This window comes from Carcharodon carcharias, chromosome 6 (assembly GCF_017639515.1).
Source record: "Carcharodon carcharias isolate sCarCar2 chromosome 6, sCarCar2.pri, whole genome shotgun sequence".
NCBI lineage: Eukaryota > Metazoa > Chordata > Chondrichthyes > Lamniformes > Lamnidae > Carcharodon > Carcharodon carcharias.
The window spans coordinates 97,583,775-97,726,823 of record NC_054472.1 but is presented as its reverse complement, the minus strand read 5'-3'; the positions used below and the strand labels follow the sequence as shown (position 1 = coordinate 97,726,823).

At 44.4% G+C, this 143,049-nt stretch overlaps 1 protein-coding gene across 1 annotated transcript; it reads left to right on the top strand.

Moving 5' to 3' along the window:
- Window positions 1-42,181: 42,181 nt before the first annotated feature.
- LOC121279152 (cytochrome P450 7A1-like) lies at window positions 42,182-116,850 on the top strand. The gene is made up of 6 exons (XM_041190137.1): window positions 42,182-42,534; window positions 75,434-75,674; window positions 98,415-99,025; window positions 103,732-103,862; window positions 106,007-106,185; window positions 116,454-116,850. Exons 1-6 carry the CDS (start codon window positions 42,452-42,454, stop codon window positions 116,748-116,750), a joined length of 1,542 nt encoding a protein of 513 aa, XP_041046071.1. The 5' UTR covers window positions 42,182-42,451; the 3' UTR covers window positions 116,751-116,850.
- Window positions 116,851-143,049: the final 26,199 nt, after the last annotated feature.

Sequence of the window (143,049 nt, the reverse complement as noted above, 5' to 3'; positions counted from 1 at the left end):
CATTCCTTAGATAATATCACCACCTTCAACACCTCTTTGTCCTTTTTTCTGTGACATTTTTTGGTTATCTCCACCTATCAGTGGCCCTCTATCCAGCTCTTCTTGTCCCCCCCCCCCCCCTTAAACCAGCTTATATTTCACCTCTTTTCTATTTTTCCTTAGTTCTGTTGAAGAGTCATACAGACTCAAAATGTTAACTGTGCTCCTCTCTGCAGATGCTGCCAGACCTGCTGAGTTTTTCCAGGTATTGTTTTTGTTTTAGATTTCTAGCATCTGCAGTTTTTTGCTTTTATCCTGTCACAAATTGACTTGCTGCTGGAAGGAAATTGGACATTTGTGGAAAGGGCTTTTTTGGTGACAAGTTTCACTTTTAGATGAAACTTGTACCTCTGGTCGCCAGCAGCTGTTCTGTGTTACTATTTGTTCCACACCTAGTGGACACGCAGCTCTTGTAGTGCTGGCAAGGATCTCATCAGTTTATTTAAATTACCTGTTGCTAGGAATTCTGACAGTCATAATCAGTCTTGCTGTTATAGCAACAGAGTACAGTTGCAGTCTCCATAATCTTTCTCAGACCATCAAACTTTGCAATCATAAAGCTACTCTCAAATTTCAACAATCTTCTTCAACCTTCTGACCTTTCTTGGTAGCTTTTCACAATTTCATAAGGCCTAATTTCACAAGGCAATGGGTGGAATCATCCTAGATTTGCATTTAGTGCATTACTAGGTGGGTAAACAACATTTTACCAGCCGGCTGCAATGGTGGCTTTGCACGCAACATCATCCCAAGCCCATCACATTAATTATGCATTCCCAGGAAACATGCCATTTTGATTGTGGGCAGGCTGGCATTCAGCTGCCAGCTCAAGGGTTTTCACCATTCACTCTCTTACCCACACCATCATTGTACTCATCCTGTCCATTGCACCACTCACCACCCACACATGCCAGGCATACTTATCACTTGGCCTGGCAGGCATCCTGCTTACACACCCTCCAGATCTATTCATGCAGTACAAGCTGGCACACAACAAGAGGACGAGGTCGCAGACTGGTGTAGGAATGCCTGAAATCAAGGTCCTCACGAGCTTTGAAAACAGAGCCATCCAGCTGGCCAGCAAGGATCTGGGCCATTCCTGTGCTGATGGTGAAGTCAGCGATGGTCTACAAAGTGAGGACCTAGCAGTGCAACACCCATCAGGCAACCATGCTGTGAGTGATGTGTCGTGTTTCACAGGCCACTGCCATACACTAACTATCTCTCCTTGCTTCCACAGGCACATCTGGGAGACAGCTGACAGAGTTCATGACCCAGCGCCTCCAATCAAACCCCGAAGACACCTCTAAAGAGGAAGCAGAAGGCAGCCTCCTTGAAGTCACATCACAGCGTTCACCCACACCTTCCACCAGAGCAGAGACACATATATCATTGGGACCTAGCTTTAGCGTAATCTTGGGATCACAATCTGGTGAGCACATCGCACTTTCTGATCCACAGCAGGTGGTGACTGAGACTTTCCAGGTCCTCAGCACTCGGGGGACTGCTGGAGGCCAGAAATTTGCTGAGTCTGAGTCAAATGATGAGCCTCTGGACTCGGTCATGTCTCAGTGGCTGGAGCTGCAAAGGCAAGCTCGAGGACATTAGGAAGAGATGTCCGCTGCACTCCTCAGATTGCAAGGCACGATGGAGGAGTCCATCCATCTTCAGTCTGAGGTGATAGTGCCAGCATTGCAATGCACCGAGGTCAACACTGGTACAATGGAGGCCGCCATGGAGACCTTGGTCCAGGGACATCAGTCCTGCACTGCCATGTGGGCTAATCTCTATCACTGATGCCATAGTTGGCCTCCAAACAGTGTTTACATGAGAGGGGTGCTGGGCAGCTCGATCTCACTTCAGCTACCCCTTCTCCTCAAGGAGTTAGGCAGGGGCCCTTGGGCACCCATAGGGAGGAGGATCAGCAGGTGCACACTCTGGGTCATCCAATGAGGTAACTCCGGGAGTGCCCAGCTCATCTGAATCATGTCTTTCTGTGACCCCAGCAGCTGTAGCTCCACAACTCAAGAAGGGTGCCACTGCCACATAGAGCAAGATCCCGAAAGCAGGCTGGGGCCCTCCAAGTCTCGGCCCTTCAGAGGATGCCCGTCAAGGTCATCACAGACCGGGCATAGCAGTCAGCAGGCTGCATCCAACCCCGCTGTGGATGTCCATCGAGCACCAAGATGTAGCAGCAGGGTTAAGAAGGTTAAGAAGATGTAACTCTTTAGAGTTAAAACAATTAAACTAAATTAACAAAATTAGGATAAATCAGGCACAGTCCCTAATTCAGGTCAGCTGTAAAACCAAGAACAAAGTTTAAAGGAAACTTACAAACTTTAAATTAAAATGTGATTAAAGGGATCGATAAAGCACCCCAGTCCCCGCGGTGCCCACCGAGCACGGAAGGCCTCGAGAGTGCCAGCAGACACCGCGTGCTTCCTCTCCAGGACACCCGGCCGCGAACGTAGCTGCGGAAGAGGGACAAACAATCGGGTGGGACTCCCCCGTCGATCGCCCGCTGCCTGGACCTGTTAATGGCCAACTTGGCCAGGCCCAACAGCAGGTTCACGAGGAGGTCCTCCTCCTTCCCGACCCCCTTCCGCGCCGGGTGGGTTAAGAAGATGTAGTTGCACAGCCTGGGTATGGGTGTTAATCACTTGTACATAAAGTTCACTGTTGTAAATAAACTCTCAACAATGTAGCCCCTGCCTATGGCTCCTTGTTCTGATGAGCAGTGTTCATGTCACTCAGATGTGAAACCTTTCCAAACAAGAGAAAGGCAGGTGTTTCAGTCCAGGGCCTTTTCCCTGTGCTTTGTGCAGCTTTCAGAAAAAAATCATGATCCAACCTCACACTCCCTATACAAATCAGTGATGCCTGCACCTTGACGATGCTGGATTAGGCTGGCAGAATGTTGTGGGCAGACATCATCAAGTTTCATCATTCTCTCCGTGGGCTCTCAGCATCTTTAAGGTTGGGCTGGCTCCCATCTCTTCAGAATCTGTGGCCACTGATGCTGTGCTCTTGAAGGGGTCAGGTGTTGAAGGCGGACAAAGGATTAGGTGCTTTTAAAGTTTCATGGTTGCATCTCCATGATATGACCCTGATCACAGAGCGCAAGCGAGCTACCCTTGGCGAGACAAGAGTCAGGCATTCTCAGAACCTATGTGAAGACCTGTGGAGTGTCCTCATTGCAAGTCGTCATCATCCTCCTACAATCAAGTGATATTAGGGCCTCCACTGCGCCTCCATGACAGGACCATTATCACAGACGGTATGTGTGCTGCCATAAGCCAGACTGAAGTCAAACCTTTATAGATGCAATGTGAGAACCTGTGGTGTTTTCTCACTGCATGTTGTCATCATCATCCTCCACAAATCCAGCAGCTATGAGGACTTCCTGAGCACGCCTGCCTCTTCAGTCCAGTGTGAGGGCCTCAATGCCGTCATTGTCGCCTTCTAGGATCTCCTCACCCTCATCACCGAAGACGTCCTCCTCATCAGAGGAGACCTCCAGCTCCTCCATCTCCTCCTCAGCCAGCTCCACTCCCCATTGCTCAGAAGATCCAGCATGGGCGGATGATTCCAGCAGGCTGGCATTATAATGATATGCAGATGTATTACAATAAGGTTCCTGACGTCAGATAGCAGGAAAGGTAGTCTGCTATCAATGGGCTGAGCGGACGATTGCAAACTGGTTTCACTACGTCATGAAGTCGAATTTTGGCTTCTTGCCATATTGTCCACTCATGCCATCGAGCATGCCTGACGCCAGTGAGCATGGAAAATTCCACCCAATGTCTGACTTTAAAAACCTTAAAATGTTACAAAGGGTTTTCCTCTTCAAGGAAAATGATAAAAGGTAATAGTTCAACCATGTGGATCGCTTTCAAAGATCATGATCAATTTAGCAGATGCGTCAAGCTTATAATTGCTGAATATTAATTAGCTTGAGAAAAAGCAGACTCCAAATTATTTTTTTTTACCCGCTTCCCCTTGCCTAAATCATGTTAAAGAGACATATTTTCTGATAAAAATTCTCTGCCAAGATCTAAATGGTTATGAAGGAAGTGATTATGTGCTCAAAGACCATGGCACGTTAATGTGTTTGCTCTTCACTTTTGGCAGACTATGATTTGAACTAGTGCAAGGAGTTTAATTAGGAACATTTTGATATATGTGAGGGACCAAGACCTCACACTGTATAGTTTTATAAAATATATGTAGACATCCTCATAGCTATTACTAAAAATTTAAAAACTGAACAAAGATCCTTAATTTGGCTGAATCTATGGGCAGAATTTTCCTACCCCGCCCAACACCAGGATCGCCCCATCTTGTCGGAAGTACCCCCCCACCCCCTATGGTGGGTCCTGCCATGGCAGGGCCAGAAAAGTTAATAACATCAGTGATCCAAACTTATACACCTGTTTCACAACAGGCTAGATTTTACAAGTGACACTTTTAATGGGCGAGAGGCAACTGCCTTGTTGACAACGCAAGCCACAACTTTGTGGAATGGTTATTTACACTAGATAACATACCAATTTGATTACACCCGTCTGAGCTACTCCCAGCAATTATCTCTCCCAAAGGAGTTTGATACCTAACCAATCTACAGCTCTGCTGTATTTTAGTTGATTTCTTAAAGAGATAATTGGGTTTGAAAGTGCATTTTCATGATTTTACATTTCAGTAGTTAATACTTGTACTTGATATTTAGTTTTTAGCTGTTGTTATGCCATTTTCATTTTGCATTCAAGGCTCTGCTGCAGTCCCTTTCTTTGCTAATTCTTTGTAACTTGCATCTAACAGCGTTTGATGTCCTTATTGGATTGCATTGCAAGATTAGATTAGGGCAATTTCATGAGGAGGTGTGACATCCAGGTGTGACCATACCTCTAGAGGTATGTGAACACTCATTATTACATACAAATTCAAACTTATAGATCTCCATAGTTGGATCTGGGCAGATCAGAGGAGACTTGTTTTCACTGCCTCTGTCTTATCAAAGAGGATGTCATGTCTCTATATCATCTGTTTCAGGTTGGCCTGCAGGCAACATCGTGGGGTGGCTCTTTCAGTAACTGTGAAGGTCAGCACTGTGTTAACTTACGGTACTAAATTTTCAAAGCATTGCATGGGGCATCTGCTGAATCAGAATTATTTTTTTTTGCACATAGGTGCTGAAAGGTGCCATTTTTGACACTTGGAAACAGCTTTCAAACTTCTCCTATGCAAAGGAGATAACAGTTGGAGAAGGCATGGAACCTTTTCTATTGGCAGGCTTCCCAAAGGTATACACCAATATTGATAATACCTCTATGGCTAGTGCACATCCATCCTTGTGTGAAGGCATTCCAATGTAGCACTGTTGCTGATTTTAGTGGTAATATTACCTTCCTCCATTCAAGTAGCAGCTTAACTTTCAGAAGGGGCAGGGCTCTTGCAAACAGAGCTTTCAAAGGCATATTATGAAAGTGGGGGAACCTTCCCCATGTCTCCCTTGGATTGATTTTATGCCACCTCTCCACCAGGCTAGCCTTCCTCACTCTCTGTAGAGATGCATCAGTGCAATGGGCAGGGATAGCCATGATTTTGTTATCTCACAAATCAGAGCTATCATGTTAAGTCAGTTACCCATCTATGATATCACAAGAAGAAAAAGTATGTTTAATTCCCAATGTACACAGCACCTGCATTCAACCCCTCAAACCAGTTGAGTGAATTATATTACCTGGGAGTCTCAGAACTAAGTGTTTCCTGCTCATTTTAAAAAATTCATTCATGGGATGTGGGCGTTGCTGGCGAGGCCAGCATTTAAGGCCCACCCCTAATTGCCCTTGAGAAGGTGGTGGTGAGCTGTTTTCTTGAGCCACTTCTGTTCATGTAGTGTAGTTACAGTGCTATTAGGGTGGGAGTTCCAGGATTTTGACCCAGTGAGAGTGAAGGGACAGCAATATATTTCCAAATCAGGGTGGTGAATGGCTTCGAGGGGAACTTCCAGCTGGTAGTGGGTTTGGAAGGTGCTGTATAAGGAGGCTTGGTGAGGTCCTGCACTGCATCTTTTAGATGGTACACACTGCTCCTATTATGCATTGGTGATGGAGTGAATGTTTGTGGATGGGGTGCCAATCACGTGGGCTGCTTTGTCCTGAATGGTGTCGAGCTTCTTGAGTGTTGTTGGAGCTGCACTCATCCAGGTAAGTGGGTATTCCATCACACTCCTGACTTGTGCTTTGTAAATGGTGGACCAGCTTTGGGGAGTCAGGAGGTAAGTTACTTATCGCACAATTCCTAGCCTCTGACCTGTTCCTGTAGCCACAGTATTTATATGCCTAGTCCAGTTCAGTTTCTGGTCAATGACAACCCCCAGGAGTTTGGTAGCAGGGGATTACCTGATGGTAATGCCATTAATTGTCATGGGGCAATGGTTGGATTCTCCCTTGTTGGAGATGGTCATTGCCTAGCACTTGTGTGGTGCAAATGTTACTTGCCACTTGTCAGCCCAAGCCTGGATATTGTTCAGGTCTTGCTGCATTTGGACATGGACTGCTTCAGTATCTGAGGAGTCACAGGTGGTTCTGAACATTGTGCAATCATTAGCGAACATCCCTACTTCTGACCTTAAGATGGAGGGAAGGTCATTGATGAAGCAGCTGAAGATGGTTGGGCCGAGACACTACCCTGAGGAACTCCTGCAGTGATGTCCTGGAGCTGAGATGATTGACCTCCAACAACCAGAATCATCTTCCTTTGTGCTAGGTATGACTCCAACCAGTGGAGACTTTTCCCCCTGATTCCCATTGACTCCAGTTTTATGAGGGCTTCTTGATGCCACACTTGATCAAATGCTGCCTTGATGTCAAGGGCAGTCACTCTGACCTCACCTTGGGAGTTCAGCTCTTTTGTCCATGTTTGAATCAAGGCTGTAATGAGGTCAGGAGCTGAGTGACCCTGGTGGAACCCAAATTGAGCATCAGTGAGCAGATTATTGCTAAGCAAGTGCTGTTAAATAACATTGCTGATAACCCCTCCCGCAGAGAGTAGACTGATGGGGTGGTAATTGGCTGGGTTGGATTTGCCCTGATTTTTGTGTACAGGATATACCTGGGCAATTTTCCACATAGCCGGGTAGATGCAAGTGTTGTAGCTGTACTGGAACAGCTTGTCTGGAGGTGCGGCAAGTTCTGGAGCACAAGTCTCCAGTACTGTTGCCAGAAAATTGTCAGGGCCCATAGCCTGTTCAGTATCTAGTGCCTTCAGCCATTTCTTGATATCATGTGGAAAGAATTGAATTGGCTGAAGACTGGCATCTGTGAAGCTGGGGACCTCCAGAGGGGACCGAGATGGATCATCCACTTGGCACTTCTGGCTGAGGATTGTTGCAAATGCTTCAACCTTATCTTTTGCACTGATGTGCTGGGCTCCCCTTCATTGAGGATGGGGATATTTGTGCAGCATTCTCCTCCAGTGAGTTGGTTAATTGTCCACCACCATTTACAGCTGGATGTGGCAGGATTGCAGAGCTTAGCTCTGTCTTTCACTTGCTGCTTATGCTGTTTGGCATGTAAGTAGTCCTGTGTTGTAGCTTCACCAGGTTGACACGTTGTTTTTAGGTATGCCTGGTGCTGCTCCTGGCATGCCCTCCTGCACTCTTCATTGAACCCGAGTTGATCCCCTGGCTTGGTGGTAATGGTAGAGTGGGGATTGTTGTTGAGTACAATTCTACAGCTGCAAATGGCCAACAATGCCTCATGGTTGCCTAGTCCTGCTAGATCTGTTCAAAATCTATCCTATTTATACGGTGGTAGTGCCACAGAACATGATGGAGGGTATCCTCAATGTGAAGATGGGACTTCGTCTCCACAAGGACTCTGTGGTGTTCATTCCTACCGAAACTGTCATGGACAGATGCATCTGCGGCAGGCAGGGTGGTGAGGATGAGGTCAAGTATGTTTTTCCCTCTTGTTGGTTCCCTCACCAAGTGCCGTAGACCCAGAGATAAAAACAAAAAAACTGCGGATGCTGGAAATCCAAAACAAAAACAAAAACAGAATTACCTGGAAAAACTCAGCAGGTCTGGCAGCATCGGCGGAGAAGAAAAGAGTTGACGTTTCGAGTCCTCATGACCCTTCGACAGAACTTGAGTTCGAGTCCAAGAAAGAGTTGAAATATAAGCTGGTTTAAGGTGTGTGTGTGTGGGGGGCGGAGAGAGAGAGAGAGAGAGAGAGAGGTGGAGTGGGGGTGTGGTTGTAGGGACAAACAAGCAGTGATAGAAGCAGATCATCAAAAGATGTCAACAACAATAATACAAAAGAACACATAGGTGTTAAAGTTAAAGTTGGTGATATTATCTAAACGAATGTGCTAATTAAGAATGGATGGTAGGGCACTCAAGGTATAGCTCTAGTGGGGGTGGGGAGAGCATAAAAGATGTAAAAAAAATTTATTTATTTATTTTTTTTTTACATCTTTTATGCTCTCCCCACCCCCACTAGAGCTATACCTTGAGTGCCCTACCATCCATTCTTAATTAGCACATTCGTTTAGATAATATCACCAACTTTAACTTTAACACCTATGTGTTCTTTTGTATTATTGTTGTTGACATCTTTTGATGATCTGCTTCTATCACTGCTTGTTTGTCCCTACAACCACACCCCCACTCCACCTCTCTCTCTCTCTCTCTCCGCCCCCCACACACACAACTTAAACCAGCTTATATTTCAACTCTTTCTTGGACTCGAACTCAAGTTCTGTCGAAGGGTCATGAGGACTCGAAACGTCAACTCTTTTCTTCTCCGCCGATGCTGCCAGACCTGCTACGTTTTTCCAGGTAATTCTGTTTTTGTTTTTGCCGTAGACCTAGTCTAGCAGCCATGTCCTTTAGGACTCGGTCAGCTTGGCCATTAGAGGTGCTACTGAGCCACTCTTGGTGATGAACATTGAAGTCCCCTGCCCAGAGTAAATCTGAACCCTTGTCACTGTTATGACACAGTTGTTGGTAAAGGCGGAGTTATTTAAAATCCCAGAGGGAAACTTGAATAACTGTCATAACCTATATTTTCAATTGGTATGTTTGAGATGCAGCTCTGAATTCAGGAATAAAAACCAAACCTCGAGGTTAAACATTTATTAATTTAACAACAAATTTAAACACATGCACATGTCTACAAATTATTACCATAATAACTTTTAAACAAATCCCCAAAATAATCACTCCTGAAATCTTCACCAAGGCAACAACAATCCATAGACTTTAAACAGACACCAGGCAAAGCACATTTTATCTTATGAATTCAAAATGAGGTTTCTTTCAATTTGTTTCCTTCACACAGTTGTAAGCTTACAGGTGGCATGCCTCTGAACCACACACAAAACTCTTTTCTGTATATACTTACCTTCATTTGAATATAAATTCTCACCAGGCCCTTTGAACTCAACCTCTTTTAACAATAAAACCCTTTCAAGGTACAAATTTTATGAGTAATATAAACATATTGCTTGGTGTCTCCTAGCTAGGTGCAAGATTTCACCCCCAGTCTTTGAATTGTTTATTCAACAAAGTGCAAATATACCCTCTATCTTACTGTTTAACCTTTCAAAACTACTAGACATCAAAGCACCCAGACTAGCTGGCTTTAATCCAGTTGAGACACAAACACTCACGCCCATAGACAAAGACTACTACACGTCCAATTTAAAATAATTTCCAATAACATTAAATACATTAATATCTTAATGACAGTCACCCTCAGTGCTTCCTCCAAGTGGTGTTCAACATACAGGAATAACAATTCATCAGCTCAGTCGGTGGTGGGGGGACATGTAGACATGTAGACAGCTCTCCGGGGTAGAGAATTCCAAAGATTTACAACCTTTTAAGAGAAGTAATTTCTCCCCATCTCAGTCCTAAATGACTAACCCCTTATTCTTAGGAGTTCTAGACTCCTCAGCCAGTGAATACATCTACCCTATCAAGTCCCTTAAAATGTTATATGTTTCAATGAGATTACCTCTCATTCTTCTAAACTGCAGGAAGTATTGGCCTAGTCTACTCAGTTTTTCCTCATAGGACAGTTTCCTCATCCCATGCCTCATATCCCTCTTTAGGTAAAGACATCAAAACTATGTACAGTTTGTCAGGTGTGGTCTCACCAAGCGCCTATACAATTGCAGTAAGACTGTGAAATATGGATTAATTATTTAAATGTTTACCATTACTTATCTACCATAATATATTTTCATCTAGTTTCCCAAACTACCTGAGCCTACTTGCCCCCATACTTAAATAGTGTTTAGACTTAAGATACCAGATTCAGACTGAATCACTTTCAAAATCAAGATAAAATTCTCTTCTCCAGAGACTCCTTTACTACGAGATTATTAAATAACTTTGTTTCATTGCACAATACTAGCTCTAAAATAGCATGTTCCCTTTAGTTAATTCCCCAACACACTGATATAAACAACTATCTTGTATACATGCCATGAATTCAGCCTCCACACTACTGCAGCAATTTGGACTGCCCAGTCTACAGAAATATTGAAGCTCCCCCAATATCATTATCCTAAGTCCTTTGTTTGTTACATGCATCTCTAATTTCCTGATTTATACTCAGCTCAACATTACAATTGTTGTTAGGAACCAAACTATTCCCACCAGTTTTCTTTTCTGCCCCTTGTTGTTTTTTACTTCAACCAAACTGATTCTAAATCCTGATTTTCTCAGCCAAGATTCTTTCTCTTTGCTGTCTTTATGCTATCCATTATTATCAGGGCTGCCTCTTCTCCTTTTCCATGTTGCTTATCTCCTCTAAAAGTCAAGTATCCTTAAATATTTAATTCTGAACCTTGGCCACTCTGCAACCATGGCCAGGATTTTCCGGTTGTCGCACTGTAGCGCTCAGCTCTGCCAAGGTGGTGGGGGGAGGAGGGCAAGCACAGAAGTTCACGCATGCCTGCAATGAAAGTTCCCTGAGGCACAAAGCTGCCTCAGGGAGCTGAAGATTTTTAAAATAAAAAATTTGAAAATGTTAAAAACATATCCCCTCATGTGACTCTGTCACATGAGCAGGGACATGTTAGAAATTAGTTTTAAACTTTTTTTTTTAAATCACTGATGAAACCTCAACCTGCCTGTGGATGAGGTTTCGCAAAAAATCCAAAGCCAGCCCGGCTGATTTGCCTGCCCACCAACCGTAGGCGAAAGATTTCTTTTAATTATTACTTTAATGGCCTTAATCGACCACTTAATTGTCATTGGGCATGCTGTCGAGACCCCCGCGCACCCGCCGACCGAAATATCACGCGATGATGTCAGGACGCTCGCCCAACGTCATTGCGCATCATTTTCTGTTCATTTGGGTCAGGCATATGCCCGCCTGACAAGTGAAATATTCTGTCCCATGTCTCCATTATGGCTATTAAATTCAAACTATTTATCTGTCCTATTAGTTCATTTACTTGTTGTGAATGCTTCACATGTTCAGATATATTGCCTTTAGTTTAGCTATTTTCTATTTTTCCCTGATGTTACCTTAATCACTAATGTCCTACTACCTTTGTTAACTCTGCCTCTTCCTGATCCACTAGGCTATTTTTCCCAAGCATCTACATTGCTCCACAAGCTTGAGAGTTCTTTTATCAATTTTTTCGATTTACGCTATCCTGAATCATCCCACCCCATCCCATCTTTAGTTTAAAGCCTTGTCTTTTGCCCTAGTTATTCGATTCACCAGAATATTGGACTCAGCCCAGTTTATTTGGAACCTATCCCAATAGAATCTCCAGTACCGGCAGCATGCCCCATGAATCAAAACCCCTGCCTCCCACACTACTCTTTCAGCCATAGTCAGCTGTCAGGCACAAACAGCTCTTCTTTCTCCTTCTTCCTCTTCTTGATACCTCATGTCTTTATGACTTCTCAAATTATCCAAGATTTTTAAGATTGGAGTCAGACTCAAGAGGTCTCCTCAGCTGCCTAGCTGGACTGAGGCCTTCCAAACTCTCTTATTTTATACCTTATTTCAGGGATGGGCCTCAATGTCATATTGAAAATCTCTTACTGTCCTATAAAAATTTCCTTTATTAAAATATACCCAATATTATGTCAAGTTATTTGTTTAAACCATGGGGTAAAAGCCCATCCTGACATGCACCTTCCATGAGCTTCTGAGGCCATCACCTTTCAGGTTTTACATTATCTTCCCTTATATCATCCTTTGGCGCTCCCCACGACTGGCTGCATCCTTGAAATATCCCATTTCTAGCCTTTTCAGTTATTTATGCCCATAGCTGTCCATAAGGTCTGCTAATGAGCAGTTTATAGTGGCTATTCAGTTCAACTGCTCTTATTTTTTATCACGCTATTGAACCATAATGATTCACTAAAGTAACTCCTATACTATCCCTAAGTACTAACTAACTTTTGTATTCCTGCAAGCATTTTAATTAAGCAAGGTTAAGTGAAAAGCCTAACTCAGCTTTGTGGTGTGGTTATCTATTTATGCATTTAACCTGCAATGGCTCCTTTTTGGGCAAACTGCCATTACCTAAGAATACCTATTCCACTAGTTTGTGCTTCTAGAGAAATGTATCCTTAAGCAGTTTCCAAGAAAACTAAACATAGATAAGGGCAAAGGCGCAGACCCCCTAGCACTGAATCTAGGATCCTCTTACCTACCTAAATTGCAGTCACACCCTCCTGTCCCTGACGGCTAAACAGGGCTGTACTGGTTCCTAATCTAAAAATCAGATAAATCTTCCCCTCCCTTGTGACCCACAATGTCTAAATCCCATATTCCAGCTCAAAAATTCTGAGCTGAAGTTCTTTTAGATGCAGACACTTAATAACAATGGTCTTTTATTCAAGAAACTCTTTGCAGCCTAAAAGCTGAATTTCAGTGTGACTTTCTTCAAAAATTTCATATATAGACTAATTAATCAAGTTACATGGAAATGTGACAATCACATAGTAACAAAATAGACCAACAGATTCACCAGGTAACATGGAAGTGGTGGACTGAATAATTAAAAGGGATATCTAATTAAATTATATTAAAATTACAAACCAATACACCTTTCCTACATTACTCTGGCCACTGACAGAGCGACAGCGTTCTCCCCTCACACAGTGAAAGTACTGGTCCATCACACAGTGACAGCACTGGCCCCTCACACAGTGACTGCACTAACCCGTCATACAGTGACAGCGCACCCCACCCCTCCTCACACAGTGACAGCACTGGCCCCTCACACAGTGACAGCACTGGCCCCTCACACAGTGACAGCACACCCCAGCCCTCCTCACACAGTGACAGCACTGACCCCTCACAAAGAGACAGCACTAACCCCTCACACAGTGACTGCACTAACCGTCACACAGTGACAGCACACCCCACCCCTCCTCACACAGTGACAGCGCTGGCCCCTCACACAGTGAGGGTGCTGGCCCCTCACTGAAGTACATATATGCTTCTTCAGTTAAGTACTTCATTGATGTTGTGAACCGTGTAAGGAATAAGGGTACATCTTATGGAGCTGAATTTAGCTGAGATAGTGTGACCAAAACCTGGTGTAATCTTGAACTGCCCTCACCATTGGCCTGTAAAATGTCAACGTTGATTATTTTGTCTTGTAATTTAATATCCTCCAGATGGCCCACATACCATAATACCTAATTTACCTTATAATAACTGTCTCCCACCTTCAGAGTATGTTCATGGATTACTTCCAAATCCTTATCTTTTTCAGCTATTACGCCTATTACTTCTGGGTGACTGAGTGTTTTAGGCGATCTAATTGGTGAATTTCCTCCAAGGCCTGCTCCTGTTCCTGAAAACTTTGTCATCCACAGGTCTGCAATATGTCAGACCATTAGTTGGACTTCATTTGACTGTCTGTTATGCGTCCGTCACATTTACGTGACACTTGAGAACCAAAATTTACGGATCTCTAGTCTTCTTCACTGATACCTGTCACCATAGGAAATTCTTGTTTTTCTTGATTTTATTATTCATTAAATCTTTAGTTATTTTTAATTGTTAAAAACTATTTTGGGTGAGCCACCTTTTCTGAAATTTTTATTGCACCAAACCTTACAGAGGAGGCATTTCTTAAATTCTGGTAGTGCCAGAATTTACTAAACTAAATTACTACTAATTCACCAAATTTAACAATTCCCAGGGACCCATGTTAAAATAGAATCTCTTAATATAATACCTATCTTTGCTGTTACCTGTTCTTAAATGTCTACCCTTCATTTTTCCACATTAAAATTAATCTGTCACATATTAGTCAATCTAATAGCTGAAGATAGACAAGCTTTTCTATAACTGTCTATAAAGCTTTGTTCAAATTGGCAAGTTTAAGAACGTTTTAAGTTCAATTTAACTGAACAAAAGAAAACCAGCTGCAGGAGGACTGAAAGAGAGAAAGCTGCCTGTTTCATGAGGACAGGACAGAAAATCCATAAATGTGTTCTACCAGCCAGGATTTGGAAAATGCAAGGTCATATCTGTAATTTCCCCTGTGAGTTTCCATATTGATTGTGCTGCCTGGGGCGAGCAATAAACACCACACATGGCCAGAAGGGAAAAGTAAAGCTGGAAAACAACTCAATCAGCTACAGTCTTCACTTCCAGATTCATCATAGCATGGTGTAAGTTTACTTACCTTCTCAATTGAGTTGATAATGCACTGTATGGAAGGATCTTTAAAGGAGGAAAAAAAGTTTAAAAAAAGACTGACATAAGCCTATGGATTTTACAAATTTAAGGAAAAGATTACTACTTAAGTATTAATATTAAAAATTAGGTTATTTGACAGTTCCTCGGCAACTTATTTTGTGAGTATCTTTGCTATGCAGATCAAAAGAGTTCTAATTTGATTCATGGTCCATGGTGTCTTAACAGGTTTTAGCTGGGATTATTGGAGGGCATTTAAAGGCCTTGGGTGTCCCTAGGTTAGGAAGAGGAAAATCACCCAAAGTAACCGAATGTTACCTAGCAACCGGTGCTGTAAGTGTGTTTGTGTACTGCGTCTGGCTGTGATACTGCCCAGAGTTGCATAACACGTTGGTTCTCACTGTTAAGACCCACATTTGAATAACGGCTATTTTGGTGAGACACGTATCCAAATGGCTATTATTCAGGAAGGGTACAGACTGGGTTCTGTGGGGAATTGCATTTTCCACTGATTCAGTAAGGGATTAGGGAACATTTATATATTATCCATAAATGATATTAGGAAAGTACTTGCAGTAATATTATTGCAAATTTCATGTATTGTATTGAGGCACTCTCTTGAACCCTCAAGTTTACTTAGTGCAAGGAAGTATATAAAAGAGTGGCCCAGATCTTCTGATCTCTGGATAGCCCAATGGAGAAAGGTCACTGTCTAAGACCTTTCTGCCATAGTGCACCGAGGGCCTGGGAAAAATACAGACCCCTTGGGTTGTGCGGCTCACAATAAATGTATGCATTGAACACTAATTGTATTGAAGCACCTCAGAGTGCAGCATGTTGATAACTCCAATACAATTGCACTGTCTGACTGTCTGTAATGACCATATTGAAATGATTGTAATATTCATTGCTTGTATTGAAGCACCTCATGATCCATGTATAAATGTTGAATCTCATTGCACTTTTTGTGGTGGTGATTTAAAAATGTTCCATAATGTTCTTTCAGATATTTTATGAACAAAGTATATTTTTCAAAAAAAAAATCCTGATCTCTGCATAGTCGGAGGCCAGACATGCCCTGGAAGCCCCTAGGCACTGACTCCATGGGAATTGCCTGGGAAGTTTGAACTTCCAAGGGGCAATTCTCCTGGTCCCTGGGACCCTCCAAAAAAGCCTCCAACTCTGAGTTAGAGTCAGAGACATTGGACAGTTCTGATGTACTTACTTGGATAGTTACCAAGGAAATGGTGGACAGAAAAATTCTAGTCTAAACCCGGGTAACTGGCCCCTTCAATTACCCCCTCAGCACCCTAACAACCCCCCAACTCCCTCCACCGACTCAACCTGATTAACACCCAACACCACCTGACCAACCCCCAGCAGCCTACTCCCCCCAACTCCCCACTGACCTGACCCAGTCTTGCCACCCGGCTTCCCCCGACCCACCTCACGTCCTGACTACCCCCAACCCAACCTGATTACCCCTGACCCACCTACCCACGTCTCCACCTGCCACCCTATCCAGCTGCTACCCTACCACCTCACTCACCTGCCACTCTACCCACCTGCCAACTTACCCAGCTGCTACCCTTCCACCCCATCCACCTGCCACCCTATCACCTTACCCACTTACCTCACCCACCCTACCCCCTTAATCATCCCACCTCCTTATACACTTACCTTCTCTACGTAGCTTTTCAAAGAAGCTTTAGAGTATTTAAACTCCTTACTTCCAGAATACAGCAGCTGTACAAAGGGAGTATAGCTTCTGTGCGGATTTCCTTCACTGATATCTCTAAGGTTTCCTGCACTGAGTTCTGCAGGATCCTCCTTCAGGAGATTTCCCTGAAAAATTGGAGTAAGGTAAGTGGGTATATTTATGTCTGATTAGGGTGAAATGAAGTGTTCCGATCCTGATTGGTAGATTTAAGCCAATACATATAACTCATGTCAGATAGGCTAAGCACTATTGTTAGGTTTAGGTTCTAATTAACTCATGAGACATCAGTTTAGTGAGTCAAAGTCCATGCAAACTCAGTTACAACATTAATGACCTTTGTGAATGCAGGATGCAATTTCAAAACTTGGAAGCATTGTGAGCTGTAAACAGGAGAATGATAGCTTCCAAGAGGACATAGGCAGGCTGGAATGGGTGGACATGGCGGAGATGAAATTCAGTGCAGAAAAGAATGATAATGTTTTGTAGGAAGAGTGATGAGAGGCAATATATAAAACAAAGAGTACAATTCTAAAACGCTGAAGGGACAGAGACACCTGGGGCTTTATGTGCACAAATTGTTGAAGATGGCGGGGCAGGTTGAGAAAGTGGTTAAAAAGCATACCGGGTCCTGGGCTTTATAAATAGAAACACAGGGTACAAAATCAAGGAAGTTTGATGAACCTTTATAAAATACTGGCTCAGCCTCAATTAGAGTATTGTGGCCAATTCTGGTACCACACTTTAGGAAAAATATGAAGGCTTTCGATATTCTGTTTGATGATATGTACCTGCCTTATCCCCCTACTCAACTCCCACCTCACTCTAATCCTGTTATCTCACTTTACATCCCATCGCCAACTCCCCCTGACCTCAATCCTCCCCTTCTGATATTATGCTTTCAGATACCTGTTGCCTGGCCCCAGACCAGCCCCTGGAGAAAGAGAGAGAGAAAGAAAGAACAACATCACAGTTCCGGTGAAGAGGCCCAATCGTTTGATCTGACTCGCAGATGCCGACACAGCACACACCTTAGAGGCTAGTATAGCGTCAGAATATGGTGAGTCACTGGGCACAAATGGACTTCAGCTAGGCTGGGGAAAAGATAGCTCACGTGCCAGCTCACCAGAGGACGAGGTAGCAGATGAGTTTTCCTGTAGGGAGCACAAATGAGGGGGTGGCATATAGGAGAACACTGATGAGGATGCACGAGTTGCTAGGTGCATTGGCTGACCTGCCAGATAGCCTCATGTCACTGTCTAGGAGCATGCAAAAGTCCAGCTTCAATGTAGCAGGAGAAATTGCACAGAGCTTAGAGCCCATCCTTTCCAGCATGGAAGTGGTGGCCAACTTCATGTCAGCGCTAACTGGACCCAGTCATGATGCACTTTAGCACAAGCAGCAGCTACCCAACATCTCAGTACTGCAGATTGAGGCCATGAGGTCCGTACTAGCTGTTATGCAGGCTCAGACTGCTACCATCATGGCTGCAGATTTCAATGTTCAAAGGGACGTACAGGCTTTCAAAACAGACCAGCAATCTGTGCTCCAGTAGGATTGCTAAGCAGCTCCATGGGAGTGAGAATGCACCATGCAGCACAAACCCACTGTCCTCTCTCACTTCCACTGCCCTTGCTATTGCTGTCAGCCAGCCAGCCACCAAGCTGAGGTGGTGCAGCCTGAACTTCAAAGTCCAGAACTGCTCAAGGGCATCATCCTACAAGGCCATCTGCAACCTCCCTGTAGTGAAAGTCAGCAGCCTTCCATCAGCCATGCTGCAGCCACTGGGGCGTGCTGGAGCACCAGGCCAGGCAAGGGCACCTGCACAAAGGGGAAGCATAAGAGTGAATAGTTCAGATTTTTTTTTTGTGTAATTTGATGTGTTGTTGGATATAAAGGTGTTCGTGAAAGTATTTTTGTTGGTAGTTTTTATTGTTGGATGTTGGCCAAGGGGACTGTAATGAAGGATTCTGGAGTCTGAATAAGCGTCCTCTGACAGCCCACCCAGACTGAAGGGGTCAATGCTGCACTCTCCCTGCCTGCCTCCTCTCCCTCCTCCATTCTCTTCCCCTCTGCCCCCTCCCAATGTGCCTCTGGATTGCTGGTGGCAGGGGCCATGACCTCATGATAGCAATGGTATGGAAGACGCAGCAGGTCACTGTGAACCACTCCAGTGTGTGCTGAAGGGCTCCCTTGAGCAGACCAGGCATCAGGAGTATTGCTTTAGCATGCCAACGGTCTCGCTAATGGGGTGCAAAGTAAGGCCCGACTGGAATCGTCCCCCCATGCCCGATTTACTGTTACGCCAGCAGATAAACACATCGGACCAGAACTCATCTGGACAAGAGAGACATGCAGAAGCCAGGACTTATCTTTAGGCCCTTGCTCAGATCATGGACATCAGAGGAGAAGATACTGGAGCCCTACAACTACTGGACCCTGGAGGAACACATGCAACACATACTGGGTGGATCCTCATTCAGATGGCTCTGCCGTGAAGCAGCACTCGGAAGATAGGAAGTCTCCGCACAGCAGCTTTGATTTCACTGAGGCTTCAGACCTTCACAGACTTTGCCATGGGCCCGCATCATCTTCCATGGTCTCCGCTGATGTTTCAGACCCGCTTTTGACTTCATTGACTTCGCCATTAGCTGGTATGGACGATTGGCGAAGGGTGATGGGGCAACAGGAAATTCTAGGTGTGATTGGGAGAGCAAGGTATACCGGGGAAGGTGGGGTGGGGTTGGAAGTGGGGGAACAAAGGTGTCAACGAGGGGTGAGTTTGAGGGATGGGGTTGAAGTTGGGGGGGTGGGTTGAAGGTGTCGGAGGGTTGAAGTTGGGAAGGGGAATGAGGGTGTTTAGGGGGAGGAAGGAGTACAGGGGGGAGGAGGGAGCATGGGGGAGGAGAGAGTACTGGAGGGAAGGGGGAATTCGGAGGGTAGAAGGTGTCCAGGGGAAGGAAGGAGTTTGGAGGGGTGGTGTGCAGTGGAAGGAAGGAGTAAGGGTGGAGGAAGGAGTAAGGGGGTTCAAATGTCCAGGTGAACATACAAGGGAGGGGTCATAAACAAAAATTGCTGGAAAAACTCAGCAGGTCTGACAGTATCTGTGGAGGGAAAGACAGAGTTAATGTTTCGAGTCCGTATGACTCTTCTTCAGATCTAAAGAGCAGCAAGAATGTGGTGAAATATATATTGATAATGGGGGGGTGGGACAGGTGAAGCTAGAAAGAAGGCCAGCGATGGGTGGAGGCAAAGGAGAGATTGACAAAGATATCATAAACAAAAGGACGAAGGGGTGTTGACGGTGGTGATACTGGCTAAAGGAGGTGCTAATGGTGACATTAAGAGTAGAAAGCAGAATGCGCAAGTGACAGATGGGCCTAGTGGGGGTAAGGTGGGGGGTGGGGATGATGTGGGAGAAAAGATTGAAATAGGCTAAAAGATGGGGATAAAACAATGAATGGAAATAAATTTAACCTCCTTAACCGAGGTTTCCCACCCACGGTGGTTGACGGGGCCCTCAAACATGTCCAGCCCATCTCCCTTACCTCTGCTCTCACACCATCCTCTCCCTCCCAGAACCATGATAGGCTCCCCTTGTCCTCACTTTTCACCCCAACAATAGCACCTCCTTTAGCCAGTATCACCACCATCAACACCCCTTCAACCTTTTGTCCATGACATCTTTTGCAATCTCTTCTTTGCCTCCACCTATCACTGGCCTTCTATCTAGTTTCACCTGTCCAACCCCCCTTAAACAGTATATATTTCACCATATTTTCATTTCTCTTTAGTTCTGAAGAAGAGTCATACGGACTCGAAACGTTAACTCTGTCTTTCTCTCCACAAATGCTGTCAGACCTGCTGAGCTTTTCCAGCAATTTTTGTTTTTGTTTCAGGTATCCGGCATCCGCAATATTTTCCTTTTATCTTATGCAAGGGAGGGGTCTGTGGAGTCAATGGCTGTCTCCTGGGGAGAGAACTCAGAGTGGGCATGGTAGGAGGGAATGGTGAGTGTGAGGGGGCAGAGGGAGCCAGTAGGGTGGGAGAGTGAGGGTGCATCCATCACAGTAGAAAGGACAGCAAGGGTGGTTGGTGCGGGGTGTGGGAAGGAGGAGGTCGGGGAGGTCAATGTGGATGAGGGTGGGATTTTCAGGAAGGTAGGGAACGTGCACGTTCACCTGGACATCCTGAAAAGACAAGAGTTTGGGCTATAGGATAATGGTGGGGAAGTGGAAGGTGATGCCAGGGGTTGGACTGTGAGTGGGGAAAGGGCATGGATGACTGGGGGAGGGGAAAGGACATGGGAGCTAATCAAAAACTTAACGACTATCATGCTGTGCAAATGGAAAATGAGCAGAACCTCGTGTTGGATGGGCACAGGTGCTGTATGAGCAATCAGTCGCTGGGTGGAGATGCAGGTCAGCTCAGATGGACAACCGAAAGGGAACCCCAGCAGGCAGCTTTGAAAATGCTCAGGACAGTAAGGTGAGTGTGATGGAGGAAGGCTCCACGTGCTTGGGAGAGTGCTTGCACAAGGCTCCGAAAGGCTCTGCCACACACACACTTCTCCCTCCAGAATCACTCGTGCTCTGGCTGTGTGAAACTGAACTGCCAGTGGAGGGGGATGCAGGGGGGGATTCACAAAGCCTCTAAATGAAGCTGAAATACACCATTACACATTATTCAGTAAAAGTGAATATATTTTCAGATTATGGAGTAACAAAATTTGTCCACCTGTACAACCACTTGTGATCAGAATTTCTTAACTTTTCTAGGCCTACCACTTCTTCTAGGTGCTGTCCTGACATCCGCAGCAGAGGTGGAGACAGCCTGTGTAATGGTTGGCCTTATTGCCCCTGATGACTTTGGTGTGCATCCTGTGGAGAGCCAAGGACTTGAGGGCCCCAGTTTGCTTTGGATGTCCTGCAGGACAGCTGCTCCCTCAGGAGTGACAGAGGCCGAGATTGAAGGGTCACAGGCAAAGCGGACTTGGAGGAATCAGACAGCCTCTGAGATTCCTGAGTGGATGACTCAGGGGCGTCCAGTTGCTGCTCCTTTACCCTTTGGGAAGCCCAAGGACCTTGGCCTGACTCCTTGAGGGGAAGGAGCATCTAGAGAGATGTTGAGGTGCCTCGTTTCCCTCTTGTATTGCCACTGCAGAACTCACCCATGGTTACAGCTATGGAGTGCAGGTCTGCGCCCATCTCCTCATTCTGCTGGACCAGGGTCTCCATGGCGACCACCATCCTTCCCATGGAGGCCTCCATACACACACATGTGAGAACCACTTCATCAGAAGCCAGGCGGACATTCTCCTCCGACTCACGCACCACTTTGTTGAGGGCTTCTAACAGCTCTGCATGATGTTCCCCTGCATTTGGCTGACTCTCCACGATGAGTTGGAAGACTGAATCTAGACGCTCATCATCTGACTCAGACCTCACAGATGCCTCTTGCCCAGCAATCCTGAGTGCCCGGGAGCTTGGCTGAACCTGCCTCCTCCTGTGGACATGTGTCTGTGTGGTGACCACCAGATTGTGAACCCCAGCCTGCTCTAGATCTAGGACCCACTGAGGCGTGTGTCTCTACACTGGTGGAGAATGTGGGTAAGTGCTGTGATGGGTCTTGCATGCTGCTTATTTCCAACTCTTCAATGGGGGAGGTGTCCTCTTTGCTGGAGGTGAGGGCCTGGATGGGGCTGAGGGACTGGCTGGCTGAGGGTGTCGGTCTTGTGGACACAAAAATAGGTGGGAAGGCTAGTGGTGAGAATGACACAAAGAGTCTACAGAGGGATATAGACAGGTTAAGTGAATGGGTGAAAACTTGGCAGGTGGAATATAATGTGGGCAGAGCTTCCTGTGAACCAAAGTAGAGATAATTAGTGAATAGCAGCAGAGTCAAAAACAGGAGAGAGACCACTCACATTTGCGTTGAGAGGGAGTTGATATGGTGTGATCTAGCTAGTGCCTTGTATAGTTTTAGCAAGATTTCCCTATTTTTATACTCCATTCCCTTTCAAATAAAGGCCAACATTCCATTTGCCTTCCCTATGACCTGCTGAACTTGTATGTTGGCTGTTTGGGATTCATGCAAAGGAACCCCAAATCCCTCTGTGCTGCAGCCTTCTGTAGTCTTTTTCCATTTGAATAATATTCAGCTCCTCTATTCTTCCTGCCAAAGTGCATAAACTCACATTTTCCCACATTATATTCCACCTGCCAAGTTTTCACCCATTCACTTAACCTGTCTATATCCCTCTGTAGACTCTTTGTGTCATTCTCACCACTAGCCTTCCCACCTATTTTTGTGTCATCCACAAACTGGGCAATAGTACATTCCTTTCCCTCATCTAAGTCATTAACATCTATTGTAAATAACTGAGGCCCCAGTACTGATCACTGTGGTAGTCCACTAGTTACAGGTTGCCATCCCGAAAATGCCCCCCTTAACCCAACTCTCTGTCTTCTATTAGTTAGCCAATCCTCTATAATGCTAATATACTACCCCAACATCATGGGCTCTTATCTTATTAAGTGTTAGAAAAGGACAGAGATAAGGCAGGAGTAAAAGTCTTGAACTGGGGGAAGGCAAATTTTACAGAAATGAGAAGGGGCTTGGCTGAGGTGGATTGGACAGCACTGCTGGAGGATAAAACAGTGGGAAGCACTAAAAAGCAAGATCCTAATTGTACAAAGCAGACATATGCCCTACAAAAATAAGAGTGGTACTGTCAAATCTAGACCCCCCTGGTTGTCTAGAGGAATACAGGGGAAGATCAAACAGAAAAAGAAAGCGTACGATACGCACAAAGGACTAAGCACTGCAAATAGCCTAGATGAATATAGGAGGTGCAGGGACAAAGTCAAAAAGGAAATAAGGAAATCAAAGAGAGGGCATGAAAAAAGATTAGCAAGTAAAGTTAAAGATAACCCAAAGATGTTTTACCAATACATTAATGCGAAAAGGTTAGTTAAGGAAAAAGTGGTACCTAACAGAGATGAAGATGGAAACTTGTGTGTAGATGCAGAGGCTGTGGGAAGGGTTTTGAATGAATATTCTGTCTCCATGTTTACAAAGGAAAGGGAAGATGTAGATATAGTAGTCCAAGAGGAACACTGCAAGATATTGGACGGGATAGTCATAAAGAGAGAGGAAGTACTCGAAGGGTTGAAATCCTTGAAAGTTGATAAGTCACCAGGCCCAGGTGGATTGGTTCCAAGGCTGCTGAAGGAAGTCAGGGAGGAGATAGCAGATGCTCTGAGGATGATTTTCCAATCTTCACTAAATACAGGGGAAGTACCGGATGACTGGAGAAATGCAAACATAGTTCCATTGTTTAAAAAGGGATCAAAGGAAATGCCAAACAATTATAAGTTAGTCTTACATTGGTGGTGAGCAAATTAGTAGAATCAATCCTGTGAGATAGGATTAACTATCATGTGGAAAGACATGGACTAGTCAGGGATGATCAGCATTTATTTGGTAAAGGAAGGTCTTGCCTCACAAATTTGATTGAATTCTTTGAGGAAGTGACAAGAAGGGTTGATGAACGTAGTGTAGTGGATGTTGTGTACATGGATTTTAGCAAGGCATTTGACAAGGTCCCACATGGCAGATTGGTCAGGAAAGTAAAAGCCCATGGGATTCAGGGTAATGTGGCAAACTGGATAAAAGGTTGGCTTTGTAACAGGAAACAAAGGATAATGGTTGATGGATGCCCTTGCGAATGCAAAGTTGTCTCAAGTGGTGTTCCACAGGGCTCGGTGTTGGGACCCTTGCTGTTTGTGTTATATATTAATGATTTGGGTGTGAACGTGGGGGACACGTTTGGGAAGTTTGCACATGACACAAAGATTGGCAAGTAGTGGATAGCGTAGAGGATAGCCATAATCTCCAAAATGATATAGATGGGTTGGTGGAGTGGGTGGTAAAGTGGCAGATGGATTTTAACATAGAGAAATGTGAGGCCATACATTTAGGGAGGTCAAACAGTTACAAGGATTACACAATAATTGGGAATATACTAAGAGGGGTAGATGAAGTGAGAGATCTTGGCATACAAGTACACAGTTCCCTGAAGGCAGCAGTTCAAGTAGACAAGGTTGTAAAGAAGGCATATGGAATGCTCTCCTTCACTGGCAGAGGTATAGAATATAAAAGTAAGGATATAATGTTCGAATTGTATAAAACACTGGTGAGGCCACAACTGGAATATTGTGTGCAGTTCTGGTCACCATATTACAGGAAGGACATAATAGCTCTGGAGAGAGTGCAGAGGAGGTTTACAAGAACATTGCCAGGGTTAGAAAAGTGTAGCTACAAGGAGAGATTGGATAGGTTGGGGTTATTTTCCTTCGAACAAAGAAGGCTGAGAGGTGACTAGATTGGGGTGTACAAAATTATGAGGGGAATAGATAGAGTGGACGGGATAAAATTGTTTCCCTTGGTAGAGAATTCTAGAACCAGGGGACATAAATTCAAGATAAGTGGCAGAAGGTATAGGGGGGACATAAGGAAGAACTTTTTTATGCAGAGGGTAGTTGGTGTCTGGAATTCGCTGCCCAAGTTGGTGGTGGAGGCAGAAACTCTAAATTATTTTAAAAAGCACCTGGATCTGCACCTTAAGTGCTGTAAGCTGCAGGGCTATGGGCTGGGTGCAGGAAGGTGGGATTAGAAAGGGCCCCGGGATGTCCTCGGGCTGGCATGTACAAGATGGGCTGAATGGCCTCCTTCTGTGCTGTAACTTTCCTATCGTTCTATGGTTCTTAGTAGCTTCATGTGCAGTACCTTATTGAATGCCTTTTGGAAATCCAAATATATTACATAATCTGGTTCCCCTTTATCTATCCTGCTTGTTACCTCCTCAAAGAATTCTAATACATTTGTTAGGCATGATTTTCCCTTCATGAAGCCATGCTGACTCTGCTTGATTAGATTATGTATTTCTAAATGCTCTGCTATTACCTCCTTTTTAAGAGACTCCAACATTTTCCCAATGACAGATGTTAAGCTAACTGGCCTATAGTTACCTGTTTTTTGTCTCCTTCCCTTTTTGAATAAGGATGTTACATTGGCCATCCTCCAATCATCTGGGACATTTCCAGAATCTAAAGATTCTTAGAAGATTACAACCAATGCGTCTACTATCTCTGTAGCTACTTCCTTTAATACCCTCAGATGCAACCCATCAGGTCCAGGAGGCTTATCGGCCTTTAGCCCCATTAGTTTTCTTAGTACTTATTCTCTTGTGATAGTTATTGTATTTATTTCCTCACCCGCTTTTGCCCCTTGATTATTTAGTATTTTTGGAATGCTATTAGTACCTTCTACCCTGAAGACTGAAGCAAAGTATTTATCCAACTCCTCTGCCCTTGCCTGGTTCCCTGTTATTATTTCGCCAGCCTCATTCTCTAAGGGGCCTATATTCACTTTGACCTCTCTCTTCCTTTTTATATATTTAAAGATGCCCTTACTGTCCATTTTTATATTACTTGCTAGTTTACCCTCAAAGTTTCACTTTGTTTTACTTTCTCCCTCTTTATTTTTTTTGGGTCATCTTTTGTTGATTTTTTAAGCTTTTCCAGTCTTCGGCTTACCACTAATCTTTGCCACATTATATGTATTTTCTTTCAATTTGATACTGTCCTTAACTTCCTTAGTTAACCATGGTTGAATTATCCCCTTTCTAGAATCCTTCTTCCTCACTGGGATATATCTTTGTTGAGAATCATGAACTATTTTCTTAAATATCTGCTATTGTTCATCAACCATCTTTTCTGCTAAACTGCTTTCCCAGTCCACTCTGGCCAACTCTGCCCTCATTCCTTTGTAATTACCCTTACTTAAGTTTAGCACAGTTGTTTCCGAACCAGGTTTCTCACTCTCAAATTGAATGCAAAATTATGCCATGTTATAGTCACTGTTTCCAAGGGGATTCTTTACTCTGAGATCATTTATTAAACCTGCCTCATTACACATTACCAGATGCAAAATAGCCTGATCCCTGGTTGTATTCACAACATGATGTTCTAAGAAACTATCCCGCATACACTCTCTGAATTCTTGCTCGTGTCTACCTCTGCCAATTTGATTTTCCCAATTCACATGAGGATTAAAGTCACCCATGATTAATGTACTGCCTTTTTTACATCATCTTATTAACTCCTGATTTATTCTCTGTCCTACAGTATAGCTACTGTCAGGGGGCCTATAGATTACTCCCACCAGTATCATCTTCCCCTTGTTATTTCTTACCTCCACCCATATGGATTCTAAATCTTCTGATTCAAGATCCTTTCTTACTATTGAACTTTTTCCATCTCATACTAACAAAGCTACCGCACCACCCTTTCATTTCTGCCTTCCCTTTCGAAGAGTCACATACCCCTAAATATTTAGTTCCCAGCTTTGGTCTCCTTGTAACCACATCTTCGTAATGGCTATAAGATCGGACCCATTAACTTCTGTTTGTACCGTTAATTCATTTATTTTGTTCTGACTACTACGTACATTTAAGTAAAAGGCCATTAATTTTGCCTTTTTACCATTTTCTCCCCCTTTGACCCTATCTGCTGCTTTTTTTTATGTTTGTATACTCTATCCCTTCCTGTCACACTCTGGGTATCATTACTTAAATAGCTGCCCTGCAATGCTGCCATGTCCTTTTGCTTTGTAAGCCTATGTATTCCCTTTCCAGAACCCTCCCCCCACTCTATTTAGTTTAAAGCCCTCTCTACAGCCCTAGTTATTCGGTTTGACAGGACACTGGTCCCAGCATAGTTCAAGTGAAGCCCATCCCACCAGAACAGCTCCCTTCTACCCCAGTGCTGGTGCCAGTGCCCCATGAACTGAAACCCATTCCTCCCACACTACTCTCTGAGCCACGCATTTAACTCTTTGACTTGATTCATCCTATGCCAGTTTGCCTGTGGTTTAGGTAACAATACCAAGATTATTACCTTGGAAGTTCTGCTTTCTAGTTTAGCTCCTAACTGTTCAAATTCTTTCAGCATAATCTGCTTTCTAGTCCTATCAATGTCATTGGTACCAACATGGACGACGACAACCGGATCCTTCCCCTCCCATTCCAAACTCCTCGCTAGCCCTGAGGTGATGTCCTTAGCCCTGGCACCGGGCAGGCAACACAGCCTTTGGAACTCACGGCTGCGGAGAACAGTATCTATCCCCCTAATTATTCAGTCCCCTACCACTACTACGTTCCCATTTCCTCCCACCACTTGAATGACTCCCTGTACCACAGTGCATGGTCAGTTCACTCATCCTCCCTGCAGTCCCCACTGTCATCCATACAGCTTGCAAGAACCTTGTAACTATCGGACAGTTGCAGGGGCCGAGGCTCCTCAAACACCAGCCCCTGGGTCCCCAAACATGCTTCACCTGCAGTCACACCCTCCTGTCACAGACCAAATTTGAATTACCTAATCTATGGGGTGTGGCCGGCTCCTGGAGCAAAGTGTCCAGGTAACTCTCCCCCTCCCTGATGTGGCGCAATGTCTGCACCTCAGACTCCAGCTCCTTAACTCAGATCCAAAGTTCCTCGAGCTGCAAACACTTGATACTGATGTGTTCGCCATGGATCATGTTGGTGTCCAGCAGGTCCCATATGCTGCAGCAGCAACACATCACCCGTTCTGCCATCACTATCGTATTTTATTCCATTTATTAATTAATTACACTGGTATTCCCACTCGTTACACTTTATTATAATTTTTTATACACACTAGTATTGATCTTATACTTAACAAGCTATCTTTCGCATTCACTCCCTGTAAATGACCACGCCGTTTCTCTCACACTCTCTCCCTGTAAATGACCACGCCGTTTCTCTCACACTCTCTCCCTCTAAATGACCACGCTGTTTCTCTCAAACTCTCTCCCTGTAAGTGAACATGCTGTTTCTCTCACACTCTCTCCCTGTAAATGACCATGTTGTTTCTCTCACACTCTCTCCCAGTAAGTGACCACACTGTTTCTCTCACACTCTTGTTGTAAATGACCACACTGTTTCTCTCACACTCTTTCTCTGTAAATGCCACCGCTGTTTCTTTCACATTCATGGGAAACATGCCAGATCACTGGCAGGCAGGCTCAGATTTACCTGTCATACCGTGACCTCAGTGCTTCCTCGCGCCAGGCGCCATATTTAAAGCGAACCAGAGCACAGCTTACTTCATGTCTCCAGACCAGGACTACTCTAGGCGACAGACAGTCTTGAAAGCAAAAGTGACTGCAGCCCCCAAATTTAATGATGACTCTATGGGGCACCTGCAGAGCCATGTGTCCTCCATTTGTTTTCATGCGGGGGAAACTAGCTCATAACAGCAGGAAGAGGCCCCAGACCAGGGGTGGAATGGCCCTCATTAGGTTTCTTGCTCACTTTGAGGAGCATGCCATTGCTCTGACTGGTGAGGCCGTGGACCGTGCCTATGGCGATAGTGAGGTTGGTGGTGGTCCCTTGAGGTGTGAGATCCCTGTGGATGCGTGAGGGGTTTGTAAGTGTGTGAGTTGAGAGTAATGAGGTGGTTGACTTAACGTGGCGGAACGGAGGAGAGCATTCATCCTTCCTGCACTGGATGGCTGACCTGCTCTGTGCTCCATTGGCGCTGACCCCTGCTGCCTCCCAGCTGGGCCTCCTGTAGCCAGAGCGGGGGTAGAAGACAAACTAGCATATCCAGAACACTTTTATTGGAACAGCAAGAGGTATCTGGAGTTTTCCAGACTTCTACTTTCAAGTAAGTAAGTACAAGTTAGGGCGGAGGAAGGAGTTTGGAAGGAGGATGGAGTAAGGCTGGAGGAAGAAGTAAGGATGGAGGAAGGAATCAGGAAGGGGGATGGGCTAAGAGGGAAGAAGGAGTCTGGGGGCAGGGGGAGTGGGGTGAAGTCCAGTGGGGAGGAGTTCCAAGGGGGAAAGAGTTCCAAGGAGGGAAGGAGACTGGAGGGGTGTTGCCCAGGTGAACGTGCAACATCTTTGGAGTCAAAGATTGCCTCCTGGGGAGCAAACTGAGGGTGGGTATGGTAGGAGGGAATGGTGAGAATGACTGAGGGCAGAGTGAGGCGGTAAGGTGGAGGAGTGATGGTAGTGATAGAAGGGATGACAAGGGTGATTGGTGGTGACTTGGAGGCAGACACACGAACTCTGGGGGCTGGGAAGTAGGACATTGGCAAGGTGAATGTGGACAGGGGAGGGATTTTCGGGAAGGAAGGGAACATGCACGTTCACCTGGACATCCCTGAAGGAAAAGGTTGTAGTTGGCAGGTCGCAGAGAGAGGTGGAAGGTGATGCCAGGGGTGGTCAACAGCAATGGGGGAAAGGAAGTGGGTGACTGAGGGAGGCGAAGGGATGGGGGATCCTCAAGAGAAACTATAGCACTGCCATGCTGGCTAAATCAAAAGTGAATCGAGAGCAGTGGTGGGTGAGAATCGGTGCTGCAGGGGGGTGTGATCAGTGGGTGGGCGGAGATGCAGGTCAGCTCAGATGGTCAGCTGAAAGAGTACCCCATCAGGCAGCATTGAAAGTGCTCGGGATAGTGAGCTGAGTGTGAAATGGGGAGGATCTGTTGCGTGGCTCCGAAAGGCCCTGCCACACACACACTTTCCCCTCCAGAATCATTCATTGTCTGGCTGTGTGCAACTGAATTGCTAGTGGGGGTGGGATGCAGGAGGAAATGACTTGTGAAGCCTGTAGATGAAGCTGGAAGACACTATTACACATTATTCAGTGAAAGTGAATATATTTTCAGATTGTAAAGTGACAAAATGTGTTCCCCACTACCACCAACCAACCAACTGTGATCAGAATCTCTTAACTTTCCCACTGTCAAGAAGATATAATAATGTTATTGGAAATTATTTTAAAATAGAGTTCTAGTGGGGTCTGTGTCTGTGTGTGTTTTAATTGGATTAAAGCCAGCTAGTCTGGTTGCTTTGATGAATAGTAGCTTTGAGATGTTAATTAGATATATCTAAGGAGGTAAAGTATAAATTTGCATTTGTTAAAAGAAACCATTCAAGACTGTGGGTGAAATCTTATACCTAGTTAGAAGATGTCAAGCAATGTGTTTATTTTTCTTCAGCTTACTAATAAAATTGGTGGGATGAAAGGATATTATTGTTAGAAGAGGTAAAGTTAAAATCTTAGCAATACAATGGAAAATTTACATTCAAAGAGAAAGATATGTATAAAGGAGAAAGGAAATTGTGATTAAGGTAGAGGCATTTTAAGATCCAACAAGTGTGAGAAGACTCTAGCCTATAAGCCTCAAGTCTGTCTGCAAGGATCCAGAGCTGAAAGAAGCTAATTTTGAATGTGAATGTTCAGGGTATGCTTTGCCAGAGGTCTGTTTAAATCTATGAGTTTTACTTTGCTTTAATGGGGGTGTAACTGAGAGTCAGGTTAATTAGGGAATTTTTGTAGTTATTATAGTAATAATTCTGTAGACATATGTATATGTTTACAATCTTTCTTCTATTAATAAATGTTTAAGTTAGCTTTATAAAAACCTCTTGAGACTTGGTGGTCTTATTACTGCTGAATTCAAAGCCTGCATCTCAAAACATACAAATTGCAAAAAAATAGGTTATGACAGTTGTTTCAAGTTTCCCTCTGGGATTTGAAAACTCAGCCTTTACAATTGGCTGTGTCATAATACTATGCCTTAGACTGTTAGCTGCTGCCCTGATATCTGCAGCAAGGGTGGAGACAGCCTATGCAATGGTTGACCCTATTGCCTTTGATGATTTTGGCATGGGTCCTTTGGAGAGCTGAGGCCTTGGGGCTCTGGCTTGCTTTTCCTGTCCTCCTATGGGCCATCTGCTCCCTCTGTGGTGACAGAGGGCGACATTGAGAAGGTCACAGGCAAAGGAGACTCAGAGGGAGTGTACAACCTTTGAGATTCCTGAGTGGATGACCCAGGGGTGTTCAGCTTCTGCTCCCTGTGAACCGAAATAGAGATAATTAGTGCATGGCAGCAGAATCAAAAGCAGGAGAGAGAGTCCTCACATTTGCATTGAGGGAGGGATGATGTGGTGCAGGATCCTCACGAGGGTGATTGCCGCTGACCTCACCATCACCACAGGCACGGTCCATATCCCTACCTATCAGCACAATGGCACGCTCCTGGGTCTGGGTCCTCTCCCTGCTGCTGTCAGCCAGTTTCTCCTGCATGAAAACAGATGGAGACAGTGTGAACAGGAAATATGGCTCTGTGTGGAATGTTTATGTGGTGAGCGAAGCCATGAACAGGATGAGGACACAAGCTCCAGAGGATATGAGCATGATGGAGATGTGAGGTGTGTGTGAGAGTGAGTGGTTTTGTCCCTTGAGGTGTGAGGACCCTGTGGATGTATGATGGGTTTGTAAGCGTTTGAGTTGAGAGTGATGAGAAGAGTAACTTACCCTGTTGGAACAGAGGAGATCATTCATAAACCTGTGTCGGGGGGGGGGAATGGGCTGCAGTCTTGTTGCATTTTGAGGCCATATCTTCTGTGCAGTGGTCCTGGGCTGGGAGTACTGAGATGTGCGCATGAGGCTGCACTTTAAACATGGAGCCTGACTTGAGGAAGGAGCAAGGTGATGAGAGCCTGCCCGCCATCAAATGCATGATTAATGACGTGGTGTGAAAAGCTGCCATTGCGGCTAGCAGGTAAAACGTCCTTTTTCCCACCCATTACCGTACTTAGTGCAGATCTGGAATGATTCTGCCTGTAGAAGTATATTAATTCTGTTATATGGTTTTCTGGTATAACAGAGAGATTCATAACTCCTTGCTTTACACCAATTCTGTGCTTCACGATTATTCCAACCTTTGATTTGATTGTCAAGAAATTTGGAATCCAATTAACTTCAGTCTCTTCTAAATTCTTTAGAAATTGGTTTAAGAGAAACCCACCACACGTAATGGCTTTGGATACCTTTTGATCTTGATTTGCTCAATTTACCCAAGTGATATTTTGTTAACCGTATCTTGTACCTTTTCCATACTGTACTTTCTGTTAGCTGTTTTACGAATGCAACTGAATTCTGTTGTTCCCCCATTGAATCCCGTTTTCTTATTGTCTCCCTTACACAACCCCTTCAACTATTTTTGCATAGGCTCATCGAGTTCCCGCATTGACACAATGGGCTGGATTTAACAGATACCATATACCGTACCCCAGAAAAAGTTGAGGTGGGGGGAGCCCATACACATATACTGCAGCCATTTAACTCTGGGAGCAACATTAAATGGTTGGAGGGGAGAATTCTGCCCATCTCTTGGCAGAAAGTCTCACCTTAGAGATCTGCCAGCCAAATAGGTGGCTTGCAGCTCTGTAGACCCAGCAGCACCATTTGAAGTGGTGACCACTGCTGGGACTAGAGGCAGTCCGCTATGCTGAGGAGCCCAGACTGACAGGTAAGTCCAGGGTCTCATCACAAGCAGGTTGGCAGGCCCAAGTGAGGAGGGTGAGTGGGGTGAGTGTGGCAGTTCTATGAAGCCTTGGGCAGGGTTAAATGGAAGGATTATCTTCAGGGGGTTGTCTCTAATGGGCCCAAGCAGCCTGCAAAGTCAGGACTTTGCTTGATATCAGCCTGTGCAGCTAAGCCTGCTGGGTGTTCAAAATGGTATGGGCTTCCCCACCCCACTGTGGGGGTAGTACCAGTGGCAGCAGAATGAGGCCCTTAAGTGGCCTTTAATTAGCCACTTAAGGGCCATTATAGGCCCAAGGGAGGGCAGGACCCTGACTTCTCCATTGTATCCCACTTAATTTAGATGCGGGCAGGGGCAGGAGGGTAGATGGTGGTCAGGGTGCCTGCTGGATTTTACATGCAACCCCGCCTTCAAACCCACCAGCAGGACAGCATATAATCTAGTCCTATGTCAGTCCTGTTCCATGTCGCAGTACCTACAGTGGATCCCAAACTTCACCAAGCAACAGGCAGATAGGTCAAGAGGTGTTAGAAGTTTAATTTTTTTTTTATTCATTCATGGGATGTGGGTGCCGCTGGCTAGGCCAGCATTTATTGCCCATCCCTAATTGCCCTTGAGAAGATGGTGGTGAGCTGTCTTCTTGAACCACTGCAGTCCTGATATGTGGGTACACCTACAGTGCTGTTAGGGAGGGAGTTCCACGATTTTGACCCAACGACAGTGAAGGGACAGCGATATATTTCCAAGTGTTAATGGTGAGTGGCTTGGAGGGGAACTTTCAGGTGGTGGTGTTCCCATGTGTCTGCTGCCCTTGTCCTTCTAGATGGTAGTGGCCATGGATTTGGAAGGTGCTGTCTAAGGCCTTTGTGAGTTCCTGTAGCGCATCTTGTAGATGGTACACACTGCTGCCATTGTGTGTTTGTAGTGGAGGGAGTGAATGTTTGTGGATAGGGTGCCAATTAAGTAGGCTGCTTTGTCCTAGATGGTGTCAAGCTTCTTAAGCGTTGTTGGAGCTACACGCATCCAGGCAAGTGAAGAGTATTCCACTAATTGGCACATGAGATGCCTATTCATTTGTTTGTTAACCAAAGAGTTGATGCATAACATTAATAGACAAATAACAAGAGTTCTGTCACCAAACCTATTACTGGGATACAATTCAAAGGAATTTAATTATGGGCGATTCTGCAATCCCATATCCCAGGGAAGCAATTATTGGGTGGAGTGCAGATTCAGGAATTGGGGTGACATATTGTAATACTCCAACTTGCATTCCCTACCTACGCAGCTCCATTGCTCAAGGAATGGGATATTTTACTCCTACACAACTCGTTGACAATTCAAAATGTTGTGTGAAATTTGGTTACCTTGATTATTAAGATATGTGCGTGTGTTAGTGAAGATACAAAAATTACTCCAGCTTTGAAATTCTGTTTGCTAGCTGGACACACAATTGAAGCAAAGAAATTGAAATGAGACTTAAGCCATGTTTTTTAAATGCTGAAAGACATGGATTGTACAATTATAAACAAGCTAACTTGTGATTTCAAAACTAAACCTAAAAGTACAATTCACAGTTCACAGGGGAGTAAGCAGATAAAAACAATCAACAATGAAGCGTGCAGGAGAGCATGCCAGGAGCAGCACCAGGCATACCTAAAAATAAGGTGTCAACCTGGTGAAGCTGCAACTCAGGACGACTTGCATGTGAAATGGTGTAAGCAGCATGCAGTAAGTGATCCCACAATCAATAGATCAGACCTAAGCTCTGCAGTCCTGCCACATCCAGTCGTGAATGGTGGTGGACAATTAAACAACTCACTGGCGGAGGAGTTTCCACAAAAATCCCCATTCCCAATGATGGGGGAGCCCAGCACATCAGTGCAAAAGATAAGGCTGAAGCATTTGCAACAATCTTCAGCCAGAAGTGCCAAGTGGATGATCCATCTTGCCCTCCTCCGTAGGTTCCCAGCATCACAGATGCTAGCCTTCATCCAATTTGATTCACTCCATATGATATCAAGAAATGGCTGAAGGCACTAGATAGTGCAAAGGATATGGGCCCTGACAATATTCCAGCAATAATGCTGAAGAGTCCAGAACTTGCTGCATCCTTAGCCAAGCTGTTCCAATAATAGTTACAACACTGGCATGCCTATGGCCATACTAGTCTGAAAATGTTTGATCTTGGAAGCTAAGCATACTCAGGACTAGTTAGTAGTTGGATGGGAGACTGCCTGGGAATAGCAGGTACAGTGGGCTTTTTTTCAAATTTTGTCTTTTGATTTTGCAGTTTCCCTTTAAGGGGCTGCCTTTTAATTTGTCCCTTGGTTTGTTAATTTAGTTAATTTGTTTTGCAGCCATAAGAGTTACAACACTGGCATCTACTAGGCAATGTCTAAAATTGCCCAGGTATATTCTGTAAACAAAAAACAGGACAAATTCAACCTGGCCAATTACTGCCCCCCTCAGTCTACACTCCATCATCAGTAAAGTGATGGAAGGGGTCATCAACAGTGCTATCAAGCGGCATTTGCTTAGCAATAACCTGCTCACTGACTCTCAGTTTGGGTTCTGCCAGAGCCATTCAGTTGCTACCCTCATTACAGCCTTGGTTCAAATGTGGACAAAAGAGCTGAACTCAAGAGGTGAGGTAAGAGTGACTGCCCTTGACAACCTTGCAGCATTTCACTGATTGTGATATCAAGGAGCCCTAGCAAAACTGGAATCAATGGCAACCAGGGGGAAAGCTCTACGCTGGTTGGAGACATACCTAGCCTAAAGGGAGATGATTCTGGTTATTGGAGATCAATCATCTCAGTTCCAGGACATCACTGCAGGAGTTCCTCAGAATAGCATCCTAGGCCCAGCCATCTCCAGCTGCATCACCAATGACCTTCTTTCCATCATAAGGTCGGAAGTTTGGACATTTGCTGATGATTGCACAATGTTCAGCACCATTCACAATTCCACAGGTACTGAAGCAGTCCATGTTCAAACACAGCACGATCTAGACAATATCCAGGCTTGGGCTGACAATTGGCAAGTAACATTCATGTCACACAATTGCCAGGCAATAACCATCTCCAACAACAGAGAATCTAACCCCTTGACATTCAATGGCATTACCATCGCTGAATCTCCCACTATCAACATCCTGGGGTTACCATTGACCAGAAATTAGACTGGAATAGCCATATAAATACTGTGGCTACAACAGCAGGTCAAAGGCTAGGAAACTCACCTCTTGACTCCCCAAAGCCTGTCCACCATCTACAAGGCACAAGTCAGGAGTATAATGGTATACTCTCCACTTGCCTGGATGAGTGCAGGTCCAACAACACTCAAGGAGCTTGACACCATCTAGGACAAAGCAGCCCACTTGATTGGCACCCCATTCACAAACATTCACTCCCTCAACCACTGATGAACAGTGGCAGCAGTGCGTACCATCTACAAGATGCACTGCAAGAACTCACTAGGGGTCCTTAGACAGCACCTTCCAAACCCACAACCACTACCATCTAGAAGGACAAGGGCAGCAAATACATGGGAACACCACCAGCTGGAAGTTCCCCTCTAAGCCACTCACCATCTTGACTTGGAAATATATCGCCGTTCCTTCACTGTCACTGGGTCAAAATCCTGGAACTCCCTTCTTAACAGCACTGTGGGTATACCTACAACACATGGACTGCAACGGTTCAAGAAGGCAGCTCAACACCACCCTCTCAGGGGCAATTAGGGATGGGCAATAAATGCTCGCCTCTTCAGCGACACCCACATCCAATGAATGAATAAAAAAAAACATCAGTTCAAAGAATCAGACATTTGGACAGCTCACCAAAAGTTTGGTTAAAGACACAGATCTCAAAGGAGGGAGGGCAGGCTAAGAAATTGAAAGGTTTGGGGAAAGAATTTGAAGGCTTACGGCTGACATTTTGGAAGATAAGCTGTGGAAGCTTCAGAAAAATTGAATAAATTGTGTTAATGATGTTTCCACAACAGTTCCTGGGGCTCTTCCATAAAGTCTCCAGGTAAATCCATCCCTGAAAGTTTTATTTTTAGGGGAGAGTGAATTTATTGGGTTTGTTGCAATTTTGTTAGGCACAATTAATGTTTAAAGAAGAAGTCTGAACCCATAGCAATTATCTGACAGAAGTATGTCACAAGATTTCATATACTTAAACAAAAACAAACTTTATTGTATATCAAAAAGAATTAAACAAAGTATGCCTAAGAACCTAACACTATAGCTTATACAGACATGCTATGAACTCAGTTCTTCTTTCTATTTCCCCCAAGAGTTCCCCTATCTTAGAAAATCTTGATGGTTCATCAATTTGCCTGGGATCATCCCAAAGGTATGCTTATGGGAACCTTCTATTATCTTTTGGCTAAGCAACCCTCCATTTTTCTTTAAATACCTTGTAAATGTAAGCCCTTCAGCTACTTGTCCTGGTTTTGGACATAGACTGCTTTTTTCTAGTCTGCTCCCACTGCTTCTGCGCAGCCCTTTCCATGCTAACTATTCAAGCTAACTGCTTTCTGCTACAAGGTTCTGTGAGGATCACTGTAGGTTCCTTCCACTAGCTTCAAGCTGGAGCAAATGTTCCAGCTGTTTTTTCCCCACAAAATCCAAACTGAGATAGAGCCCCATTTGCAATCCATGCAATGAACAATTATGTTAGAATTTTCTCTGCTTGAAGTCCAGGCTTAGCTGACTAACATTTATTCTCCTTGGCTCTCCCCACTTAGCGAGTTGCAGCCTACACAATTCTGCAACTGCCTCTCTCTGTCCCCAAACTGAGCTGCCTGCTTCCGCCAGCAAAGGCACACAGATAAATCAAACAAAAAGACACTCTAACCAAGGCTTCCCCCTGAATCACGATATCTATGGCAATATGCCATGCATTGGGTTGGGCACAAACAGAAGTGTAAACAAATTAGTTTACCTTCAACACAACTCCTTGATTCTGTAACCCACATGAATAATTTACATTGCTGATGGAGCTTTTTTTTACCCTTTTTCTATACTTCCTTGCTCCATTACAAGCTTAGAGATGGATAATTTAGTGTTCATGTTTTTTCACTACCAACTCTCACCTTGCAACATAAACACAAGGGACATCTTAAGTGTAATAAGCCCAGGCTTGCTTGAGTTGCATTTACATCAGAGTTGTTTTTACCAGTTTCCCCCATTTTTCTACAGTTAAAACTTTAATTCCTAAAACTAAAAGTTATATTCTAAAACGCAAGAGTTATGAACTAGATATTCGCAACGGATTGAATTCGCTGAAGCACTTAGACAGTAGCACCAAGATCTGACTCACATACCCATGATGATGTAGAGTAGCACATGTGGATGAAGTTAACAGTGTTGTCCTGAAGGAGAAAACTGCGCAGTAAGGGCATTGTAATTGAATTGGCATCAGGTTCTGGGAGAAATGGGAATCAGAAATTGATTGAATTCAAAAAATGTTCAAATAGTGCTGTATTCCCAGTGGAAGTACAGGAGCACATATTGTGAATTTGTGCACTGCCAGCTTGTGGAAAATAGAGCCCATTTACTCACATTGAAGAAATTACAAATTCATGCAGTGTAAAATGATGCACTCTCATGATAAAAAAAAAATCCTACGTCCTTATAATCTTGAATGCTAACATGTGCCGGTATTCAGAAGACGTTGTATGTAATTACAGATCCAGTAAGTTATCTTTGAGATAAAAACAAAAAACTGCGGATGTTGGAAATCCAAAACAAAAACAGAATTACCTGGAAAAATTCAGCAGGTTTGGCAGCATCGGCGGAGAAGAAAAGAGTTGACGTTTCGAGTCCTCATGACCCTTCCACAGAACTGAGCGATATAAGGAGAGGGGTGAAATATAAGTTGGTTTAAGGTGGGGGTGGGGGCATCTCATCCGACGCCTCAACAAGGAACATTTTCTCTTTCTCTCAAGTGCTAAGGAATGCAAGCTCCAACAACTCATCGATACCAACACCCATCTAGGACCCTCCACCCCTGCCTGTCCTTCCGTCCCCACCCCATCTTCCAATCCCAGCCCCAGCCGTGTATTTACTATGCCCTCTGACATTCTCCTCTCCGACGCTGAACGTTGTGTTCAGCAAAGGACTTTGTTTCATACCCTTACGCCCTCATCTCAATGAATTTCGGGCTCGGCACGATGCTGAACTCTTCTTCCACTGTCTTCGTCTCCGGGCTCACTTCTTTGGGCAGGAGTCCTCTCCCCGTTCAACGGATCCTTATATCCATCTCCAATATTCTCCCTCCACCTAGACCCCTCCCTCTGGATTTTTACTTTCTCTTGATCTTTTCATTGAGAACTGTCGGCGTGACATTAGTCGTCTCAATTTCTCTGCTTCTCTCACCCATTCTAATCTGTTTCTCTCTGAACTTACTGCACTCTGTTCTCTCAGGTCCAACCCCAACATTGTCATCAAACCCACTGACAAGGATGGTGCTGTTGTTGTCTGGCGCACTGACCTCTACCTCGCGGAGGCTGAGCGTCAACTCGCAGACACTTCCGCCTACCTCTCCCTGGACTATGACCCCACCACTGAACATCAAGCCATTGTTTCCAGGACTGTCACTGACCTGATCTCCTCTGGAGATCTTCCTCCCACAGATTCCAACCTGATAGTCGCCCAACCTCGGACGGCCCGCTTCTACCTCCTACCCAAAATCCACAAACAGAACTCTCCCGGTAGACCGATCGTGTCAGCTTGCTCCTGCCCCACGGAACTCATGTCTCGTTATCTTGACTCTCTTCTCTCACCCCTTGTCCAGTCCCTTCCCACCTACATCTGTGATTCCTCTGACACCTTACGTCACATCAACAATTTCCAGTTCCCTGGCCCCAACCACTTCCTCTTCACCATGGAATTCCAATCCCTCCACACCTCCATCCCCCACCAGGATGGGCTGATTGCCCTTAACTTCTTCCTTGAACAGAGGCCCGAACATTCCCCATCCACCACTACTCTCCTACGTCTGGCTGAACTTGTTCTCACACTGAACAATTTCTCCTTCAACTCCTCTCACTTCCTCTAAATAAAAGGTGTGGCTATGAGTACCCGCATGGGCCCCAGCTATGCCTGTCTCTTTATGGGGTATGTGGAACATTCCTTGTTCCAGTCCTACTCCGGCCCCCTTCCACAACTCTTTCTCTGGTACATCGATGATTACTTCGGTGCTGCTTCATGCTCTCGTCGGGACTTGGAAAAATGTATTAATTTTGCTTCCAACCTCCACCCCGCCATCATTTTCACGTGGTCCAACTCTGACACTTCCCTTCCCTTCCTTGACCTCTCTGTCTCAATCTCTGGTGATAGACTGTCCACCAATATCCATTACAAGCCTACTGACTCCCACAGCTACCTCGACTACAGCTCCTCACACCCCGCTTCCTGTAAGGACTCCATCCCATTCTCTCAGTTCCTTCGCCTCCGTCGCATATGTTCTGATGATGCTACCTTCAAAAACAGTTCCTCTGACATGTCCTCCTTCTTCCTTAACCGAGGTTTTCCACCAACGGTCATTGATAGGGCCCTCAACTGTGTCCGGCCCATCTCCCACGCATCCGCCCTCACGCCTTCTCCTCCCTCCCAGAAACATGATAGGGTCCCCCTTGTCCTCACTTATCACCCCACCAGCCTCTGCATTCAAAGGATCATCCTCCGCCATTTCCGCCAACTCCAGCATGATGCCACCACCAAACACATCTTCCCTTCACCCCCCCAGCGGCATTCCATAGGGATCGTTCCCTCCGGGACACCCTGGTCCACTCCTCCAGCCCCCCCTACTCCTCAACCCCCACCTATGGCACCTCCCCATGCCCACGCAAAAGATGCAACACCTGCCCCTTCACTTCCTCTCTCCTCACCGTCCAAGGGCCCAAACACTCCTTTCAAGTGAAGCAGCATTTCACTTGCATTTCCCCCAACTTAGTCTACTGCATTCGTTGCTCCCAATGTGGTCTCCTTGACATTGAAGAGACCAAATGTAAACTGGGCGACCGCTTTGCAGAACACCTGCGGTCTGTCCGCAAGAATGACCCAAACCTCCCTGTTGCTTGCCATTTTAACACTCCATCCTGCTCTCTTGCCCACATGTCTGTCCTTGGCTTGCTGCATTGTTCCAGTGAAGCCCAACACAAACTGGAGGAACAACACCTCATCTTCCGACTAGGCACTTTACAGCCTTCAGGACTAAATATTGAATTCAACAACTTTAGGTCTTGAACTCCCTCCTCCATCTCCACCCCCTTTCTGTTTTTTCCCCCTTCCTTTTCTTTTTTCCAATAAATTATATAGATTTTTCTTTTCCCACCTACTTCCATTATTTTTAAATCTTTTATGACCCCCCCCCACTCACACTAGAGCTATAACTTGAGTGCCCTACCATCCATTCTTAATTAGCACATTCGTTTAGATAATATCACCAACTTCAACACCTCTGTGTTCTTTTGTTCTTTTGTCTGTGACATCTTTTGATTATCTGTTCCTATCACTGCTTGCTTGTCCCTACAACCACACCACCCCCTCCACTTTCTCCCCCCAACCAACCCCCCAACCCCACCTTAAACCAACTTATATTTCACCCCTGTCCTTATATTGCTCAGTTCTGTGGAAGGGTCATAAGGAGTCGAAACGTCAACTCTTTACTTCTCCGCCGATGCTGCCAGACCTGCTGAGTTTTTCCAGGTAATTCTGTTTTTGTTTAAGTTATCTTTGATGTTGTTTAAAAATTGAATAAAATATCAGGAATAAACTTGAGGATTTTATTGCAAGAATATGGCAGGCGAACACAGATTCACACCAGTAAAGGATACATGTAAGAACAAAAATCCGCACAAAATGTGACTCATGAATAGACTTTAGGTTAGAGTGATGGTGACAAAACCCCTGGGATCAGTTAGAGAACAAGATGGGTGTAATGGCCTTCCTCAGCCTTAATTATCTTGTGAATATATAATTCAATGTACAGTTAAGCCCAACCTCATATAACTCAGCATAAATTGTATTTTCCCCTAGTAAAAATGTGGCCAAATAAAGTAAAACAAAACGTTGTAAAATCATTCAGAAAACATCTTTCAATATAATTGTTTTTAAATCGGCTAAGTTGGTGAATTGGTAAAATCTGTAAAGTACGATGTCATACCAAAAAGTGCTGACGTTGAAAACTTGTTCCTGAACCTGCACCCTCTTTTCCACGTCCATTTTCTTTTCATTATTTAAAATTATTCAGCTGTAATGATGCTGCGACGCTGGATCTGCTCATTTGGCATGGTTCCCCTCCTGCGTATCTTGCTGTGAAAAGTTCACAACATCAGCGGGTTAAAGCGTTGACGTGGATTTTGATTTGCTACCTACGCCCGAAAGGACTCCACAGTTGTTCGATCTCCACAACTGCTTTGTATGACTTGTAGCTTAATTTCAGTGAAGTGAATCACCAAAACTTTGGCGAATCGGGAAGATCGAAGGGAAGAGCAAAGGCTGCAACAACCTCTGCTGCTGTGAACTCCCGTTGTTCCTGACAAATTATCCAACAATGGCAGATCTGGGTGTCTGGGTTGTGAGTGTACTGGCTGGGTTGTCACTCGGCTTGTTCCTGCTGCGAAGGATCAGGAGAAGGCGAGTGCAGATTTTTGTTACTGTCTGTTTTCTAGATTCTTGGCAAAACTTTTGTAGCTGTAGAAGCAGTCCCTTTGCAATTAAACAAAAATCGATTTGTAAATCCTAGAATAATAGAATTTTACTTCAAAGAAAGAGACTAAAGAACATGTCACCCAAAAGGCTTTCACTTAGTCTCATTCCCATGCCCTTTTCCCATAGATTTTTTTCACACCTTTATCCGCTTTACTTTTAAAAGCTATTATGAATTCTGCTGCAATCAGTGTTTCTGACAGAGCTTTTCAGTGCTAATTTGCCTGCCCAGAATACCCAGTTTGTGCCAGTTTAGAAGGTGTTATGGAAAATAAATAGGGGCAGAAACCTAACAATATGCATAATTCGGGGGCCAAATGGGCAGCAGCGATTGCTTCAGTGCCCTTTTGTGCATTTAATGCTGAGAAAACATGTGTAGAAGCTGTGTGGAAACTAGATACTGCGAGTTTCTACTCTTAACATTCAGATTGGTAGATCTTTACGGAGGAAGATAGCAACTTCACCACAATGCAGTAGAGTTTCCACTATGGTGCGTTGTTTGCTTCCCCGCACAATTCATCCAAAATTGGTGCAAAAAGTTGTGCAATTTCAAATGGAAATTGCATTCAGCATAAATCAAGTTCTCTTTGTGCTTGTTTGTAAGTTAAAACGCGCAGCTGGAAGCTGGCTCTGCCTACAAACTGACAAATGAATCACTACAGTTAGTTTTCGCTAATTTTGCTGGTTTGTGGGTCCTTTTTTATTTAAGGGATGTGGGTGTCGCTGGCTGGGTCAGCATTTATTGTTCATCCCTAGCTGCCCTTGAGAAGGTGGTGGTGAGCTGCCTTCTTGAACCGCTGCAGTCCTGAGGTGTAGTTCCATCCACAGTGCTGTTAGGGAGGGAGCTCGAGGATTTTGACCCGGCGACAGTGAAGGAACGGTGATATATTTTCAAGTCAGGGTGGTGAGTGGCTTGGAGGGGAACTTCCAGGTGATGGTGTTCTCATGTGTCTGCTGCCCTGTCCTTCTAGATAGTAGCAGTTGTGGGTTTGGTAGGTGCTGCCAAAGGAGCCTTGGTGAAGTCTTGAAGAGGCTCTTAAACTTAAAGTTGTTTTTAGATGCAAGAGCACCAATAGGCATAATATATTCAAATATAATTAATTTACTACTGTACAATGTGAGCAGTCCCACCCAGCTGGCAGTAGTGGAGATGCTTTAGGGGAAGATGATGTGGTTAACTATATCAAAAGCTGCACACAGATTGCGAAGGATGAGGAGGGAAAGTTTACCTGGAATGCCATTCTGACTTTGGTGAGAGCTGTTTTGGTACTGTGACAGGAGCAGAAACCAGACTGTGGGGCTTCAAGCATGGATTTCCAGGAAAGGAGATGGGCATGGATTTGGGGTGACAACACATTCAAGGACTTTGGAGAGGAAAGGGAGGTTGACTATAGGGCAGTATTTTGCAAGGACAGATGGGTCAGTGGTTGATTTTTTAAGGAGATTAGAGGTGATGGCAGATTTGAGGAGAAAGGGACGTACTTGAAGAGAGAGACCTGTTAACAATGTCAGCTAACAGTGAAGCCAGGAAGAGCAGTTTTGTGGTCAGCAGTTTGGTGGGAACAGAGTCGAGAGAGCAGGATATGCATCTGACGGATAAGCTGAGCACGGAAGGGGCATGACAGAAGAAAGGAGACAAAATAGAACAATATACATTTTCAGGGACATGGGAACCATCAAGGGAATTGGCCTGGTGACCTAGGGGAACAGAAGGAAGCAGCAGTAGCTGCTAAACAGATGGTTTCAATCTTTGTGACAAGAAATCCATGAGCTTCTTGTACTTGTTGTTGGACTTGAGGGTGTGGAGACAAGGAAGAGGAGTTTAGAAGATGATTAGCAGTAGAGAAAAAGAGCCGGGACTTTTTGCATTCCGGGATGAGCCTGGAATAGTGAACAGTTTTGGCAGATGAGAACAGGACCCAATAGTACTTTATGTGATCCAGTCAGATCTGGCAGAGATTGGCTAAACCAGTTGGCAACCATATCTGTTCAAACCTGCATCCCTTGCACTTAAAAGAGCAGAGATGAAGGTCAAACTGGGGGAGAACTGGATGAGAGAGAGAAAGGGAGACCAACTATTTTGATCGGGAGAAGAGCATCAAAGGTAAAGGTGAGGATGTGGAGACAAGGAAGTGGGGTTTAGGAGATTTGTGGCTGCAGAAATGTTGTGGTGGATGGTGGGCCAAAGGCTAGAGAGATTAGATTTTAAAAGTACAGTTATAAGTGAATTGGGAGAGAGCTTTTTTCCTAGAGGCAGATCCACAAGAAAGTAGGGTTAGAGGGGGAAGGAGGGTGTGGATGGAGAGCCATACAGGGAAATGAGCAGAAAGCCAAATCTGTGATTGATACGATGGGAGTATCAAATCTAAAGGGATGGTAAGGTCAAGTGGGAGGCTGCAGTTATGGGAAAGAGAATTTATGTGAAGGAAGAGATTAAGGGACAATAAGAAAGCAGTGAACTTAGAGGAAAGAGAACATGATGTGCTGCAATGGAGATTGAAATTACTAAGAATGAGGGGAGGCTGAGGGAGGGTGGAAAGCAGTGCAGCTAGCTAGGTGAGAAATATTTTATGGTACTAGCGTGAGTGGTACAGAACAAGGATTTGAAATGAGGATTAGAACAACATGAAATGCTCTAAGACAGAGAAGCAGGGAGAAAGTCTAATCTGGGATTTGGTGATCAGAGCCAAATTGCCACCATAACCATCTGGGAGAGGGGAGTGATGGCTGGTATACTCAGGTGGGAAACTTCATTTATGGGAAAAGCGTCATCGCCCTTCAGCCAAATTTCTGTCAAGGCCATGATGTCAATGCAATTATCCACAACAGTCTTGGGTTGGTACGGGCCTTGCTTACAAATGAACGGACATTCTAGAGGGAGATGCGAAGAGCAATGGTGAGAGCAGATCCAGTGGCAGAGTCCACAAGGTCAGCACTGAGAGGGGTGTGTGGGATGGGAAGGATATAGGAAAACTCAGCTGCAGCTGGCATGCCAGGTCAGTGAGGTAGTAGGATGGGATAGTTGGGTTGATGTTTATAAGGAGACAGCAATGAGTGTCTCAGTAGGCTCTTTGGCAGATACTTAGAGCAGTACAGAAGGAAGATGCAGGTTTATATAAGAGGGAGTCACACCTAGGACGATGGCAGGAGAGCAGGAATATTGAAGGGTGCTGAAGGGTTCGGGTAGGAATTTGGAAGGGCAGAGTGCCTACAAGGGAAGAAGTGAAAGGAGACATGATGATGGGACGCTCTCCCTAAGAGGAGTAAAGGGATAAGAAGTAAAAAAAGAGAGAGATAAAAGTGGAAATAGAAGTGATGGGCTTGGATCTGGAGCAGTAGCCAAAATGTGCTGCAAATGAACATCGGAAAAGCTTAAGTTACTTAGTCTTGGTTACATAGCAGAGTTAGGATATATAGATCCTGTGATAGTAAATGTGGAATCAAAAGGAAACATTAGGAGGGAGTCCAGAGTTAAAAGTCCGAAGTCCCATGGCAGGATAAACTTGACATTAGTAGGATGGAGTTGCCATGGAGGATCGGCAAACTGTTCTCCAAGTTTGGAGACAGGTGTGGCAGACAAATGAAGTCCAGAAGCTATTTGAAGGGTAGAATGTCCAAAGACAAACTGATGGGTGTCCGTAACTGGGAATGAAACTTCAGGAGAGATGCAGAGTTGGTTGTTGGGCAGAAGAGGAGTTGTAAGGTTGGAGATCAATATAAGATTCAGCCCAGGAGAATGAAACTCTAATAACCATGAACCAGATTGTAGCTGAATCTGAAAAACCAATAGTATCAGTCACAAGCTCAGCAGGGAACAGGAGCAGTGGGGTAAGGGCTGTAAGCTACACAAAGTTACTTTAAAATGAATCTTAATTATCCAGTGTCGTTGAGTTCAGAAATATATCTTAACGTTCAGAAAAGCCCAGGATTCTGCAAGCTAAATTTGATAAAAGATCCAGCTTTCACTGAGGAATATAAAGAACAAATGCAGTTAAAGAGTAGGCAGATAACTGGTTTAAAAAAATCTTGAAAGGTTTGTATTACTACACAACCTCAGAATGTCCCAAAGTCATTTACAGTCATTGAAGTACTTTTGAAGTGTAGGAACTACTGTAATGTAGGAAATATGGTAGACAATTTTCACACAGACAGCAATGTGATAATCTGTTTTTTGTGATGTCAACCGAGGGCTAAATATTGACCAGGACACTGGGGAGAACTCCTCTGCTCTCCTTTGAAATAATGACATGGGTTGCATCCATCTTTGAGAGTGGACAGGGCCTCAGTTTAACATCTTATCTGAAGGACAGCACCTCCTACAGTGCAGCACTCTCTCAGTACTAAACTGGAGTGTCAATCTAGATTTTTGTGAGACTTGAATGCATAACCTTCTGACTCAGAGGTGAGGGTGCCAACAACTGAGCCACAGCTGGCATAAACTAGCTGCTAACTTCTAGTTACATCTAAAGGGCATCCACTAATCGAATCAGGGTAACTTAAACAGTATAAGAGAAGAGATAAGGGAAGAAAGGGCAAAGGGTGACAGCAGATGTCCATGGATAGAGGTAGACAGTAAAGAACTTTTGAGGGTGTGGCCAACCCAGAAGCCGTTTTCTCCGTCTACCTTCAGTAAGAGGGAAAACTTTGGAGGGAAGTGTTTATTAGAATTCCTGATGCACTACAACACATTCATAGATTCATAGGAACTTATAGCACAGAAGGACATCATTTGCCCACCATGCCTGTACTGGTCTTTAGAAAGAGCAATCGTGTTTAGTTCCATATCCCCGCTTTTTGTGTGTAACCCTATAAGTTACTTATCGTCATGTACCTGCCCAACACCCTTTTAAAATTATTTATGGAATCAACTTCCATCACCTTTCAGGTACAGCGTTCCAAATCTTGAGAACTCTGTGTGAAAAAATATCTCCTTATCTCTCCTCTAGATCTATTGCCAATGATTTTAAATCTATCATGTCTGGTCTTGACCCGCTCACCAGAGGGACTGATTTTTTGCCCTCTATGCTCTATTAAAACCCATCATCATCTTGAAAACCTTTATTAGGTCACCTTTTAACCCTCTCTGTTCCAAAGAGAATGGTTCTAACTTTTCAAAACTCTCCTCATAACTCTCTTGCCCTTTCTAAAGCATTTCCATCTTTCCTGAAGTGTGATGCTCAGAACTACACACAACACTCCAGCTGAGGCCCGACCAGTGATTTGTAAAATTCTAGCATTATCTCTTTGCTTCTATATTCTATTCCTCTATTTATAAACACGAGCTATTAATATGCTTTCTTAACCACCTTATCAACTTGCTGTGTCTCCTTTAAGGATTTGTGTCTGGGCACCAAGGCCTCCCTGCTCATTTACACTTTCCAAGATCATTTACAATGTATTGTCTTTCCATGTTAGTTCTTCCAAAGAGCATCCACATTGAATTCCGTCTGCTATGCTTCAGCCCATCTCACTATCCTGTGTATGCTATCCTGAAACCTTAGGTGAAATTTTCCGTCCCGTGACTTAGTCCAGTGGTGGGGCAGCAATGGGGAGCGTTTCCCGCCATGGAGGCCAGTATGAATTTGCGCCATATCACATGAAACTAGCCTAATTAATTATGCAGTTGGGGGTTGCCCAACGTTTTGTGTGGCAGGGTGGGCTGGATGGCTCACACCCCACCATCATATCTGGGAGCCATATTTAAAAGGTGCCTGGACATCAACTTAACCACTGTTGAAGGAGAAGATCCATCTTCTGGAAGATCATGAATGTCATGATAATAGCTGATTGTGGATGTGGACTCCAGTATTAGATACTATACGGTACTCTGTACTATATACGGGGTCACCTGAACTGGAGGTATAAGGTCAGATAGCACATATTGGAGCCTGTCTTGAGAGAGTTCAGACACTGCAGATGTGTATTCATGTTAGGAAAATGTATAATCAATAAAGTTAGCTCAGCTACAATGTTGACGGCCTGTGTGCATCAATAAAAAAAGGATCAAGAAACAAGACACTGAAGTTGACCCACATAGTTGATGCTCCACCCACCCACTACTGCACATGGTGTTCCTAGCCTCCATCTTCCCTTCCGACCTCCACAAGTTGCCCCAGGCTTTCTTGCAGGTAAGTCCGACATTTGGATGCCACATTAATGCAGAAATGTTCTGGACCAGCATGAAAATCTGCTGACTGATTGGAGGTGGGGTGGTGGGGTTGGGGTGGGGGGTTGGGGGGGTTGGGGGGGGGGGTGGTAGCTTTCATCTACATCTCATTAAAGGGTTCTAAAACGGGGAATGGTGACTCGTCATGATGGATGGGAGAACACGTTCCCACCATTATCTTACACCAGTGGGAAACAAACTTTTCAGCTCCCACCACTTTGTCCCTCCCCATCCGCCATTAAACCCGGCAGGGTTGGCGGGGGGGGGTGGGTACTGGAAAATTCCGCCCCTTATTTCCTAAAGGTAGTATTGAGGTGACCTTATTTGCCCTTCTTGTTTCATAAGATTTATGATTTATTGATGAAAATCTACTTTCTAATTAACCTAATGAACCTATTTAAGCTTGATTTAGTTAATGCAGTTCATTAATATTTCACTGCTAATGACCAAAAAAACTATAAAGGTTCACAGGACTTCATTTTTTTAGGGAAAGCTTATTTTCAGATTAATTTATTGTGAGGTGATACACTTTGGAAGGATTAATTTGACAAGGGTGTATTCAATGACCGGCATGACACTAGGAAGTTCTGAGGAACAAAGGGACCGGAAATCTCTGAAGGCTGAGGAGCATGTTAGTGGGGTGGTGAAAAAGGCATATGGGACACATATGGAAAAAGGCATAGATTACAAAAGTAGGGAGGTCATGTTGGAGTTGTATAGAACTTTGGTGAGGCCACAGCTGGAGTAGTGTGTACAGTTCTAGTCACCACATTATAGGAAGGATGTGATTGCACTGGAGAGGGTGTAAAGAAGATTCACCAGGATGTTGCCTGGGATGAAACATTTAAGTTATGAAGAAAGGTTGGATAGACTTGGGTTGTTTTCGTTGGAGCAGAGAAGTCTGAGGGGCGACCTGATCAAGGTGTACAAAATTATGAGGGGCATGGACATGGTGGATTGGAAGCAGCTGTTACCCTTAGTTGAAGGGTCAGTCACAAGGGGACACAAGTTCACGGTGAGGGGCAGGAGGTTTAGGGGGACGTGAGGAAAAACCTTTTTACCCAGAAGCTGGTGATGGTCTGGAATGCACTGCCTGGGAGGGTGGTGGAGGGTGGTTGCCTCACATCCTTTAAAAAGTACTTGGATGAGCACTTGGCCCATCATAACATTCAAGGCTATGGGCCAAGTGCTGGTAAATGGGATTAGGTAGGTAGGTCAGGTCTTTCTCATGTTTCAGTGCAGACTCGATGGGCCAAAGGGCCTCTTCTGCACTGTGTGATTCTGTGATTCTGTGAATTTGATTTATGTAACTGAACTATCCCGCCACAAGCCAGCGTCCACTGAAGATGCTGAATTCTTGAAAGCGCACCAAGCTGAGTTACACACGTATATTGTGGGATTTCGAACGACCTGTCTTGACCTTCACATGCAACGCGAATACCTTACAATGTTGCAAGGCCTTAAGACCAACCCGGACATACACATCAGTAAACAGCAAAGGGACAGGAATAGTCATCCTTAACAAGCATGACTATATCAACAAAATGCACGCCATTCTTAATGACAGGTACAAACTCGTATCCATTGAACCTGCTGCTCAACACGACTGGACAACCTTGCTCGAAAGTAAACTAAAAAATGTCCTTGTGGCTTGCTGCATCTGCGTATGTATGGGCTGTCCAAGACAGGCAGAAGTGATGTCCCTCTATGTTCCATCATATCTATGACAGGTTCTGCAGAACATGAATTGACTAAATGGTTGGACGAATTGTTACAACCAGTTTTTGACCAAGTTTTCCACATACGCAGTGAAGGCCATACAGGACTTGCATATCGATAGCAGTGCTGTGTCCATGTGTTCATTTGACATTGCTAGCCTGTGCCCCTGGCTACTTAAGGAAGCCATTGGTATTTGTGCTGCAGCACTACATCATGACGATCTAGACCCGCTACCATTGCATGGATCAGTGTTCATTGAACTTATCTTAATGGCACCAAGTATGCCCAAATACATAGTGTTGCCATGGGATCTCATCTAGGCCCACTTGGATATTTCCAATATGTGGATAATACGTTTGCTATATTTAAATATGCAGTTGCATGAAACAATTTTGTTACATGCCTTAGTGGGTTCCATTCTGTGCTCAAATTCACTTATGAAATGGAGCAGTCAAATGAACTCCCCTTCCTTGATGTACTAGTTGAGAAATCTGCCAGAGGATTCTCTACCATGGTCAACCATGAGCCTACCTTCACTGGTCAACATACGCATTGGGATTCTTACAGTTCTGCATGCTATAAGATTAATCTTATCGACAACCTTGTAAATAAGCCCGAGCCATTGGCTCACCTTGCAAGATTGATGCTGAAATAGGGTGATCGAAGGTATCCTACAGGATAATGGCTACCCTAATCAGATCATTTCACGCTGCATATCACACAAACTCATGAACGACCCTAAGGCCATCCCTATTGGCCCTGGAAAGTGCCCAGTCTACCTCAGTTTACCCTTGAGCAACAGGCTAAGCTAGCTGTTTCCCACTGCTACTATGCAGTAGCAACATGAGTCTATTCACCACTAACAGGATGCTGCCATCAAGCCAAAAAGACGTTCTGCCCATCACACAAATGAGTGATGTGGTATATGAATTTCAGTGCCATTGTGATGCTAGGTACATAAGCCGTACATCCCATATACTGGTCGATCGTATCGAGCAGCATGTCCCAGCCGCTTTTCGCAATGGGCAGGGTACAGACTGTAACCAACCAGCCTGTGCTTGCAAAACTCAAAATAGAGTGTCCAACATTAGATGTGATTCTACGATTGGATAACATTTGCTAAATAATCTTCAATGGCTAAGAATTCAGCTGACAACCAATTTAAGATTGTCAGTCGGGCTTGTACTGTAGTGGATTTGCATGTACTTGAAGCTGCATATGTTAATACACAGGACCCTGTTCTTTGCTGACTGAAAGAACATGTACACACATTGCACTTGTTTCAGCAAAACAAAATAGTGACAGCCATTTGCTCATTCCTCAGGGCAATACCTTGACCAATCAGGGTCAAGCTGCCTGGTTTAAATTTCAAACAATGCTTGGCAGTTAACTGTCAGTCACCATCACTGTTGCATTCTCCATGGCAACACCACTTGCAAACCAATCAGTACTCTCTTCACATACAGTAGAAATTGTTGCTTTCCTCTTATATTGGTAGTCTTGTGAGTGTCCTGATGAGTGCAAGATGAAAACTTAGATCTGTCGCTTTTTTCAGCAATGCAGAATAATTAAGCAATCCGTTACCTGTACTAGCTGCATGCTGCATATTGTGCAACAGGCCATCTTACATTATTTTTTTCTCTTTCTTATCATTTACACTGTTATAAGACAAAGTAAAAATGAGTCACAAAATTCATTAACTGTCCCTTATTACATTCTCTAAAGTATAAGCCACTTAATCTAGGAGTTACAGAGAACTGAAATGCTTTGCAACAAAGTCCACAAATGAAATAGAACAGAAATATCAAAATGTAGATATTGTTTACTGACATCGTAAATTAGGAATCATTTAAATCACATGGGAAGGTGTAGACGCTCAGGGCAAATAAAACCCTAGGCTCTAAGAATTTATCAATGTGCACAGATCCAAAGTATAAAATTAAAGCGCATGGGATTGGAGGTAGTGTATCGAGATGGATAGAAAACTGGTTGGCAGACAGGAAGCAAAGAGTAGGAATAAACGAGCCTTTTTCCAAATGGCAGGCAATGACTAGTGGGGTACCGCAGGGATCGTTGCTGGGACCCCAGTTATTCACAATATATATTTTAATGATTTAGATGAGGGAACTAAATGTAATATCTCCAGATTTGCAGATGACACAAAACTGGGTGGGAGGGTGAGCTGTGAGGAGAATGCAGAGATGCTTCAGTGTGATTTGGACAAGCTGAGTGAGTGGGCAAATGCATGGCAGATGCAGTATAATGTGGATAAATGTGAGGTTATCCACTTTGGCAGCAAGAACAGGAAGGCAGATTATTATCTAAATGGCTATAAATTGAGAGAGGAGAATGTGCAACAAGGCTTGGGTGTCCTTGTACACCAGTCGCTGAAGGTAAGCATGCAGGTGCAGCAGGCTGTGAAGAAGGCAAATGGTATGTTGGCCTTCATAGCCAGAGGATTCGAGTACAGGAACAGGGATGTCTTGCTGCAATTGTACAAGGGTTTGGTGAGACCACACCTGGAATGTTGTGTGCAGTTTTGGTCTCCTTATGCTATAGAGGGAGTGCAGCGAAGGTTTACTTGACTGATTCCTGGTATGGCGGGACTGACATATGAGGAGAGGTTGAGTCGATTAGGATTATATTCGCTGGAGTTCAGAAGAATGGGGGGGAATCTCACTGAAACCTGTAAAGTTCTAACAAGACTAGACAGGGTAGATGCAGGAAGGATGTTCCCGATGGTGGGGGAGTCCAGAACCTGGAGTCACAGTCTGAGAATACAGTGTAGACCATTTACGACTGAGATGAGAGTGGTGAGCCTGTGGAATTTGTTACCACAGAAAGTAGTTGAGGCTAAAACACTGTATGTTTTCAAGAAGGAGTTAGATATAGCTCTTGGGGCAAAAGGGATCAAAGGATATGGGGAGAAAGCGGGAGCAGGCTATTGAGTTGGATGATCAGCCATGATCATGATGAATGGCGGAGCAGACTCGAAGGGCCTACTCCTGCTCCTAGTTTCTATGTTTCTATGTTGGATCATGACTTAATAGATGGTGTAAATACAGTGGATGTAACATACATGGAATTTACAAAAGTGTTTGACAAATTACCACCTGTGAGATTACCATGGAAGATTAAGTGATTTGGAATTAAGGCCTGAATTTTTTAGGTGGTGGGCGGGTTCGGCGGGAGTGGTTACAGCGCCGACCTCTGTGGGCAGGGGAAGGAGGGAGAGTCGGGGCCAGTGCCCTTTCACATATGCACGGGAAAGAGCGCTTCAATCTCCCTGAGGCAGCTCCGTGCCTCAGGGAGATTAAATCGATATTGAAATAATTAAATAAACAGAGAAAAAATTTCATTAAACATGTCCCCTCGTGTGACTGTGTCACATGAGATGGGACATGTTTTTATATTTCACAATTTTTTTTTCTTTATTGGAATGGGGTTGTAATGTCCCACATGATTCTGTACTGGGGAAAATTCTATTCACTGTGTGGACCAATGATTTGGACATAAGCCTAGAGGGAGGCCTTTGACATTGGCAAATTATACCAGAAAAGAGAATCGTTCCAAATACCAAAGACCAAATAGTTAATTGTTCTGAAGATCATAAGAAACTGCAAATGGATATTGACAAGGTGGGTTAATGGCTTAATACGTGACAGGTGGAATTTAATGTCTGTTAGTTAAAGGTGGCACATTGTGGTAAAACAGCAGTAGCAGCAATTATGCATCTGCTAAAGCTTTTCACTATTCCAGGAGCATCCACCCTCACCTTCAACACTAAGTGCAAGAAGCTCAAGAACGTCTTTGACACTAAAATTGAGACCATTTGACCAGTTGCCTGTGCCATGTGCCACTTCAATCCAGTACCAGGGAGACAAATCATGGGCCCTGGTGCTTCTCCTGTTTGGAGGCCCCTACCTCCACCTCCCATTTTCTCTCTAACCCCTCCTTCAATCATGCATGTTATTTTTCCCCTTTCAAGATTTACCAGTCAATTCACCAAACAACCACAGAAAGGTCCTCGTAAAATGATAATGCTCATTATTGGCATCTGGTTACACATATCATCTGATATCTATGCAGCATGGTAAGTCATTAATATTAAAAGCAGCAATGATATAATGCAGTTTTCGTTTGAGTGTGCCCATAGGTGATCCCACCACAACTATTAAACAAACCAGAGAGTACAAATTTTATTTTAATAGCATCTTGCAATTTGACAGGAAAATATCCCGTTAGTTACTTATAACGCTGCAGGTGATAACACTGACTTTGGTGACTGCTTCAGTCCTCTTTAACATGTGCTGCACATAACATTGTATATACACAGTAACTGACATATTTGGGGGAAAGATTCAATGGTTGCAATGCAGATTTCCAGTTTTGTTTTATATATTTTGATTACCTGTCCTGTATAAAAAGAAAGGCTATCTCCATGCTGCAGCTTACATTGTTTCATTGTTGGAGAGTTGTAGAAGGCAAAGAGTCGGGGAGAGAAGAAGCAGAGGGGAAAGTCCTATTCAGTTGCTGCTGTCTACGTTCCCTCCTTTCTTGGACACTGACACAGCACCCATTCATCTTGCTGAACATAACTCAGTGTCACTAGAAGCAAAGTTTCAGTTTCCTGGGAGTGGCTCGGCTAGGTCCAACCTGCTGTGAGGTTAAGTGACAGCTACCCCGGACCTGCTCTAACCTCATTACCAGCGGAGACACTCTCCTGTTCTTTCATTTCCTATTTCTTCTCATTGGCCTCCTCGAAGATGTTGTCACAAAGAGTTAAATGCGGCTGAAAGACTCCTTCATGGTGATCAGCAGGAACGACCAAAATAACTGCTCCAGCGATCCAATCACAGGTTCCCTCCTGTCCTTGCTGCTCCTCCAATAATAGATTCTGCCTCTGGATGAGTGAGAAGAGCAAAACGGAGGGAACCTGTGATTTGAGGAGCTGGAGCAATGCCTAACTCAAGCACTGAATGCACAGTCTTGTCTCATCGACTTTCCCAGTAGATTGCATTCAACAAATCTTGGAAACTTCAAGAGAAGATAACATGAGAGCTTCAAAAGAAAGCCCTCAGCAGTACACTAACACCTGCAGATCTGTTCATATATTATAAATTGTTCATTTCTTATTCATACATAAAATGAAGTTCATTGCTAGATGACCATTACAGATCAACCAGCTTGAGGGAGAGAGGAACAGACAGCAACAGGACCACACAGAGCCCTGAACAAATAGCTTGGCAAGCAAACCACCAGAAATCAAAGAACAAAATGAAGAACTTGTATATATCCAGTGTGGGAGAGACAGGATCTGTGATTGGAGGAGCAGCTCTGTCTTTCCAGCATCTGCTGCTCCTCCAATCACTGCTATGCTATCAGTTCCTGCTCTCAGCAACTGACAGTTTAACTGCCAGTTAATGGTTTTTTTAAAAAAAATTGACCATTGTTGAGAGTGGCAAAGATCTTCGGGCAGCTTTGTGATTGACCAGCTTTTTAAAAAATCAGAACTGTCAGTTTAAGTGCAGTGACTACACTTCAAGAGTTGGTCATTGACTGAAAAGTGGATTGGGACACCCTGTGGCCGTGAAAGGTGCTATATAAATTCAAGGTTTATTTTCTGACCGTAGGAATTTTCACCACAATTTAACACTCTTTCTTTCTCTCTCTCTTTCATATTACAAATTGATTGCATCATATTACTTATATATTATACAAATTGCAACTCATCTTATGCTATATAGATCATGTGTTTTGTTTTAGTCCCTTGGGTGGTTGATGACAGATGGTACCTTTTTTGCTGGGCTTATTATTTAAGAAATATTTTTAAACACAATGTCTCAAAGCTTCACATACCACAGGCATTTCGAGGATGTAGATGAGTAATGTTCTAAGCATTGCTTTTCCAGTTGATCATTCATGGATGGCTGTTTATTTAAGATCTGCTCCTGCCAGATATTTTTTGTGGCAAAGAGAATTTTCCATCTTCACACGGTGCCTCATTTGTCCCATGTTTATGCTTTGCATAAGGATCTTTTTAATCTGTTCACATTTAGAAATCTTTCGTGGTTCAAGTCAGTTTGGGAGAAGGAGACCCCAGAATGCTCCTGGCAATGTGTTCTGGTTGGTCTATTTCTTAATCTATTCCTTGTTCTGAAGCATAAATTGGGGTCTTTTGCAGAGCGTAGTAAGAGCTTAATGGTAACCATTCACTACACAGTGACAACTGATTTCCAAATGATTCAAACTACTTAAACTGCACAAAATCTTTTCCATTCTGTACAAATAGAAGACTTTCTCCTGCTTGGGTGAATGATATTATTCAATATAATTATTTCATAAAAGGTGTGTAATAATTGGATTTTTTTATCAGTGATTCTTCAGAATAGAAAGATCAAATGACTCCTGAGCAACAAAGTGGAATGATTGAACAACATAGCTCTTCACTATCAATGAATAGCTTTGGACCCTTCAGGTTGGAGCCCTCAGGCTCCGTGCAACACAACTTTTAAGAGGCCAGAGGACAAATACTGAATGGTTCACAATTGTATGTGTTTTCTTGATTAGTAAGTCTGAAGGCTCTGCTGATTGCTGCTTCTCACTACAATATATTTTCAATATCCACTGTGCAAGATAACTTTATCACAATATTTCAATACCTCAAAAAACCCAGGGCATCACCAAGGTAGAGTGGGATAATGGGTAGGTAGACCAGTCCTTTCCCCTAGCCCACTGGGCTAAACTTCCTCCAGAGTTTTCCTCTTCCCCAGCCCTGAACTCATATCTTTCACTAGTTTATCTCCTATTTTCCCCTCATGGCCTCTCAGCACATTTTGCCACTGAGACCCACTTCCTGCCCTTTTGACTCTGTTCCTACTAACTCCCCATCCTGGGTCCTATGTTTGCTGATATTATTCATAATTCTCCCTTCAGTACCGCCCCATTTCAAATCTGACATCATCACCCCTTGTCAGAATACCTGTGCTCGACACCGCTGTTCTTGCAAGCTACTGCCTCATCTCCAACCTCTCTTTCCTCCCCAAAGTCTTTGAATCCCTTCAATCACGTTTCAGCCCCTGCCGCAGTAACAAAATGGCCCTTATCAAAGACACAAGTGATATCCTGTGTGATTGTAACAAAGTAAGCTTTCCCTCATCGTCCTTCTCGATCTGTCTGCCCCCTTTAGTAGTTGACTGCAGCATTGTCTCTCCACTGTCGTCCAGCTGGTTGGGACTGCAATGGCTTCTATTCCCAGTCCCCATCGTTACCTCTGGTGTTCCCTCTATTCATGGCCCCCTCCTATTTCTCATCCACAGGCTGCTCCTCAGCGCCATCATCTAAAAACACAGTTTTCACAGGCACACTGATGGCAGCCAGCTCTACCTCACCACCATGACTCTCGACTTCTGTCTCAGCACTATTGCTAAATTATCAGTCCGCTTGTCTGAAGTCCAGTACTAGATGAACAGAAATTTCCTCTAGTTAAATATTGGGAAGACTGAAGCCGCTTGCCATAAACTCTGTTCCCTAACTACCCACTCCATTCCTCTCCCTGTCTGTGGGTTAGCCAGACTTTTTTCAACTTTGGTGTCATATTTGACCCCAAGATGAGCTTCTGACCACAAATCCACACCATCACGAAGGTTACCCATTTCTACCTCTGAAACATTGCCTGACTTGGCCCCTGACTCAGCTCATCTGCTGCTGAAACCCTCATTGCCTTTCTTACCTCTAGACTTGACTGTTCCTATACACTCATGGCGGTTTTCCACATTCTACCCTCCTTAAGCTTAAGATCATTGAAAACTCTATCGCCCATGCCCTTCCTTGAACCACGTCCTGTTCACGCATAAACTGTGTGCTCACTGATCTACATTGCCTCCCGGTTAAGCAATGCCTCAATTTTGAAGATCTCAAAATTTTCAAGTCACTGTCACTTACATAGCCTGCTTAGCTCTGTAATCTGCTTCAGGCCCACAACCATCTGTTGAAACTTTTCATCTTGCACTCATCAGGACAATTTGCAAGAATGCCAAGTGTAAAGAGCCCAACAATTTATACTTCATGCGAATTTCTCTTGAGCGTATTAAGCCCAATCTTGTGCCAGTTTTCATTTCCAAGTCACATGAAACACGAATGTCTGGTCACATTTTGAGACTTTAAGCCAACCCAGACATACATATCTGTAAACCTGACAAAGGGACTGGAATAGTCAGCCTTAATAAGTGTTACTGTATCAACAAAATGCATGCCATTCTTAATGACATGTCCAACTTTGTAGCCATTGGACCGGCCACTCAGCATGACCCGACAGCCTTGCTTGAAAGCAAGCTGAAAATAAGTTCCTTCACCTCCATTGCATCTGTTCCGATGATGCCACTTTCCAAAACAGTGCTTCTCACATGTTTTCCTTCTTCCTTAACCGAGTTTTCCCACCCACGGTGGTTGACAGGGCCCTCAACCGTGTCCAACCCATCTCCCAAACCTCTGCCCTCACATCTTCCTCTCCCTCCCAGAACCATGATAGTGTCCCCCCTTGTTCTCACTTTTCACTCTGCCAGCCTCCGCATTCAAAGGATCATTCTCCATCATTTCTGCCAACTCCAACATGATGCCACCACCAAATACATCTCCCCTTCACCACCCCCGTTGGCATTCCATAGGGATCGTTCCCTCCAGGACACCCTGATCTACTCCTCCATCACCCCCAACACCTCAACCCCCTCCCATGGCACCTTCCCATGCAATCGTAGAAGACGCAACACCTGCCCCTTTACTTCCCCCCTCCTCCCCGTCCAAGGGCCCAAACACTCCTTTCAAGTGAAGCAGCGCTTCACTTGCACTTCCCTCAATTTGGTCTACTGCATTTGCTGCTCCCAATGCAGTCTCCTCTACATTGGAGAGACCAAACGCAGACTAAGTGACCACTTTGAGGAACACCTTTGGTCTGTTCACAAGCATGACCCAGACCTCCCTGTCACCTGCCATTTCAACACCCCATCCTGCTCTCATGCCCACATGTCCGTCCTTGGCTTGTTGCAATGTTCCAGTAAAGCTCAACGCAAACTGGAAGAACAGCACCTCATCTTCCGATTAGGCATTTTACAGCCTTCTGTACCTAGCATTGAGTTCAGCAACTTCAGACCATGAACTCTGTCCTCACTCCCCACCCCCTATTTTCATCCCCCTTTTTTCCATACTCATTTTTATTTTTTTTAATTTTTATTAATTTTTTTCCACTCATTTTCATTATAATTATTTTTAAAATTTATTTCCATTTTCATTTATTGTTTTCTCCTCAGCTTTTAGCCTATTTTTGATTTTTCTTCCCACCCCCGACCCCTCCCCCCACCTCACCCCCAGTAGGGCCAGAATGCTTACTCTGGTCTGGCCATTATCACATTTTGCTTTCTTAATGTCACCTTTAGCCAGTACCACCACCATTAACAACCCTTTGACCTTTTGCTTATGACATCTTTTGCCATCTCTCCTTTGCCTCCGCGCATTGCTGGCCTTCTATCCAGCTTCACCGGTTCCAACCCCCTTAATCAGTACATATTTCACCACATCGCTACCTGCCTTTAGATCTATAGAAGAGTCATATGGACTCGAAACGTTATCTCTGTCTCGCTCTCCATAGATGCTGTCAGACCTGCTGAATTTTTCTAGCATTTTTTGTTTTCGCTAAAAGTAAGCTTGTTGGACTTGTGTAAGAGCAACATGCTACCAGGTGATATATATGACAGGGTTTGTCCTCACAGCTTACTGCGTCCGCATATGTATGGGCTACCGAAGACACACGCAAGTGATGACCCTTTACACCCTATCTTAACCATGACAGGTTCTGCACAACATGAATTGGCCAAATGGTTGGGCAAGTTGCTACAACCAGTTTTGAGCAAGTTTTCCACATTCACGGTGAAAGACTCCTTCACATTTGCAAAGGCCATACAAGACTTACATATCAATAACAATGCCATATCCATGTGCTCATTTGACATTGCTAGCCTATTCACCAATGTACCGCTCAAAGAAGCCTTAGACATTTGCGCTGCAGCACTATATCATGGCAATCCAGACCCACTGCCACTGTGTGAATCAGTATTCACTGAATTTATGAATCAGCAACAGTTGAGTTCAGTTTTAGCGACACCATGTATGCCCAAGTAGATGGTGTTGTCATGGGATTCCCTTTAGGCCCAGCACTCGCAAACATCTTTTGTTGGGTTCCACAAAAAATGTGTCTTCAATGGAATGACACCCAACCTTCTACCCCTTGCATATTTCGATATACAGATGTCATACTTGCTCTTTTTGAATCCACAGCTTCATGTATGAATTTCCTTACACACTTTAATGGGCTCCATCCTGCGCTCAAATTCACCTTTGAAATGGAGCAGTCAAATGAGCTCCATTTCCTTCATGTAATAGTTGAGAGATCTGCCAGGGGATTCTCTACCACCACCTACCACAAGCCTACCTTCAGGGGTCGTATACACGTTGGAATTCCTACAGTTCCACGCACTATAAATTTGGCCTTATCGGCAACCTCATAAATAGGCATGAGCTACTTGCACTCCGTGTAAGTTTGATGCTGAAATAGGGCACCTCAAAGCCACCCTGTGAGACAATGGCTCCCCTGATCGGATCATTTTGCGCTCTTTATTGCACAAACTCATGAATGGGCCTAAGGTCACATTCCGTCTACATCTGATTACCCTGGAAGGGTAAGGTATCTCAATAACTTGAGCAACAGGTGAAGAATGTCTGGTCGCATTGCATTCACATTACTACTATGCAGTAGCAACACAAGTAGCATTCACCACTAAAAGGATGCTGCCATCAAGCTAAAAAAACGTTCTGCCTATCTCACAAATGAATAATGTGGTATATGAATTTGAGTGTCAGTGTGATGCTAGGTATGTAGGCCATATGTCCCAAAGACAGGCAGATATGAAATGACATGACAGCATGTCCCAGCCGTTGTTCACAACAGGCAAGGTATAGACCTTCCCCAACCAGCCTGTGCATACAAAACGCAAAGCACTGTGTCCAACATTAGATGTGATTCCGCGATTGGACAATATTATCTAAGCAATCCTGAGTGTGCTAAGAATTACTTTGAAAACCAGTTCAAGATGATCAGTCTGGCTCCCAGTGTGGCGCACTTACACATGCTCAAAGCTACATATATTAATAAAAAGGGCCCTGTTCTTTGCAGATAGAAAGAACATGTACGCACATTGTGCCTGTTTCAACTAAACAAAATAGGTGACTGCCATTCTGTGGTTAATTCCCCAGGGCAATGACTTGATCAATCAGAGGCAACCTGCCTGGCTTGAATTTAAATAAAGCTTGGCAGTTAACTGTCAGTCATCAGTTAACTGGTGCATTCTCCATGGCAACGCTTCTATCAATCAGAGTCCAACCAATTAGCACTCTTTTCTCGTGAAGTATAAACTGTATAATCCCTTTACATTTGGTGTTCTGGTGAATTGTCCTGATGAGTGCAAGATGAAAAGCTTTGACAACAAGGGCAAAATTTTCTGTTTGATGTGCGGTGAGGGTCCTGACGTCACCTCGCGCCAACGCGATATTTCACTGGGCAGGCGCACGATGAAGTTCGACGCGCACCTGCCATTAATTAACGGGCTAGTTAAGTTGGAGCACGGGCGCAACGGGCAGGCGGGTAAGAGACTTTTTAATGAACCTCATTCATGGGCAGGATAAGAGGGTTCAGTGGGGTCGTGAATCTGGCCTGTGAAGTATTTATTGGAGAAAGTTTTTTAAACTTGCCTGTGTGATCTGTAGCAGTTCAGAACAAATTCCAACAGCTTTCTGTGTACTTTGAACTTCAGCTCAGCACTCTGCAGTCAATAATCTTTATTAAGCCTGCAACTTTCTGGAGGCCTCCCCTTTGCCTGGATATGCCTCTGACTGGTGGCAGCTCCTCTGAGGAGGAAGGGAGGGCTAGAATAAGGAGAAGGCCAGGAGTGTACAATCAGCCTGCAGGGGAGCCACCTTTGGGATTACAGGCACATGCACAAGGGGCGCAGGGCCAAGAGGTAGTCCAAAGTGGATGGGGCCGCAGAAGACACCATTATCCTGCTGCTAGGGTATACAGGTGGCGAAGCAGCTACCTCAATATGACTGAGGTGCAGTGCCAAAGGAGGCGCCTAGCGTCAAGGGAGACAGTCAACTATATCTGTCAGAGGATTGGGCCTGAGATCTCTCCTAACTGTATGGGCAGACACCCCATGCCAGAGGCTCTGAAGGTCACAGTTGCCCTCAACTTCTATGCCTCAGGCTCCTTCCAGGGCTTTGTGGGTGATCTTTGCGGTGTCTCCTAATCAGCTGTTCACACTTGTGTCAAGCAGGTCATAGACGCTCTGTTGAGACGGGCATTGACCTTCCTCCACTTCCGCTGTGACCAGGCAAGTCAGGCACAGCGAGCCAGAGGCTTTGCAGCCATTGCTGGCTTCCCCTGCGTCCAGAGTGCATTAGACTGTACACATGTGGCCATCAAGGCGCCAGCAGGTGAGCCCGGTGCCTTCGTCAACAGGAAGGGCTTCCACTCCATGAACATGCAGATAGTGTGTGATCACAGGATGCTGATTCTACAAGTTTGTGCAAGGTATCCAGGCAGCTCCCATGATGCTTACATCCTCAGACACTCCCAGGTAAAGGGGCTCTTCAGTGCTCCAGCCCGGCTTGATGGATGGCTGCTGGGAGACAAGGGCTATCCCCTCAGAAGGTGGCTCATGACGCCTCTCTGCCATCCAATATCAGAAGCTGAGCAGTGCTACAATAGGAGCCACGCCTCCACTAGGGCTGTGGCGGAAAGAACCATCGGTCTTCTTAAGATGCACTTCTGATGCCTGGATCGCTCAGGGGCACACTCCAGTACCCCCCAGATCGTGTCTCGGTGATAGTTGTTGCATGCTGCACTCTCCATAATCTTGCGCTGGAAAGGGGGGACACAGTGGACGATGAAGACGTTGACGCAGTGGATGTGGCTGCACACAATGAGTCTAGCACCGATCCTGAGGATGAGGAAGCACAGGGGAATGCTGAGGGGCTAAACGCTGACCCGGGACTACACCAAGGAGGCAGGGACACCCGGGAGACTTTAATCCATTGAACCTTCAGCTAGCTCAACACAAATGGATCAGCAGGACCAGCCTTGCCTGGCGCATCCATACTCGACACCTAAGTGTTAAATCTGTAAGTTCATCAGCTGCAACTAAGGACTTTGGACATAAACTTCAATGTTGAAACAACCACTCATGACTTTTATCTTAAACGTACAAATGCAGAACAAAGGAGCCACTCTCAGCCATTGTAACACATCTGGTTTTTATCTTAACCATCAGAAGTTCTCAAAAATCTAAAACAAAATGTTAAGCAAGCTGAAAAAAATTGTAAGTACCTAATCGCGGGCCATCACAAAAGCAGCAGTGAGAAACCCATGGTGTGCCTAAGGTGCCTTATGCTTTCGTTTTCAGGTGCTACATCTTGGTGCTGCCCCATCACTCAGAGTGGCATCTGAGACAGCCTGCTGACTCTACTGTCCTGTTGGCCTTGATGGCCTTGGCAGTCGTCCTCTGGCCCATGAAGCCTGTGCTGGGCCCATCTGGGAGGGATCTGCCAGTTCCACAGCTGGCATCTTCCCAGTTGTTGCAGCCTCACCCGATGAAGCAGTTACTGGGAGAGGGGCGGCACAGCTGGTGCCCTCACCCGGAGCTCCCTGAGAGAGGCCCGCAGATACGACAGGCAGCTGCTGTGCTGACCTGTGGTCACCCCGGACCTCCCTGCTCACCTTGGATGGATGGCAATGAGCTGGAAAGCTTGAAGCCCACACCATCTCCCACATTGGCAGTGACCAGCTGTGGCCATCGGCACTGTGAGGGCTTGCAGGTCCAAGTATAACCCCAGGAGAACCTGATTTTTCTCCTAGAGGTGCCTCTCCATGGGAGTTGCTACTCTCTCAATGGAGGAAGCATGACGCTCTGCCATGAGGCTCATTGCATCAGTGATGCTCCGCCTGGACTCCTCCTCCACGGACACCAAGCGAAGCATAGCCTCATGTATCACTCCCCCATGCTCCCTCACACCCGACTGCATTTCCTGCAGCTACTGCATCGCAGACGACTCCAGCGGCACATCATCATGCACCAACTGAGCATATGCCTGGTCCCCTGCAGTCCTCCAAAACTGCTGGCGCCATCGGCACTCTCTGTCTCTGTCAGCTCCTCCAGCGATTGTGAAGTTCCCTCGCCGCTCTGCCCCGGGACACTAATTGATGTTACAATTCCCACCGAGGTGTTAGTATCTGCGCTGCTGCCTGCCTCGCAGAAATGGTGTGATGCAAGTGATACTTGAGGGCCCTCAGGTGTGAGAGGGGGCATCTGCATTTCCTCCTGACAGCCATGCCCTGATGATGCTGAAATGAATAACAAGGACAGTGGATCAGTTAGCGTGTACACAGTGACACACTTCAGCCCTTTCCCCCTGGCTCATTATGCGCTCAACCTTCCAGAACCAATGGATACGAACATTGGTGGGGTGGCAAATAGTGAGGAGGATAACCTTACATTACAGGCAGATATAGACCGGCTGGTCAGATGGGCTAATGAATAACAAATGGAATGTTATGTGGATAACTGTGAGGTGATGCACTTGGGGGGGACAAACAAAGCATGGGAATACACAGTGAATGGTAGGACCATGGAAAGTAAGGAGGATCAGAGAGATCTTGCTGTGCTTGTTGACAGGTCCCTTAAGGAAGCAGGATAGGCACATAAGGTGTTTAAGAAGGCAGATACCATACTTGACTTTATTAGCCAAGGAATAGAATATAGGAACAGGGAGGTAATGTTCCAAGTGCAGAAAATGCTGCCTAGGCCACAGCTATAGTTCTGCATGCAGTTGTGAAATGCACATCATGGGAGGGATGTGTTTGGAGTGGAGAGAGTGCAGAGGCCGTTGACCAGGATGCTGGCTGGGTTGGAGAGTTTGACTTATGAGGAGACATAGCATAGACTGGGATATTTCCCCTGGGGCAGAGGAGATTGATGGGTGACATGATTGAGGTTTTTAAACATATGAGGGGCATAGATGGGGTCGACAGAAAGGGACTTTTCCCCTTGGCGGAGGGATGAGTAAACCAGGTGGCATAGATTTAAGGCAAGGGCCATGAGGTTGACAGGTGATGTGATGAGCAACTTTTGGACACCGAGTGTGTTGGGAACGTGAAATGCACTGCCTGAAAGGGTGGTGGACGCAGAAACCCTCCTAACATGCAATAAGTATTTGGTTGTGCAGTTGCGATGCCATGGCATACAAGGCCATGGGCATAGTGCTGAGAAATGGGATTAGGAAACCTAGGAAGGTGTTTGACACACGCATCCTTGAAGGGCCGAAGGGCCTTTTTCTATGACCCACACCTCTAACTCTATCACTCTGTGACCGAGCAATGTTGCAACAATAACAAATTAAACAATAATCAGTGCTGTGGATGTTGGGAGGATATTGCGGATCTCACTGTTGGCCTCAACTACCTGGCCATTCCACCACAGCTCCTGTGGCAGACCCTGCAGCCTGCCCTGCACAGCCGACCCCCTGTGGTGTGACCTGGAAGTAGACATTGTGAGCAGCCTACAGGAGGCTGCCAGGCCTTCCTTTAAATAAATTGCTGGGTTTCCATTGGACCTGGCTGTCTGTGCACGCCCGCCGCCATCCACACATTCCCGCTATTCACAAGAGTTGGCAAATACACTTGGCGGGCCTTAATTGTCTTCTCCACTTTCTTCTTCTCCTTTAAAACCCTTCTCTAAGCCAAATTTTTGGTCACCTCCTCCAAATCTTTCCTTCCTGGCCTTGTGACCTGTTTCCTATATGCCCTTCTGTGGTATGTTTTGGGATTTTTTTCACACTAGAGCACTGGATAAATGGAGGTAATTGTAGTTATGTGTTGCATGTCATACATAGATAGCCACATCAGCAATTTGTGCTCACATACAAGCCAGCCCAAGACCTCTTTTGTTATCCTTTTGGATTTTTCAATTCCTTGGTGGATTTGATTTAGTTTTTCCAGAAGAAATTTTCTCAAGCTAGCAGCGACAAGGAGTTTATGACTCTTGAAGGTAAGACCCTCGACAATGCTTAATTAATGTCAAATTTCCAATACTGTTGTAGCACAGTCATCTTTAAATTTAGCTTCTGAAAATCCAAATCATGAATGTTTTTTCTCAGCTTTTATGATAGCCAAATCTCTACAAAGCTGTCACAGATTTACTGTTAAATCTCAGTAGTGTTGCTCATTTGTGAATGGCCTTTGGACATTTCTAGAATTAGAAGGCACTATACAAGTTAATATCCCTTGTGACATTGAGTCAGGATACCATGTACAGAGTTACTTGATGACCTTTGTTACTTGTGTTGTTGGGTTAGTTATGCAACTACAACTCAGCATATTTGCTACGTGCAGCTGTGTATGTTTCCTGTATTTTAATATGAAGCTATGCTGTTTCAATTTAAGCAAGATGCTTTCAAGGTAGGATCTTAAGAAGCATTATTTTCATAAATGTCCCAAGAGATTTATGATCCAATTCTTTTGGATATACATATTAGTTGAACTTTTTGCATCCAATCCCTGCAGCTGCAAGTGCTTCTTCTTATTAGGGTTTAACTGCATTGGATTGGTTTCACACTTTTGAGTTGTACACTATGCGTCTTTTCTCCTGCAGTGGGAATGCGTTCATTCCTGAACTAGAAACATCAGTGCTTTTGATGTTTATTTGTAGTATTTCATTATGGACATCACACCTCTTCAATTCTCCCATCATTGTCACAAAATATGCTGAACCATGTCTTTTTAAGTAACTTTCTTAAAGGTTTTGTGACATCTGACAAGCCAGTGATGAATTTGCCTAATTCACCATACATATTGTCGCAGGTCATTTTGGTTACTGTTGCATGTGTTTGACTGCTTTCACTTCTATTAATTTCAGTACATTGTCCTTGGCAATTGAAGGCATTGTGATTTTGTACTTTCGAATCCTCTTATTTCAACCTTTAACCTTCTTCCCACTCAGTTATAGTGTCCCACTGTGAGATTCAATTCCTGTGATGTCAACCTCAGCTGAACTAGTCTCCACACCCTTGTGTGATGTCAGGGAAATGTGTTTAAATCCTTATTGGAAGTGTGTGATTTAAGTGTTTCTAACCCTTCTTCCTTGAGGAGCACCATTGAGTGAGGGCAGCTCATCAGCATTGATTATCTAGCAGCATTTGTGTCTCCTCAGTGGTTGTGGCAGAAGAAAAGACATGCACGGGAGGAGGAGATCCCTAGGCATGTCCACATCTCAGTAGCAGCAGTGTTTCCATTATTAAATGGCGGCGAAGGCATTGCTCTTCTTCCTAAGTGGGCTCTCAGTTCCCAGAGTGAGTTCACTCACAGGACCCCACGGACCAAAGCAAAGATCATGGCCTGGTGATTCATGAGGCAAGTGTGAATGTGGGACTTGTTCTCACTGCAAGTGCGTGGACATCCCCTGACCTGAATGTAACTGGCATTGAGGGCTGGGAGAGTTGTGACTAAATTCCCTCACTTAACTTTACTCTTCCTGGAAGCTATCAGTAATTAATGTATCGCAGGCTTGTCTCCCACATCTTCCTCCCTCCATGGCATGGTCCTCAGCAGCCTCCAGAGGTTCCTGGGTTCCTGGTTCCTTCATCCTCTGATGAGCCCTCATCTTCCTCAAGTTAGTCCTCTGGCAGGGGATCATCTCTTTGCATTGCCAGGTTGTGAAGGGCACAACAATGATGTGGGAAACCCTCAGAATCACAGAATTGTTATGGTGTAGAAGGAAGCCATTTGGCCCATCATGTCTGCACTGGCTCTCTGAGCATTTTAGCTTAATACCAATCTTCTGCCTTTTCCCCGTAGCCCTGCACATTGTTTCCATTTAGATCATCATCCAATGCCCTCTTGAATGCCTCAATTGAACCTGCCTCCATGACATTTCCAGGCAGTGCATTTCAAACCCTAACTACTCGCTGTGTGAAAAAGTTTTTCTCACCTCGCATTTGCTTCTTTTGCAAAATACTTTAAAACTGTGCTCTCTGGTTCTCGATCCGTTTATGAGCAGGAACAGTTTCTCCCTATCTACTCTGTCCAGGCCCCTCATTATTTTGAAAACTTCTATCAAGTCTCCTCTTAGCCTTCTCCTCTCTAAGGAAAACAGTCCCAACTGCTCCAGTCTTTCCTCGTAACTGAAGGTCTCATCCTGGGAACCATTCTCGTAAACCTCTTCTGCACTCTCTCCAGTCCGTTCACATCCTTCCTATAGTGTGGCGCCCAGAACTGTACACAATACTCCAGCTGAGGTCTAAACAGTGTCTTATATAAGTTCATTATAACCTCCCTACTCTTGTACTCTGTGCCTCTATTAATGAAGCTTAGAATACTGTATGCTTTAGTAACAGTTCTCTCTACCTGTCCTGCCACATTTAATGACTTATATACATATACACCCAGGTCTCTCTGCTCCTGCACACCCCTTAGAATAGTATATTTTGTACTGTCCCTCCATGTTCTTTGTATCAAAGTGTATCACCTCACACTTCTCCACATTGAACTTCATCTGCCACCTATCTGCCCACTCCACCAATGTGTCAATGTCCTTTTGAAGTTTTACACTGCCCTCCTCACAATTTACAATTCTTCCAAGTTTTATGTCATTTGCAAACTTTGAAAATATCCCATGCACACCAAGATCTAGATCGTTTATATGAATCAGAAGAACAAGGGTTCCAATACCAACCCATGGAGAACTACAAACCTTCTTATAACCTGAAAAATAGCCATTAACCATTACTCTCTGTTTCCTATCCCTCAGCCAATTTTGTATTCTTGTTGTTACTGCCCCTTTTATTCTAAGGCCTATAACTTTTTTCACAAGTCTTTCATTGTATCGAACGCCTTTTGGAAGTCCATAAACACCACATCAATGGCCTTGCCCTCATCAACCATCTCTGATACCTCTTCAAAAAACTCCAACAAATTAGTTAGACATAATTTTCCTTGAACAAATCCATGCTGACTCTTCCAAATCAATCCACATTTTTCCATGTGACTATTAATTCTATCCTGAATAATTGTTTCTAGAAGTTTCCCCACCACCGAAGTTAAACTGACTGGTCTATAATTGTAGGGCAGATGTTGACAACCTTTTTTGAACAAAGGCATGTTTGCAATTCTCCAATCCTCTGGCACCTTGCCCGAAACCAGGAAATATTGAAAAATTATTGCCAATGCCTCTGCAATTTCCACTCTCACGTCCTTCAATATTTTTGGATGTATCTTATCAGGTCCCAGTGCCTTATGAACTTTAAGTATCGTCAGCTAACCCGATACCTCCTCCTTATCAATTTTAAACCCTTCTAGTGACTGAGTTTCCTCCTCTGTCACCATGGCCTGGGCAGTATCTACCTCGTAGGTAGAGGCAGAAGCGAAGTATTCATTTAACACCTCAGTCATGCCTCTTGCCTCTTTACATAAATCCCCTTTTTGGTCCCTAATTGACCCTACTCCTCCTATTACCACCTGTTTATTATTGATGTGCTTATAGAATACTTTGGGATTTCTTTTCATGTTAGTTGCCAGCCTTTTTTCATAATCCTTCTTTGTTTCTCATATTTGTTTTTTCACATTCCTTCTGAACCTTTCATATTCAGCTTAGTTCTCAATTGTATTTGCTACCTGACACCTGTTGTAAGCACACTTTTTCTTCCTTAACTTAATTTCTATCTCCTTTGTCATCCAGGGAGCTCTGGACTTTTTGTCCTGCCCTTCCCTTTTGAGGGAACATGCCTTGACTGTGCCCAAACCATCTCCTCTTTGAAGGTAGCCCGTTGTTTAGCTACTGTTTTTCCCGCCAACTTTTGATTCCAGTCTACCTGGTCCAGTTCCGTTCTTGCCCCACTGAAATCTGCCCTGTGCCAGTTGATTATTTTTGCTCTGGATTGACCAATGTCCTTTTCCACCATAATCCTAGACCTTTTGATACAATGATCACTGTCCCCCAAATGCTCTCCTACTGTCACTTGATCCACTTGGCCCACCACATTCCCAAGAACCAGATCTCTCAGTGCCTCCATTCTTGTTGGACTGGACACATAGTGCTGTAGCAAGTTCTCCTGAGCACAATCTAGGAACGCTTATCCCTCACTGCCCCTTATACTAACACTATCCCAGTCCATATACAGGTAATGGAACTCCCCCATTATAACTACTCTAAGATGTTTACACCTCTCTGTAATTTCCTTGCAGATTTGTTCCTCTATATCCTTCCCACTAGCTGGTGGTCTATACTTTACACTGAGGAATGTAATTGCACCCTTCTTATTCCTTAGCTCTAGCCAAATTGATTCTTTCCTTGAATCCTCTGACACATCCTCTTTCTCCAGTACTGCAATACTTTCCTTAACCAAAAATGCGACCCCTCCGCCTTTTCTCCCTTTCCTATATTTTCTGAACATCTTGTAACCAGGAATGTTTAACACCCAGATCTGCCCTTCCTTAAGCCAAGTCTCCAATTTCACCACAACATCACAAGGCAATCTGTGCCTGTAACTCCCCAATTTTATTAACTATACTCCATGCATTCACATACATGCAGTGTAACCCTGATATAGACTTCATTACTTGCTCCCTTACTCCGACTCCATCTATTAGCTTACTATTCTCTATTTTAGTGCTATCTGCCTCTCCCAACATTCCGTTCACCCTGGCATTACTTTCTAATATTCTCTCCTGGTTCCCACTCTCCTGCTGAATTAGTTTAAACCCTCCTCAACAGCACTAGCAAAATGACCCGCAAAGAACTCAGTCCCAGCTCTGTTCAGGTGCAACCTGTCTGGCTTGAACAGGTACCATCTCAACGAGAGCGAGTCCCAGTGTTCCTAAAGCCCTCCATCCTGCCCCATCTTTCCAGCCACGATTTCATCTGTCTTATCATCCTATTTCTGTACTCACTGGCATGTGGCATTGGGAGTAATCTGGAGGTTACTACTTTAGAGATCCTGCTTGATAATTTTCTACCGAGCTCCCTAAATTCTGCAGGACCACATCCCCCTTCTTACCTATGTCGTTAGTACCAATGTAGACCATGACCTCTGGTTGTTCACCCTCCCCCACAAGAATGTCCTGCAGCTATTTTGTGACATCCTTGACCCTAGCACCAGGGAGGCAATAAATCACCCTGGAGTCACATTGACAGCTGCAGAAATGCCTGTCTGCTCCCCTAAATAAAGAATCCCCTATCAGTACTGCCCTTCCGCTCTCCTTCCTCCCCTGCTGTACAGCTGGGCTACCTGTGGTGCCAGGGGCTTGGCTCTTGCTGCCCTGCTGCAAGGATCCATCGCCTTTCAATATCTAGAATGGAAAACCGGTTAGTGAGCGGGACCTCTGGGGACTCCTGCACTACCTGCCTGTTTCTCTGGGACTGCCTGGTGGTCACCCATTCTCCATCTGCCCGCTTGTCCCTAACTTGCAGTGTGATCATCTCTCTGAATGTGCTATCCATATAGATCCCTGCCTCACAGATGCACCTCAGTGACTCCAGCCGCTGCTCAAACTCTGAAACGCGGAGATCAAGCTTGTGCAGCCGGTGACACTTCTTGCACATGGGCTTGTCTGGGTCAGGAGAAGTGTCCATGACTCCCCACATGCCACAGGATAGGCATTCCATTTGGCTGAGCTGCCCTGTCATGCTTTAACCTTAAACTTTTAAATCACTTAAACATTTAAATTCTACTTAATAAACCTTACCAAAAAGTACAGTTCCTACTTTATTCTAAAGCTTAGGAACAGAATAAACTTTAAACACTTACAAGATACTCACCAGATACTCACCAAACAGCTATCTTCTTCACCAATCAATCAAGTTGCTTCTTCCCTGTGATGTCACAATGTTTTGTTCTCACTCTTCTTTCGAACTCAGTGTGGGCCGTTTCCGAGCAGCTGGCAGGTCCACCTCCCCGACTGCTCTTCCCCAAGGTGAGTGATGTAGGCCGCGCTCCCCGGGCTGTATTTATTCTTTTGCTGCTCCATATATCTCCCGCAGGTCCGTCTCTCCGACCGTTCGTTCTGAAGAGAAGCGTATTTCAGTGAGCCACCTGAAAGATCCAAGCATCTGAAACGCAGCTTCAGTAGCCCTATGGTCTGTTCTATAAGGGAGCTGTGAAGCTGTGAGCAGTCTTGTATCTCTCCTCAGATGGATTCTGAGGGTGTGGCACTGGTGTCATCAGTCAGTGTCTCAGTGGGTACCCCTTATCCCCAAGCAGCCATCCCTGCAGACATAATGGCCCCTCGAAAATCTCAGGCACCTGGGAGTGACTCAGGATGTAGGAGTCATGGCAACTCCCAGGGCACCGTGCACAAACATGCAGTATGTGCTTCCGGTGATCACACACCAGTTGTACATTGATGGCATGATAGCCCTTGAAGTTTATAAACATTAGGGCCTGCTACCATGGAGCTCGTATAGCCATATGGGTGCAGTCTATTGCATCTTGCACTCTTGGGAAGCCGGAGATGGTGGCGAAGGTGAATCTCGCAGCCTGGCTATCTTCGTCCAGAGCAAACCTGACATAATGATGGGTCTTCCTATAAAGGGCATCTGTGACCTCCTTTATGTACTTGTGTTGTGGACTGAGAGATGCCACACAGGTCACTTGTTGATCCTTGGAAAGAACCAGAGGCCAAGAAATTGAGTGCAGTGGTCACCTTCAAAACCACTGGTAGGGGATATCCTCCAACTCAGCTCTTCATGAAGAATGTGGCATATGTGATGTACCAAATCTCAGAACAAGTGCAGACATGCGCATTGCTTCTGACTCATTTGTAAATAGGAGACTCTTCTATGATAAACCCTAGGTCTGGCGAGTCACCCTATTGTCTGGGTCTCTCCTCCTGACTCTCCTGTTCATGCTTTGACTTCGCTTGACCATGTCTCTCCTGCTAGAGCTGCATGCGGAATCACCTCTCCCACCTTTGTCTCTTTCATTTTATTAGGACCCTGACAAAAGCAGCACTGAGCCCTGGATCCATATGTCCTTTTGCCTTCTTTCTGAAAGGAAACATTGACAACATTAATGATTCAAGGAGCATGAAAATGAAGCTCAGAAGATGACACGTTTGGGAACTGTAATATCCATAGTTTTTCCTGACCTACTTGCACGGCGTCTGATGCCGTCTTGTCTCTGAGACACTAGCACATACATCGAGGTGACCAAGATCGCATTGCAGATATATAAAATCTTGAGACCTGCATGGGATACAAAAGTTTAGTTGAGATGAGTGACCCAACCAACCTGTGCTCCAATCTCTGATGTGGCATATTAATGACCAATCAGTTGCTCTTGGTCATTGAGTGGATGCCCTATGACCCGTTAGGAGTGCCAAATCTGGTGATCACGTAACAGGCCTTCATTGATGGAATGCCATACATGATGTAGCTGTGCATCCTTCACTATTGCCTGCATTCCTAAATTCTACATTCCTATGTGTTACTCTTGAGATGCAGCAACTGTGATGTGAGGCCACTGAGTACTGAGCAGCCCTTTAACAGTGCTAATGAAGCCTTTAGCTTTCAGTGGCTTTCATCGCAAGGTCTTCCTCCTTTCTTTTTAAGTCGACTCATGTTCATTCCTTCAGTGGCAAGAGGTTATAGGGCGACCCCAGAAAGGCCCCTTCCCATGTTCACACTTCCCCCTAATTGCCATTTCACAGTCTTCCTTCCCCATTGTCCCTTCATGTTTGGCAACGCCACCTTCGCCTCACAGCCCACCTCTGGTTGAAGTGCTTCTGAAAGTGGAGGTCTGCATGAGTATCACAGCACAGTGGTGTTCTTTGGGGCAATGTAGGCAAAGAACAAGGGCAGACCAACCCTGCAGCCCCAGCAGCGTGGCATTCATCGCAACAAGACTGGCACAGTGCAATGGCAGGCAGGCTATATATGTTCCACTCACCTCGAAGTTACCAGCAAACTGAGGTCTGACCTGTGCACACCACCCCTTTTCAAATGGGTTTGATGCTGATATACTTTCTCACTGGTGTGATGGAAGATTGGAAGGCCTGGCAAGATTCCAGTGTCCAGCTGCTTTACTGAGCATTCATGACATGTTAATGAATGCAAATGGCATTCACGCCACTAGTCGGCGGGATAACCGACCCGCCATGAACCCACCATTGGGAGAATTGCAAGCTGTTTTTATGCCAGTGGCTTTCTGACTTTTTGCCTGCTGCTCCCGCCCGCCACGAAACCTGCTGGGGACGGAATGGGAAAATTCTGCACTATGAGTTAGAATATTTGATTTAATGTCAAATTACATAATTACATACAAAAAACAAACTAATAGAGAATGGGGAACAAAGATATGGTTAAGAGAGAGAGATAAAAGAGACAGAAAAAGAAAAAAACATTTTTTTTCAAAATCTCCAACAATAATTAAATTTTGATGGTATGAGAAACCTTAAAATAATATATCTATTTTGAGCTTTTTTTTAAATTTACGCTGAAAATAATGAAGGTTTTGGAAAAAACATTGAATAGGAAAAGTAGCATTTTTGACTAGGTCATGAGTTAGTTCCACATGCATTTTAGTGATTAAATGTAGCAGCCTTCAGTAAGTGGCCTTAATATATGGGTATCTTGTGCAATGGTATGTGTAAACAGCTTCATATTGGCACTCTTAACAACATGAAACTGGTTGGACTTCATATTTTTTAACATTAAATATTTAGTAGCAGCCTTCCTAAATATACTATTGGGGTGAATTTTCTTGTGTGTTTTCCTACTTATCCACTACAGCTGAAAGATGTGCAGGGAATATTCATTTCTCTTGTTTTATTTCAATGTTTCCTTTTCACAGAGAAGAGGGAGAACCCCCAGTTGAAAATGGCTGGATTCCATACATTGGTTGTGCTTTAGAGTTTGGTGCAAATCCTTTGAAGTTTCTGAAAACTCGCCAGAAGAAATATGGAGATGCTTTTACATGTAAAATAGCTGGGACCTTCATCACTTTTATCACTGACCCCTTCTCATATAGCTCTGTAACTCGACATGGAAAAAACCTTGATTTTCAGACAATTGCACTAAAAATTTCAAGAAGGGTAAGGGATTCTACTTGTTTTCTGAAGTATCGCCTAAGTCGTACAATGCAAAATGGTTAACTGAATAATTTGTTAAGTAATTTTTATCACAATATTCTGATATTTTCTCTGATTTAAGAATATAATATGTTTATTAAGAAGTTCAATTGACTGCAAACTGGCTTGCAATTACAGTGTTGAAAAAATAGTCACGCAGTTGTAATAAATATTTGAAGGTGCTTGCTGACCGACATTGACTCTCGGTGAAACAATGTTTTGTTTCTTGAAATTCTCATCTTTGTATCTGAATCTCTCCATGGCCTTGTGCCCTCCTATCTCCATAATCTCCTCCAGCCCACAGACCTCCGAGATATCAGCGGTTCTCTAATTCTGGCTTCTTGTACATTCCCAATTTTAATCGCCCCACTGTTGGTGACTCTGCCTTCAGTTGCTGAGATTCCAAGTTCTGGAATACCCTCCTTAAATCACTCTGCCTGTCTACCTCGCTTACTTCCTTTTAGGCACTCCTTACAATCTACCTCTTTGGAAGCATTGTTAATTGTGAGGAGAGTGTTGGTGGAGTGCGCAGATAGGTGACAGATGAAGTTCAATACAGAGAAGTGTGAGGTGATTCATTTTGGTAGGAAGAACATGGAGAGACAATATAAAATAAGGGGTACAACTCTAAAGGGTGTGCAGGAGCAGAGGGACCTGGGTGTATATGTGCTTAATTCATTAAAGTTGGCAGGACAGGTGGAGAGAGCAGTTAATAAAGCATACAGCATCCTAGGCTTTATTAGTAGGGGCATAGAGTACAAGAGCAAGGAGGTTATGTGGAACTTGTATAGAACACTAGTTAGACCTCAGCTGGAGCATTGTGTCCAGTTCTGGGCACCATACTTTAGGAACGATGTGACACATTGGAGAGAGTGCAGAAGAGGTTTACAAGAATGGTTCCAGGGGTGAGAAGATAGATTGGAGAGGTTGGGACTGTTCTCCTTGGAGAGAAGGCTAAGAAGAGGTTTGATAGAGGTGTTCAAAATCATGAGGGGGTTGGACAGACTAGATAGGGGAAACTGTTCCCACTCATAAAAGGACCAAGAATGAGAGGGCACAGATTTAAAGTGATTTGCAAAAGAAGCAAATGTGATGTGAGAAAAAACTTTTCACACAGTGAGTGGTTCAAGTCTCGAATGCACTGCCTGGAAGTGTGGTGGAGGCAGGTTCAAGCGAGGCATTCAAGAGGTCATTGGATGATTATTTAAATAGAAACAATGTGCAGGGTGACAGGGAAATGGCAGGGCAATGGCACAGAGTCATAATGCTCATTCGGAGAGTCAGTGCAGACACAATGGGCCAAATAGCCTCCTGCACTGTGATTCTGTGCCAAGCTTTTGGTCATCTGGCCTAATATCTCCTTACATGACTCAGTGGCATACTTGTTTTTCAAATATTCCTCTGAAGTGTCTTGGGACTTTTTATTATGTTAAAGATGCCAAATTATCGTAGGTTGTTGATATGTAATTTGCTTAATATAGTATATACATTACCATGCAAACAACAAAACTTTAGCTAAAGGACTTAAAAACAGTTTGCAAAAGCACTTAAAAAATTGTTCTAAATTTTTCGCCAAAAACAGATTAATTATATTTAGCAATTCCATACAGTATTTAACAATTAGTTTTTTTAGGAAGCAGTTCACTTGCCATTTAGCTAGACTTGAAATGAACTGCGTGTGGTCAAATATACAGTGGCTAAGTTGCTGTACATGACTTAATTAAACATTCAACCCTGACACCGTATTGTTATAGTTATGACTTTATCTGGCATAAGCAAGAATGAATACATTAAGCTATTTAAGCAGTAGTTTAAAAAGCACAAGTGACAATTATGTTAAAGGAGAAGCAAAAGAGTGCAGGTGCTGAAAGTCTGAAATAAAAACAGGAAATGCTGGAAATACTCAGCAGATCTGACAGCATCTTTGGAAAGAATAACAGTTAATGGGTGGGTTTTTCCAGCCCCTGCCGCTGATGGGACATGGACTGAAATGTTTATTCTGTTTCTCTCTCCACAGACACTGCCTGCGTTTTTTGTTTTTATTTAAGAATTATATTACTCCATTGCCCTTTGAGTAGAAGCTATGATTCTGTTTCAAGAACACAAGAAATAGGAGCAGGAATAGACCATATGGCCTGTTGAACCTGCTCTGCTACTCAATACATGGATGATCTTAGGCTTCAACTCCATTTTACTGCACATTGCCCATATCCCTGAATTGCCTGAGAGACCAAAAATCTGTCTATCCCAGCCTTAAATTCAACGATGGAACATCCAGAACTCTCTGTGGTAGAAAATTCCAAAGATTTACAACTCTTTGAGTGAAGTTATTTCTCCCCATCTTAGTCCTAAATGACTGGCCCCTTATCCTGAAACTGTGCCCCGTGTTTTAGACTCCCCAACTGGCAGAAACAATCTCCCTGTGTCTATTCTATCAAGACCCCTCAGAATGTTGTCGGTTTCAATGAGATCGCCGCTCATAATTCTAAACTGCAGAGAATATAATCCCAATCTATTTAGCCTCCCATGAGAGGAAAATTCCCTCATCTCAGGGACCAATTTAGTGAACCTTCACTGTACCGCCTCCAATGCAAGTATGTCCTTCTTAAACATGGAGACCAAAACTGCACACAGTATTCCAGATGTGGTCTCACCAAAACCTTGTACAACTGTGGTAAGGTTTCCTTCATTCTTGTACTCCAATCCCCTTGCAATAAAGGCCAACACGCCATTTGCCTTCCTAATAGCTTGCCGTACCTGCATGATAACTTGCTGCATTCCTTGTACAAGAACAGCCAAGTTTCTTTGAACATCGACAATTACATGTTTCACACCTTTTAAAAAATATTCCGCCTTTCTATGCTTATGACCAAAGTGAATAACTTCACACTTCGCTAAGTTATACGCCATCTGCCATCTTGTTGCTCACTCACCTAAATCGATGGCTGGAATTTTATGGCCCCATCATGGTGGTGACAGGGCTGTAAAATGCAGCAAGCCATTCTAAACTCCATTGACTTTGGCGGGAACATAATATCCCACTGCTGTAAAATTTACCCCATATCACTTTGCAGCCTTTCTGTGTCCTCCCCACAGCTTATCTTCCCACCTAGCTTGGTATCATCGGCAAACTTTGATACATTATTCCCTGTCTCGTCATCTAAGTCATTAATATAGCTCGTAAATAGCTGAGGCCCCAGCACTGATCCTTGCAGCACACCACTATTCACTGCCTGCCAACTTGAAAAGCCCTGTTTATGCACACTCTCTGCCTTTAAGCCGTTAACCAATCCTCTAATTATGCTAAAATACAACCTTGAGCCCTTATCTTGCCTATTAACCTTTTGTGTGGCACCTTATCAAATGCCTTTTGGAAATCAGGTATGCTACATCTACTGGTTCCACTTTACCTACCCTACTAGTTACATCGTCTAAAGTGTTTTGTCACTTCTTATCAGTTAAGAATACACACACACACAGCTATCTGCTTCTGAATCCCAGTTTCCTGTTTTTTTTTCAAAAAGGTTTCATTATTCCTTATTCTATACCAGAGGGCAATACATCCAGGACTTACTGTCAGGTTTTTTATATCACATTTCTTTTTAACTAATATGTCCTTTTACAAAAAAGCATAAACGTTAAACACAGGCATCACATTTCCTCCCCTTTTAGCCAGGAACAAATCGGTCAGGTGGTTTGCATATTTGCTTTGGTCTAGAGAGGAGTGTTGGCTTAGGTATCTCAGTTTGTTTGCTTAGGAATGAAAGGTTCTGCTGTCCCACTTGTTTCTGTTCAGGTTCAACAGTTGCAGCTACAGGTGCTACAGGTTTGTCAGTTGAATCAAGTCGGGTTTCACCAACTGGAGCAAATGTTTCCAAGAAACCTTCCACTGTGACTGGAGATCCCTGGAAATTTGGTTCCTTGGATTTGGCTTCTCTAATCTGGTCAGTGTGTCTCTTCCAGATTCCACAGGAAGATTCAACATCATAGGTCAATGGACCTCCATGCTTGATGATTCTCCATAGCAGCCACTTTGGTATTCCAGAGTATTTTTGGACCAAACAGACTGATCCAGATTAAATCTATGAGCTGGTTTACTTATGTCATATGATCTTTTCTGATCAAGTTGCTTTGAAACAATCTTTCCTTTCAAATCCGGACATAGCAAATCCATTCTGGTAGGCAGTCGTCTTCCAAACTCAGCTCAGCAGGAGATACGTCTGTTGTTGAATGTGGAGTGCTATGATACATCATCAAAAAGTTCTTCAGCTTCAACTTCCAATCTGTTTGCATCCTCCCCTTCGATATGGCCATTTTGAATGTCAGGACAAAGCGCTCCGCTTCACCATTTTAGGGTGGATGGAAGGCAAGATGAGAATCTGCTTGATCCCATTGTTTTTCAGGAATGTTGAAATTTATATGACGTGACCTGTGTGCCACTGTCAGACACAATCTGCTCTGGAGAGCATCAACGGTCTTTGCTGAAGTAGTCAACTTCATGGGAATAACATGAGGCCACTTTTTGCAGCCATCCACCACAATCCGTAATGTATGTCCCAAAAGTGGTTTGGCAAAGTCCACGGATGTTATGGGGCAGGTGCAGGAGAAAACTTCTGAATTACTATGGCAAGTTCATTTCCAGTTTGGCTACCAAGGCAGCACCACTGAATAATCTGCTGAAGAAGAATGCAAAATGGGATTGGTCACAAGCCTGTCAGGAAAGTTTCAAGGAACTAAAGCAAGAGCTCACTTCTGCTAAAGTTCTGGCAACTTCCTCAATTATCTGAAAATTTTCAAGTCGTTCTAGTTCCTGCTCAATTTTCTGTCACATTGAGTAGGGAACTGAATGTGGTTTGAAGAACCTTGGAGGGGCTTCAGCCTTCACAGCAAGTTTGGCTTCATTGTCTCTAATAACTCCAAGACCTCCTTTGAAGACATGAGTGTGCTTGTCTAACAAAGACTGCAACATGGGATTGCAATGCACTTTATTTATTTTATTCCAGTCCAGCCGAATTTCTTTTAGCCAGTTCCTGCCCATAAGTGATGGACGATCCCCTTTCACAATGATCAGTGGCAACATTGCTATTTGATCTCCATATTTAGCTTGAATGGACATTTTTCCAAGTATATTCACAGACTTGCCAGTGTAGGTGCTAAGCTGGAGGAGGGTTTTCTCCAATGGGCATTTCTTGAACATTTTCTCCCATGTCTTCTCTGAAGCAACAGAAACAAACGTTCCAGTGTCAACCTCCATTTCAGCCATTTTACCATTTAAGGCAATGACAACTTTTAATCATTTATCTAGTTTCAGTTCAGACTGAATGCAATCCAATTGCTATTCTGCATTGTCGCTGTTGGTTTCATTTTCTATCTCATCTGGACTCGCATTACTTTTTTATTTTGTTTCCAAGTAATGCATCTTTTTAAACTGCCTGTTTATTTTCAAGCGCAACTTGTCTGTGTGCTCCGCCTAATGCCCTTTTCTTGGTGGTACTCCTTTCCTGTGATCAACCTTTGATCTACATGCTTTGATCTTTGATCTATATGTGTTCTATTTTTCCACAGTATTAACAATCAATGGTTTTCCACTTACAAGTTTCTGTAATATGTCCTATTCCATTACAGAGGTAATGTGTTTGAAAGCGAGTAGGCTCTGACTTTATTGTTTTAATTTTGGCATTGTTAGAATGCACTTTCAAGTCTCCAGTTTGTTTCTCTGCCATTTCTATGCTTTGCACAATCTTGAACGCTTTCTTCAGTGTCAACTTTTGCTCCACTAACAATCTACGCTGAATTCTTTCATTTCTTAGTCCACAAATCAAGTGATCACACAACACTTCTTCCAGATAACCTTTAAAGTCTAATTCTGCTAATTTTCTCAACTCAGCCAGGACTGGGAAACTGACTCACTCCCATGTTGTTCTCTTCAGTGAAACTTGAATCTCTCAGCAATAATTGCTGGTCTGGGATCAAAGTGCCTTTTTGAAACATCCTCAAGCTCTTTAAATCTGCTGACTTTCTCAGTAAAGTGAAATGTTTCATCCCTTTCATGTTTCATGGCTGTAAGAAACACTGAGACCTGCTTTTCCTCTTCAATCTATTCACAATGAAAAGCTGTTCCATTTGCTGGATATAAACTACAAAGTCCATAGTAGCTGGATCAAAGCCTCTAAAGCCCCTAATAATGATGATCCTATCCTTGTTGCCATTTGAAGTGTTTTGTCACTTAACAATTAAAAATACAGACACACACACACACACACAGCTATCTGCTTCTGAATCCCAGCTTCCTGTTTGTTCCTTATTCTATGCCAGAGGGCAATACATCTGAGACTTAGCACACCCTAGTGGCAGGTTTTTTTCTATAACACTTCTTTTTAATTAAAAGCCCTTTTACAAAAAATCATAAACGTTAAGCACAAAATTCACAGGTTGCATGCCCATTTTCTGGATTAATGGCTACTCCTGTAAAGCCTCTTGGTGCTGGTAGTTCCTTGCAAAACTTACCCGATTGTAGGTATAAAGTCAGATTCAGGTTTGGAGGGAAGGAGAGCTTGCTAGCAGGAGTGGTCCTTGGTGCAAATCATGAACAAAATCTCAGAGTTAAGTCTAAAAAGGTAACAATGATGAAATGTGTGTGTCAGTTATAGAGAGAAAAGGATTCAAGATAGTAAGGTGAATTTCAACTCTAGGGCAGCAAGATGGAGAGACCCGTAGATGGTCCTCCTTGGGGCTACACTGGGAGGCTATGTTCATTTTAATAATAAGGTCTCATTTACGTTGTGGATCAGATGCCTATCCAGAATGAGCTTTCAAAGGCAGTTCATTGGTTTTGCTTTTGTGAAGATTGAGCTGACAGGATGATGTCAGGCGAGCAGTCAGTTAAATCAATGGGGGAATTCGGGAGAGTTTTGTAGGCGGGAAGTGGGAGCAAGGGGTGGCAGCAGGCCAAACATGAAACATGTGAAGAAATAGGACAGCTTCTTCAGCCAATCTTCAACCAAGTGTCTCCAAACCAACTGCTAAATTGCCAAAGTCAGCTCTACTGGAATCACCCAACTCAACGGCTGCAACGTTTCACCACCTATGCCTCACGTACAAGCCAAAGACTGATTCATATATCTTTTTAAGCTTGTATTTGGACTCTTAACTTCTCATTTCTGATCTGTGTGTATGTGTATTGCGCTTTCATTATTTTTCTATGGTTTTTAGTAATTAGTAAACTTACTCTTTCTTTGACTCAAAAAAGCCTGGCTGGAGTGGACTGGGAAAGGAGTTTAGCAGAAAAGACAGTTGATGAACAATGGCAGACATTTAAGAAAATAGTTCATGACTCACAACAAAGATATGCTTCAGTGAGAAAGAAGGATTCTAGGAAGAGGATAAACCAACCATGGTTAACCAAGGAAGTTAGTATCAAATTGAAAGACAAAGCATATAATGTGACAGAGATTAGTGGTAACTCAGAGGATTGGGAAAGTTTTAAAAACCAACAAAAGATGACGAAAAAAATGATAAAGAGGGAGAAAATAAACTAGCAAGTAATATAAAAATGGACAGTAAGAGCATCTTTAAATATATAAAAAGAAAGAGGGAGGCCAAAGCGAACATAGGTCCCTTAGAGAATGAGGCTAGGGAAATAATAATGGGGAACCAGGAAATGACAGAGGAGTTGAATAAATATTTTACATTAGTCTTCACAGTAGAAGACACTAATAACATTAAAAAAATACAAAATAATCAAGGGGCAAAAGGGTGAGAGGAAATAAATACAATAACTATCACTTGAGAAAAAGTACTAGGGAAACAAATGCAGCTAAAGGCCGATAAGTCCCCTGGACCTAATGAGTTGCATCCTAGGATATTAAATGCAGTAGCTACACAAATATTGGATGCAGTGGTAGTAATCTTCCAATAATCCTTAGATTCTAGAGAAGTCCCACAAGATTGGAAAACTGCCTAACCCTTATTCAAAAAGGGAGGAAGACAAAAAAAAAGTAACTGTAGGCCAGTTAGCTTAATATCCGTCATTGGGAAAAGGTTATATTGTATTAAAAAGATGTTACAGTGGCGCATTTAGAAATGCATAATAGAATCAAGTAGAGTCAGCATGGCTTCATGGAGGGGAAATCATGCCTGACAAATTTATTAGAATGCTTTGAGGAGGTAACAAGCAGGATAGATAAAGGGGAACCTGCAGATATAATATATTTGGATTTCCAAAAGGCATTCGATAGGTACACATAAGGCTGCTTAATAAGATAAGAGCCCATGGTGTTGGGGGTAGTATATTAGCATGGATAGAGGATTGACTAACTAATAGAAGACAGAAAGTTGGGATAAGGGAGGCATTTTCAGGATGGCAACCTGTAACTAGTGGAGTGCCACAAGGATCAGTGTTGGGGCAACAATTATTTACAATATATATTAATGACTTAGATGAGGGAAGTGAATGTACTATCGCCAAGTTTGCGGATGACACAAAAATAATGAGAAAGCAAGTGGTGAAGATGACACAAGGAGCCTACAGGGGGATATAGACAGGTTAAGTGAATGGGAAAAAACTTGCCAGATGGAATATAATGTGGGATAATGTGAGGATATGCATTTTGGCAGAAATAGAGGAGCTGAATATTATTTATTTGGAGAAAGGCTGCAGAAAGCTGCAGCACAGAGGGATTTTGGAGTCCCATGAATCCCAAAAAGCTAACATACAAGTTCAACAGGTAATAAGGAAGGCAAATGGAATATTGGCCTTTATCTCAAATGGAATGGAGCATAAAATAGGGAAGTCTTGCTGAAACTATACAAGGCACTAGCTAGACCACACCTAGAATACTGTGAACAATTTTGGTCCCCTTATCTAAGGAAAGATATGCTGACATTGGAGGCAGTCCAGAGAAGGTTCACTAGGTTGATCCTGGGTATGATGGGATTTTCTTATGAGGAGAGGTTGAGTAGGTTGGGCCTGTACTCAGTGGAGTTTAGGAGAATGAGAGGTGACCTTAATGAAACATGTAAAATTCTTAGGAGGCTTGACTACGTAGATGCTGAGAGGTTGCTTCTCTTTGTGGGAGAGTCTAGGAACAGACAGCATAATGTTAAAGTCCATTTAAGATAGAGATGAGGAGGAATTTCTTCTCTCAGAGGGTAGTCAATCTGTGGAATTCTTCATTGCAGGCAGCTGTAGAGGCTGGGTTGTTAAGTATATTCAAGGCTGAGATAGATTTTTAATCGGTAAGGGAATCAAGGGTTATGGGGAAAAGGCAGGAAAGTGGAATTGAAGATTATCCGCTCAGCCATGATCTCAATGAATAGCGGAGCAGACTCAATGGACTGAATGGCCTATGTCTCTTCTAACTCTTGTGGTCTTATGGTATTTTTGTTAGTTCTTTAAATGTTAGCCATTGCCTCTCTACCTTCATACCTTTATCATAGCTTTTTCATAGCTTCCCAATCAACCAGAGCCAATTTGCCACTCATACCCTTATAGTTTCCTTTGTTTAGGTTTAAGATCCTACTCTCTGATTGAACTACCTCAGTTTCAAATTCAATGTAAAATTCTACCAGATTATAGTCACCCTTTCCTAAAGGCTCCTTTACAACAAAAATATTGATGAGCCCTTTTTCATTGCACAGTACTAGATCTAAAATAGCCCATTCTCTAGCTGGTTCCTCAATGTACAGCTCTAGAAAACAATCTTGCATGCATTCCAAGAATTCATCCTCCAGAACATTAGTGAGTTATTCGTCACACGTTAGTCACACAAATGAGTTATTCTAAATGGTTCTAAAGGCCAGAACAATGCAGACATATTATAACTATTATATTAGCTTTGAGCCAAAGCATATTTTACCAAAGATATCACCCATTGCCCCTGTCCATCTATTGGCTAACTGAAAATTTTCATCAAATATTGTGGGTCTCTTCCCTTTTCTAGTCTGTCGCACCCTGTCAACTGGCACATATATATGGAGTGATAAAGACAGTAAAACAGTCCTTATAATGGGGGGGAGAGATGAAAGTAGGGCGGAATACCAATAATAGAAGGTGGACTAAGGATTATGAAGAATTACATAAATTGTCTCTATCTAAATGCATGGAGTATAATTACAAAATAAGTGACTCTGAAATGATGGTAAATGGGCTGAAAATAGATATGTTGTGTAGGAATTTACACTCTATACTAAACTCCAGAGGAAGAAAATTCTTGTTGAGGAATAAACTTTTTGGCAAAAAGGACAATCACTAATTTAGAATGCAAACTAACAAGGTTTATTGGATAATAAAGATTGATACTTAACAGGCAGAATCCTCCTGCTGTGGGTGGGAGTGGAGAATCCAGCAGGAGGCAAAAAATCGGAAACCCGCTGTCGTAAAACCGTTTGAAATTCTCCCAACAGTTTTCATGGTGCGTCGGTTATCCCGCTGACTAATGGCATTTGCATTCGTTAACCTGTCGTGAATGCTCATTAAAACAGCTGCTCGCCAGAATCTTGCCACGCCTTCCAATCTTCCATAATGCCAGCAAAAAGTCGGCATCAAATCCGTTTGAAAAGGGGTGGCGTGCATAAGTCGGACCTCAGTTTGTTGGTAATCTCGAGGTGAATGGAACATACCTGCCATAGAGCTGCGCCAGTCTTGTTGCAATGAACGCCACTCTGCTGGGGCTATAGGGTTGGACTGCTCCTTCTCTTTGCTTTCATTCTCCCAAGGAACACCACTGTGCTGTGGTACTTTCAGAGACTAGCACTTCAACCAGGATTGGACTGTGAGGTGAGGGGTCGGCTGACAAACATGAGGGGGGCAATGGGGAGGGAGGGCTGTGGAATGGCAGTGAGAGGGAAGGACGAACACAAGGGGGGCAATGGGGAAGGAAGGCTCTGGAATTGCAGTGAGAGGGAAGGGCATACAAGAGGGGGGCAACAGAGAGGGAAGGCTGTGAAATGGATGTCGGGGGAAGGGCGAACACAAGTGGGCCTTTCTGCGGTCGCCATCTAACCTCTTGTCGCCGCAGGTGTGAACAGGAGTCTGTTTAGAAAGAAAAGAGCAAGACCTTGTGATGACAGCCACTGAAAGCATTAGCACAGTTAAAGAGCTGCTCAGAATTCAGTGGCTTCACATCACAGTCATTGCATCTCAAGGAAAAGTCTCATAGGAATGTAGAATTTTGGAATGCAGGTAATAGTGAAGGAGGCACACCAGTATCACATAGGGCATTCCATCAATGAAGGCTTATCACCTGTTCACCAGATGTGACACTCCAAATAGGCCAAAGGGCATCTCGATGTGTGTGCTAGTGCCTCAGGGAGAAAGCAGCATCAGCCACCATGCAAATAGGGTATGAAAAATTATGGACCTTTACAGTCTGCAAAAGTGTCTTTCTCTGAGCTTCACTTTCTAGCCCCTTGAATCATTAATGTCTTCAATGTTTCCCCTCAGAGAGAAGGCAAAATCAGATATAGATCCAGGGCTCAATGTTGCCTTTGTCAGGGTCCTAATGCAATGAAGGAGGCGTAGGAGGGAGAGGCGACTCCGCGAGCAGATCCAGCAGGAGGGTCATGGTCAAGCGGAGCCACAGCATGAACAGGCGGGTCAGGAGGAGAGACCCAGACAGCAGGGGCAACTCACCAGATCTAGGGTTTATTGTCTAAGAATCTCCTATTTACAAATGAGTGAGAAACAATGCCGTATGTTGTTTGTGCTTGTCCTGAGATTTGGTACATCACGTATGCCACGTTCCTCGGGAAAACCTGGCGTCATGTATAGTTGGAGGGTATCCCCTGCCAATGGCTTTGAAGGTGACCGCTGAACTCAATTTCTTGGCTTCTGGTTCTTTCCAAGGATCAAAAGGGGACCTGTGCTGCATCTCAGTCTACAACACATCAATGCATAAAGGAGGTCACAGACGCCCTTTACAGGAAGGCCCATCATTATGTCAGGTTTGCTCTGGATGAAGATAGCCAGGCTGTGAGATTCACCGGCTTCGCTGCCATCTCAGGCTTCTCAAGAGTTTAGGATGTAATAGACTGCACCCATGTGGCTACACGGGATCCATGGCAGCAGGCCCTAATGTTTAGAAACCGCAAGGGCTATCATTACGTCAATGTACAACTGGTGTGTGATCACCCTAAGCACATACTACATGTTTGTGCACAGTACCCTGGGAGGGGCCATAACTCCTACATCCTGAGTCACTCCCAGGTGCCTGGGATTTTTGAGGGCCCATTACGTCTACAGGGATGGCTGCTTGGGGAAAAGGGGTACCCACTGAAACACTGACTGATGACACCGATGCGTCGCCCTCAGAGTCGTTCCGAGGAGAGGTACAATACTGTTCACAGGTCACTTGTGGAGCAGACAATTGGGCTTCTGAAGATGCATTTCAGATACTTGGACCGCTCAGGTGGCTCATTCCAATACACTCCCGACAGGTTTTTCCACATCAAAACAGTGTGTTGCGGCCTTCACAGCCTGGCAATGCAAGGAGGTGACCCCCTGCCAGAGGAGGATGACAGCTTATCAGAGGATGAAGTTCCGGAGGCCCAGGAACCTCAGGAGGCTGCTGAGGGCCAGTATGAGCGCGAACACGCCATGGAGGAAGGAAGCCATAGGAGACCTGCTCGTGATATGTTAATCGCAAACAGGCTCCAAAAAGAATAAAATCAATTGAGGGAATATGGTCACATCTCTCCTAGCCCTCAACGCCATCTTCTTTCAACTCAGGGGATGTCCACCCACTTGCAGTGAGAACGAGTCCCACATTTACACTTGCGCATTCTGGCCTCATGAATTGCCAGGCCATGATCTTTGCTTTGGTCAGTGGGGCCCTGTGAATGAGCTCACTCTGGGAGCTGAGAGTCCACTCAGGAACAAGAGCAATGCGAGAGAAGGCTTGAAGCCTTCACCGCCATATAATGATGCAAACACTACTGTGACTGAGATGTGAACATGCCCAGGGTGCCCTCCTCCCATGCATGTCCTTTCTTCTGCCACTACCACTGAGGAGACACAAATGCTGCTAGATTATCAATGCTGATGAGCAGCCCTCACTCAGTGGTGCTCCTTGAGGAAGAAGGATTAGAAACGCCTACATCACACACTTAGGGGGAGGTGATGTCATCATAGTATTGTCGCTGGACTAGTAATCCAGAGACCCAGGGTAATGCTCTGGGGACCCGCATTCGAATCCCGCCACAGCAGATGGAATTTGAATTAAATTACTATGAAACCATTGTAGATTGTTGTAAAAACCCATCTGGTCACTAATGCCCTTCAGGGTAGTGTCCTCAGCTGGTCTGGCCTACATATGACTCCAGAATCACAGAGTGCAGAAGAGGCCCTTCGGCCCATTGAGTCTGCACCAACACATGAGAAACACCTGACCTACCTACCTAATCCCATTTACCAGCACTTGGCCCATAGCCTTGAATGTTATGACGTGCCAAATGCTCATCCAGATACTTTTTAAAGGATGTGAAGCAGCCCGCCTCCATCACCCTCCAGACCGTCACCACCCTCTGGGTAAAAAAATTTTTCCTCACATCCCCCCTAAACCTCCTGCCCCTCACCTTGAACTTATGACCCCTTGTGACTGACCCTTCAACTAAGGGGAACAGCTGCTCCCTATCCACCCTGTCCATGCCCCTCATAATCTTGTACACCTCGATCAGGTCGCTCCTCAGTCTCCTCTGCTCCAACGAAAACAACCCAAGTCTATCCAACCTCTTTTCATAACTTAAATGTTTCATCCCAGGCAACATCCTAATGAATCTTCTCTGCACCCCATCCAGTGCAATCTCATCCTTCCTATAATGTGGTGACCAGAACTGTACACAGTATTCCAGCTGTGTCCTCACCAAGGTTCTATACAACTCCAACATGACCTTCCTACTTTTGTAATCTATGCCTCGATTGATAAAGGCAAGTGTCCCATATGCCTTTTCCACCACCCTACTAACATGCCCCTCGGCCTTCAGAGATCTATGGACAGACACGCCAAGGTCCCTTTGTTCCTCAGAACTTCCTAGTGTCATGCCGTTCATTGAATACTTGTCAAATTACTCCTTCCTACCTCTCACATAGTCATCTATGTTGTTTATATAAATGACAAATAATAGGGGACCGAGCACAGATCCCTGTGGTACGCCACAGACACTGGTTTCCACTCACTAAAGCATCCTTCTGTCATCATCCTCTGTCTCCTAGAACTAAGCCAATTTTGAATCCACCTTATCAAATTACCCTGTATCCCATGTGCCTTTCCCTTCTTTATAAGTCTCCCATGTGGGACCTTGTCAAAGGCTTTGCTGAAATCCATATAAACTACATCAACTGCACTACCCTCATCTATGTCATCTGGTCCCCTCCTCAAAAAATTCAATCAAATTTGTTAGGCATGACCTCCCTCTGTCAAAGCCATGATGACTATCCCTGATCAAACTTTGCCTCTCCAAGTGGAACTAGATTCTCTCCTTCAGAATTTTCTCCAGTAGTTTCCCTACCACTGATGTGAGACTCACTGGTCTGTAGTTCCCTGGCTTATCTCTACAACCCTTCTTAAATAGCGGAACCACATTAGCTGTTCTTCAGTCCTCTGGCACCTCCCCGGTGGCCAGAGAGGAATTCAAAATTTGGGTCAGAGCCCCTGCGATCTCCTCCCTTGCCTCCCTCAGCAGTCTGGGACACAAATCATCTGGACCTGGAGATTTGTCCACTTTTAAGCCTGCCAACACCTCCAATACCTTGTCACACCCTATATCGATTTGCTTAAGAACCTTGCAGTCTCTCTCCCCAAGTTCAGTACCTTCATCCTCATTCTCTTGGGTGAAGACGGATGTGAAGTATTCATTCAACACTCTAGCAATGTCCTCTGGCTCCACCCATCGATTGCCACCTTGTTCCCTTATGGGCCCTACGCTTTCCCTGGTTATCCTCTTCCCATTGATATATTTATAGAATATCTTGGGATTTTCCCTACTTTTACCAGCCAGAGCTTTCTCATATCCCCTCTTTGCTCTCCTAATTGCATTTTTCTTGAGCTCCACCCTGCACTCTCTGTACTCCACCAATGCCTCCACTGATTTGCTTCCCTTGTACCTGCTAAAAGCCTCTCTTTTCCTTCTCAACGTAACCTGAATATCTCTGGTCATCCATGGTCCTCTGGGCTTGTTACTCCTTCCTATCACCCTGGAGGGAACATGTTGAGCCTGTACCCTCCCCATTTCCTCTTTGAACGTCCCCCACTGCTCCTCTGTAGATTTCCCCACAAGTAGCTGTTCCCAGTCTACCTTGGCCAGACCCTTCCTTATTTTACTAAAATCCACTGCCCCCCCAATCCAAAACATAATTTTGCAACTTGTCTATTTCTTTGTCCATAACAAACTTTAAACTGTACCATATTGTGGTCGCTATCACTGAAATGCTCCCTCACCACCACCTCAGCCACCTGTCTGGCTTCATTCCCCAGAATTAGGTCCAGCACTGCGCTGTCCCTTGTTGGGCCCTCTACATATTGACCTAAAAAGTTCTCCTGTACACAATTGAAGAAATCCACTCCATTCAAGTCCTTAACACTATGTCTATACCAATTAATGTTGGGAAAGTTGAAATCTCCTAACGTAATTACCCTATCATCACTGCTCCTCCATGTTGAACATCACTTGGAGGTAGATCTGAGGGTGGCAAGGGTGCAGAATGTACTCTGGTTGGAGAACATCAATGTCCATCACCAAAAGTGGCTTGGTAGCACCACTACTGACCGAACTGGTCAAGTCCTAAAGGACATAGCTGCTAGACTGGGTCTGCAGCATGCAGGTTGGTGAGGAAGGGCCAAATATGTGGTGTCCTCATCACCTGTTACAGATGCATCTGTCCATGACAGTAGGAGTGACCACTGCACAGTCGTTGTGAAGACAAGGTCCTGCCTTCACATTGAGGATACCCTCCGTCGTGTCCTGTGGCACTACCACCATGCTAAATAGGATAGATTTCAAACAGATCTAGCAACTCAAGATTGGGCATCCATGAGATGCTGTGGGCCATCAGCAGTAGTAGAATTGCACTCAAACACAATCTGTAACCTCATGGCCCAGCATATCCCCCATTCAACCATTACCATCAAGCCAGGGGATCAACCCTGGTTCAATGAAGAGTGCAGGAGGGCCTGCCAGGAGCAGCACCAGGGAAACCTAAAAATAAGGTGGTAACCAGATGAAGCTCTAACACAGGAGTACATGCGTGCCAAACAGCATAAGCAGTGACAGACAGAGCTAAATGATTCCACAACCAACAGATCAGATCTAAGCTCTCCAGCCCTGCCACATCCAGTTGTGAATGGTGGTGGACAGTTGAACAACACACTGTAGGAGGGGGCTCCACAAATATCCCCATTCTCAATGAAGGTTGAGCCCAGCACAATCAGTGCAAAAGATAAGGCTGAAGTATTTGCAACAATCTTCAGCCAGAAATGCCAAGTGGATGATCCATCTCGGCCTCCTCCTGAGGTCCCCTACATCACAGATGCCAGCCTTCAGCCAATTCAGTTCACTCCACATGATATCAAGAAACGGCTGAAGGCACTGGATAGTGCAAAGGCCTGACAATATTCCGTCAATAGCATTGAAGACTTGTGCTCCAGATCTTGCCATGCCCCTAGCCAAGCTGTTCCAGTACAGCTACAACACAGGCATCTACCCGGCTATGTGGAAAATTGCCCAGGTATGTCCTGTACACAAAAAGCAGGACAATTCTAACCCGGCCAATTACTGCCCTATTTTTCTACTCTCAATCATCAACAGTGCTATCAAGTGGCAGTCGCTTAAGCAATATCCTGCTCACTGACGCCCAGTTTGGGTTCTGCCAGAGCCACTCAGCTCCTGACCTCATTACAGCCTTGGTTCAAACATGGACAAAAGAGCTGAACTCCCGAGGTGAGGTCAGAGCGATTGCCCTTGACATCAAGGCAGCATTTGACCCAGTGTGGTATCAAGGAGTCCTAGCAAAACTGGAGTCAATGGGAATCAGGGAGAAAGCTCTCCAATGCTGGAGTCACTCCTAGCACAAAGGAAGATGGTTGTGGTTGTTGAAGGTGAGTCATCTCAGTTCCAGGACATCACTACAGGAGTTCCTCAGGGTAGTGTCCTCGGCCCAACCATCTTCACCTGCTTCATCAATGACCTTCCTTCCATCATAAGGGCAGAAGTGGGGATATACGCTGATAATTGCACAATGTTCAGTACCATTCGTGACTCCTTAGATAATGAAGCAGTCTATGTCCAAATGCAGCAAGACCTGGACAATGTCCAAGCTTGGGCTGACAAGTGACAAATAACATTCCCGCTACACAAGTGCCAGGCAATGACCATCTCCAACAAGAGAGAATCTAACCTCCACCCCTTGACATTAAATTGCATTACCATCACTGAATCCTCCACTATCAACAACCTAGGGGTTACCATTAACCAGAAACTGAACTGGACTAGCCATATGAATACTGTGTATCATTTACAAGATGCACTGCAGGAATTCACCAAGGGTCCTTAAACAATAGCTTTCAAACTCAAGACCACTACCATCTGGAAGGACAAGGGCAGCAGATGGATAGGACCACCATCACCTGGAAGTTCCCCTCCAAGTCACTCACCATCCTGACTTGGAAATATACCGCTGTTCCTTTACTGTTGCTGGGTCAAAATCCTGGAACTCCCTTCTTAACAGCACTGTGGGTGTACCCACACCACATGGACTGCAGCAGTTTAAGAAGGCAGCTAACCACCACCTTCTCAAGGGCAACTAGGGATCGGCAATAAATGCTGGCCCAGCCAGCAAATCCCACATCCTGTGAATGAATAAAAATAAACTTCCAATAAAGATTTAAACACATCCCCCTGACATCATACACGGAGTGCTGATACTAGTTCAACTGAGGCTGACATCACAGGAATGTAAATCTCACAGTGAGACTATCACTGAGTGGGAGGAAGACTAAATATTGAAATAAGGGGACTCCAAAGTACAAAATCACAAGGCCTTCAGTTGACAGGAACATTGACATAACCATCAAATATATTAACAAAAGTTCAATTGAGTTACATGTCTAGTGCACCCGTGACCCAAAAGTGACATCAATTTTTCTTAACTTTCCTAACTCTAGCCTGGGTGCAGCCCCGACATCTGCAGCAGAGGTGGAGACAGCCTGCTGACTGCTATGTTCTGATGTCTGTGATGTCCTCAGCAGACGTCCTCTGGTGGCCCGTGGCCTGGAGGGCCCCGACCTGATAAGGGTCACCTGCTGAGGGGCAGAAGTGCCCTCAGTGGCCTGAAAAGCTGGAGTGGATGGGTCACGGGCAGAGGGGGCTGTGAGCAGCTGCACACCCTTGGAGTGTTTTGAGAGGAGGTCCCTGGGGTGTCCGGTTGGCACTCATCCTCCCTGTGGGTGCTGAAGGCCCCATCCTGACTCCTGCAGGAGATGGTGCACCTGGAGGGTGGATCAAGGTGCCTTGTCCCCATGTCACCTACATTCTGATGGTACCCACGAGGGTGTGTGGTCATGGAGTGCAGGCAAGACCTGCTGGACCAAGGTCTCCATTGTAGTTGCCAACCATCCCATGGTGACCTTGAGGTGCTCGCATGTCAAAGCCTTAACATCAGACAGAATGCAGATGGACTCCCCCATTGTTCACTCTAGACTGCTGAGTGACTGTCGAATCTCTGCCTGATGTTCCGCTGCCTGTCGTTGCATCCCCAGCATTGAATTGGCAGTTGCTTCCAGATGTTCATCATCTGACTTGGACTGAGCCGGTCGTTGGTCTCCAGCAACCCTCTGAATGCCGGAGACCTGGGCTGTCCCTGCCTCCGACTGCCCCAGAAAGTGAGGCTGAGCCTAATCTACATTTGTGCTCCACCAACATGTGTCTCCCTGAGCTGGTGGAGGGTGTGTTGAGAGCCGTGATGGTTCTTCTGGAGCTTCCTCCTCTGATGTAATCTGGGGGCTCGCATTGGTGGTGCTAGATTGGCCTGGAGGCCTCAATCTGCTGGTGCTTAGAAAATAGAAAATAGAGTTTCAGTTAATGAGCATGAGCTAGCTAAGACTGCACACGTCTCACTGTGAATGTCAGGATTTGATGAGGTGATGGAGCTGTGATCCGCACTGGGTTGGTGGGAGAGGCCAATCTCCCCTTCCCCACAGGAGCGATCCCTGTCTTCTCCAGACAGCTGGGCTGCAGCTTCCTTGAATACACCACGGGCGAGGTTGTTGGTTGTCCCTGCCCCGGTCTGTGATCTCCTGCGCCTATTCTGCGCCAGCTCGACCTGCATGAAGAAGAAAGAAAGGCATGTGATCAGAAGAGGTGGAGCAGAGGTTGGGTAAGATGCATGTGCCCTGTGTGTGGTGAGCCCTCCCCAGAAGAGCCAGGGGATGGATTGTGAGCAACATGATAGGTGGGATGGTGAGGATGTGAATGTCTTGGTGAGAGAATGAGAACCCTGCTAATGGTTGCGTGAAACCCCTGAAGACAGTAGCCATTTGAGTGCATGATGCCATGATGAGAGTTTGCTATTGGAGGGTGTTGAAGGATGACTTACCCTGGAGGAGCGGATGAGGTCATTCATCCTCTTCCTGCACTGGCTGCATTTCGGGCACAGGTGCCAGCCACGCTGACCTGCTCTGCTATGGTGTCCCAGATCCGAGAGGTGAGGCTGCTGTGTTTCCTGCAGCCACCTGTGGGGTAGATCATGTGCCGTTGTTCCTGCATCCCTCTGACCAAGGCCTGGAGGGCCTGGTGGGTGAAGTGGGGTGCAGACTTCATCCTGAGGCTCTCAGCCTTTCTCTTAGATCTCTGGTGGGCTGGAGAGAGTGCGATTGTGTGTTTGACTGGTGTTCAAATATGGCGCCCGGAACTTCGCACCCGCCAGCTGATGCCAGGCGGGCGAATCAGCTCCTGACCTGCCAGGTGATTCAGAGCGAAACATATCTCTGCATAATTAATGAGGCTCCAAGCGCAGCATCGGGTGCAAGTTGCCATCATTATAGATGGCAGGCTAGTTACTGCCAAAATCTCCCACCACCGCACTTAGTTTCATTTTTGGAGAATTCCACCCAACATTTCACAAATCGAGACATGACACGGTAAACAAGTTCAATGTGTGTCAGCCTGTCTTTTCTGTAGATCCCGGGACCTCTGGGGTCTTCTCTTCTTGGTTCCTTGAACCTGATCTCTTGACTCACAACATCCTTTGAGAATTTAGCTCAGGCAGCTAAACTCTTACATACATACAAATCTCTTTGCAGCTTTAAGATTTCAACTCCAGTGGATCCTTTTTCAACACACAACTTTCAAGTCTACCTAAACCCCTGAAGCTTTCAATCCACATTAACTGCTGAAGCTACATGCTTCATAGCTTCCTGCTGCTGAGTATTTTCTCTCTTTCTCTCTCTCTCTCGTTACAGCAAACCTCAGCCCTGTGACAATTACTTTAGTCACTAAATAAGCCTGATACCAGGCTCTTACAGCAACCCCATAAACTGTGGCAAATACCTGTTAACTCACAATGTCCTACGCAAATGCTAACTTTCATGCACGTGCCCACCCCTAACTCGATCTCCTTTCAACTGCCCACCTCCACCTCCACCTACCCTACCCTACCCTACCCTACCCTACCCCATCCCACCCCACCCCTCGCCCTTGCCCTTGCCCTTGCCCTTGCCCTTGCCCTCGCCCTCGATGCAGATGTCCTGTTCTTGGCAAGTGCAAGTTCTCAGTGCAGCACCCCTAGTTTTATATCCTTTTTGCAGGTAGCATTTGCAACATTTAGTCCAAGTATGTGCACCTGAAATTAATGCAACTAACTATTCCTAACCCAATATTTGCAACTCTTGACCAATGGGAAGAATTCTCCTGGCTTCTCCATAACAATCTAACCTCAGCTTGTATCTTTTGACCGGAGGCTCTTGTACATTTAGTCCTCAGGCCATTCTTCTAACCAATCAGCATTGCAGCCTTAGCTTCTGTTTACTGCTAATTCTAGACTCACTGGAGCCCAAATGTGCAAATGTGTCCCAACTACCTCAGTTCACTCCTGTGTTTTTTCCCCTTAAAGCTACATCACAGCACCTGGCACTTATCATCTTTAAGGCTTCATAACAACATCCCAATAATACATCCAAATTAAGGCTTTTCATCACTAAACTTAAGTACAGTATAATTTGATAGTTTAAGCCTTATTAATTACACCAGTGTGCCAATGAGGTAAAGTCTAACAGATGAGTAGCTGAAACTTGATTTAAGGAGAAAAGTAAGTGTGCTTTAGGAACAAAAGAAAAAGAGATGAGGAGATGGCACCATAAGACTGATTTTCATGGTTATGACTCCAGGAGGGAGATTCATGGTAAATTATAGGTATGCACCCATTATATTCTGAAATGTGATATGTAAGGTGGGGCACAGAGAGAGGCTCTTTTCCAGCAATGTAAACCCCAAAAAATACTCCCCACCCCAACACAGCACACAATTGCCTGAAAAAATGACTTGTAACTGAGAAAAGTAGAAATGATTGAATTTAGAAGTCTGCAATTAGAAAGGTTTACTGAAAGGAATGTGTTATACTCCACCTAGTGATCCAAATGAGACAAGTGGACTGTTGTGGAAGATCATAAACCAGTTGAATTCTAGCTCATTGATTAGGATTTACCACAGAGACAGCCTGCAAGTGATCAGGAATTTGTCGAAGTTATGTGGAACTTAATATCTAAAACAGCTTGGGGTAGATTTTTATATTATGAAAATCAAGTGAGTTCTATAAAGAGCAGACCATTTACCTTGTTAGATTACTGCTCAGGCAATGGAGATGAAGATCTACCCTTTGTGAGAGAATTGACATTAAGATCCTTATCTTTAAATCCTTCCATGGACTAGCCGCACCTTATCTCAGTGAATTCCTTCATCTGTATCGCCTAGCCAGACCCTCAATTTCACTGACTCTGGATTACTGCTTGTTCTCATTCCTTCCACTCCAACATCAGAGGCCAACCTTTCAGTTGTTATGCAACTGTCTTCTGACACTCTCTTTGAAAAATTACTTTCACCTGCTAACCTCGTCTGAGTTTCAGAAGCCTCCTACAAATCCATTTCTTCAAACGTGCTGTTGTCTCCCACAGCCTATAAGTGCCTCCTTTTTCATGCCTTCACCTCTTTGCCTTGTAAACTGCTTTCAGATTTTCTTTTTAAATAAATGTATGTTGTTTCTTAGTATAGGATTAGCTTATTCAACTCACAGGAAATCTTTGTGATTTCCAACCACACAGCTATTAGTGTTTTAAGGCAGTGAAAAAAATGCTGTTAGTTCAAAGAAACATTTTGTGAACTTTTAATTGAAAACAAAAGAAAAGCAGTTTAAAATTTGTGACATGAGGTAACATTGTAAGCTAAGCATTTAAAGAGGTTCAGAATTGCTGATTTTATCTATTCATCCCTGAATGCATACAGCACCAAACAGTAATGTGTTAAAGACATTTAATTTGAAAGCTGTGGTTTAGAAAGCAACTAGTCTGCATTTATTGCCCGCAAAAGTAACATTTTTGTTTATACTGAGATAAATGCAATTCTTTATGAGCTATCATAAGCAAGAATACTGATAGTAAATATTGATTTCACTTAATTTTCCTGTATAATAAATAGAACAATATTCCATTTTGTCTTCCATAGGCATTTGGTCATGTAGATTTTACTGATGCTAAATATGGGATAAGCTATGAAGAGATACATCAAATCTTCAACAAGACCCTGCAAGGATTCTCCTTGGGCCTCCTAACCTCAAATATGATGGAAAATCTCCAATTTGTAATGTTACAAGACAAGAAATCATCAGACTCAAGCAACTGGACCATCGAAAGCCTTTATGCATTTTCATTCAGGATAATGTTTGAAGCTGGGTATTTAACACTCTTTGGAAAAAATGAAAAAGCAATGAAACAAAATAATGTGGAAAAGACAAAGGCACAGCATGCTGTCATTCAGTCTGTCATGGAGAATTTTAAAGTGTTTGACAATGTATTTCCTAAATTAGCTGGTGGTATTCCGTTGTTGTTTTTCAAAGCTGCCAAGCAATCAAGAATGGCTCTAGCACAAACATTATTGCACGATAACCTAAGACAGAATGACAATAAATCTCATCTCATAGAGGAGAGAATTAAACTTTTGGATTGTTCACCTGCACTTGATGAACTCAGCAAGGGGAAGGCTCATATCGCAATGTTGTGGGCTTCGCAGGCTAATACGCTTCCAGCTACCTTCTGGAGTGTTTATTATTTAATAAGGTACTATTACTTACAAATTTCATCGTACAAGTTTGATCAATTTGTAGCAATTTTAAACCTGAATCTAAACATAATGCCATCTGTCTGTCTTGTTCTTATAACTTTTTATACCCCTTTCCTTCAACCACCTTTCTAATCTATTCAAGCTGACATGGGAAAGAGGATTTTTACCTTCATTGCCTGTCTGTAATCTGGTGCAATAGACAGCCTGCGTGTTGTAAATAGAATGCAATTAGGCAGGTTCTACAATGGGTGGGCAATCTCCTCTGCCAGAATACTACACAACTGGTGAAGACAAGGATTTTTCCATGGTCTCTGCTGCAATCACAAACATTGGTAATGCATTTCACTAGCTTACAACCATTTGTGTGAAGAGGTTTTGCCTGCTTTCTGTCTTAAGTCATCAGTTAATCTTACATCCATGCCACTTGTTTTAGGCCCCTCAACCATCGTCTTGTCAACCCTGCCTCATCCTTTCATAATTTTAAACATCTTTTCTCAAATCACCCTGCATCATCCTTTAAAAACACAAATAGTCTTGGTTTTACAGGGCATTGGTGAGACCAAAGCTCGAATACTGTGTGCAGTTTTGGTCTCCTTATTTAAGGAAGGACGTAAATGCATTGGAGGCGGTTCAAAGGAGGTTTACAAGATTGATACCTGGAATGAGTGGGTTGTTTTAGGAGGAAAGGTTGGACAAACAGGGCTTGTTTCCACTGGAGTTTAGAAGAGTGAGGAGTGATTTGATTGAAGTATACAAGATCCTGAATGGCCTTCACAAGGTGGACGTCGAAAGGATGTTTCCTCTTGTGGGCGAGTTCAGAGCTAGGAGGCACTGTTTTAAAATTAGGGGTCACCCTTTTAGGACAGAGATGAGGAAAAAACTTTTCTCTCAGAGAGTTGTGCGATTTTGGAATTCTCTGCCTCAGAAAGAAATGGAGGCGTGGTCATTGAATATATTTAAGGCAGAGGTAAATAAAATCAAAGGTTATCGGGGATAGATGGGAATCTAGAAATTGAAACACAAGAAGATCAGCCATGACCTTATTGAATGGTGGAGCAGGCTTGAGGGGCCGAATGGTCTACTCCTGTTCCTATTTCTTATGTTCTTATGTTCTTTACAAGTTTCTCTTTGTATTTTCTCATACCAGTCATTATGACAGCAAATCTATCCTATACTCTCTCTTTTGCCTTAATTCTATAGTGTGGAGCTGATATTTACACACAGTACTCCAACTGTAGTCTTATTATAGTTCTGTAAAGCTTCACCGGGAGTCGTGAAGTACGCTGGGTGGCGTTTAATTGGCCTGTCCACGTAAAATGGTGGCATGGACCCAATCGCGGCAGCAATCGGGTCTGCAACCACACACTCCCGCTCCCACCCTGCCCTCCCCGCCATCCAGAAAATTCTGCCCTAAGACTGTGGCCCTGTGTTCTAGATTCTGCAGAATCGGAAACCCTTTGTCGTCTACCCTGTCAAGCTCTTTACAACATATGTGTTCCAGTTAAATCAGCTCTCATACTTCTAAATTCCAGGGGATATAGGCCTCATTGACTTAATCTCTCCTCATAGGACAATCCCCTTATCCCAGGAACCTGCCTTGTGAACCTTCATTGCAGGCCCTCTCGGGCAAGTAAATCAATCCTTCCTTCCAATGCCTTGTAAAATTGTAGCAAGACTTCTTTATTTTTATATTCAAATCCTGATGTAACAAAAGCTGACATTCCATTTACTTTCTTAATTGCTTGCTGCACCTGCACATTAACTTTCTGTCAGTCATGTGACAAAGATACCCAGGCCCCTTTGAATAACATTTCCCAGTCTCTCACCATTCAAAAATTACCAGGTGGAATTTTATGCTGGAGGCAGGGTCCCAACTTCGGACATAAAAGTCAGGGGCAAGCTTATCCCAACTTGGCTGGCTCACCCTACAGCCGTTCAATGACAGTTGGGCAATTATTTGGCTTGAAGCGGACCTTCCACTACCATTGGGCAGCAAGTCTTGCCTCTGAGAGCTGTCAGCCATTCAAATAGCTGGCAGCCCTCTTTCCCAGCAAAGCCACCAAGAGCAGTGGCCACTGCTGGGACTGTAGCAGTCCCCAAGGAAGGCAATGGAGCAGGGATGAAAGGTGAGCCTGGGGTTTTTCCAGGGCCAGGCTGGCAGGCCCCAGTGAGGAAGGTGTGGGTCAGGATGGGGAGGTGGAAGGGAGAGCCCTGGATTGGGGGGGAGCTATCTTGGGAAGGCTTCCGAAGGTCTTAGTGGGAGCCCCAAAAAGAAGGCACCCCCTCAGCCACTTGCCTAACCGCCATTCCACCAGGTTTCAACTGGCGAGCTGAACCCTTGGCGATAGTCGCCCCCGCCGTGGGTAAAATCCCAGCAGTGGTGGAGGAGACTCTTAAGTGGGCATTAATTGGCCACTTCAGAGCCTCAGTTGTCCCATGGGCAAGTGGTCACTCAATACTTCCCCTTCCACTGGTAAAATCACAGTGGGGGTGGGCAGAGGCAGGCAGGCATGGTGCCGCTGCCATGGTGTCCAATCTTATAGCACGCACCCCCCCCCCCCCCAACCCCAACGCCCCCATCTGCCATCATGCCTCTGGGGAGGAGGCTGTAAAATTCTAGCCTTTCATTTTTATTTTCCTACCGAAGTGGATAACTTCACACATCACCATGGTGTATTTCATCTTCGTGCCACTTCTTGCCATTCACCCAGCTTGTCAGTATCTGTTAGCACCTCTTTGTGGCTCCCTCAGCACTTATTCTCCCCCCTAACTTTGTACTGTCAGTAATCTTGGAAACATTATACATGGTCCCCTCATCTAAGCCATTCATGTAGGTTGTAAATAGCTGAGGCCCAAGTACTGATCCTTGTGGTACTTTGCTAGTTAATAGCTGCCAAGCCAAAAATCTCCTGTTTATTCCTACTCTGTTTTCTGTCCATTAACCCATCCTTAATCTATGCTAATAATCATCCCCAAACCAATAAGTCTTGATTTTGTGGAATAACCTCTTGTGTTTCTATTTGTCAAATGTTTTTTTTGAAAATCTAAGTATACAACTCTGGTTCATCCTACTAGTTGCATCCTTAAAAAAACCCTTAACAGAACTGTCAAACCCAATTTCGCTTTTATAAATTTGTGTTAATTCTGATTAATCATATTATGATTTTCTACAATGTCCCCAATAACTGATTCTGGCATTTTGCCTACTACTGATGTAAGGTTAACTGGCCTATAATATCCGGTCTCCTTTCTTCCTTCTTTCTTAAATAAGGAGGTCATGTTGCTACCTTCCAATTCTTGGGAACTGTTCTAAAATCCAAGGAAATCTGTGAGATCAAAACCAATGCAGCCACTATCTCTGTGGCTCCCTCTTTTAAAACCCCAGAATGTGGGTCATAAAGTCCAGGGGATTCATCGGCATTTAGACTAATTAATTTCTCCAGTATAATTTCTTTACTTGTACTGATTTCTTTAAGTTCCTCATTCTTGCTAGACCCTTGGTTCCCCATTTTTTTCCAGAATGCTTTTAGTCTTCTACCACGAAGACTGACACAAAGGGCAGAATTTTCCCAGCCTGCTGGAGGCAGTGTGTGTTTGTGGTGGGAAAGTCCCAGGAGATGACATTGATCCTGGATCCTGACATAATTCTGCTCAATTCTGGCTTTGCCCAAGGGGCATGAAAGTGAGCAGGAATCCTGCCTCGGATCTGTCGGGTGCGAAATTTGGAAATGTTTCAGCTAGTTAAGAGGGCAATTAAGACCTGTTTTAAGCCTGAATCCTGGCCTTTCCTGCCAGCAGACCCATTTCCCAATTTATGAACAATTCCCCCGGATTACCAAGGCGAGTGTACAGTGGAAGGGGCTTTTTCAGTGAAAGTGACAAGCTGGAAACCTTTAATAGTTACACTGAAAAGCAACTATGGTTCCTGAGAGGCTGTTGTTCAAAGCACTTCTGTCAGAATGTATCTCCTTAACCAATGGAATTAAAGATTGAGAAATAGACAGAGGTGGAACTGAGAAGGATGGTAAGTTAGAGTGGGTGAATTCAGTATCAGATCAGGTATTTAAAGATAAAGAGAGGGAATGGATGATTGGATTGAGAGATTAAAAGTGATCAAAAGAAAAAGTAAGAAAAGTAATTTTAATATTTTTAAAATATCCTGAAACTATTCACTCAATACAGGAAGGATGAGAGGCTATACTTTTAATTGTTCAATTCCCAGGCCAGAGAGATAGATTGACAGACATTGACGATTATTATGTTGTTGTGAGGGGGGCTGGTGGTGGGGTGGGGGGGGAGGTATTTAGGGTTTTAATTTCTAAACTTGCTTCCTGTGTTGCATTTAATTGTCAATTAATGAGTAAATGCAGCAACTTCATAAAAATAACCGGGAGATTAAAGATGAGATACCATTTTTGCAAAGCTAATGATGGAGCAGTGCAAATCGTCCAACAACTTCTGGCAATTTGCAGTTCATAGGGTACCACTTTCTCGCCACAAAGTGCTGCTAATTTGCACATTAATAATAGGATGTGTTATTAACATGTCATTATTTTTATCAGCAAATTCTGGACCACTAGGTTTTATGACAAGAAATGCATGCACAGCTAAGGTTTTTAATATTGGGATGAAAAACTGTCATACTTGCTATCTATGACACATTATTCACACCATCATTTATCTAATTTTACATAATCTGCAGGTCTCCAGAAGCATTGAAAGCAATGAAAAATGAAGTTGAATATTTGCTTCGTGTGACCAATCAGAAGCCTGGAGACATTAATAATCCGATTAGCTTCACCAGAGAGCAATTAGATAGCATGACAGCGATGGGTAAGAACATGATCATATCTATCATTCTAATATATATCTTTGCAATAGTAATCCACATGATCTGAAAAAATAAGGCTCCCAACTAGGTGTTAAAACAGACAGTCCTGTATAATCATATAAGTGGCCTGGGGTTTGACAACAGGTTTTATTTATTTCCATTTCATTAACACAACAAACACTTAATTTTATTGCTAAAATGCCCCAAAAAATTAGCTTTAACAAACTTTCCATAAATAGGAACAAAGGTAGGTCATTCAACCCCTTCAGCTTATTCCGCCATTTAACTAGATTATGGCTAATGGGTACCTTACCTCCATCTATCTGCCATGGTTCAATAACCCTTAACATAAGTTCAGTATTGAAATTTTCAATTGACTTAGCCTCAAGAGCTTTTCAAGGAAGAAAGTTCCAGATTTCCACTACCCTTTTTGTGAAGAAGTGCTTTCTGACATCACTGCAGAACTGCTCAGCTCTAATTTTAAGGTTGTTCTGGACTCTGCCACCAGAGAAAATTATCTGTCTACCCTTTAAACTCTTTTGGTCATCTTAAGCATCTCATTTAGATCACTCTTTAATCTTCTACATTCAAGAGAATACATGCCTAGCCAATGCAACTAGTCCTCATAATTTAACTCTAGCATCATTCCAGTGAATCTGCTCTACTCCCACTTCAAGGTTAATAGGAGGTGCAATGCCCAGAACTGAACACTGTGCTCTAGTTGGGGTCTAACCAGAGCTCTGTACAGCTGTGACATAACTTCTACCCCTTTGTATTCCAGCCCTCTTGAGGTAAAGAACATCATTCCATTAGTCTTCTTAATTATTTTTATTATCTATCGACTAGCTATTAGTGATTTCTGTACTTGAACTTCTAAATATTTCTGCTTGTGCACAGTTTCTAGCATTTCAAAAATGCTCTGACCAAAGTGGATGGTCTTACATTTCCTCACATTGAACTCCATCTGATACAGTTTTGTCCACTTACTTAATCTATCAATATCCCTTTGCAACTTTCTATATCTATTTACTGTGCCCCCTAGCTTAGTGTCATCAGTGAACAAGAAGTTTAATGCAGCAAATCAACCTTGTGCTCCCAGTGACATTCATAAGATGCCTTAACTTTGTTGTAGTTTACAATGTTATTAGAACCATTGGGCAGAAACTTGTTGTGGCGATGGGTGTTCCGACGGCAGGATTGGAAGTGAGTGGGATGTCTGTAAGAAGTGGGATGGCTAGCTATGGACAATTATGTGGCAGCCAGCCACAGTCGAGGAGCCCAGACAATTGTGTGGTGGGAGTGGGCAGAACCCCGCCATTACATCATGGGGTCAAAGGCCAGGGTGCCATATTTAAACCTGGACAGGCATCCACTCACTGCAAGTCAACAGTATCATTTTGCCTGTCTGAGAGGAGGATTTTGAACTGGAACTGCTGTCACTCCCTGTGCGCCTGCCACAATTGGGTCCCTGGAGGTGCTTCCACCTTTACTTTCTTGGACCTCCCTGGACAGCCGCTACCCAAGCTAAATGCAACAACTCAGCCTCCTTTCTCTTGGTCCAACAAAATTCCCCAAATGAGAAAAGCAGCTCCTACCCACTCCAAATCCACCAGGGAGACAACCTCACTTGTTCCACACCAGCTTTAACCAGTTTTGAATTGGAATATACATGTTCCTCATTTGCCTCCAACTTAATTGCAGAGGTACAATTTTATCTGGCGACCAATATGTTTCAATGTGTATGCATGACCTGCTAATGCATCCAAAAAAGGGTCTCGCCACTTAGTATTGGGAACCACGATGCACCTTTAGTGCATGTCTGTTCCCATAATTCCCAACTGTCATCCTGCTGTCAGGAGGCTGACATTTTACCTCCACACAATTAAGTGCCTTTGCCCACCTCCTTTCCTGCTCCCAGAAGCTTCACTAGATTCTGCCCATTAAGTTGAATTAATGATTTATATCTTCCTGTCCAATTATCTACCATCCTTTATCATTGTAGCTAATTTCAGTAATAAACTTGTACATAATTCAGCTTTTTTATAATATTTCTCGACAATAATTCTTTGAAGAAACAATTTTGGAGTTTGTTTTATGTAATGTTTTTTGATCCTCTGCTAAACGATCTTCTGAAAAAATTGAACAGGTAGCCTAATAAATGAAGGTCTGCGCTTATGCAGTGGATCAATAATGCTGCGTGTTGTCACTGAGAACTCTGTATTAACTCTGGATACCGGTACAAAACTGGCTGTTCGAAAAGGAGACCAAATTGGTTTATACCCTCAACAACTGCATATGGATCCAGAGATTTATGAGGATCCCTTGGTAGGTAAAATATCAAAATTGTGCACCTTAATTTCCATTATGAATAATTTTAGGAATCCTGAGTATTACATTTCAAAAAAGCACTCTATTTAAATATAATTATTGATCTTAATTTCATCTTTGAAAACTATATTAGAGGCTTTTACAAAGCTCTCTGTCACATGCCTTCACATCTGGGCACAATTTAGTAGGTTCCCAAAGGTGGGACAGAGGAAGTGAGCACTATGAATGAATTTTTTAACAACTTCCTTTTGCATGTCAGGAGCTGCAAAGCCTGCAATCACAATGCAAATTTTAAGTGTATGTGATGGGCACATGTCACACGTGCAATCACGTGGTGGGGAATTGCACTCAGCAACCTGAATTCCCAACAGCTGCTGATGTTATGGTCTCAACAAGGCATAATTGTTATAGAAGAAAAATTAAGAAGTGTTAAGGGCACAATGGTGCTGCTCCCCTAGGTCTTCTAAGGGGTAGAGGATGTGTGTAATAAGGTAGCTCTTGATGGAGACTGGCAGAGGTGGGTGCACAATTGGAGCAAGCAAATGTTTGCAGTTAAGAAAATGGTCAGGTAGGTGCATCACTTGTAGTCATTCAAGATGAGGTTGCCCCTGACAGCCCTCACACATCTCTACATGGCCCTAGCATCTGGGAGAGTTGCCACAAGATCTCTGTCCTCCTCCTCATCTTCCTCCCCATTGTCCTCATCTAAGGTGATTCGTAGCTACTCCATGTCCTCGATTCATGATTCTTCTTCCCTTTATAATGCCCCATTGTGCTTGATACATCAGACGACAACAGTCCTGGACATCCTCTGTGGTGCATATTGTCAAGGTTCGCCAGGCTGGTCAGTTATCAGAAGTGCATTCTGAGTAATCCTATGGTCTATTCTATGAATGCCCTTGTTGAGCAGTGTGCAGCATTGCAACACTCCTCTGCAGGGCATTGAAAATGATGCACTGGTGTCAAAAGCCACATTCTGAGGGTATAGCCCTTGTCACACAGGATTCAATCCTGCTCTTGGGCAAGAGTCTCTGTGGCAGCTGGGAGTTCCTTCAGAATTCCTTATGCGCCATGAGAGTTCCCTGGAAAACAAGTACACGCCTGCTTCATTTTTTTCTGGTGATTACGGCAACTTGAACATTAAGGGAGTGCACCCTCTTCTGTTACAATCCCAGCTGATGTTGATAATGGACAAGTCAGATCCCAGGGTGAAACCTGGCTTGATAGATCCTGACATTTTTTCAGAAACCGTGGAGGTAAGTTACTGAACAAATTCACAGGAGTCTACTGATGAACTTAATAAAACATTTATTAAACAAGAAAAATGATCAATACTACACCAGACAAATAGGTTGGAAAAACCTCAATACAAACACAAGGGGCAAAATTTTGAGTCGTCAGGACCGAGGCAGGGACCTGTTGGCTGCTGGGTCCAATGGCAACCTGGTAGCCATTTTAAAAATGGCCCAGGCAGCCCCAGAAAGGCTGCCGTGGAAGAACGCCTGTTCTGCGTTGTTTTAATGGAATCAAGTATGGCTGGAGACATCAGGCCAGAGGGCAGGTCGGGTGGGCACTTGGACCCCTGCTTTTTGGATGAGTACCTCGCCACCCTGTTGGAGGAGGTGGCTGCCAGGAGGGATACCCTTGTCCCCAGAGATGGGCGAAGGAGATCACCACACCTCAGAAAGAGGGCATGGGAGGAGGTGGCACTGCTGGTGAGCAGCCATGTTGTAGTGCAGCCCACGTTGGTGCAGTGCCGGAAGGGCTTCAATGACCTGCTCTGGAAGGGTGAGTACTGTATTGGCATGGGTCAGTGTACAGAGTGTTAAGGTGTTGCCGTCCCCCCGTGGACCTCAGGGGTACTAGATGGCCAGCTGTCAATGATGCCAGAGCTGGCCAAGTGGGTGAGCCCTTGCTGCTGGACTGAGTGCCTTGCAGCTCGATAGCCATGACTCGGATGTGCCCTGCAAAGTGCTCCTCAGCTGGGGTTGGCCAGGCTGCAATGGCGCTGCAGGTAGAGAGTAGACTAATCAATGCTCCTCTGTCCTTTTGGGAGAAGACGAGCTATAACCAAGCAGAGAGGTCATGTACAGGCGGAGGCCCACCCAACCTGCTGTTGCTCACCAGATTCAAGCGGGGTGCCCTAGAGCTTGAGAGCTTGATGAAATGTCCTAGTTCCCCATTTTAGGTTCACCAGCAGGCATTCGCTCTGCGGACTCTGAAGGTGCCACCCCTGACACCGGAGGAATGCCAGTCTTCATTGGCACCTGCGTCACACTCGCTTTCTGAAGCAGGCACCAGTGCAGATACTAGCACCTCGGTGGGCATTAGATTAGCAGCTAGAATGTCAGTGCACATTGGTGAGGGCACATTACACTAATTTGAGGTGCAGTCACAGGCAGAGAGTACCCAGGGCACTGGCAGCAGCAGGACTCCTGGAGACCAGAACGATGCTGGGTCGAAGATAGACGATGAGACTATGGAGTCGTCCATTAGGTGGCAGATGCTGGATATCCAGCGAGATGTGCAGGAGGATCTGGCAGAGATCCATGAGGGTATGCCATGGTCTCCGTTTGTGGAGGAGTCCATGCGGAGCACGAGCACTGTGTTGACCCTCATGGCCGAACACATTGCCTCCTCCATTAAAAGAGTGGCAACTCTCATGGAGATGCAACTCCAGGGACAGAATGAGGGTTTCCTAGGGTTGGGCTTGGACCTGCAAGCCCTCACACAGGCAATGAGGTGGTCAGTAGTGTGGGAGATGGATGAGGCAACCAGTATCCCAGCTAGGTGCCTGTCCAGCATTGATGAGGATGAAGGTCCAGAGCAACCTCATGTTGGTGCACGAGCTGCTTGTCGTCTCTGCAGGCTCCTCTCAGGACACTCTGGATGAAGGCAGCAGCTCCTTTGCCCCTCTGCCAGTGACCATCGCATCTGATGAGGCTGCGGCAGCTGCGGAGATGCCAGCTGTGGCACTGGCCACTCTCTCCCAGGCTGGGGCAGCACAGTTTCTACGAGCCAGAGGATGACCGCCAAAGTAATCAAGGCCAACAGGACAGCAGAGTCAGCAGGTTGCCTCCAATGTCAGTAACAGTGGGGGGGAGGTGGGCACCTAGACCTAAGTTTAAGGCACCATGAGCACAAGAGGGTTAATTCACAGGTGATTTTCTGTCAATTTATGTTTGGTTTATATGTCTGCTGGTGTGGACATCAACACCAGTAATTGTAATGTCATAATGATTTCAATGTGATGATAACATTAAATTTGCTTTGGTTCTGATGGCCTAAGTATTCTTCACCTTGTTTCTTTATGGTTCATGGTATGCCAGTATGTACTGCAGGACATAAGTGGCTCAATACTTGATTGCACAGGCATTGAGTGGACTTTGGGTGCAAATAAGAGGGGCATTTCAGACATCCGGGATGGAGCGGGCAGTCCTGGGTGTGAGGTTGAAGCTGATCTTGGTAGCCAAGCTGAAAGCAGTGTTGGATCAAGGCGCCTCTGCCTCCCTGGAGGTTACAGAGTCTGCCTCCATGCCCTCAGCGTACTCCTCATTGTGCTCCTCTCCTGACTGATTACTGGGCTCATCATCTGTGGTCTGTGCAGCTGCGTCAAGACCCTCTTCCTCCAGTGGGTCCTCCCTTGCCAGTTCCAGATTGTGGAGAGCACAGCATGCAACCACTATCGGCGACACCCTCTCTTGCTCCCCCTGCGCAGTCCAGACATCAGGAATGCATCTTGAGAAGACCAAAGTCCTCTCTATCACCGCCCTTGTGGAGCTATGACTTGTATTGTAATGCTGCTCTGCCTCTGTTCTTGGATGGCAGAGAGGCACCATGAGCCACCTTTTCAACAGATAGTCCTTGTCACCCAGCAGCCATCCATCCAGTCGGGCTGGAGCACTGAAGAGCCCCGGCACCTTGGGCAAGAAATTTCCTGACGGCAAGCGGGGCAGGGCCCGCTCGCTGACGCGTAAAATGACATGGAATGACATCAGGTGGAAGTCCCGGTGTCACCCCGCGTCATTTGCATTTTCAGGTCATCGGGGCACAGCCGAATCAGCTGTGTGTGCGCCCATCGACCTGTCAACGGCCAATTGAGGCCATTTAAAAATCAATTAAGCTCATTAGTGGACCTGCCCGTCCAATCTTAAGGTTGGTGGGCAGGTCGGGAACTTTGGCAGCCACATGAAAAAGCATGAAACCTCATCTACGGGCAGGATGAAGTTTCATTGCTGAATCTAAAAATTAAGAGACACTTTTAATTAACATTATGACCATGTCCCAACTCATGTGACATTGTCACATGAGGGGACATTGATGGTGAATGAAATTTTCACTGCAATTTTTTTTTTTATTTTGGGAACCAATCTCCCTGAGGCAGCACTCAGTCTCAGGGGGATCGGAGCGCACTTCCAATTTTTGGAATCCCCCCTCCCCTGCACAGAAAGTGCATAGGGCTTCCCTGTGGATGTCACACTGGGCAGACCTATCACTAAAAATGGCAGCGCCACATCCCCCCGATCACGGGTGCCAAATGGAGGAGTCCACACCCGCCCCAGCACTTCCTCCCCCCACCAACGGCGGGAAAATTTTGCCCTTGGAGTGTCTCAAGATGGGAGCTGCCTGGGTACCTTGCACAGACTTGCAGAATCTGCATCCTTTGATCACACACTATCTGCACATTCATGGAGTGGAATTCCTTCCTGTTGACAAAGGCACCCAGCCAACCATCTGGCCCCTTGATGGCCACGTGTGCAGTCGATTGTACCCTGGATGTGGGGGAACCCAGCAATCGCTGTGAAACCTCTGGCTCACTCACCCTGGCTGGCCTCGTCCATATGGTGAAGAATAAAGGTCAATACCCACCTAAACAGCGATTCTGTCACCAGCAACGCAACTGTGGACAGCTGATTGAGAGACTCTACACAGATCCCCGCACCGACCCCTGGAAGGAGCCAGAGGCATAGAAGCTGAAGGTCACTGTGACCTACAGAGCCACTGGCATGGGGTGTCCACCCATATAGTTGGAGGTGATCTCAGGCCATATCATCTGACAAATGGAGGTTACGGACCCTCCTTCAGCACTGCACCTCAGACATGTTGAGGTAGCTGCATCACCTCCTGTAAACCCTGGCCGCAGGATAGTGGCGTTTTCTGTGGCCCCTTCTGCCTTGGACTTCCTGCTGGCCCTGCGCCCTTTGTGCCTGCGCCTGTCCCCCAACAGGCCCCTGCCTTGGAAGTTGCAATGAGACACCTCTCCCTTCTCCCCTTCTCTTCCTCCTCAGAAGAAGTGCCACCAGCGAGACCACAATCCCCATTACCAGGGTAATAGATGGCTCTCTCTTACCTTGAAGGGTCTGCACAGTCTGAATCCTCTGGGGGTCTTTGGAGACACCAGTGAGCCTGGAAATGCTAATGATGAAGCCCCGAATAGAGATGAAGCTGCCAAGTACCAATAAGTCACCATCAGCAAACTGTGTACCAAACTCCTCACTACTGACACTGCAATGCTGCTGACCATTTTTATTGCACCCGTGGATATGTTTTTGAAATTGTTGGCTGGCTGCCTGCCCATTTTGCCTGTGCAACGAGCGCAAAATCACATGGGCAATGAAAAATCACCATCAATTGGCTTTTTAAAGGCCTTATGTGGCCTCTTAGTTAATGGTAGGTGTGGCTCCGGCACCCGCTTGTGCCCGCCGACAGAAATATTGTGCGAGTGCATGATGATGTCAGAATGCTCACCTGATATCATTGCGTGCTATTTTATGCCCAATGGGGTCAGGTGCATGCCCATCCGCAGGGTGTAAAATTCTGCCCAAGAAAACGATTCAAATATTCACTATTTCTTCACTGCAGCTATCTCTTTACAGACACACACAAATTCAGAAAGATAAAACCATGTACCATATATAACTTGTACTCTAATATTCAAGGCAAGTATGTGGTACATGTGAATTAACAAGCAAACTGTGTTCAGACACACCACACTCCAAAGTAAATGACAGATACGACCAAAGCAGTTTCTATGGATTTCTCAACAACCCACCCAGTTGCTTGTCAGACCGTGATCCAACCAATATCACTGAAACTCTGCCTTTCTCATGAGGATTTCTAATCTCCACGTTTGAAGAACTTGCCTTGGAATTCTCTCCCAAATGTCACTCCCGCTCAGACGGCTTCAACAGGGATCCACCTCCAGGGTTTCAATCTTGCCTTCTGAGATTCTTTTCCTCTGGATCTCTGCATATACTCAAGCTTCACCTGCCAAAGTCAATTTCAGATCTTTGGCTGTGCCGAACACCACTGCTTCATAGGGTACCTTTGCCCTTACAGCCTGCAGCAAGGTGTCACCACCTTCAGCTGCCCTCTCGGATCTTCAGGGCTTTGCGTGAGCCCACTGCATAACTTTCTCTCTTTAACTCAGAGCCTATCGCTCTGCTCCTTTTTCTCAACTTAACATAACAGGATCTGTTTCTGACTTTTGCCCTTGTCCCTTACCTGGGACTGTCTTCTGGGATCTGTTTCTGCCACACTCCCTGGTTTGGGGTCCTCTTCTTTGTTGGGATCTCTCCCTGCCCTCCTCCCCATGTCCTGCTCCCTGGGACATCTTCTCTTGAAAGATGCTCCTCTTCAGGTCACCTGACCTCCAGTTTTACGCCGTTTCACTTTTCTTCTTTTTCTTCTGTGCCTGTGTGCAAGGCCATTTCCCAGCCTGAAGACATGAAAGTGGATGAGCTGCGCATGTGAGGCCCCTTTCCCGGCCGCACATGCATGAAATCAATGAACTGCGCATGTGCAGCCATTCTCTGGCCAGCGCATACAGGTGCAGGAAGCCCCAGGCCAGCTGGGAACTGTAGTTCTCAAACTCTGAACTCCTGATTCAGGTAAGTAGTTTTGAGTTTCCTAACACTTCTGATTTACAAAGCTGTTCCCAGGGCGCCCTAATGGCTGCAATCGATTGAACCCTGAGCCTGTGGGAACCACACAATGGCCCCAAAACCAACTGCTCTCATGACCTGGCTGTCAGCATCTGTTGAGAATCTGATGAATGCATTTGCCCTTCTAAACAGGGCATTATCGCCTCCCGTATGCACCTATGTGTTGCAGCTTAGGAAATACCACACATGTCCCTCATGGAGCCTTGAAGTGAGCGATAGAAGTTTAGGGTCAAAGTTACCTTGAGGACAACTGGCATGGGTTCCCTTCAAAGTCATGAGGCTACAGGTCATGTAGGAGAGCACACAGGTCTGGAACCACCTCATGAGGAAGCCTTAGCCATCTTCGACATTGCCTCTCAGACAACTGCAGGGAGTTGGTGCACATTCTGAATAAGACCAATGCTCTTCGCCAATGAAGATGGTCCTGGATGGGTTTCTCCTGACCTTCTCCCTTGGCTGGTGGCTTATGTTGTAATGCAACCAAGACCCTCCTCTGGAGAATCCTCTCCTCCAACATCCGATTTTGGAATTAGATTTGGTGTATGAGATTCATTGCAGAACCACAAAGCAAGCAATGATATGAACACATCTGTTGACATAGCGTTCATTCCCAGAGCAGCTGCAGTTAACAAATGGGAATGCATGACCCTCCTATGGGCCATACCAAGAACTCCTCCCATCCCACAGTAGCCTTCTTCCAGCAGCACCTAATGTCCAGCAAGGTAGCAGTTTCTTAGCAGCCATGTTGATGAACACTAACACTGCAACCTTGAAGCTGGAACCCATTCAACTCCACACTCCCTCTCTCACCCTTGAGCTTTCTCCCATCTTCCCCGCCCCCAACATTACCCTGCTCCTTCCAGCAATCATCCTGCAGCATCCAACCACCCTTCCCTTGCCTTCACTTTCCCTCGACTGTCCCTCTGAGACTATTGACTTGCTCCCCCTGCAGCTGGACCTGCCCTGCTTTAAACTCAGGGCTCCTTCCCTGACGGTTGATCTGCCATGTGTGGTGCAGCTGCCTCCCTTGGACACACAGGGTGAGGCCACTGCAACAATGGACCACACCCTATATGCCGGAGTCTGGCTCCCTTTAGACACCTCCTCCCCACAGCCTCCAAACGTGCTAGTGCCTTACTGTGCTGCCGCTTGAGGACCCAAGCACAAGCCCCACCCTTTTGCAGCCTAACTGCTGCAGCAATTGAATGTCCAAGCATCACATTCTTTATCCTTTCTGCTATCTTCCTCTGGTTATGTCCCTGTGCCACTGAGTTCGGCAAAGACAAAACCTCACCTCAGATCCAAAGATTGAACAATCTCACCTGGTGCATGCCATCTTTCAGCTATCTGAAACTGGATGTATGAGATTCTCATATGCTATTAACTTAATCTTGAAGGTAGGACTGAATTTGGTGTGTTTCCCAATTTAACCCAATAGGTATGTGGTGGTGTTTCTGCTCCGCATAAGTCTCTTCCCAACTAACTTTGTCTCACTCTATCAACATATCCTACCATTAGTTGCATCTAAAGAGGTCTTGTGGCACAGTGGTAACATCCCTGCCTCAAACATTCACTCCCTCCACCACCTGATGTACAGTAGCAGCAGTGTGTACCATCTGCAAGATGCACTGCAGGAACTCACCAAGGCTCCTTAGACAGCACCTTCCAAACCCATGACTGCTACAAGCTAGAAGGACAAGGCCAGCAGATAGATGGGAGCACCACCACCTGGAAGTTCCCCTCCAAGCCACCCACCATCCGGAATTGGAAATATAGCGCCATTCCTTCACTGTCGCTGGTTCAAAATCCTGGAACTCTCTTCCTAACAGCACTGTGGGTGTACCTACCCCACATGGACTGCAGCAGTTCAAGAAGGCAGCTCACGACCGCCTTCTCAAGGGCAACTAGAGATGGGCAATAAGTGCTGGCCCAGCCAGTGAAGCCCATATCCCATGTGTGAATAAAAAAATGCCAAAAGCTCTGTGTTCAAGTCCCACTCCAGGACTTGATGATCAAAGAAGTCACATTCACAATGTGGCTAAACAAGTTGAGTATCAACTTGTAAATCCTACCAACATACACCAATGGCAGGAGAGATTCCTGGGCAGCCATGTGATGGAAAGGAATTGGAGCTTCTTCCATCATGATCCATAGCTCCAGGCTACAAAATGTATGTAAAAGTGTATGTTGCCACAGAAACATCAAATCCTTGGGGGGCCAGTTAGCTCAGCTGGTCAGACAGCCAGTGTGGGTCAGATTGGTGCCAACAGAATGGGGTTCAACTCCCGTCTAGCTGGCGTGACTTCAGAACCTACCTCCTCACCCTACCGGTGATGGAGATTGTGGCGCTGTGGGTTGGACCTGCTCTTGGGCAGAGAACTCAAGAAGAAGAAATGCATCTCTGTTTTTCACCTCAACTAGCACATTTCACATTTTAACCATTCTCTGAGTAAAGAAGTTTCCCCTGAATTCCTTAATGTATTTATTGGCAACTGTCTTACAATTAAGGCAGTTTTGGATTCTCTCACAACTGGGAACATCTACCCTACTAAACCCCTTCATAATTTTAAAGACCTCTATCTTGGTCTTCCCTTTTCTAGAGAAAAGAGCCGCTTCGTGTATAGCCTTTCCTGATAGGTATAACCTCTCAGTTCAGCATTCCAAGTTATCCTGAGGTGGGGGAATGGCTTCACCTCAAACCACTGTAGTCCTTGTGGTGATGATGGTCTCATGATAATCGTTGGTATGGAATACTAAGATTTTTGTCCAGCTACGATGAAGAAAATATAATATATGCCCGTGTCAATACGGTGTATGATTTGGAGGAGGACTTAGGTCTATATGGTATTTCCAAAATGTTGCTGCTCATTCTTTTTAGTGGTAGAGTTCATGGGACTTGTAGATGTTGACAACATATGGTGAGTGTTGTGGTAGTGCTTCCTGTGTATGGTGCATTTTACAGCCACATGTGCTGATGGTGAATAAGGTGGATATTGAGTTCCCAAGAATGGTGAAGGAGGAGTTTGAGACATTGACTGAAAGATGATTCTGCAAGATTGTATCAGGCTGTTGCTTGACTGGTCTGTGGGACAGCTCCTCCAAGTTCCCAGATGTTAGGGAGGTGGATTTGCAGGGTAACTGGGCTGGGTCAGCTTTTGTCGTCTTTGGTGCCTAGGTAAAAATTTCCCCATATCACAATCTTGTTCTAGAGAAAATGTAGGTATATCAAGAGGATTTGATTGCCTTTAAAATATTCCAAATATTTTTCATGTGATAGTTTAATAAATGCACTAAAAGGAAGTTTCATTCCTTACCATTCAGGAATTTAAGTACGACAGATTTTTGGATGAAAATGGAAAAGAGAAGACCACATTCTACAAAAATGGTAGAAAGCTTAAACACTATCTCATGCCTTTTGGTTCTGGGGTCAGTATGTGTCCAGGTCGCTTTTTTGCAATCAATGAGATCAAACAGTTTTTGACTTTACTGCTCTGTTATTATGACATGGAACTACTTGATGCCTCAGCACCTACTCCACCCCTTGATAATTCAAGGCTTGGACTTGGAATTCTGCAGCCATCTCATGATGTTCAGTTTCGCTACCGAATGAAAAAATAATGGCATAATGATTTCACAGAAAGTTAACATTTGGTAAAATGCCATGTATAGAAAATCAGTTTCTCTCCATTGAAGCCGAAATGAAAAATAATACATAGAAATAAAGAAAATTTAAGGCACAGAAGGAAAATGAAAAAAGATATCTAGTTTAATCCCAGTTCTCAACTCTTCGTTTGTAGCCCTGCAAGTTATGGCACGTTAAGTTCAGATCGCAGTATTTTAAAATTTGTGACGAGGGGTTCTACCTCTCGCACACTTGCAAAGAACAAAGAACAAAGAAAAGTACAACACAGGAACAGGCCCTTCGGCCCTACAAGCTTGCGCCGTTCATATTGCCTGTCAAACTAAAACATTTTGCACTTCCGGGGTCCATATCCCTCTGTTCCCATCCTATTCATGTATTTGTCAAACTGCCTCTTAAACACCACTATCGTACCTGCTTCCACCACCTCCTCTGGCAACGAATTCCAGACACACACTACCCTCTGCATAAAAATCTTGCCCCACACATCTCCTCTAAAGTTTTCTCCTCGCATCTTAAATCTATGTCCTCTAGTAATTGACTCTTCCACCCTGGGAAGACTATCTACTCAGTCCATGCCACTCATAATTTTGTAAACTTCTATCAAGTCGACCCTCAATCTCCATTGCTCTAGTGGGAACAATGCGAGTTTCTCCAAATCTCCTCATAGCTAATAAACTCCAGACCAGGTAGCATCCTGGTAAACCTCGTCTGCACCCTCTCCAACACTTCCATATTCTTCTGGTAATGTGGCGACCAGAATTGCACGCAATATTTCAAGTGTGGCCTAACCAAGGTTCTATACAGCTGCAGCATGACTTCCCAGCTTTTATACTCAATACCCCTCCCGATGAAGGCAAGCATGCCATATGCCTTCCTGACTACCTTATCCATCTGCATTGCCACTTTCAGTGACCTGTGGACCTGTACACCCAGATCCCTCTGCCTGTCAATGCACTTAAGGGTTCTGCCATTTACTGTATAATTCCTACCTGTATTAGACCTTCCAAAATGCATTACCTCGCATTTGTTCAGATTAAACTCCATCTGCCATTTCTCTGCCCAAGTCTCCAACCGATCTATATCCCGTTGTATCCTTTGACAATCCTCTTCACTATCTGCAACTCCTCCAACCTTAGTGTTGTCTGCAAACTTACTAATTGGCCCAGTTACATTTTCCTCCAAATCATTTACATATACTACAAACAGCAAAGGTCCCAGCACTGATCCCTGCGGAACACCACTAGTCACAGCTCTCCATTCAGAAAAGCACCCTTCCACTGCTACCCTCTGTCTTCTATGACCAAGCTAATTCTTTTTCCATCTTGCCAGCTCATCTCTGATCCCATGTGACTTTACCTTCTGTACCAGTCTGCCATGAGGGACCTTGTCAAAGGCCTTACTGAAATCCATGTAGATAACATCCACTGCCCTTCCATCGTTGATCATCTTTGTCACTTCCTCGAAAAACTCGATCAAGTTAGTGAGACACGACCTCCCCTTCACAAAACCACGCTACCTCTCACTAATATGCCCATTTGCTTTCAAATGGTAGTATATACTGTCACGAAGAATCTTCTCCAATAATTTACCTACCACTAACGTAAGGCTCACCAGCCTGTAATTTCCTGGATTATCCCTGATACCCTTCTGAAACAATGGAACAACACTGGCCATTCTCCAGTCCTCTAAGACCTCACCCCTAGCCAGCGAGGATACAAATATTTCTGTCAAGGCCCCAGCAATCTCCTCCCTTGCCTCCCTCAGTACTCTGGGGTAGACCCCATCTGGCCCTGGGGACTTATCCACCTTAATATTCTTCAAGACGCCTAACATCTCCTCTTTTTTTATCTCAACATAACCCAGGCTATCCATACACTCTTCCCTAGACAAACCGACCGCTAAGTCCTTCTCTTTGGTGAATACTGATGAGAAGTATTAAGTTAGTATCTCTCCCATTTCTTCTGGCTCCACACACAGACTCCCACCTCTGTCCCTGAGTGGGCCTTCCCTTTCCCTGGCTATCCTCTTGCTTTTTACATATGTATAAAAGGCCTTGGGATTTTCCTTAATCCTGGTTGCCATGACTTTTCATGACCCCTTTTAGTCCTCCTGACTCCTTGCTTAAGTTTCTTCCTACTTTCTTTATATTCTCCACGGGCTTCATCTCTTCCCAGCCTTCTAGCCCTTACGAATGCTTCCCTTTTCTTTTTGACTAATCTCACAATATCCTTCATTATCCATGGTTCCTGAAACTTGCCATACTTATCCTTCATCCTAGCAGGAACATGACGGTCCTGAATTCTTATCAACTGATGTTTGAAAGTCCCCCACATGTCAGTTGTTGATTTGCCTTCAAACATTCGCCTACAGTCTAGGTTTCTCAGTTCCTGCCTAATATTGTTATAATTAGCCTTCCCCCAATTAAGCACCTTAACCCAAGGTCTCCTGTTATCCTTATCCACCAGTACCTTGAAACTTATTGAATTATGGTCACTTTTCCCGAAATGCTCCCCTACTGAAACTTCGACCACCTGGCTGGGTTTATTCCCTAATACCAGGTCCAGTATTGTCCCTTCCCTAGTTGGAATATCTACATATTGTCTCAGGAAGCCCTCCTGGATGCCCCTTACAAATTCTGCACTATCCAAGACCCTAGCACTAAGTGATTCCCAGTCAATATAGGGAAAGTTAAAATCACCCACTGCAACAACCCTATTGCTTTTACATCTTTCCAAATCTGCCTACATAACTGTTCCTCAATCTCCCGCCGGCAATTGGGAGGCCTGTAGTAAACCCCCAACATTGTGACTGCACCCTTCCTATTCTGGAACACTACCCATATTGCCTCGCTGCATGAGCCCTCCCAGGTATCCTCCAGTCATACAGCTGTGATATTCTCCTTAACCAGCAGTGCAACTCCCCCACCTCTTCTACATCCCTCTCTATCCTGCCTGAAACATCTAAATCCTGGAACGTTAATCTGCCAATCCTGTCCATCCTTCAACCAAGTCTCTGTAATAGCAATAACACTATAGTCCCAAGTACTAATCCAAGCTCTAAGCTCATCTTCCTTGCCTGTTATACTTCTCGCATTGAAACAAATGCATTTCAGATCCCCAGTCCCACTGTATTCAGTAATTTCTCCTTGCCTACTCTTCCTCTTAGTACTACTGGCCATATTCACTAGTTCCTAGTCATTTATTTCACCTGCTGACCAATTTCTTTGATTCCCACCCCCCTGCCATACTAGTTTAAACCCTCCCGAGTGACACTAGCAAACCTCACAGCCAGGATATTGGTACCCCTCCAGTTCAGATGCAACCCGTCCTTCTTGTACAGGTCCCACCTGTTCCGGAAGAGATCCCAATAATCCAGGTATTGGAAACCCTCCCTTTTGCACCATCTATTCAGCCATGTGTTTAGCTGCATTATCTTCCTATTTCTAGCCTCATTGGCATGTGGCACAGGGAGTAACCCTGAGTTTACAACCCTAGAGGTCCTGTTCTTTAACTTTCTGCCTAAGTCCCTGAACTCCGACTGCAGGATCTCGTCACTCTTCCTGCCTATGTCTTTAGTACCAATGTGTATCACGACCTCTGTCTGTTCTCCTTCCCCCTTCAGAATGTCCCATACCCAATCAGAGACATCCTGGACCCTGGCACCAGGGAGGCAACGTACCATCCTGGTGTCTCTTTCACGACCACAGAAGCGCCTGTCTGAGCCCCTGACTATAGAGTCCTCTATGACGATTGCTTTTCTGTGCTTTGACCCCTCCTGCTGAAAAACAGAGCCAGCCGTGGTGCCACTGCTCTGGCTACTGCTGTTTCAGGCAATGAGTCCCAAACTCTCACCACCCTTTGGATGAAAACATTTTTCCTCAACTCCCAATCGTTCTTCCAATTACTTTAAATCAATGCACCTTGGTTATTGACCATTCGTTAAGAGAAATAGATCCTTCCTACTCACTCTGGGGCTCTGATAATTTTATGCACCTCAATTAAACCTTCCCTCAGCCTCCTCTGTTCGAAAGAAAACAATTCCAGCCTATTCAATTTTTCCTAGTAGCTAAAATTTTTTCATTCCTGGCAACATCTTTGTAAATGTCCCCTGACCCTCTTTGGCAATCAGAGCTGTATGCAGTACTGTACCTGTGGCCTAAGGTTTTATACAGTTCTGACATGACCTCCCTGCTTTTATAGTCTATGCCTCAGCTAATAAAGGAAAGTATTCCGTATGCTTTCTTAACTAACTTATCTACCAGTCCTACCTTCAGGGGTCTGTTGACATGCACTTCAAGATTCTTTTGTTCCTCTACACTTTCAGTATCCTACCATTTATTATGTATTTCCTTGATTTGTTTGCTCTCCCAAATACAATATCTCATAATTCTCCAGATTGTATCCCACTTGTTGCTTTTCTACCCACCTGATCAGTCCATTGATATCTTCCTGCAGTCCATAGCTTTCTTTCTTACTATCAATCACATGGACAATTTTTGTATTATAAACAAACTTTTTAATCATGCCCCCTACAATTAAGCCTAACTTATTGATACATACCATGAAAAATAAGGGAACTAATAGTGAACCCCACTGGAAACAGCCTTTCTGTCACAAAACTGCCTGTAACCAATACCCCTTGCTTCTTACCACCAGCCAATTTTGGATCCAGTTTGCCACTCTTCTTTGAATCTGATGGGCATTTGCTTTAATGACCAGTCTGCCATGTGGGACCTTGTCAAAAGCCTTGCTAAAATCCTTGTAAGTTACATCAGCCAAGCTACCTTCATTGACCCTCCTTGTTACATGCTCAAAAAATTCAATCAAGTTAATCAGTTACAACCTTTCCTTAACAACTCCATTATGACTAATCTGTGCTTTTCTTAGTGAGGATTTATGTGGTCCCTCAGAATTTTTCTAATAATTTGCCCAACACTAGAGCTAGGCTGACTGGCTGTAATTATTTGGTTTATCCCTTTCTCCCTTTTTGACCAACTTTATAACGTCAGCTGTCCTCCAATCCTCTGGCATCATGCCTATAGCCTAGAATACATTTCATTCAGGCCTGGCAATTTATCCACTTTCAAAGATGTTAAACCGCTTCAGTTCTCTCTCACTATGTTTATCTTCTTAACTACAATATCGGCATTATCGCCACTTTTCTGAAGACTGATGGAAAGTATTGCTTAGTCTTCGCCCTCAACACTCAGGATACCATTTTAGTTGCAATGGACCTTGGTTTTCCTCTTGCTCTTTATGTATTTATAAAACATCTTTGTGTTTTCCTTGATTTTACTGTTCAATATGTTTTCATGTCCCCTCTTTGCTTTCCTAATTTCCTTTGCACTTTCCATGCTCCTCTGGGCTTTCTGCAATATTGAGCTCTCAGTATCTGACATAAGATTCCCTTTTTTTACCTTATCCTACCCTGTATGCTCTTTGATGTCAGTCAGGTCTAGATTTGGAAGTTCCACCCCTTTTCTTTGTGGGCATATGTTTGTTCTGAATTCCCTCTACTTCCTGCTTGAGTGACTCCCACTGCTTTGCCATGGATCTACCTTCAAGCAGCAGTTCCCAGTATACTTTGCTAACTCACATCTCAGCTTAGTAAAATTGGCTCTTTCATAATTATGAACTTAGTTCTGGTCTGTTTTTGTCCTTTTCCATAACTGCCCTTACTAAATTTTGATCACTACCGCTGAAATACTTTCCCACTGACACTCCTATCACCTGTCCAGCTTAATTCTCTAAAACTAAGCATGCTATGTACTGGCTAAAAGATGTTATCCAAATGCATTTTAAGAATTTTGCACCATCAATAACTCACAAACTGTTTTTTAGTCCAGTTAATGTTGGGATAATTGAAATTCCCAATTGTCACTACCCTATTGTTTCTGCAATTCACAGGAATTTGCCTACATATTTACTCCTCTATCTCCCTTTAACTATTTGGAGATCTATAGTATACTTCCAGCAGTGCAATTGTCTTATTTTATACTTTAATTCAATCCATATGGCCTTATTTGATGACCTTTCTGGCAGATCATCCTTCCTCCCAGCTGTGATTGTTTCTTTAACCAATATTACAGTTTCCCTACCCAACCTTTTTTATTCCCCCCTCTATCCCATCCTAAAACCCTGCAGCCAGGATTGTTGAGCTGCCATTCCTCCCCTCCTTTAAGCCATGTTTCAGTGATATACTTGCACGTGTCTGTGTCTGCAACTCCCCTGCCTTATTCACTCCCATTGAAGTATATACCACTAATCGGTGAACAGCTCCTTTGTTGTCTATGTTTGTTTCATCTGCCCTCCATACTCGTTTGCTAATTTTCTGCCTTCTATTTCTAACTTTGTTTCTCTCCCTTCTGCTCAGGTTCCCATCTCAAGCTACTGTAAATTTAGAAATCTTTATTGCATGAGGCCATTAAAATTAAAAATTAGCAATCAGGGCCATCATCACACTTTTTAAACTGTTCTACTACCAATTGACACTGGAGGATATACAACACAGAAACTGGCCATTTGGCCCAATCAGTCCACTTGAACTTCTGCCCATCTTTCCTCACCTAAATATATCAACATAACACTCTATTCCCCTCTCCCTCATAAGCACCTACTTCATCTTAAATGCATCTGCATTTTTTGCTTCAAACTCTCCCTGTTGTAACAAGTCCCACATTCCTACCACTCTTTGGGTAAAGAAATTTCTTCTGAATTCCCTATTGGATTTCTTGGTGACTATGGACTGGACTGTATGGCACCCCACCAAGCGTGTTTTCGGCAGGTGTGGCAGGGGGGGACACATAAAATACTGTGGGTGGCTAGCCCACTGCCTTTCGGCCCACCTCCAACCCGGTTCCCATAAAACTGTAGGCAGGCAGTTGCCAAATTGGCAGCTCACCCACCCACCACTTTAAAATAAATAATTTACGGACAGTTGAGCTAGTTACCAAGGCAGTTGACCCAAATATTACGCTTCTCATGCTTTACACAGTTGGCGTGGGCAGGCAGGCAGGAGTGAGAAGGCTGTTTTCTTTTTAACTTTGTGGAACAAGCAGGAAGGAAGGGGGGTCACATCATTGCACATTGGGGCACCACCCTTTGTTCCTCCCCACATAGTCTCCAAAACCCCATCCCATCAGCACCCTCTCCTTCCACTCCCAGAATCTTCCCCGTTCAAAGCCCCGGACTTACCTGGGTCTGGATGCGATGGCTGTTTGCATCTCAGGGCCTGCTTGCAGTCCTAACAGCACCACTACTCAGTTCTGGCTCTTGACCGGCAGCTCTCAAGGGCAGGACTTCCACCCACTGAGGGCGGGAATCCCACCCTCTGTTACCACCTCAAAAAATTGATAAAGTTGGTCAGTTACTGATGTGTCAGTAATGCCAGTGGAAAGGTCTAACAGGAAGCCTACTTACAGGTCTCTGTTTTGCTGACAACTTTACTTTAAAGTTAACGAAATATTACATATAATTACATGGAGTATACAGATCAGAAATAAGCCATTCAGCCCAATTAAAATGTGTTAGCCTGCCATTCTACCTACATAGAACCATAGAAAAGTTACAGCACAGAAGGATGCCATTCGGCCCATCTTGTTCATACCAGCCCGAGGACACCCAGGTGCCCTTTATAATCCCACCTTCCTGCACCCGGCCCATAGCTCTGCAGCTTACAGCAATTAAGGGGCAGATCCAGGTACTTTTAAAAAGAATTTAGAGTTTCTGCCTCTACCACCAACTTGGGCAGTGAATTCCGGACACCCACTACCCTCTGCATAAAAAGTTCTTCCTCATGTTCCCCCTACACCTTCTGCCACTTATCTTGAATCTATATCCCCTGATTCTAGAATTCTCCACCAAGGGAAACAATTTTATCCTGTCCACTCTATCTATTCCCTTCATAATTTTGTACATCTCAATCAAGTCACCTCTCAGCCTTCTTTGTTCTAAGGAAAATAACCCCAACCTATCCAATCTCTCCTCGTTTTCTAACTTTTCTAACCCTGGCAACATTCTTGTAAACCTCTCTCCAGAGCTATTATGTCCTTCCTGTAATGTGGTGACCAGAACTGCACACAATACTCCAGTTGTGGCCTCACCAGTGTTTTAAACAATTCCAACATTATATTCTTACTTTTATATTCCATACCTCTGCCAGTGAAGGAGAGCATTCCATATGCCTTCTTTACAACCTTGTCTACTTGAACTGCTACCTTCAGGGACCTGTGTACGTGTACGTCAAGATGTCTCACTTCATCTACCCCTCTTAGTATATTCCCATTTATTGTGTAATCTCTGTAACTGTTTGACCTCCCTAAATGTATGACCTCACATTTATCTATGTTAAAATCCATCTGCCACTTTACCGCCCACTCCACCAACCCATCTATATCGTTTTGGAGATTAAGGCTATCCTCTACACAATCTACTACTTGCCAATCTTTGTGTCATCTGCAAATTTCCCAATCGTGCCCCCCACATTCACGTCCAAATCGTTAATATATAACACAAACAGCAAGAGTCCCAACACCAAGCCCAGTGGAACACCACTTGAGACAAATTTCCATTCACAAGGGCATCCATCAACCATTACCCTTTGTTTCCTGTTACAAAGCCAACCTTTTATCCAGATGGCCACATTACCCTGAATCCCATGGGCTTTTACTTTCCTGACCAATCTGCCATGTGGGACTTTGTCAAATGCCTTGCTAAAATCCATGTACACAACATCCACTGTACTACCTTCATCAACCCTTCTTGTCACTTCCTCAAACAATTCAATCAAATTTGTGAGGCAAGACCTTCCTTTAACAAATCCATGCTGACCATCCCTGACTACTGCATGCCTTTCCACATGACAGTTAATCCTATCTCACAGGATTGATTCTACTAATTTGTTCACCACCAATGTAAGACTAACTGGCCTATAATTGTTTGGCATTTCCTTTAATCCCTTTTTAAACAATAGAACTACAATTGCATTTCTCCAGTCCTCCGATACCTCCCCTATATCTAGTGAAGATTGGAAAATCATCCTCAGAGCATCTGCTATCTCCTCCCTGACCTCCCTCAGCAGCCTTGGAAACAATCCACCTGGCCCTGGTGAGTTATCAACTTTCAAGGATTTCAACCCTTTGAGTACTTCCTCTCTCTTTATGACTATTCTGTCCAATTTCTCGCAGTGTTCCTCCTGGATAACTAAATCTACATCCTCCCTTTCCTTTGTAAGCATGGAGACAAAATATTCGTTCAAAACCCTTCCCACAGCCTCTGCATCTACACACAAGTTTCCATCTTCATCTCTGATAGGTACCACTTTTTCCTTAACTAACCTTTTAGCATTAATGTATTGGCAAAACATCTTTGAGTTATCTTTAACTTTACTCGCTAATCTTTTGTCATGCCCTCTCTTTGATTTCCTTATTTCCTTTTTCACTTCATCCCTGCACCTCCTATATTCATCTAGGCTATCTGCAGTGCTTTGTTCTTTGTGCCTATCGTACGATTTTTTTTTCTAATTGATCTTCCCCTGTATTCCTCTAGACAACCAGGGGGGTCTAAATTTGACAGTACCACTCTTATTTTTGTAGGGGACATGTCTACTTTGTACAATTAGGATCTCGCTTTTTAGTTTTATCCTCCAGCAGTGCTGTCCGATCCACCTCAGCCATGTCCCTTCTCATTTCTGTAAAATTTGCCTTCCCCCAGTTCAAGACTTTTACTCCTGCCTTATCTCTGTCCTTTTCCATGGTAATGCTAAATCTAACTGAATTGTGATCACTGTCCCCAATATGGTCGCCAACTGTCACTTCACACACTTGCCCTTCTTCGTTCCCCAAGACTAAGTCTAGAATTGCATCTCCTTTCGTTGGGTTTGTCACTAATTGGTTGAAAACATTTTCCTGGACACACTATGAATTTTTCTCCTTCACTATCATATCAGCTTTTCAATATACCGTTCTATTCCTTTTTCTTTTCATTTTTCCTACATTGCAACAGTGATTACACATCAAAAGCACTTTATTGGCTGTAAAGCACTTTATGATATCCAGTGGTTGTGAACAGCATCATATGAATGTGAATAATTTTTTCCGCTCATCTGGTTTCCTTTTGAAAGCAGTAGCGAGTTCCACATTCTAACCACATCGTGAATAAAAACAAAAGTTTCTCCTATTTTGTATTTAGTCAAAGTTATTTTTCCAGTACAAAAAGAGCTGCTACTTAAACAAAAACTACTCCACCTGTATTTTCCTTTTTCTTTGAAGGACTTAACAATTTTGTTCCTTTTTAAGGAAAAAAGCTTTCATTGAAGTAAACAAAGACTTGGGACCTGGAATGGTATGACCTGCCTGGGGGCTTTAAGAGTCCGAATTAAATGAATATGGGCAGTAAGTCCATAGGATCATAGAATGTTATAATGCACATAGACCATTCAGTCCATCCAATTTGTGCCAGTATTTTTTTCTGACGAATCACCTGGAGTAACCCCACCCTCCTGTTTACTCATATTCTTCAATATAGATTTTAATTAAGCAGCAAATTCTTTCTAAAGAATTCCTGCTTAAACAATACATTAGGCAGATAATTCTACAATTTAATCACACTCTATGTAAAGAATTACTTTCATGCCTCCTCTTCAATTTCTTTGTGATTAATGTTGTGCCTGTCTTGGGAGTAGTAAAACACTCTATAACTATTTATCTTATCACAATCTTTCATGATGTTGAAGACCTCTATCAAGTCATGCTCTTAATATTATCACTTCTAGTGAAAACCTCTAACTTCTTAAATCTCTTTATGACTATAATACCTCAGCCCTTGTAACAGATTAGTGAATCTAAAAGTACCTTTGCTTTTGTATCCATTTTATAACACAGTGTCCAAAGACATCATAATGCCCTGGATTTTATGGCCAGTAGTGAAGGAAAAGGCACACACTGTTCACTTAGATGACAGCTGCCCACAGAGTTTTAATCAGTTTTTTAAGTGAAGTCATGCTGTCACTGAGTATTTGAATTAGCGCAGTGCTCTAAACTGGGGATCTGTGGTGTGCGTGAGCCAGGCAAGCAACAGTGTGGCTCTTCAGCTAATCTGTTTGAAGAATCCACATTGAGACTTACAGGTCAAGAAATTTGTTTGCCTTAGAACAGCACCACTCAGATTTATTTTGATTCCCTGGGGGCAGACAGCACTGCAGGTCACGACCTGTGCAGTTCATATGGCATTCTTCATTTGATATAACTGAAGAATGCTGCACAAGCCACATAGGTAGCAGTCTATGGCATGTCCACCCCCACGGAATCGACATAAGTCTGCATAGTATGGCTGGAAGCAGCATTATGCAAACCAGTTTCTCCTCCGTGGGATTTAAACCAGGAAATTAGGTTTAAATCATGTATGGAAAGAGAAATAAAGAGAGAGAAAGAAAGACATGATTAAGATAGATAATAAAGACAGAGAAAGTAAAAATAAGTTTAATTTTCATTTTAAAAATATCTCCATTAAGTACTGATTAAATGAGACTCCACATTTGTAAAATTATATTTTCAGTGGCAGGGAGGTTGTTTGGCGGTAATTATAACTTACAAACCATTAGAACCTCACTTGCACCTAAATGCACTAGCCCTAATTTATCCCATGGTTAGTGGGTAACTAGTTCACATCCTTACATGTATGCTAAGTCTATTAGCAAGGCACTGTTATAGCGCAGCCTGAGGATCAGCAGGATGACCCAGGCCACAACTTCCAGATTTGCACTTCTAACTGCGCATGTGCCTACTCCAGAAGTCGTTGTCCAATTTATTGTATAATAGTAGAGAGTGCTGTTAGCCTTACTGTGACCCTCAATACGGAAGTTAGGCCAATACTCTAACTGCAGTCTAACTAAGGTCTTGAAGAAATTAAATATTACCTCCTTGCTTTTGCATTATAAGCCTATTCGTAAAACAAAACACTAGCCTTTGCTACTTGTACTCTCAGCTTTAATCATCCTGTTGTTGGATACCAAGATCCCTCTACTTTGTTTAAAATCCTTCATTATTGTTACTTGCAAAATGCATTATTACACATTTTTGCATATTCACCTGCATCTGTCATTTTCTGCCCAGCTTACCAGCGTACATGTATGTCCTGAAGCTTTTCACAGTCTTTTGTCACAATTTGCCACACTCTCAAGTTTGCTGCCATCAGTAAGTTTGAATATCGTCCCCTTAATTCTTAAACCCAGATAATTTATGTATTAAGTGAATATAAGCAGTTCTAATAGAACTTTGTGGAATGTATTCATAACATCTTTCCAGTAGAAGTGTTTTTAACCCATATGCTTTTACTTGCCTTATACCATTTCCCTAGCTATGTGACTACAATCACATTGATTCCATGCTTTAATTCTATCTTTTCCACAGTTTCCTGAATGGTACCTGATGCTGTTTGGAAATCCATCTGAATCATATCCAATGCTTTCCCTTTTAACAGTCTTCTCTATTTTTCCATTGGTCTAATGAATGTCCTCTGCCCATATTGGTGCTTTTACAATCCTACTATCCACCTCCTCTGAAAATTGAGGCTTATCATACCTCTGTTACTCCCTCAATCTTCACTACACACTTGCCTCCTTCATCCCTTCAATTTCTGTGGAGCATAGTCCAGAAGCTAATTTAGTACTAATTGGCACTGTTAGCTAACCCACTAGATTCCTGAAGTGGAGAATGGAATAAATATATAAAAGGTGCACTTTACTGAAGTAGGCGATGAAACATGATGAAACAATGTTTCATCAATCCGCATCAACATGTTTTAACGTATTCACACACAAAAAGAGAGAAAATAAATGATTTGGTGTCAGTGTAAAATCTGCTGTATAAACCTCATCTTTTTAATGTTTACTGTCCTCTTAAGTATCTTCTAAAATAAGTTGTGCACTAGTATGACTTTGGGTCTTAGTTTTTTTATTCTTTAGTGCATTGTAATGGCAAGTACAAAACAGAGGGTATTAAATGTGTACACTGGATTTTACAGTAAATGGATTATGCTGCACTTTTTTTGGAATGAGTTTTAACAGTTCTTGGTTGCTGATGGAATGCCATAGTATGCCTAGATTCTCCATTTGGGGAAGAGAAACACCGATAATCAGTGCACCCTGCTAAAGCTGTCAACCATCCAGAGGATGGTCATCAGATACTGCATCACGCCAATTATCTTTTTCCTCTGACTGAATGATGTTCTATTATGATGCACAACTGTCGTGGGAAAAATAACAAGAAAATACGGATTAAAATATGAAATGTGAAACGTTTGAAAATTTTGCATTGTAAGATTTGTTTTGCCAGCTTTGAAACAGTTTGATTTGTATTAATACATATTCAATATTTTCACTGCTCAGTAGCAATGCCAGCACATGGTACTTTGAAATGTAGCCAATGTTATGCATGTTATGTTTAATAAGGGTCATTGTAATTCCAAATAGTAATCATTAAGTAATGTACATCTTAAGATGTAAAATGTCTCTATTATTTCTTTCCTGAATTGCTTGTTGCCTCCATGCACCTTTCAACAGCTCAAAGGCAGAGCTTGGAATTGTGTAGTTACTTCTTGGTGTTCAACCCCATTACTGGATGAAATAATAATGACATAGCAAACACATAAAAAGTTAACACTTTGCATAATCAATTTGTAGTATTAGATGAATCACTGCCCATTAAAGAATTTGTTTCTGCTATATCAAAGTTTATAAAAGTGTTTTTCTTACCTAGCTTTTTGGTTTTCCCATCCACATTCTTTGGTCAAAAAAAAACTTCTCAAAAGTAAATATATCGGAGGAATAATTAAATAACCATGAAAGCTGGCTATATAAGACCTAAAAGTGATAACTGTACTCCAGCATCTGATTTAAGGGTTTATTGAAATACTGTATTCAAAATTATACTCAGCAAATTTACCCACTGATAACCAAAACCATTTAGATCTGAATGTTCCAGGTTATATCTTGGCTATGCTGTATTAGCTGAACTTAGCTGGAATTGTGACAGTTGGATTCCAAGAAGGGGTAAAAATGGTCAAGGTTTCTACTCTTGATCGTACAACTCCTGCTGAAAGTTTATGTGTGTACATGTGAGGCAAGGACAGGATCGGGCTTAACTGTAATTCCTCACTTCAGTGTCAACATTCACCATCAAGGCTCAAGCAAAGTACTGGAGGGCAACTCACACCCAAGAACCATAACCTTGCAAAGTGATAATGAGAAACAAAAGCAAAATACTGTGGATTCTGGAAACCTGAAATAAGAACAAAAAAAAACGGAAAAACTCAGCAGGTTAGGCAGCATCTCTGGAGAAAAATAGAGTTAATGTTTCAGGTTGATAACCTTTCATCAGACTGAAAAAAGATAGAAATGTAAGTGTTTTTAATTGGGAGGGAGGAGGGGGCAAGAAGAACAAAGGAGAAAATCTGAAATAGGACAGAGATCAGGAAGATTAAAAAACAAAAGATTTCATGATGCAACCGCCAAAAATTTGAAATGAATACAGTTAAGAAACAAAGGTTATGTCCAAATGAGGTGTGAATTGCTACATAAAAACATCTGAATGAAACATGAGGGGATAAAGAAAGAAACAAGATGAAGGCTAACCCAGCAAACCAAAATAAAAACTTAGAACAAGATAGAGGCAGTGGTTATAATCTAAAGTTGTTGAATTCAATACCAAGACATTGAGCTTGTGTTGAGCTTCTTTAGAACACTGTAGCAGGCCATGGACAGAAAGGTCAGAGTGGGAGCAAGGTGGAAAATTAAAATTGACAGGAAGCTCAGGGACATGCTTGCGGATTGAATGGAGATGTTCTGCAAAACGGTCACCCAGTCTATGTTTGGTTTCCCCAGTGCAGAGGAGACCACGTCGTGAACAGCGAATACAGTATACTAAATTGAATGAAGCACAAGTAAATTGCTGTTTCACTTCTAAGGAGTGTTTGGGATCTTGGATAGAGAGAAGGGAGGAGGTGAAAAGACAAGTGTTGCATCTCCTGTGCTTGCACTGAAAGGTGCCATGGGAAGTGAGGGTGTTTTTGGGGCAACTGAGGAGTGGACTAGGGTGTTATGGAAGCAACAGTCCCTACAGAATGCTGAAATGGGAGGGCAGGGAAAATGTATTTGGTGGTTGCATCACGCAGGAGCTGGTTAAAATGGCAGATGATGAACCATTGAATATGGAGGCTGTTGGGGTTATAGGCAAGGAACAAGGGGAACACTATCATGTTTCTGGGAAGCAGGGTAAGGAGTAAGAGCAGAGGTGCATGAAATGGATTGGATACATTGGAGGGCTCTGTCATCCATGCTGGGAGGGAATCTTCAATTGGGGAAAAAGGAAGACATGTTAGAAACACTGGTGTCGGAGTTGTATCATCGGAACAGATGCGATGGAGACAGAGAAACTGGGAGAATGGAATAGTGTCCTTACAGGAAGCAGGGTGTGAGGAAGTGTAGCTGAGGTAGCAGTGGGAGTCTGCGATTCGTTGTGAACACTAGTAGATAGCAAACCATCAGAAATGGAGATAGAGAAGTCGAGGAAGGGAAAGGTGTCAGAAATGGACCAGGTGAAGGTAAGGGAAGGATGGAAATTGGAAACAAAGTCAATTCAATTTTCCAGTTCATGGTGAGACTCCTACTCAAGTTGCCTCTCTTACCTCTGTTTCTGGTACATTGATGACTATGGGAGCTGCCTCCTGTTCACGCCATGATAGGGTCCCCCTTGTCCCCTTCCCCTGCCCTCCATCTTCCCCTGCACTCCTCTTTCAGCATTCCAGAGGGACCATTCCTTCTGTGACACCCTAGCCCATTCCTCAGTCTAACATCTTTCCTTCCCTATGGCACCTTTCCATGCAAACATAGAAACATAGAAAATAGGAGCAGGAGTAGGCCAATCGGCCCTTCGAGCCTGTTCCGCCATTCATTATGATCATGGCTTATCATCCAACTTAATACTCTGCTCCCGCTTTCTCCCCATATCCTTTGATCCCTTTCGCCCCAAAAGCTATATCTAATTCCTTTTTGAAAACTTACAATGTTTTGGCCTCAACTACTTTCTGTGGTAGCAAATTCCACAGGTTCACCACTCTCTGGGTGAAAAAGTTTCTCCTCATCTCAGTCCTAAATGGTCTACCCCATATCCTCAGACTGTGACCCCTGGTTCCGGACACCCTCACCATTGAAAATGTCCTTCCTGCATCTACCCTGTCTAGTCCTGTTAGAATTTTATAGGTTTCTATGAGATCCCCCTCATTCTTCTAAACTTCAGCGAATATGATCTTAACCGATTCAATCTCTCCTCATATATCAGTCCCACCATCCCAGGAATCAGTCGGGTAAACCTTCGCTGCACCCCTCTATAGCAAGAACATCCTACCTCAGTTAAGGAGACCAAAACTGCACACAATACTCCAGATGTGGTCTCACCAAGGCCCTGTATAATTGCAGCAAGACATCCCTGCTCCTGTACTTGAATCCTCTCGCTATGAAGGCCAACATACCAATTGCCTTCTTTAGCGCCTGCTGCACCTGCATGCTTACCTTCAGTGACTGGTGTACAAAGGACACCCAGGTCTCGTTGTGCATTCCCATCTCTCAATTTATAGCCATTCAGATAATAATGTCTTCCTGTTTTCGCTACCAAAGTGAATAACCTCACATTTATCCATATTATACTGCATCTGCCATGCATTTGCCCATTCACTCAGCTTGTCCAAATCACACTGAAGCATCTTTGCATCCTCCTCACAGCTCACCCTCCCACCCAGCTTTGTGTCATCTGCAAATTTGGAGATATTGCATTTAGTTCCCTCATCTAAATCATTAATATATATTGTGAATAGCTGGGGTCCCAGCACCGATCCCTGCGGTACCCCACTAGTCACTGCCTGCCATTCAGGAAAAGACCCGTCTATTCCTACTCTTTGTTTCCTGTCTGCCAACCAGTTTTCTATCCATCTCAATACACTACCCCCAATCCCATGCACTTTAATTTTACACGCTAAGCTCTTATGTGGGACTTTGTCGAAAGCCTTTTGAAAGTCCAAATAAACCACATCCACTGGCTCCCCCTCATCAACTCTACTAGTTACATCCTCGAAAATTTTCAGTAGATTTGTCAAGCATGATTTCCCTGTTGTAAATCCATGCTGATTCTGTCCGATTTTGCCACTGTTTTCTAAATGCTCAGCTATTAAATCTTTTATATTGGACTCTAGAATTTTCCCTACTACCGATGTCAGGCTGACTGGTCTATAATTCCCTGTTTTCTCTCTATCTCCCTTTTTAAATAGTGGGGTTACATTCGCTATCCTCCAATCTGTAGGAACTGTTCCAGGGTCTATAGAATCTCAGAAGATGACCACCAGTGCATCCACTATTTCTAGGGCCACTTCCTTAAGTACTCTGGGATGTAGATTATCAGGCCCTGGGGATTTATCAGCCTTCAATCCCATTAATTTCCCCAACTATTTCCCTACTGATGCTGATTTTTTTCAGTTCCTCCCTCTCACTAAACCCTGTGTTCCCTAACATTTCTGGTATGTTCTTAGTGTCTTCCTTTGTGAAGACAGAACCAAAGTATGTATTTAGTTGGTCAGCCATTTCTTTGTTCCCCATTATAAATTCCCCTGTTTCTGACTGTAAGGGACCTACATATGTCTCCACCAATCTTTTTCTCTTCACATACCTATAGAAACTTTTACAGTCAGTTTTTATGTTCCCTGCAAGCTTATTCTTGTACTCTATTTTCCCCTTCTTAATCAATCCCTTGGTCCTCCTTTGCTGAATTCCAAACTGCTCCCAATCCTCAGGTCTGTTGTTTTTTCTGGCCAATTTGTATGCCTCTTCCTTGGATTTTATTCTATCTCTAAATTCCCTTGTAAGCCATGGTTTGGCCACCTTTCCTGTTTTACTTTTGAAACATCTGTCCTTTCATCTTCTCCATTCTATTCAAGGTCTCAAACACTCCTTCCAAGTTAAACATCAATTTATTTGCAGTTCTTTCAATTTAGTATGCTGTATTGGCTAATCAGGATGTGGTTTCCTTTACATTAGTTAGATCAAATGCAGACAAAGTGAAAGCTTTGCAGAACACCTCCATTCAGTCTGCAAGCATGACTCCAAGCTTCTGGTTGCTTGTCATTTTAATTCTCCACCTCCCATTCTGACTGTTCTGTCCATGGCATTCTACAGTGTTCCAGTGAAGCTCAACAAAAGCTCCAGGAACAGCATCTCATTGTTCAACTCAACAGCATTCTGGGCTCAACAGTGAGTTCAACAACTCTAGATCATAACCACTGCCTCCATCTTGTTCTGTGTTTTTTTCTACTTTTTGTTTTGCTGGTTCAGTCTTCGTCTTGCTCCTATATCCCTTCATGTTGCACTCAGAAGGTTTCAATAATTCACACCTCATTTGAACACAAAACTTTTGTTCCTTTCCAATACTCTTTGGCTGTAGCATCATGAAATCTTTTGTTAATCTCTCCTGGCCTCCACCCTAGCACAGACCTTCTCCTTTGTTCTTCCTACCCCCTTCCCCCGCCCCCTTGCACTAGCTTAAAATTTCTTACATTTCTATCGTTTTTTAGTTCTGATGAAAGGTCGTTGACCTGAAACTAAGTGTGGTGGCAGGCAGGTTTCATGGAGCGTTTGCCGTGCTCGGAATGGCGTGAACTCGCGCCTGATTCTGTGCTTGGAAGATTATTAATTGTGCACAGGCGAGTATCTCTCCAAATTTCCTGGTGGGTCTGTAGCTGATTCGTCTGCCATGCCATTAGTTGGTGGGGTCAAAGGTCTAGCACCAAATTTAGCACAATCCAAATACGTACTCTCTCCAGCTCACCTGTCTTCAGGAGACTGGTAGAGATGTCTGCGAACCCCAGAAGATAAATTCAGCACTCCACTTCAACCACCAGACCCTCAAGGTCTTGATTAGAGGAGTGTGGGTGCACAGGGATGTCCTGTATCCCCGGGATGACTCCAGGAAGCATACCAGCCTCACCTCTCTGGCCCAGAAGGCCATCACAAAGGAGGTCAGCGTTTCTGGCAACACCAGCCAAAAAGACATCCAATGTAGGAAGAGGATGAAAGATCTCATCCGTTCCGCCAGGGTAAGTCATACTTCAGTTCCCTCCAATATCAAACTCTCATCATGGCATCATGTAAGCAAAGGGCCTCCCTCTTCAGGAAATTCATGCAACCATTAGCAGGGGACACATATCACCACTGATTGTCTCATGGAAACTTTCACATCACCACCATCCCATCCATCATCATGTGCACACTCCATCCTCAGCCCCTTCTGGGGAAGGCTCACCACACACAGGGGACATGCATCTTTCCCAACCTATACACCATCCCTTCCCAGCACATGCCTTTCTTTTGTCTTCATCCAGGGCAAGCTTGCCCACAACTGAAGGGAAAGATCACAGACCAGGGGAAGCACGGCCGACATAATTGTCCACATGGATTTCAAGGAGACTGCAGCCAAGATCACTGTGGAGGACAGGGATTACTCCTGTGTGGAAGGGGAGATTGGACTGTCCTAGCAACCCAGTATGGATCACACCTTCATCAGTTCATCACATCATGACAATCACAATGAGTGACATGCAGTCTTATAATCCTCATGCTCATCAGTTCTATTCTCTATCTTGTAGGCACCAAAATAACGAGGCCAACAAGGATTCCCACCATACATCGAGCTCCAGACCACGTCCAGAAAGCAAGCTGAGGAAGTACCATCGTAGCGGTCACCTGCGCCCTCCAAAAGCACAGAGATACACACCTCAGTGGGATATAGCTCTAGATTAGGTTCGGGTTCACTAACTAGAGAACACTTCACTGACATGTCCTTGCAGCAGTTGGAGACAGTGACAGCCAAAGTCTCCGGGACTCGGATTGCAGTTGGAGACCAGCCACCTGCTCAGTTCGAGTCAGATGATGAGCCTCTGCGAGCAGCCTCCAAATCAATGCCGGAGATGCAAAAACAGGAAGTGAAACATCAAGCAGAGAAGTTGCATCTCTGAAACTCAACAGGCGAGAACAAAGGATGGAGGAGTCCATCCACTTCCTGTCTGATGTCGTAGCTCCGACATGCGAGCGCCTCGAGGTCACTATGGGAAGGTTGGTGACCACCATGTACACCTTGGTGCAGCAGGTTTTGCCGGATTTGTACTCCGCCCTGGACTCCATGGCCACACACCCTGGTGGGCACCATCACGATGGGAATGAGGCATCTTGAACTTCCTTCAGGTTCACCATCCCCTCAAGGCGTCAGGGTGGGGTCTTCAGCACCCACAGGGAGGATGAGCATCAGCCAGACACCACAGGGGCCTCCTTTCAGGACACTCTAAGGGTCCAGACGCTCACAGTCCCCTCTGCCTGTGACCCTATCCACTCTAGCTGCTGAGGCCGAGGAGGGTGCATCTACCCCTGAGCAAGGGACCCTTATCAGGCCAGGGCCTTCCAGGCTATGGGCCACCAGAGGACATCTGCCAAGGTCATCACAGACATCAGGATGTAGAAATCAGCAGGCTGCCACCACCTATGCTGTGGATGTCAGGGCTGCACCCAGGAGTAGTGGTAGAGTTAGGAAAATTAAGAAATTTTGAATTTGCTTTCGGGTCACAGGTGTGCTACCAATGTAAAAATATTGAACTTCTGTAAATACATTTGATGTTTCTGCGAATGGCTTGGTCAACTGAAGGCATTGTGATTATGTACATTTGAATCCTCTTATTTCGAGGTTTATCCATTCTCCCACTTGTTGATAGTCTCCTTCTGTGAGATTAACATTCATGTGATGTCAATCTCACTGAAAATAGTTTCCGCACCCTTTTGTGATGTCAGGTAGATATTAAAATCTTTATTAGAAGTGCGTGATGTATGCGCTTCTAACCCTTCTTCCTCATGGAAGACCATTGTGTGAGGACAGCTCAATTACCTTGAGTGACTCGTGGCACTTGTGTCTCCTCATTGGTAGTGCCAAAAGACAAGACATGGATGGGAGGAAGAGATCCCTAGGCACATCCACATATCACTGGCCACTGTAGTTCCATAATTATAAAGCGGCGACTGCTTCAAGTCAGTTTTCGCATCGCTCTCGTTGTTCAGTGGACTCTCATTTCCCAGAGCGAGCACATATACAGGGCATCGCAGACCTTTGGAGAGATCATGGCCTGGGGCCATGAAATCATGAGGCCAGAAGGTGCAAGTGTGAATGCTAGACTCATTTTCTATGAGGATGGTTGTACATCCATTGAAGTGAAAGGGAATGGCATTGAGTGCTAGGAGAACTGTGGACATTTCCCCTTACCTTACTCCTCCTGGAACCTGGCAGCGGTTAAAGTGTCATGGGTACATCCCACTCTTGCCTTTTCCTTGATGTTGTCACGTTCAAGCTGACACTCAGCACCCTCATGAGGTTCCTAGGCCTCTGGATCATCATCCCCTGAAGGACTCTCATCCCATTCCATTTCATCCCCTGGCAAGGAATCAGCTCTTTGCGGTGCCACATTGTGAAGGATGTAATACACAGCAATGATGCGTGAAACCCCATTGGAGTGTACTGTAGTGTATCACCTGAGTGGTCCAAACGTCTTTGAAGTGCATCTTCAGAATGCCAATGGTCTACTCTAGCTTGTGGAGCAATGAGCAGCGTTGTACCTCTCCTCGGAACAACTCTGAGGGCGATGCACTGGTGTCATCAGTCAGTGCTTCAGTGGGTACCTGTTATCCCCAAGCAACCATCCCCGCAGACGTAATGACCCCTTGAAAATCTCAGGCACCTGGGAGTGACCCAGGCTGTAGGAATCATGGCAACTCCCAGGGTACCTGCGTTATGTGCTTCTGGTGATCACACCTCAGTTGTATATTGATGGAATGATAGCTTTTGTGGTTTATAAGCATTAGGGGCTGCTACCATGGAGCCCTTAAAGCCACATGGGTACAGCTGATTGTACTCTGCGCTCTTGGGAAGCCTGAGATGGCTGTGAAGCTGGTGAATCTCGCAGCCTGGCTATCTTCGTCCATAGCAAACCTGACATACCATTATGCCTTCCTGTAAAGGGCATCTGTGACCTCCTTTATGCATCTATGGGCAGAATTGTCCCAGATTTGCACTAAGTGCGGTAGTAAGCAGAAAAAAGAACATTTTACCCACTGGGTGCAATGGTGGCTTTTCACACCGTAATATCCCAATCCCGACTCATTAATCATGCATTCCTGGGAAATACTCTGTTTCAATGGTGGGAAGGCTCTCATTCTTGCGCCACGCCATCAACTCGACAATTCCTCACACCGGGTGCCATATTTAAAGTGCAGCCATGCACACATCTCTCAGTGCTTCCAGTGCAGGACTGATGCACAGAAGACGTGGCTCTGAAAGGGAAGAAGACTGCAGCCTCTTGATTTAGTGACACGTCCCTGGAACACCTATTGGATGCTGTGGAGGCCTGCCATGATACCCAGTACCCCCACTCTGGCCGCAGGAGGGGCAGCAACGTGGCCATAAGACCATAAGACCATAAGACAGAGGAGCAGAAATTAGGCCATCGGCCCATTGAGTCTGCTCCACCATTTAATCATGGCTGATTAGTTTCTCAACCCCATTCTCCCGCCTTCTCCCCATAACCTTTGATCCCCTTACCAATCAACAACCTATCTATCTCGTTCTTAAATACACTCAATGACCTGGCCTCCACAGCCTTCTGTGGCAATGAATTCCATAGATTCACCACTCTCTGGCTAAAGAAGTTTCTCCTCATCTCTGTTCTAAAAGGTCTTCCCTTTACTCTGAGGCTGTGCCCTCAGGTCGTAGTCTCTCCTACTAATGGAAACATCTTCCCCACGAGCACTCTATCCAGGCCTCTCAGTATTCTGTAAGTTTCAATCAGATCCCCCCTCATCCTTCTAAATTCCATCGAGTATAGACCCAGAGTCCTCAAACGTTCCTCACATGTTAAGCCTTTCATTCCTAGGGTCATTCTCGTGAACCTCCTCTGGACCCTCTCCAGGGCCAGCACATCCTTCCTGATTTACGGGGCCCAAAGTTGCTCACAATATTCTAAATGTGGTCTGACCAGAGCCTTATAAAGCCTCAGCAGCACATCCCTGCTTTTATATTCTAGTACTCTCGAAATAAATGCCAACATTGCATTTGCCTTCCTAACTACCGACTCAACCTGCAAGTTAACCTTAAGAGAATCCTGGACTAGGACTCCCAAGTCCCTTTGCACTCCAGACTTCTGAATTCTCTCCCCATTTAGAAAATAGTCTATGCCTCTATTCTTCCTACCAAAGTGCATGACCTCACAGTTCCCCACATTGTATTCCATCTGCCACTTCTTTGCCCATTCTCCTAACCTGTCCAAATCCTTCTGCAGCCTCCCCGCCTCCTCAATACTACCTGTCCCTCCATCTATCTTTGTATCATCTGCAAACTTAGCCAGGATGCCCTCAGTTCCTTCATCTAGATCATTAATGTATAAAATGAAAAGTTGTGGTCCCAACACTGACCCCCGCAGAACTCCACTAGTCACCGACCGCCATCCTGAGAAGGACCCCCTTATCCCCACTCTCTGCCTCCTGCCAGACAGCCAATCTCCTATCCATGCTAATACCTTGCCTCTAACACCATGGGCTTTTATCTTACTGAGCAGCCTCCTGTGCGGCACCTTGTCAAAGGCCTTTTGGAAGTCCAAGTAGATAACATCCATTGGCTCTCCTTTGTCTAACCTACTCATCACCTCCTCAAAGAATTCTAACAGATTTGTCAGGCACGACCTCCCCTTGATGAAACCATGCTGACTTTGCCCGATTTTACCATGTACTTCCAAGTATTCTGAAATCTCATCCTTAATAATGGACTCTAAAATCTTACCAACGACCGAGGTCAGGCTAATCAGCCTGTAATTTCCTGTCTTTTGCTTCACTCCCTTCTTAAACAGGGGGGTTACATTAGCGATTTTCCAATCCTCTGGGACCCTCCCTGACTTCAGTGATTCCTGAAAGATCGCCACTAACGCCTCCACTATCTCTTCAGCTATCGCCTTCAGAACTCTGGGGTGCAATCCATTTGGTCCAGGTGATTTATCCACCTTCAGACCTTTCAGTTTTCCTAGCACCTTCTCCTTGGTAATGGCCACCATACTCACCTCTGCCACCCACCTCTCTTGAACTTTGAGAATGTCACTCGTGTCTTCCACTGTGAAGACTGACGCAAAGTACCTATTCAGTTCCTCCGCCATTTCTTTGTTCCCCACTACTACTTCTCCAGTGTCATTTTCCAGCAGCCCAATGACCACTTTTGCCTCTCTCTTATCCTTTATATACCTAAAAAAACTTTTGCAATCTTCTTTTATATTACTGGCTACTTTACCCTCATATTTAATCTTCTCCCTCCTTATTTCTTTTTTAGTTGTCCTCTGTTGGTCTTTGTAGGCTTCCCAATCCCCTGGTTTCCTACTGCTCTTCGCCACATTGTATGCTTTCTCTTTAGCTTTTATGCTGTCCCTGACTTCCCTTGTCAGCCATGGTTGCCTCTTCCTCCCTTTAGTATGCTTCTTCTTCCTGGGGATGAATTTTTGCTGTGTCTCCCAAATTACTGCCATTACTGTTCCACTGTCTTTTCCAATAGACCCATCTCCCAGTCACTTCTGGCCAGCGTCTCCCTCATGCCTCTGTAGTTGCCTTTATTCAACTGTAATACTGTTACATCTGATTCCAGCTTTTTCCTCTCAAATTGCAGGGTAAATTCTATCATATTATGGTCACTTCCTCCTAAGGGTTCCTTCACCTTAAGCTCCCTTATCAAATCTGCTCATTACACATCACTAAATCTAGAATTGCCTGTTCCGTAGTGGGCTCCACCACAAGCTGCTCCAAAAAGCTATCTCGTAGACACTCCACAAATTCCTTTACTTAGGATCCACTACCAACCTGATTTTCCCAGTCTACCTGCATATTGAAATCCCCCACGATCACTGTAACCTTGCCTTTCTTATACACCTTTTCTATCTCCTGTTGTATCTTGTGCCCCACATCCTGACTACTGTTCGGAGGCCTGCACATAACTCCCATTATGGTTTTTTTATCTTTGCGGTTCCTCAACTCTTCCCACACAGATTCTACACCTGGATCACAAATCCAGCTTGGGAGGTGGTGGCAGCGGTTGTCAATGCCAATGCCCTGCAGAGGAGGACAGCCACACAGTGCCAAAAGGGGATGAATGATCTTCTCCATTCTACCAGATTAAGTCACTCTTCTCATCACTTGCAACACACACAATCTCAAGCCCATCCACATCCACAGGGCCCTCACTCACTGCCAGTTCAAGGGACATCACCATTCTTTCTCTCACACACACCTTCATTGTCCTCATCCTGTCCATGGCCTTGCTCACCACCCAAAATGCCAGGTAAACTTATCATCTGGCCTGGCAGGCGTCCTTCTTACACTCTCTCCATCTGTCTTCATGCAGGACAAGCTGGCACACAACAAAAGGGAGATGTTGCAGACTGATGGAGGAATGCCTGAAATCAAGGTCCTCATGGACTTGGAAAATAGAACTGGCCGGCAAAGGTCTGGGACTGTTCTTGTGCTGATGGTGAGGTCGGCTGTGCTCTACCAAGTAAGCATCCAGCAGTGCAGCATCCATTAGACAACCATGCTCTGAATGATGCATTCTCTTTCACGGGCCACTGCCATGCACTAATTATCTCTCCTTGCTTTCGCAAGCACATCTGGGAAACAGCCGACGGAGTCCACAACCCAGGTCCTCAACTTAAGCCCCGAAGACACCTCAGAAGAGGAATCTGCTGAAACCCCAATTGAAGAACCATCTCAGCGCTCACCTGCACCCTCCACCAGTGCAGAGACTGCACTCAGTGGGACCTAGTTTTAAAGTAGCCCTGGGCTCATAATCTGGTGAGCACGTCGCACTGTCTGATCCAGGGCAGGTGGCAGTAGGGACTTCCCAGGTTTCTGACACTCGGAGGACTGCTGAAGGCCACAAATCTGCTGAGTCAGAGCCAGATGACGAGCCTCTGGACTCAGTCATACCCCAGTTGCTGAAGGCTGACAAAGAATCAGGTGCATTTAAAGTTTCACGGCTGCATCTCCATTATATGACCCTGATCACAGAGCGCAAATGAGCTGCCTTCAGCCAGACAGGAGTCAAACACTCAGAGACTATGTGAAGATGTATAAAGTGTCCTTACTGTATGTTGTCATCATTCTCCTAGAATCTAG

What these genes read in the sequence shown, in the direction of transcription:
- LOC121279152 (XM_041190137.1), top strand. Translation starts at nt 42,452, where the DNA reads ATGGCAGATCTGGGTGTCTGGGTTGTGAGTGTACTGGCTGGGTTGTCA. An exon ending in CACTAAAAATTTCAAGAAGG is followed by an intron (nt 75,675 to 98,414) that starts GTAAGGGATTCT and finishes TGTCTTCCATAG; the next exon opens with GCATTTGGTCATGTAGATTT. An exon ending in AGATAGCATGACAGCGATGG is followed by an intron (nt 103,863 to 106,006) that starts GTAAGAACATGA and finishes AAAATTGAACAG; the next exon opens with GTAGCCTAATAAATGAAGGT.